At 43.0% G+C, this 107761-nt stretch overlaps 12 protein-coding genes across 16 annotated transcripts; 5 read left to right on the top strand and 7 right to left on the bottom strand.

The window, feature by feature from the left end:
- Positions 1 to 909: 909 nt before the first annotated feature.
- LOC311486719 (msx2-interacting protein) lies at positions 910 to 18652 on the bottom strand. 3 transcript variants are annotated; one of them, XM_084542681.1, is made up of 15 exons: positions 18256 to 18652; positions 16741 to 17055; positions 13105 to 13578; positions 12838 to 12992; positions 11961 to 12161; positions 11685 to 11836; positions 11476 to 11601; positions 11242 to 11355; positions 11035 to 11148; positions 10846 to 10946; positions 3330 to 10656; positions 2987 to 3055; positions 2681 to 2875; positions 2435 to 2593; positions 910 to 1967 (listed from the first exon to the last, which is right to left on the bottom strand). In XM_084542681.1, the coding sequence occupies exons 1-15, from the start codon at positions 18336 to 18338 to the stop codon at positions 1836 to 1838; spliced, it is 9717 nt and encodes a 3238-aa protein (XP_084398807.1). In that variant the 5' UTR covers positions 18339 to 18652; the 3' UTR covers positions 910 to 1835. The 3 variants fall into 3 exon arrangements, with proteins under 3 accessions (XP_084398807.1, XP_084398806.1, XP_084398808.1); XM_084542680.1 differs by having other exon boundaries at positions 911 to 1967; positions 13105 to 13581; positions 18256 to 18651; XM_084542682.1 differs by lacking the exon at positions 18256 to 18652 and adding an exon at positions 17770 to 17876 and having other exon boundaries at positions 911 to 1967; positions 13105 to 13581.
- A 1408-nt stretch (positions 18653 to 20060) lies between these two features.
- fblim1 (filamin binding LIM protein 1) lies at positions 20061 to 25151 on the bottom strand. 2 transcript variants are annotated; one of them, XM_084543218.1, is made up of 8 exons: positions 24803 to 25151; positions 24073 to 24434; positions 23154 to 23311; positions 22050 to 22125; positions 21764 to 21933; positions 21115 to 21293; positions 20852 to 20972; positions 20061 to 20766 (listed from the first exon to the last, which is right to left on the bottom strand). In XM_084543218.1, exons 2-8 carry the CDS (start codon positions 24407 to 24409, stop codon positions 20656 to 20658), a joined length of 1152 nt encoding a protein of 383 aa, XP_084399344.1. In that variant the 5' UTR covers positions 24410 to 24434; positions 24803 to 25151; the 3' UTR covers positions 20061 to 20655. The 2 variants fall into 2 exon arrangements, with proteins under 2 accessions (XP_084399344.1, XP_084399343.1); XM_084543217.1 differs by lacking the exon at positions 24803 to 25151 and having other exon boundaries at positions 24073 to 24786.
- Positions 25152 to 27602: 2451 nt separating this feature from the next.
- Positions 27603 to 30625, bottom strand: LOC311486892 (transmembrane protein 82-like; the record flags this gene model as incomplete). Its single annotated transcript, XM_084542909.1, has 6 exons — positions 27603 to 27611; positions 27862 to 28139; positions 28485 to 28908; positions 29380 to 29572; positions 29660 to 29732; positions 30550 to 30625. 6 exons carry the CDS (start codon positions 30623 to 30625, stop codon positions 27603 to 27605), a joined length of 1053 nt encoding a protein of 350 aa, XP_084399035.1.
- On the bottom strand, positions 30290 to 36326 carry slc25a34 (solute carrier family 25 member 34). Its single transcript, XM_084542031.1, has 6 exons — positions 36286 to 36326; positions 35059 to 35811; positions 32681 to 32746; positions 31794 to 31946; positions 31549 to 31683; positions 30290 to 31442 (listed from the first exon to the last, which is right to left on the bottom strand). Exons 2-6 carry the CDS (start codon positions 35488 to 35490, stop codon positions 31254 to 31256), a joined length of 975 nt encoding a protein of 324 aa, XP_084398157.1. The 5' UTR covers positions 35491 to 35811; positions 36286 to 36326; the 3' UTR covers positions 30290 to 31253.
- Positions 36327 to 39215: 2889 nt separating this feature from the next.
- On the bottom strand, positions 39216 to 45276 carry fbxo42 (F-box protein 42). Its single transcript, XM_084542425.1, has 10 exons — positions 44773 to 45276; positions 43516 to 43795; positions 43209 to 43325; positions 42944 to 43078; positions 42293 to 42446; positions 42072 to 42182; positions 41391 to 41487; positions 41211 to 41267; positions 41005 to 41121; positions 39216 to 40913 (listed from the first exon to the last, which is right to left on the bottom strand). Exons 2-10 carry the CDS (start codon positions 43787 to 43789, stop codon positions 39858 to 39860), a joined length of 2118 nt encoding a protein of 705 aa, XP_084398551.1. The 5' UTR covers positions 43790 to 43795; positions 44773 to 45276; the 3' UTR covers positions 39216 to 39857.
- Positions 45277 to 46782: 1506 nt separating this feature from the next.
- LOC311487187 (SUZ RNA-binding domain-containing-like) lies at positions 46783 to 52418 on the top strand. The gene is made up of 4 exons (XM_084543366.1): positions 46783 to 47300; positions 48239 to 48288; positions 49592 to 49861; positions 49968 to 52418. Exons 1-4 carry the CDS (start codon positions 47250 to 47252, stop codon positions 50077 to 50079), a joined length of 483 nt encoding a protein of 160 aa, XP_084399492.1. The 5' UTR covers positions 46783 to 47249; the 3' UTR covers positions 50080 to 52418.
- A 1772-nt stretch (positions 52419 to 54190) lies between these two features.
- necap2 (NECAP endocytosis associated 2) lies at positions 54191 to 58149 on the top strand. Its single transcript, XM_084542271.1, has 8 exons — positions 54191 to 54334; positions 55427 to 55527; positions 55919 to 56023; positions 56211 to 56292; positions 56570 to 56678; positions 56775 to 56919; positions 57007 to 57091; positions 57180 to 58149. Exons 1-8 carry the CDS (start codon positions 54225 to 54227, stop codon positions 57223 to 57225), a joined length of 783 nt encoding a protein of 260 aa, XP_084398397.1. The 5' UTR covers positions 54191 to 54224; the 3' UTR covers positions 57226 to 58149.
- Positions 58150 to 64762: 6613 nt separating this feature from the next.
- crocc (ciliary rootlet coiled-coil, rootletin) lies at positions 64763 to 83210 on the top strand (the record flags this gene model as incomplete). The annotated part of the gene is made up of 37 exons (XM_084543441.1): positions 64763 to 64819; positions 65098 to 65224; positions 65317 to 65459; positions 66894 to 67085; positions 67159 to 67236; positions 67328 to 67410; positions 68332 to 68497; positions 68580 to 68686; positions 68792 to 69019; positions 69366 to 69456; positions 69550 to 69636; positions 69715 to 69909; positions 70354 to 70553; positions 70654 to 70836; positions 71358 to 71502; positions 71587 to 71733; positions 72225 to 72455; positions 73206 to 73399; positions 73494 to 73621; positions 73775 to 73944; positions 74037 to 74216; positions 74306 to 74440; positions 74535 to 74678; positions 74870 to 75108; positions 75200 to 75359; positions 75494 to 75661; positions 75746 to 76169; positions 76577 to 76740; positions 76843 to 76963; positions 77297 to 77460; positions 77981 to 78196; positions 78714 to 78938; positions 79026 to 79175; positions 79536 to 79736; positions 79964 to 80095; positions 81315 to 81488; positions 82471 to 83210. 37 exons carry the CDS (start codon positions 64763 to 64765, stop codon positions 82555 to 82557), a joined length of 6036 nt encoding a protein of 2011 aa, XP_084399567.1. The 3' UTR covers positions 82558 to 83210.
- Positions 83211 to 83328: 118 nt separating this feature from the next.
- Positions 83329 to 89689, bottom strand: mfap2 (microfibril associated protein 2). Of its 2 annotated transcripts, none has more exons than XM_084543442.1 (9): positions 89640 to 89689; positions 88023 to 88084; positions 86047 to 86094; positions 85645 to 85671; positions 85462 to 85551; positions 85302 to 85343; positions 85122 to 85209; positions 84234 to 84307; positions 83329 to 84131 (listed from the first exon to the last, which is right to left on the bottom strand). In XM_084543442.1, the coding sequence occupies exons 2-9, from the start codon at positions 88051 to 88053 to the stop codon at positions 84028 to 84030; spliced, it is 504 nt and encodes a 167-aa protein (XP_084399568.1). In that variant the 5' UTR covers positions 88054 to 88084; positions 89640 to 89689; the 3' UTR covers positions 83329 to 84027. The 2 variants fall into 2 exon arrangements, with proteins under 2 accessions (XP_084399568.1, XP_084399569.1); XM_084543443.1 differs by lacking the exon at positions 89640 to 89689 and adding an exon at positions 88238 to 88373.
- A 1096-nt stretch (positions 89690 to 90785) lies between these two features.
- Positions 90786 to 97549, bottom strand: sdhb (succinate dehydrogenase complex, subunit B, iron sulfur (Ip)). The gene is made up of 8 exons (XM_084543274.1): positions 97403 to 97549; positions 94608 to 94741; positions 93634 to 93719; positions 93344 to 93480; positions 92869 to 92985; positions 92674 to 92775; positions 92463 to 92585; positions 90786 to 91355 (listed from the first exon to the last, which is right to left on the bottom strand). The coding sequence occupies exons 1-8, from the start codon at positions 97472 to 97474 to the stop codon at positions 91275 to 91277; spliced, it is 852 nt and encodes a 283-aa protein (XP_084399400.1). The 5' UTR covers positions 97475 to 97549; the 3' UTR covers positions 90786 to 91274.
- Positions 97550 to 97839: 290 nt separating this feature from the next.
- mrpl20 (mitochondrial ribosomal protein L20) lies at positions 97840 to 100025 on the top strand. The gene is made up of 4 exons (XM_084543968.1): positions 97840 to 98063; positions 98313 to 98423; positions 98887 to 98964; positions 99056 to 100025. Exons 1-4 carry the CDS (start codon positions 97977 to 97979, stop codon positions 99227 to 99229), a joined length of 450 nt encoding a protein of 149 aa, XP_084400094.1. The 5' UTR covers positions 97840 to 97976; the 3' UTR covers positions 99230 to 100025.
- A 519-nt stretch (positions 100026 to 100544) lies between these two features.
- On the top strand, positions 100545 to 106291 carry atad3 (ATPase family AAA domain containing 3). The gene is made up of 16 exons (XM_084542725.1): positions 100545 to 100856; positions 101388 to 101464; positions 102064 to 102165; positions 102263 to 102322; positions 102409 to 102478; positions 102559 to 102724; positions 102895 to 102964; positions 103366 to 103521; positions 103605 to 103661; positions 103752 to 103877; positions 103965 to 104089; positions 104227 to 104278; positions 104365 to 104435; positions 104525 to 104692; positions 104836 to 104944; positions 105086 to 106291. The coding sequence occupies exons 1-16, from the start codon at positions 100664 to 100666 to the stop codon at positions 105545 to 105547; spliced, it is 2064 nt and encodes a 687-aa protein (XP_084398851.1). The 5' UTR covers positions 100545 to 100663; the 3' UTR covers positions 105548 to 106291.
- The last annotated feature ends 1470 nt before the right edge of the window (positions 106292 to 107761 follow it).

Raw genomic sequence — 107761 nt, 5'->3', positions numbered from 1 at the left:
CAGAGTACATCCTAGACAGGTCGGCGGTCACATCGCATCACATGGCTAACACAGAAGACAGACAACCATTCACCAACGACACTTACGGCCAATTTACAATCACCAATTATGTCTTTGGACGGTGGGAAGGAGCTGCGGTACCCGGAAGGAACCCATGCAGAAACAGGGAGAACATGCTAAAAGGTCCCAGTCGGGTCACGGAGTTGAACCCAGAAACTTCTTGCTGTGAGAGATCAGAGCTAACAACCACACCACTGGTGCTGCCCGACATCGTTTCACGTGTGACAACTTATACTTCGCAACAACAGCAAGGAAGAAACTAAATTTCACTTATAAAACGAGATTTAACAGACGAAGAATCAGTTAATTTGATGCATTGTTCTGCAGGTCTGACAGACACCTTGAGGAAAGAAAGAACACAGAAATGTAAATGGTAGTTATAAACGGTTTGGCTCTGGGACACATCAATGGACGCTAATGCCACAGTAACACTTGTCCTTGTGATAAAAAGCAGCCTGTTGGTCACTAAATGGAACATCTGTTAATGTTTTTCTAACTAAAGAGGTTGTCTCATAATCAGACTTTTATTACAACGCAGTACCAGATTATGAAATCAGACACCATGCAAATGAACAGTTGCATTAAAATGCTTTACAAGAGCTATGGCGAAGCATTGTGGCACATTTCCACTGGCTCTGGTACTTAAGACTGGCAGTCTCACTACTAAATTATGGAAAATGTTTTAGCAGTCGTTGCACTCATACTTACATGTTGCTCCAACACTTTCCATTTGCACCAAGTAAAGGAAGTCATCAGGTTCTGTTAATAAACCCTCTTCTTTTAGTATGAGATGTAGGCAAACCCTTGTCCTAAATTAATAAAAAGAAAGTTCTTGAATATTTAAATTATTCCGCCAAAGAATAAACACGTAAACAAAGTAAAGGACTATCTTAAATATTCATGTTTTCTGGAGTTTGTTTTATTTGAGTTACAAAATATGAAGTGCCATCAGCAGACTCCACAGGAGAGTTTGCCAACCTTCTTGTGTTACAAGTATTTACACCCAAAAATTAAGGATTCATCCATCTAAATTTCCACGCTCTGTTATGTCCCACAGTTCAAGTCTCCGTCCAAGTTCCGCTGAAGTTTAAATATTTAAAATATTTACAAAGTCCTGTATTCAAAAACTCCCAAATCATACTGTAGCTTGTTCAATGCAAAGGCAGGCGCCAGAGGTGCTTCAGTAGTGTGAGAAAATGAGCAGAGCTGGTGGAATTAAAGGAGATGTTAATCAACCGTGGTCCTCTACAGGGTCTCCAAAGTTTTACAAGTGAAGTCTGTACATAATCATTTAAAATTACAAGTTGAAATGTCTTTTCATCCATGGCGGTACAACAGCTTCTATGATCTTCTCATGTGAAGAAATAAATGTAACAACCAATAAAAAGACAGAAAAGGAAACAGGCCACCCAGGTAGTCACCAAACAACCTGGTTATTTTTTTTTTTTTTTTTCTTTCTTCAGAGCATTTCCGAATCCTAAAATAAAACTCCAATAAATAGCAATACAGCAGAGAAATGGTCAAGTAAGACTCTTTCTGGTTTGATCCATCCCTGAGTTCTTTTGAGAAGGACAAATACACCAGACCGGAGTGACAAAAAAAAAAAAAGACTTAGGGTGGGGGAAAAAAATATATAAAAAAAAAATATATGTTGGTTGGGTTTATCCTACACGTTCCCAGTGTGTCCTTGAAAAAACAAATTCTCATATTCCTCTGCCTTCCTGAGGCTCATCAGCGAGAACATCCGTCGATGGGGCGGTTCCCGGCAGTGAAGGTCAGACAGAGGTGATGACAATCATGAGGTGTGGTGAGATGCTGGAGATCCTGTTGAGAAGGTCGGGGGCGAGCTGCGATAAGTGGCTCTCCGAAAACTCACACGGTGGGAAAATCTGTAGCACGTAGGCAGGCTGGAAGGACAAAGGCCATCATCATCAGTGACACGTGTGAAGACAATGTACATCCATGGAAAATAGATCTCAGTTTTAAGGAAGTTTTCTCCTCAAAATCAACTTTAATTTCCTAAAATATAGACTAATATTGGATCCTCTTGTCTGACTGGGTTGCTGACAAAACTGTCAGCAGAAGCCACTAAAGATGCTTAACTGGCAACTCCACAAAGCACTTTCACATCCACACGGTGGAGATCACACATAAACTGTATGTTAATGTTCCTTAATGGAGCTTTTTCCCAAAGCTAATGTGTTTCAAACCAATGGTTCTGAGACTAAAAAGCTTCCACTTTCATACGATAAGTCATTTGTGACTATAAACAAGTCAAACATCAGTGCATTCTCAGTGGAAATGTGTTCAGCTCCACTAGAATACTGTTAAAACTAATTACTAAGACATTTTCACACACCAACACAAGTCTCACCTGATTTGAACCTGGATTGGGAATATTGATGATACCAGCAGCCAACTTTGTCTGCAAGTAGTTGATGAACGCTGCCTTAAGAGCTTGAGTTTGGTTTAGGACATCGTCTTGATCTCGTCCACATGGTAGAGCAAGGAGAAGGCAGAAGTCACTGTCACCCTGCAGAGAGGAAAAGGTTAATGTTGTAAACCAGCTGAATTAAAGTGAACATAAAATTAGTCTGTGGGTAAGACAGAGGACACATACCGTCATTCTTCTGGCTACACTCTCCAGCTGTGACGCCTCTAGTCTCATTCTCTGAACAATCCGAAGTAGTGCGCCTCCTTCTTGTAGCGGCAACGATCGATGAGCCAAAGCTTTGTTGCCACAAACAAAATGCAGCTGGACTGCAGCTGTGTCATTCTTCAGTGCCAGCAGGCCTTGCCACACAATAGGGTATTTCTGTTTAAATATGAGACGAAACAAAGACAGGTGCGTCAGACAAAGCTGGCTCTTGTTCAGACCAGCAACCCCCGCTTGTAATTTAAACGGCTGTGCTGAGTTTTGTCTTACCGTGAGCAACTGCACCATATTAACAGGCTGCGCCATCTTGCCATCTGGTTTTGTCTGGAGGTCGGTACCCTACAGTCACACATTCAAGAGAACAGTGCCGTTAGAACAGTTGTCTCAGCAGCAGTTGGTGCAATGTGAGAAAACCAGCATGCAATTGCATATATGCTCTACTGAAAGCTTAGCAGTTAGACAAGTAAATCATAACCTAACACAACAGCCCTGAGACAGTTCCTCACTTTGACAGTTTTGTTAAGTTTTAGTTTTTAGTAAAACAGATTTACTCTTGATTTAAAAGTATAACTATTCTGAAGTTTGCGGTAGAGTTTGATATTAGAAAACTCACCATAGTTGGTGTGATAGTCAACGGTGGCTGGTTAAGTCCAACAGGAGATGCCTCCGGTATTTGAGAATGTAGTCCTCTTGGGTTTGAGTACATCCCTGAGTACTCTGAGAACGAGCCACTAGGTCCTGGTGGCATTAGTTGAACTCTCTGGGGAGATGCCATTGCTGGGCCAGATTGTCTGATCCCCATCATTCCATCCTTAGAAAGAGGGGATTGTGGCCTCTTTGCCTCTAATGACTTTGTTATATCCTTTTCAGACACACCTTTAGTCAAAACATGTGCTCTTGGAGATAAGGACGGGGTAAGAGTCTCTTGAATGTGAGCAGAATGTGGATCTGTGGTAGAACGCTCCCCTTGCTGGTGCAACAGCACTCGCATATCTCTCTGTGCCATGTACGTTTCCAACTGAACACCCCGCAAAGACCCACGAGGATCTGACTGTAGAGTCTCCAGTTTTAGCTGTGTGGTAGATGGCCTTCCTGTCTGATGGAAGTGTCTGGATTCCTCCTGTTCCCCCTCATGACTCCTCAAAGAACCGGGGTTTACCTTAAGAACCTTTTCTCTGCCCACAGCCTGGGGTGAAGTAGGCCGAGGCTGCATGGGACCAGACCAGGGAGACGCAAGGGTCTCACTATGCATCCCATAGCTCATTACAGAGAGAGGTGGAGTATTGACCCTAACGTCTCCAAGGTGCCCCACTGGTATTGACTGAGTAACACAGTGAGGAGACATCCGCCCTAAGCCTCCAGGCACACTGTGAGGTGGCATGATAACGGACTGCTCTGGGTGATGTACACCAGTAATGAACTGCTGCATGGCAGGCAGGCCAGTGGACAACATCACTGGTATGCCCTTGGGTGATGAGGAGCCTATGGGTGAGGACACTTTAGTAAATGGAGAATGTGGATGGCCCGACTTGCGTGGGGAGCGTGGTTCTTGTTTTACCCCACCGAGATGCGAAGGCGCTCTGTCACCAGCTGCTGTAACATAACCCACATGGTTTCCAGGTGGAGACGGCAAATGAGGGCTTATTGCAGGACTTACAGCAGCGGTCCAAGTTGTTTTAGCTCCATCTGTGTTGTGAGGATCAACACTGTCCATTTTCTTTTGATGTTTTAATGGCATGTAGTCTTGATGGTAACCCATCACTTGCTGGTTACCCTGCGTGAGACGTTTCACTACACCTTGAGGTCCAGATTGGTAGGCAGAATCCATCTTCTCCAAACCAGTGCTTTCTAGTTTAACAGAAGACAAAGCTGACCCTGGTTTACCAGGATGCCCGTGATCGGTCTGCGATGAAGACCCCTTTTGAAGTCCTGATTGAGAATGACTATACATTTCCTGTTTAATCTGGGGCATGGACACCAACTGCTGAGATTCCATGTCACCTGCTGGTGCTTGTGGGATTTGACTTATCTTTGCAATTATCCGATGGGGTCCCTCTGATTTCTGGCCCGAATGGCTCAATACTACAACTCCTTCCGATGTATTCACTCTCAGACCAGGACAAGATCCAGTACCAAGTGCGGGGCTCTCAACAATAAAGTGTGCAGCACTTCCCCCCTCATCACCCACAGATGGCCCATGGTATGATCCAGTATCATCTTTGCTGGGTCTATAGCCCGATTTGGGCAGAGCCATGTCTACACAGGGATTTACAATGTTCATGTTCCCTTTGTCCTCAGGCTCAGGAGGGTTGCAAACACGACTGATAACAGAGGTTGCAGTAGATGCAATAACAGAGATTACAGACTTTGTCTCGGGAGATGTAAGTGAGGCTGGAGGTCGTACAATAGACGGGGCTGGATGAGATAGCACTTTGCTTTCAGGGAGTGGTGACTTATTTGGCACAACAGTGGTAAGCTGGCTATTACTTTCAGATGGGTTCTGATCTCGAAGGTTGGACAAATTACTAGGAAAAGAACTACTGCCTGGCAGTGAAGTAGTTTTGTGTTTCATTAGAATCTGTCTCAAGTCACTTGTGCCATGATCAGTCTCCATGTTTTCAGAGTCTGGGGGTAAAGGCTGGTTTTCCTTGGCTACTAACGGCATTACAGGAGATGAGGAAACCCCTGTCTCTTTAGATTGATGCCGCCAATCTGGTGGAGAATCAGGAATTCTACTTGCTTGAATGGGTCTGATATTTGGTCTGTTAGTAAGCAGAGAGGGAGAAGGGGAGATGCATTCAGGTGGCAACTGGTGAGGCTTTGGGCATATTGGACTTTTAGACTGTGGGTAAATAGATTTAAGATGTTGAATTTGTTCTCCAGAAGGTGAGTCCGAGTCTGCATTTACATCTACAGCCTTGACAGCTGGGAGTTCAGGCTCTGACTTCCAAGCAGTAGGAGTAATGACCGCAGCAGTTGCTGCTGCTGGTGGTGGGGAATTTGAAACAATCTTTACCTCAGGAGCTGCGGTATCCTCTAATGGGGTTGTCAGTTCCTCACTTAATGAATGTTCTTCCTTTATATCTTTTTTTACTTGCTTTTGGACTTTAGAACGTGTTTTTGGTCTTCCCTTTGGGCCCTTTTTGGACGTATTTGGGATGGTGGGTTCTTCCTGGACAGTGGATGGATTTGTTTCAGGTTCATCTTCCTTGGAGGGCTGAATTACGTGTTGAATCTCAGGTTCTGAACCTACATCTGCACTTAATGGAGGTGCTTGTGTTAAGGATACACTTGCCTCCTCAGCAGTTATCGAATCGATAGCAGCCATAAGTTCTGTCTCACTAGCAGGATTAGAAGGTTTTTCTTCCTCAGGGTCACTTTTTACTTCTGTATGTGAGGCAGGAGCGATAGGGGGTTCTGTTGGAAATGTTGGATCTGTAAGTTTGGCAATGTTCTCTACAGCCTGCTCCAATTCCATTTCTTGTGAAATTAAGCTTTGTGGCGTTTCAGTGGGTTCATTTTTTTCCAAAACAGCATTTTCCTTTGCTTCTTTGTTGAAGGCTGCTTTGTTAGCATTAGTGCTGTCTGAAACTTGATCAATTTGGTCACCTGGCCTGATTTTTTTTGATGATTCTTCTTGGCTCCCAATCTCTTCATCCCCTAAATGAAGAAGATCTTTTACCTCTGTGACATGAAGTCTGATTTTAAGGTTCTTGAGAACAGGAGACTTTGGAGACCTTGTCAGCTTGGTTTTTCCCCTAATAATCCTGTCTTTTTCTAAAGCAGGTCTCTCTTCCAAGACCATGGAATCCATCTCTTTCCCATTTGATTTACCCTCGCAAACCTTTTCCTGGCCACCATCTTTACCCGTGCCTTGTTTGTCTTTCTCCTCTTTCTTTTGTTCAGTTTGTAGGGACCGATCATCCTTAAACGTGCTTGATGAATCTCGCAAAGCCAAGGTATCTTTATCTGTAAAATCCATTTCCTGATCATCGTCGTCAGCTGCCTCTGTTTTGTCCCCTTTCCTTGTTGATCCAGATCCTAGGGTTGTGGACATCTGATTTGAGGAACCCTTTGTGGCATGAGGGGATGTTTTCCCTTTTGAAACTCTTGGAATTCTTTCACCACTTTCTGATTCATTTGAATCAGTGTCTTTGTCAATTTTAGATTTTTCTAGTTTAGCAGTTAAACTCTCATCACCTTGTCTGCGATTCTTGGGAGGGCGGCCCCGTTTAGTTGCAGGAGCTGGAGCAGGTGGATCAGGTTCAGTATTTTGTTGCGTTGCATCTTTGTCCGTAACTCGCTTTCGTGCAGAACGTGGTGACTCTGTAATTTCTTTTCCAGAACGAGCTGGTGCATCATCTTCTACTGGGGTGGCATAGACAGACCTAACATTCCTTCGTCTTGCTCTGCCTACTGATATGCTCTGCTCTGCATTATCAGGATCTGATCCATGAATGGGAGATTTGCCAGTGGACCGGGATTCAGCTCTTGGGGATGAGCCACGTTTCAGCTTCTCTTTGTCAATGCGCTCACTTTTGCGTGTAGCCTGTTTCTCAGTACCAGAGGCAGACATTACGGGAACTGGAGCAACTTGAGCAGGAGACTGTCTGGATTTTTTATTCCTCATTTGATTTGTTTTGTTCTCTTTCTGCGGTGAAACAGGCTCATCATTTGTGTCGCTGTCAATAGGAATCTGCATTTTACTGTCATGAAGTTTATTCTCTCCTTCAGGCTCTTCTCCTGCTTTACGAGTGGGAGAAGTCTCTTTCTTAACTACAGTCACCTGCTCAACAAAAAGTTGTACCGGACTACTGGCTTCAGGTACTCCGGGTTGCGTTGTCTCTGGATCCAGCTCTGGTTCTGAACTGCTTACAAATTCATCATTAGAACTGCGACGGCATGGTTGTTCTGTTACTGGAGGATTTACATTCTCTGTAACACTATCCAGCTTCCCTTCAGATGGAGAAATTTTACACCTATTCACCAAATAGCTGGGTTCAGACACTGCTATAGGTACAGGTTCAGAATCTGAAGTTGCCTCAGTTGGTGGGTGATGCATGGGTACAATAGGCTCATTTTGTTTTACTTCTTCTCTTATGAAGGCCACAGGGGGATATGGATCAGGGACTGGATTTAGCAAAACACATTTTTCTTCTGTTGGAGACAAGTCTTTGACCACAGTTTGGGGGACCAACTTAGGTGAGAGTCTGGGCTCTGGAATTAGTTCTTCAGCAGGACTGATGGGTTTGATTTCAGGCTCCATGTTAGTTTCTGCTGTTTCCGGTGACTGCAGAGATTGCTGCTCTTGAACAGGTGGTTTTTCCACTTTATTCTCATCCGTCAGATTGGGCTCTACTTTTGCCTCCTGCAGCTGCTGAGTTTTATTCTTCTGTTGCTGTAGTCTTGTGAGTTCCAAAAATCGACTATGAAAAAGGACAACGGGTCCCGAGTCAACATCACCGTCTTGCTGACTAGGCTGTTGGTTTTGCGTATGCTCAGGTGCTTCATATTTGCGTTCCAGGTGTTGAAGCCGCCTAGAATCCAGCTCAAAGACGGGGCTGTGAAGAAAGCGAGATGCAAACAGTTCCCTTCGTTCTTGTTCCTCAGGCTTTGGCTCCTCCTTCCTATCATCGAGTTTGTCTTCAGATCCACTTCGAATCTTTTTCTTTTTCATATACCAGGAAGGTGTAGGTCTTGGTGTTGATTCTACTTTTTCAGTATCTTTTCTGTTGCGTAGACTTGCAAAGTGAGAATCATAATCTAAAAATGACCAGTTGTCTTCTCTGGATGACGAAAGAGATTTTGCCCGCTCAAGCAAAGCCTTTGTATCAGGTGTGATGGTCTGGTCAAGTGCAAAGGAGTAGAATTTGTTCCTTTCAAGATGTGCTAGTTTTGGGTCTGTAAATCTGTCAACCCTTGGCCTTTCGGGAAAAGGCATCGATGTGGAAGGCACAGGAGAGTGGGGCTTGGTCTCCCGGTCCTCTTCAGAGTCGGATCGAACTTCCCCAGGCTCCAAGTCATGCCAAATACCATAGTCCAAACGCTTGCGATTGTGAATGTTTTTACTTAGATTTCTAGAAAAGTTCAGATCAGGTAACAAGTCCTGTTTAACTCTGCTCTCCCACCTCTTTCGCTGCTCTTCTTCCACACTAAGTAAGGGAGTGTTTGTCTTGCTTACTTGTGTGTTATGTGTCCTTTTGACTAATAGCTCCAGATCCGGGTGAATTTTGTCATCATTTCTACTCAACTCTTTCTGGGAAGCATCCACAAAGTCCTCATCTGTATGATGAGGGAAGTGCTGATGTCCTGGAGAGGATGCATTGTTCCATTCAGGATCTTCATTTCTTGGTCTAGAGCTCCTGTAGACACGCTCTCTCTTTGTCCCTGGGTCCGTGTCAAACTGATCTAGTTTCTTTGATTTATGAGATGGAAAATTATCTGTGACATCCTCAGGTGGTTTGCCAACTTCATGTACAAGGCTACGATGTTCCAAGTCCTCAGTTTCACTTCCTTGCGGACTGCCTGGTTTGTCAGGTTTGTCAGACTCGCGTTGTTGTTGCTGCTGGAGCAGACGTCTATTTTGCTCCATCTGCTTGCGGTAACTCTGAGAAAGGTCAATATCAACATGGTCTTCCTTATTCTTGGCACTTTTGTTAGTTTCAGCGTTTTGACCAAATTTGAAAGCAGCATGGTGTTCTTGTTCTCTTGTACTGCTCTGGTCTGTAATCCCCTCTTGTGAAAACCTTCTTGTTGAGGTGTGCCCTGGGTGTCGTTTTGAATCCAGTGGATCCAAAGATCCCTCAGATTTTTCTCTTTGTCCTCTAAGGTCCTCTTGCCCATCCTTTTGAGTGCCACTTTTATCAGTTTTGAGTCTTGAATCTCTCCGTTGTGAATCTTTGAGTTTGTCAGTATCCGATTCCTTCAGATATGTGGCACCTGCACTAAAGTCCGAAGACTGATTACCATCCTCGTCCTCATGCCTGCTTCTCTTTTGACGAACAGTCCTTCCACCAGAATCAGCAAAGCGTCTTTTTCTTGCAGCAAGGCGATCTGAATCTACGGATGATTCTTTCCCATCATTTCCAGCCTCTGACTTCAGGTGTTTCTTGAGTCGATTTCTCCCATCCAAGTCTGAATTATCACCTTTACTCGCTTCAGATCTTTCACTTTTCACAGAGTCCTGATGAGGAGTTGACAATGTATTTCCAGACAGAGCGTCAACGTCCCCCTTACATTTCTGTTTCTCAGCATCTTGGTCTGATCCCCTTCCTCTTCCAGACCCTCCATCAAAACCAGTCTCAAGCTCTGTTTCGGGTAACAGGTTAGCTGGGGATTGTCCCTTTGCTTTCCTTGATTTATTCTTCTCAGTTTTGTCTTTGTCACCTTTCTCTTTTCGTTTGGCCCGTTTGGTTTTCTCTGCTCCTGCAACACGATCTGGTTGACTGCTCTTCTCACTCTTTGAGGCATGTTCTAGCAGGGTCTTTTCAGATTTGTCAAAATGTGGTGGGGACACGGAGCTCACGCTACCACTTCTCTCAGAGGACTGGCTGTAAACCCGACGTTCAGGGTCTCTGGGAGCACGTTCGGATGGTGAAGGCGATACAGCGGGAGTAATTGGCCGCCTAGGATGGGACGGGCTCCACCTGCTACGATCAGCCTCAAAACGTTCTCGCTCTCTTTCTCGCTCCCTTTGAATATATGTGTATTTTCGGATGTCTTGCTCGAAGGGGTCTCTGTAGTCCCTATACTCTCTTGGGTCTTCATGGTAACGTGGGTCAAAATGATCCCCCTGATAATGTTCCAGTTCAGGAAAACGTTCTCTGCTGCGTGCAGCATAGTCTCTTCGAGCATCCTCTGGATAGAGACCAGGGGTCCGGATATTCTCATAGTAAGCCCTTTCTGCTGTAAATTCATGATATGGAGGTCTGCGCTCCTCTCTGTAGAGTAAGCAGAGAATAAGAAGAGAATAGTAATGAATTCGGTTAATCTTAATAATTCACATTTTCAGAAATTCACTACTTTCAGATTTCAAACTGCTAACATACTTTAACCCCTTACATCAGATCAGAAAATGCAAATAAATAAATGGAAACAAGTGTACACAATTAAGAATATTGGTTATTTACCTTCGTTCTGGAGGAATTTCATAAAAGTCTCTAATGTCTTGACCAGATGTCTGCATAGACCGATAGAATGCCATCTGACTCTCTTGGCTGGCAAAATCCACCTATCATAAATAAAAACATACCAATTAAATAAGCACAAAAGGCACACTTTATTAAGCATTACAATAATTGTAATTTCACATTTTCTACCTTTATTTTATTTCCACCAATCTTCCAGCCTTTAGTCTCCCTCACAGCTGCTTGAGCAAAATCTGTGTTGTTGTACAAGATGAGGGCCATTCCTTTCAATCTATCAAACACAACCTAAAAAGAAAAAAAGCCTCATTTATGGTTTTGAAAAACAGAACTAAGATCAAAATAAGTAATTCTTAAGGAAGAGAAAATAGAAAACCCTACCTTAACTACATGTCCGTAGCGGCAGAAATGGCGTGTGAGGTATTGCTCTGTAATATTCGTTGCCAAACCATCTAGCCAAACGCACGTTGTGGGCATACTCTTCCCAAAACCAAGCTTCAACAAGAAACAGTGAGAACAATGTGCGTATTATACACACGGAATATCGTACAAAAACTAGAACAAACCAGAAATAGACACCATTTCTGTATGGAAAAAAAACAAAAAAACAACTACCTTTAGTCTGTTGCTCCCCAGATACTCTCCATCCATCTTCTTTATGGCCTTGCAAACACTAGCAATATCAGAATACTGGACAAAGGCGTACTGGGGGACTCCATTTACTTTTTTTATGTCAATGTCCTTGAGGTGAAATGACAGAACAATTACAAAGTGTAAAACGTCCAACTCTTCTTGGACAAGTACTCAGTCAGATGGTAGCTTACCACAATTTCTCCAAAGCGTTGAAATATGTCAAGAAGTTGCTGATAACTTGTGGTCTTCTCAAGGTTCCCTATAAACAGTGTCCTTGTGGCCTTTGGATGGAACTCATCTATGCGTCCATCCAAGGGCCTGAACTCATTTTCACTTTCTGTTTCTAAGAGAAGGAAGAGGTTTAGCTTTTAGACGTGCTCCTCTACCACAAGGGAAATTACATTTGGGGAATTTATGCCTACGCTACTACAGTATTCGTCACAATATGTGATGTTGCAATTACTTACCAGGACCATTCCAGGCAGTGACTTCAATTAGCATGCCAAAGAACAGCTTCCCTTTGGAAACAGTAAGGGCTTTCTCCTGATCCTCTTGCTGTCTGAAGAACACCAAACCATAGCGATCCTCTGATGCTCCATGGATCTGTACTGAGGTCACTTTTCCATGTTTCTTGAATTCATGGAATAGTCCGTCTTTTAAACTTGTGTCTACAGAGGAAAAATGTCTTATTATTATTCCCCATGTACAGTACTGGAAAGTTTTCAAAAAAATAATCTTGAGATAAAGTCAACTGACTTCCCTTTAAAGCAAATGGACAATAGTGATATTTACACAGCTGATCTTCCTTTCACAGTCACCTTTAACATGTTTCTAGATTTCCAAATTCTTACTGAAACTAGACAGTTAACCGTAAGAGTCAAGTCTAACCTGTCAAGTAGAAATAATACTGATTATGTGTTGTAACAGTACAAGTATAAGGGAAAGCCATTGTGCAATCAATATTTTCAATAATGTTTCAAGATGTTACGCCTATTTAGGACTTGTAAAGCAGTAGGATCACACCCAAAATGAATGGCTACCAAGTACCAAATAACAGAAATGTGTGTCTATACAACAACCAACAGCTTTCGAGGTCACAATCACAATTTGACAATGCCAGGTGCATATGTGAACGCAAAATCCCCAGATGTTTCTTGTACATGATCACATCTGAACCAAAAATGTAGTTTTGATCGGATTCATGCATCAGCTACGTCATATACAGCGTGTATTAGTGTCCACTTTTTATACCAGTTAAAGAACAAATCAAATGTTCCTTTGGATCTGTATAAAAAAGATTTTTGTATTTGACAAATTAAGAAGCTAACCAACTTAAAAACTCACCTGTGGAGCGCACTGGTAGATTCTGAACTTTAATTCCAAAACTTCTACGTGGCTCTTCAGAGTCAAGCCCCATAGAGGACTGAGGAGGTGCATGTGTGGCTGACGACTGAACAGAACGTGCCCGAGATCCATCACTTGAGCTGCTGTTTGAATCACTGTCATTTACCAAAGAAAACACAATGATCACACATTTGCGTGTTTGTGGCAACCAAGTATGTACTAATCAGAAAAAAAAAACATTAAACATGAACTAAACAAATGTCACACCTGCCGCTGCCCGTGCTGCTGGTACTGCTGACAGAATCAGAGCTCGAAGATCTGCTGCGAGATCGAGACTTTGGGCCTCTCCCAGGAGACAAGGGGGCTCTTTTAGGGGAATGAGGAGTTTTGGGGGTTTGCCCCGAGGTCCGTTGAGGGGAAGGGTGCCTCGACTGTGAGGAATGAGATGATCTGCTCCGGCGGTGATGGTAGGTTCGATCAACACGCCGTCCTCTGTCATCTCTGTACAAGTCACGTCGTGTAGAATTAGTAAGAGTGAAGGGGTCTCTAATTCTAGAGTCAAAATGTGGCTCAGACGCCTCAAAGCTTCCCCCAATGGCACTGCTCCCTGGACCAGCAGCAGCAAACACAGCGCGATCACGGTAATAATCCGCATTGTAGTGACGCTGTCTGTCGAAAGTACCAGTGCGTTCATGGTGTCCATATGGGCTGTGATCATAAGCACGTTCACGGCTTTCTGAACTACTGTGAATTAAGAACAGAGTAGAAAAGGAAAAAAAAAAAGGGTTAACATTATAAACAAAAAAGTGCAAAAAACACATTTTTTGGAACTGAAATGTACTTTAAAAATGACTATTACAGGTAAAGACACTGACAAAAAGCCAGATAAGAGGGTTCAATTTGTGTAGCTTAATACTGATATAAAGAGCAGTGCCAGTATTTTCAATATCCAGAACTTGTACTTCTTCCCGTGGCAGAATCTACCTCCGTGTCTCTGGTAATGTCCCGATTTGCAGCCATCAGTTTCCCAACAAAAGTTTGTATGGTTTTAGGCATGTAGCCCTCATTAGAAAAAACACACACACACACACACACAAAAAATAAAAATAAAAAAATAAGCCGAACAGTTCGACTCGTCAATAAATAATCAGAAGCAGCCAATCAAATACTGGCACCGTCTGTACAAATTAACACACATTACATCAGTGGCGTCTCCCCAAAATGTAAACTAGAACAGTCTAAACTGTCAAGATTTTATTTTCGAAAACACTACTTTTTATACTGGGATGTTCATATTCTATTCGGAGCATTAACTATCTGCAAAAATAAAATAAAAAATAAATAAAACACTGAGCATTTCAGTCTCCTTGATGTCCTTGGGGAGTTGCTTTCAGAATAAGTTACTGAAGCAATAAAATACCAAGTATTCAAGTGGACTATTCTTCTAAATTTAAATGCGATGCAGGGTTAGATTAGTGTATTTAATTTATAAATATTAGTTTGAAAGAAGAGCCACTTTCTTCCATTTAGGTAGGGACACACCAATCCGACATCAAAGAACTACCTTCCAACAAAGGCAGACTCTGACATCGCCTTACGTCGCCCGTGTCCAGGCCAAAAACTTGCACTTGAACGAAGACTACAGCCAACTCGCAAGCTCGCACGTACGTTCTGCGTGAAAGGAAGGAACTCTTACAGGAATCTGGAAGAGCAACTATTAGCTGGGAGGCTAGAAAGAGCTATAAACCGTCCTACAGAGCTGTCCTCTCCTGAATCATGTCAGTCAATTGGTCTACATTTTATTCCTTCAACAGAATCGTGTTGTTGTGAAAATATTTGTATTTTAATTCCTTTCATGCACTGGTCCTCTAAGCAGAAGAGTAAATCAGAGCGATCTCTCTCTCAGACTCGTTCAATATGCTAATTTGGCTGAAAAAACAGCAATTGAGGTCCCACCATAAAAACGCTCACAAACAGATCCAAACTCTGGAAATGGCTATCTGTCGGATTGGTGTGTCACAACTCTTAGATATAAAAAGAAAAATTTTATTTAGGCATATTGTGAAATTGACACTTCCCCTCTCTTGCATCAAATTGACATTTTCCCTTAAAGTATGTGCAAAACTAACATGAGGCAAAAACACTAAGGTTAGAGACAGAAAATATGCAGAGGGCAGAGCAATACCAACCTTTTAGAAAAGAAGTTACCGAAACTAATCCAAATAAAATCTAGGTGGTCTGAATGTGAGAGCCCGAATTTAAAAAAAAAAAAAAAAAAAAAAACAAGGGGGGGAAAAAATCGATTGATCTAATTAGGCAAAAACGGTTCTCTTGAGTCACACTGCACGTTATCTTCAAATACTGAGCACCAAGCCGGTTGATTGTTGATGTGTAATCCACAGTTAGGCAACTTAATTCTCTTCGCTGGATGGAAAAAAAGGAAAAACAAAACAACCATAGAAATGGACCTCTTAATGGATTTTAGAATATGTAGGAGGAAAAAAATATAGGAACATAAAACCTCAAATAAATATGAATTAAAAAAAAAAAAAAAAAAGATGATGAACTTCGGGGGTATTCGACACAATCCAGGTTGGCTATTGAGTTACTTGGAGCCCGAGTTGAAAGTACATCCGATTGGATCAGCCTTGTAGCATGAGGAAGTAGTAGGTCCCAAAAGCGTGACTACATGTTGGAGGGGAAAAGCTCAAAAACGTATTCCGCTCGTTAACAAGTTATTTAACATCACACAAGCTAGTACGCTCTCATACACATCTCACAGCACGTAAAGTAAAATCCTCATGAGCTTGTGGGCATAATTCCACAATTCATGGATCCAATCAGGCGTTTACTGGAAGGCTTCATGTCTTATCAGGTTACGGAAGAATTTTTTATTTTTTTTTGTTTAATCTTGAACTTCCTCTATCATACTTGGGAGCGCTCTTCTACTCACTGAGGTCTCACACAGCTACATCCACACTTGAGTAATCCAAATGAATGGCAGCTACACCTATCCAAACTACGGTGCACATCAATACATCCAGCATGGAGTATGGTATAGCATACATCCAAGGGGGGTACATCCGAAATATGACTTCTTCGTGCGTCTTCTTAGCTATCGACCCCAAAAGAAGAATAGCTCCACAAACTTGGCTGGTTGCCTGTCTGTCTGGATCCTCTGTGTTCTTGTAAAGTCATCTTGGTATAGCCTCCACATTTGGGACAGAAGGTGTTAAGTCTCACCCTAAAACAACTGAGATTACCTGGGACGAATGCATACATTAATCTCTTTGGTGATGTGTGACGACTATAGAAGTTCTTCCATCCGCTTGGTCAAAACGTAAATCCAGAGCAGGCTGTATCCACAGATGGAAAAATGGCAAAAGTAGTCCAACCATCAGCTCTTGCCACGAGGACAAAAAAAATGACAACCAAGATGGGAGGTTCTTCAAGTAGTGATACACCTGTATAAACTCTCTTTGCAGAAAAAGGGCATCCTTCATAGTAGGGCTTTACTTCCAGCTTCGAGCGATTCCGAGTAAAAATCAAGGTTAGATCCCATGTTGATTAAAAAAATATCCAAAAGCTCCCCACGGTAGTTTCCCACAAAATGTAATGAATCCAAAACTCACCAGGATATTCCTCATAGATGTAATATCCAAACCAGATGTCAAACCATGAATTATAGTTACCTTACCAGATGATAATGTGTAGTTAATTTACTTAGATCCCATGGGCAAGGCGAGTCAATTATGATGAAAAGTGGAACGATCCCTAGAATACCTTTGTGTAACCCCCATGAGGCATCAATCCCTCATGAATAACCCCTCTATGTGTTTAGGTTTTACACCCTTCTGATACTTAAATTCCCCTGGATTTTAAGGGGACGCCGTGTCCACTTACCCATCTATTCTCCGTTCATAACGTCCCTCTCTGGTGTGAAGGGACACAGGCGGGCCAAACACTGTACCAACTGTTCCCCTTGAGAATCCCGTAACGTCTCGACTGCTCGAAGGGGAGCTGTCTTCAAGGCCTCGAACAGCACTAGGGACTGACCCAGGTTCATTGTAGTCAGTCCGGAGGTCTCTGTCTCCCATCTTGTTGACAGCATTGTGAGCCTTCTGTGCACTTTTGATATCCACAAAATCCACAAAGGCTGCAACACCCCCCTCTGACCCTCGCTTTCGCAGGACTTTAACACTCTCGACACGGCCATACCTAAGAAGGGATTACAAGGAAAACAAACAGGAAATTACACATACACCAACCAAGAACAGGGCATGTGCAACCGTTTCTCTGTATACCACAGTCTAGTAAATCAAGAGCAGAAAAAAAACGGCACACATACTAAAAGCAAAGAGTTATTAAATTAAAAACCATACTCAGTTGTCTTTTAACAATTCTTTTAAGTTAGATAACAGAAATAAAATGTTCAAAACAAGGAAGTGTGTGCTCTGTCTGCAACTGTGATACTGAACGATCACACTTGAGGTGCTGTTAGTACTGTGGGACCATTGAAGGTTTCTAAACAGAAAGTACTAAGGTTATTCAAACACCCCACAGGGACCAAACACATTTTAAGTGTCCGTGTTAAATGATCGGAGTGTTTGTTATGTCCGTAGCGGAGCCTGGTGATGAGTTACTCGATTGGCTTATAGGTAGAAATTTACAACGACATGTAGAGTTACATGGCAGTAAATGACTTCCATTAATCCTGGAAAGCATATAGGTTTACGCTACTAGCCAACTTTAACTCTACGTGATCACTGATGTGAGCGAAATCCGATTTGCAGTATACCTCCAAGTTGATAAATTACTCAATATCCAGGATCTTGGCTTACTTAAGCTACACTGATGGCAGCCGACGTCAAGCGGCTCAACAACTTGCTAACATTTATTTGGTCGTGTGCCCACTGAGCTTTTATCAGTCACCGATTTTGGTTTCACTACATTTGAATATTTCCCTGACACCACCGTCTCCACACGAATAGCATTTAGAGGCAGACGTTTCCAGTGGTTAAGTCGTGTACCGCCTTTAGACCTGCTCTTCGGCTAACGTTAGCTGGCTTTTGGCTCGTTCAGATCACGAAAACGTCGCGACTTCCCACAAAATGGTTGGTTGGGTGGTAGCTCGGTGGCTAGCAAACCAAGCTAACTGCCCCAGCGTTAGCAAAAGTTAGCGAAAGCTTATAAATCATTCACATTTACACTTTAGCTATTCCATTTCGCGTATTTCGATTCAACAAACACTGTCGTGGTATGAAATAGCAAATGTGGCACATAAGATTTACCCCGACTAATAAAACTTAAAAATGCTAACGTTAGCTCTGTTAGCACTGATAGCAGGCTACCGATCGTTACTAGCTGCACCCAGCGCGCGCTGCTTCGCAAACACTGGCTCTCTCTTGCGTAACCTACCGTTTAAAATGCTCCACAATTTTCTCCTCTCGAACATGTTCGGGTAAATTTCCCACCCAAAGGTGTCTGGTTTCCCGAACCATCTTGCGCTAACCTTTCCTCCTTCATACACATATGATCTCGCACGTTTTCTAATCCCTGCCGGTCGGAGGTCCGCCTGAACAAAATGAACGACGGTGGATTCCGTAAACGTTCTGGGCCTGATAGCCCGATGCCCGTTTAGCTTTAGCTGCTGCGTCCTCGATCCGTGCGCGCGAACGCGCCCCAGCCTCGGTCCCGGTGGTTTTGGGTGCGAGCCGCGCGGCCCCGAGATCGAAACATATGCACAATGGCGAGCACGCGATGTGTCGAGAGGATCAACAGCGCGTGAGTAAGACTTGTCTGCGGCGTTACAGTCAGGAAGCATAAACAGACTTTTATTTAAACTATTTATTTAAAATGTAACATAAAGCGTTGTTATAACGATAATGTGAAACTAATTATACACTCACTTCCCAGTTCATTAGGTACACTGGTGAAAATTCTTTATATCCTGCACTTTATCCTCCTTTATGACTCTTATAATGTTCAGTTTATGTTGAAACAGCGTCAGAAAGGTGTTAATTCAACTGTATGCTCATTATGTCGTTTGTGGTGCTGTTAAACTAGCCCACTGACTGAAATGGGGTTGTCAAAATAACAGAAGCATGTGTCTATACAAGACAATACAATTCAATCGTACTACAAACTACAGCTCCCAAAATACAGACACAGCTGAATCAAGCTGTTATTTTAAATTAATGCTGAAGATTTAGAGCAGGAATTTCATATTAGAGTGGATTCATTGTAACTAGTGTACCTAATGAACTGGCATGAGAGCATAAACTGATTACTTAAACTCAGTGCTTTTCTTAGTATTCTTAGTTCACTGGGGTTACAACTAATATTTTTATATTTTAAAATGTTTATGTTGTCAGGATAAAATCAACTTACAATTGTCCATTACAGTCAAAAACCTATAGATAATTAGTTAATAACTAAAAAAGCAATACATCACCTTTAAAAAGCTTAAACCTTGGTCAGAATGGATATAGTCTCAGTTTAAAGCAGGGTTGTCAAACTGATCCGTGAAAGGGCCGCTGTGGCTGCAGGTTTTCATTCCAACCATGCAGCATCCATGCAGTGGGTGTGGCTGGCAAGTTTTTGTTCCAATCAAGCAGGAGGACACCTGAAATGACTGCGTGAAGGCAGTTCAGTTGATTGATTGAGCCAAGTCAGGTGTGCTGCTGCATGGTTGGAATGAAAACCTGCAGCCACAGCGGCCCTTTCACGGATCAGTTTGACACCTGTGGTTTAAAGCATCCTAGTTGCTGCTGCCTTAGAGTTATTTAGGGTGGAATAAATGTCAGGATAGTCTAAAAAAAAAAAAAACACCAGTAAACAGTAGGATTGCGTTCTAATACTCAGTCTAGTTTTGGCCTCCCCATTACAAAAAGACCAACAATCCTAGCACACAGGTGTGTTTTTGTCACTGAGCAGGAGGCAGATGTACATGTTCTGTGCAAAAAGTGTGCACTGATAATAGTATCCATAAGTGACACCTGTAGGCACAGAGAGGAGTCAAGTCAGCAAGCCGGGCCAGTATCATCTGCAGTATTTATTTATCAGTAGCTTATGGTGGCCACTGCTAAATGGTGTCATTTTAAACACTAGACAAAAACAAAATTCATCATTATAATATTAAATCAATTAAAGATATAGAATTGTATAATAAATGCAAAAACATATTCCATTTATTTTCAGTTTTTTTAATACATGTTGTTTTAATATACAGAGATATAATTCAACAACAAGCCATTTTGAGATATAGACTTTAAATAAAATAATTCAGCTGAGATCTGAATAGGACTTTAATACAGAGTCCAATCAGTGGGAGTAGTTTAGTAAACTAAATTGTAGTGTGTTTATAATTTTTCCACATCTCAATCCTTACTGATGGTGTATATGGGACTTAGCGAATGTTGTGTATGCTGGAGTTGGCTTTGAGATCAAATATATTAGTTTATTTTCTATAAATGTTGCTTTTAATCTAAAGATTTTTAATGTGACTGAAACAGCATGCTGATTGAGATCTACAGACATTCTAATAATACTTGTTTATGTTTTTGTAAAGTCAGTTGCATAAATATATACGGTGCATTTTTACTGAGTGCAATATCATCAAGTATAAAAGAAGAATAAGTGGATGTTCAGGAAGCATGATATACTGTAAAAAATATCCATATCTTATTATTGTTCCGTCGAAGAAAGCGTTTGTGACATTCATACGCTAGTCTTAAATGCACATGCACAGTCGTCCATCTCTCTCTCTGAACCCAGACTCATGGCAGTTTCCCCCTGGCCGCAGTTTATCCAGGAGAGTTAGTGCTGACCGGAAACCAGGTTCAGGTGGCAAGATTTGCAGAGCATTCTCCCATCTAGAGGATAGCAGCCGTGCTCGTTTGGTTCGGGAGAGAGCTCGATGACGCAGACCTGCAGACGATATCAAAGGTTTACTGACTAGTGATGACCGGTGTGTGTTCGAAAACTTCAGTGAGTGTTTGCACAGATAGCCTACCTCACATCTGTAGCAGTTTTCATGGTAGGAACGCCCCAGACATTCAACAGTATAGCTGTCAGTACCATCTTCTTTTGGAATGATTAGCCGGTTACAGGCGCTGCACTTTGGTGCATACTTGCTGCAAAGACATAATTAAAGAGGAAGGAATATTGTTGTTTTATTTGATCTGTTCAGCATCTTACACAGAGGTGAAACGACCAAGAAAGCCACTGGAATAACATCAAATAAATTGCCATAATGTTTATGTTTTTTTACTTTACCTGTAATAGTCCTGAAGGCAGTAAACTTCCCCAACTTCACCCTGAGCAAAGGCCTGCTGTCCAATTTGCTGTTTACATGTCGTACAGGTGAAACAAGAAGTATGGTATGCTCGCTCTAGTGCGCGGATCATTTGATCAGTGATAACGTCCCCACATGCCCAGCAGAGTTCCAGACTGGCCTGAGAAAATTTGAGAAACGGAGGGTTAACTCAGTTTAAAACACCGTTCCCAAATCATTCACCTTTTAACCCTCCTCGCAGCACACGATTTATAACGGGAGTGGCTCTTCTACCGTCTTCTTAGCAGTCATTTCAACAGACATGATTACGGTCAGATATGGATTGTGTGTAGCTGCAACAGCTTTACCATGCAGCAGTGACATCGCAACATTAACTCCTGAGCACGACACAGCATTATTGAATTATCGCACAAAGAATACCCAGTAAGTTTGTGTGCAACTTTTCTTATATCCACATAAGCACACCCAGTATTAGTTAATTTTGCTCTCTCGGGCTTCCCTCATCATTGAGACCCAAATGTGGCCTTAGTCCTTGCAAATTTGAAGAAAACACAGGCATGCATGGCCTTTTACAAAAGTTGCATCTGCATTCACACCTTGTAGAGGAGGATGCATTGCCTTGCATCTTACCTGGTAGCAGTCTTCACAGAGCGGGATCCCAGCCTTGTTGTAATACTGTTTTCCAGCCAGGGGAACGTGGCACGATCTACACTGGAAGCAACCGTCGTGGTACGTCCTGTTTAAAGCTTCTATCGCAGGCTCAGAAAGAGCCACGGGTTTCCGACAGAAGCCACACACGTCTGCATTGCACACAAACATCAAACGTCAAAGCAGGCAGTAATAATGTGCGTGCCGTCAAGGCAGGTCAGTTGAAAGGCTTAAATAGCCGTGCACGTGCAAACAGAGATGGCGTTACCGTTGCTTGAGTCCTGGCTGTGCTCGTGGGCTCGTTCATCCTGGTTTAACCCACTAGATGGTGTGCTTGTTTCCACCTTTAAATGTAAAGGAGATTGTTAATGTAAAACTGAGCTGTAAACTAACAAGTTTGGCCTCACAAGTGGAACCACACAGTTTATCAGAGTGTGGTTGTAAACACGTGGGTGTCATGTTTGATTCTTGCTGTTTGAGCAAAACAGCTAAAAATGACTTACAGGTTGAAACATAAAAGTCATCCACAACACTGGGAACTGGGACTGGGAAACACAAAAATATACCTTGCACTGTATAGCAGCTTTTCAGGTTTGCTATAATACTGTTGCTGCAAACATTTTTTAAACATATCTCCATAAAACGATTATCCTTGAACCTTTTCTACCAGTTAAATGATGGTGCCACCTTCTTTTCTTCTAAGGTTTACTGAAGTCATCTTGTCACAGCTTTTCCAAAAGTAAAACACTAATTCAATATCAACATTTATACTCCCAGTGTAAAGCAAATGGATAAAATACATTATTTGAGGTCGTAAATTGGTCAAATTCTCCAAAACTGGAGGATTGGAAAATAGTCTTCAGCAGCAAGTACGTACAAGCAACTTTTCAGAGGAAAAAAAGAATCCTACAAAATAAAAGCATAAATCACAGAAACAATGTAACCACAGAAAAAGACACTGACCAAGGAAAACAACAGACCTCCTGCTGCAACGCAGCCCCCTTTCCCGATCTTTTATTGTTTCTACGCAGAGATGGGGTTGTAATGGGAACAAAATGTTTCTTATAAATATAGCAACAGTTTTCAAAGGGGCTCTGTTTGTGAAGGGAAATGTGCGCACTCCAAAAACTATTTTAGCAAGTTAGTCGCAGCTGTTTTTCTTTCAATAACGTGTTCTCCTGATGAGTCTGTACAATCAGCGGAGTTCTTAATCCTGCAGAATTCACGGAAACCTGATCCTTGATTGTGGGAAAAGAAATAAGACTTGTCTAATTGCCATCAAATGTTTGTAGAAAACAACTGATGGTGTAAAAAAAAACAAAGATATGGGTGAAATAAATGTAAACTCTCTTTGCTAAAGAAGTCTGCATACCACTCTGTTGTAAACTGTCTGCTGGCCTGGGGTCAGAGGGTGGGAGAAAGGCGTCTGGGCAAGAGGAGGAGGAGGTGGAAGTGCTGATTCTTCTGAGAGCAATGCTCCTGCAGATGAAGTCAGTGCATCAGGGGGAGGAGGAGGAGGAAGGAGGAGCTCTATTTGGCAAGAAAAAAAATTAAATTAAGTCACTTTGTGCTAATATCACAAATATATATATATATATATATATATTTAATTTAAGAGATTAATATAAAAAAATATATACACAAATATGCATGCATTTGCATACACATACCTTTAACTGAAAGAAACAATGTGGAATAATTCACGCATGTGTTTTGCTGTCCGTACCTAATCAAATTACTTCTATTTTGCATGTTTCTTAGAAATATTAATTATGGTAATAATAAAGCTGATAATGCCTGAGTATGAGTTTCTAATGATTTGTGTAACAGTGTAAGACTAATTTAAAAAAAAAGGCTCAAAACTGATTCAACACTATTTTCACTGTGTAACAGGTTTTTCATGTTGGGTTTAAAATTGTTGCTGCAAACATGTTCTTTTTAAATATAAAAATCTTCCTTTCTATCTTCCTTTTCTTGTCCCCAGTGTGTCAGTGTGTTGGGCTCTACAATTTTCATATGTGTAGATAAGAATATGTGTAAAATATATATATGTATAATGCCTGAGATCTTGAAATAAAGATCAGGAAAGCAATCAAATAAAATGGGTGCCTAATGAGAACACTAAAAGAGCTGCAATCGATAATATCTGTTGGGAATTTCATCACCACAGTGAGTCATTTAATTGCACACTTCCAATGCAAAGTGAGTCATGGACAGAGTCAGAGTGTAAGATATGAGGTGATCTAAGTTTTGTCCATTTCATCCAGACAAACAGATTTTATGATGAATACCTGGGTCACTGCTCTCGCCTTTTTCTTCATGCAGCTTTGCTTTGCTCGGTGCTCCAGGTGTGGCAGGTTTGGGGCTCTGAGGGCCTGAAGGTCGGCCTGCGTGAGTCCAGCCTTTGCCGTTGACGCCGTAAGACTCAGATGGTGACAGGTCCTCTTTCTTCTGCCTGGGTACGCTGTCACCGGGGCTGACTCTTACGGCAGTGTGCTGCTTGTCTCTGGCCGGGGCACTGTGAGCTTGCAGGGCGGGCTGCTGCTGTGTCACGGTGGCTCGGTAAGGAGACGCCAGGGTGATGAAGACAGAAGACACCATCCTTTTTGGTGAAGCTGCTGATGCCATGACTGCATGAAACCCCTCATACAGCCTGACAGGAGTGCAGGACAAAAGTTGTGACTCAAGACTCTTTTCAACATTCATTGTTTTAACATCCTGTTTAATACACAGCGTTAGAAGTGAAACACATTGTAGATCCAACACGTTACTAGGAACCTGACAATAAAACACTAATAGTGAACAGGACACTTAATCTCTGTCATCTCTAGAATATTTAATCTAAGTGTTAACGCCCTCAGTCAACTTTGTGGGAGTGCTCACTCTCACTTTGAAGAATTCACACACTTACTGCTCTCATTATCCATAATGAATGGTTTTAGAGGAAGAAAGCACAAATCTGACTCTGTTTCCTTTAAACTCACCCACACTCAGACTGTTCTGTGAGCAGCTAGTACATACCTGGACGTAAATGTGTTCTTAAGACAGCTCTCCCTCTGTCTTTTCTTCTTTCTCCTTCTCTGTATCTGAAAACGTCTGGCTTATTTTCCCTCCTGTGAGCCGCCTCTGAGAGAAGGCTTTACTCCGGTGGAGAGGGCGACTATCTGCAGAAGAAGGCCACTCCTTTTCCTTCTGTACCTCCCCTCCCCAACTCTCTTGTCCGTCGACCCCTCCTCCTTCTCTGGCTGAATGACAATACCACCTCCCTCCCAGCCGTAAAAGGTGAACAGTTAATCTCGGGCAAAGTGCAGTAAAAAAAAATACATGACACATTCATCTACTATGAAAGTTGGCGCACACACACACACACACACACACAGGCACACTAGCATGCAGCGTGCACGCAGACACACACTCAATTTCAGTTATGCAATATCCGCACAGTCACACCAAAAGCACATAGTCCTTTTTTTTTTTTTTACGAATGCAATATACAACGTCATAAAGTTCATCAGGAGTTTTCCTCCATGAAACAGACAAGCAGAGACACAAAGAGCCACCTCCTGTTTCTTTATCTTTCTGCATGCCAGCAGGATGTGACCGTACCTGCCTTTCCCAAAACTTCACTATCTCAAACTGTCCTTTTTCTCTCCCCTGTGCAGCTCTGCCTTATTGTTCTGTCAGCTTTATTTTCCCTACCTCCCTCATTGAGTCTGCCTCCCTTTTTTCTTCTCCCTCTTTCCTTCTTCCCTTCCCCCACAACATTATATCACTTTAGCCTTGACTCACTATCAGTGTCTCATGGCATTTGCCTCCATCTGGGCCTTACCAACGTCTGGAGCAGAGCACGTCCTCTGAGCACATGCGGCGGACTTTATCAGACTCCCATGACGAAGTTTTTTTTTTTTGTCTCCAGCCGTGCAGCAGCAGCAGCAGCAGAAGCAGTGTTACAGTGCAATGAATCAGGGCATTGTGCAATTGTGCAAGCGGAGATGTTGGTATATTAGGAGAGGGGGGAACAGCGAGCGAGTGATGTCCGTGCGAGCCATGAAAAAGTTGCTTTGTTGTGTTTGCAGCGCTCCATCAGAGCGAGTCTAAGCAATATCAAGTCTGCAGATCAGCAAATGTTGTGGTTAGACTTTGGGGCCAAAGCCTGCGAGGTCCACTCCTCTCCAAGGACGAGGATGGAGTGAGAAACCAGTTCAAACTCCCCTGGCCGATGTGGGTTAGAGTGAAAGAGGAGTGGGGCAGGAATGCGTGGAGAGGGTTAACAGGAGATGGCGATGAGGGCGAGTGATGGGGGTCTCTGTTGTTCCAGCTCCGTGGAAAGGAATGCTGCAGTGATGTCACGGCTGCAGGAGGGAGCATGCCTACTGATGACACAATCCCCAGACCTCCACGCTCCGCCCTCCGACAGCCAAAATCCTCATCAACCCCCTGAGCCTCTTCGCTGCTTATAGCAGCATAACTTTTCAATTCACTCACCAACATCACAATGCATAGTTTTAAGCTTTTGTGCTCAGCTTTCTGGTGGCAAGAGGCTCAAGAGAAAAGAAAGGAAGCCAAAGGAAGAGGAGGAAACACAATAGATGTTGGAGGGGAAACAATTGCATGTTTACAATTCAGCGATGAGTAAGCTGAGTTTGTAACTGGAGGCGTGGAAAAGTTACTACCCAGAGAGAAACACTTACTTTAACCAAATGTTTCTCAAGACAAATAAAATTACTTTGGGTTAGCGGTGAGAGCAGCAAAAGCCAAGATAATCTGGCTTTTAGTTTCTGTCAAGAGTAAAACACCAGAAGACGCACATGGCCCTTAAATCCAACTAGAAGTAGTCCTCCATCAGGGGCCACTAATGCCTCTTCAACAACATCCCACACCTCCAATTTATCATGCAAGATTTTTATTGAAGCTCAAGCTGAAATAACCACGATGGAACCACTTTAACTTCACCAGTGTTAGAGTTAACCAACAATTTGAAGATGAGTAGCACCTCTTATAATGAGCCTATCTTCATGTGATAGAACTACTTTTGTGCCACTGTGCTCTTGTTTATTCATATAACAGTTAATTTATGAGCTCACCCTATACTCACTAAGTGTTTCTACAATTAATATTGATAATCTCTTCTTCTCTTCATCCCCTCTCTTCTCTTCTCTCTATCCAGTCAGTCTCAAGCAGATGGTTCCCCTCATATATGAGCTGGGCTCTGCTCCTCTGGTCTAAAGGGAGTTTTTCCTTGGTGCTTGCTCAAGGGGTTTCAGGCTCTGGGTTCATCAAGCATCTTGAGACAATTTGCATTATTATAGAGGCTATATAAATGAATAAAACTGAATCTAAACTGAATGTGTAAAACTGCTGAGTGCCCATTTAAGTAGTCACCACACATGGACCCATTTTGTGACAACCATCTTAAAACTCTCCTAACCAGTTCATCTGCATTTCCTACATACTCCTCGGAGTAGTCACTGTGTATTCCTCGTAAAAGCAAGAACCATGTTTAACATTTGACGTTTGAACTGAAGGTTACTCGGTCACCGTCTTCTCAAAAGTAGCCGAGTAAAATATCTGATCTGAAATCAGTTTGTGCGGCGCATACTTGAGATCTAACCTTCATGCCTGACTGGCTCGTGGACAGTTTTAAATATTTTAAATATATGTCTTCATATTTCTGCTCATCTGTATTGTATTCTAGCACATGCATAGGCACACAGATTTCAGATTTTCCTCCGCATTCTTTTTCTCGTTTTGTACACCACGGAGTAGTTATTATGCAGCTTGACAGTATTTAGCTTGTATTATATGAAGGATCGAACTAGCTTCAGTCTCTCTGTAAAACAAGACAAGGACACAATTTTATGCCACAATGTTCGGATCTAAAAATCCTTATTTATTGATAATATGGCACGTCTTGCCATTTGAGGTAGTTATTGTTATTTGACGTTGGGTTTCAGAGCAGCGTTAGCTTTCATCTGCTGATGTTTGCCTTGTGCATGTTTTGTGACTGGAGCTCTCTTCATATTTGCTCACGCTGGTCTCTTCTTCCTCCTAAAAATGAAAAAAGTTTTTATAGTCAATACAGAAGTAGTACAAATGGCAACTAAAACAAAGCGAAGGGCAGTTGTGTGTAGGTAAATAAGAGTTTGTGAGTGAAAGAGATGATTGACAAAGACCTCTAGCGCAGCCTGCAGCAGATCCTGAGAGGGCAGCAGACACACTGCTTCTCCCAGAAAAGTGATGAGGACGTGGAGGACGTCAGACCAGTTGCCCACAGTCAGCATGAGCACCAGCAGAGCTCCCAGTCGCATCACCACAGTGTGCACGAGAGACTCTGTGCCAGTCTGCCGATGCTGATCCTCTGTGTAAGAGGAAAAAAAAAAGAAGTTATGCAATGATTTCTTTTTCTTTTAGACATAATTTGCATTTTTGACATAATTTCCTATTTCATATTTGTTACTATGTCGTTACCAGGTCTGCCTCTATTTTTCACATCATTTTGAACTTAGTTTCTCTTGGAATATGTCATAGTTTGTGTGCTGGTGTTCCCACTGCTGTGGCTGTGTGTCTCTCATTATGTTGTCTGCTGTGACCTGACTCGTCTTGTATTTCTTATTTATCGCTGTGCGCGGCAGACCAAGCTAGTCTCCTCTTCGGGGGAAAGTTATCCAAGAAGCAGTTTCATTCTCGACACAGCTGCTCCGACCATCACCTTGAATGTAGACCACCAGCATAGTGTAGCAGAGTGTCAGTGGAGTCCAGAACTTCAGAGCATCCTTCTGGGACATGAAGTGCTCATAAACCGTAGCGGTTGAAGCCACAGTAGCTAGAGCGAAGGCCAAGATAACCGCTCTTTGCAGTGAAGCCAGTATGGTGTGTCCGGAGGTCAGGAGGCTGATGCACTTCCCACAGTAACGGTTTGTGCTGTGCAGCGGGTAGAGCCTGGCCACATGGTCCCACAGACTGTGGCTGACACTTGCCAGTGCCCAGCTGAGAGCGGCTGCCAGAAACAAGCTGAGGGAGCTGTGTGGAGCCCCCTGATGGAGGAAGACCAGAGTACAGGTGAGGCTGCAGCCCAGGGAAAACTGACTCTGGATAAGGAGCTGATCTAGACCTCTGCCCCTGGTATCCTGAATACAGAAAAAGACAGAATATATATTCATTCAGTCATTCATCTTCTGTAACCTCTTGTCCTGTTAAGGGTCGTGGGGAGGCTGGAGCCTATCCCAGCTGTCATCGGGCGAGAGGCGGGGTACACCCTGGACAGGCCTCCAGTCTATCGCAGGGCTAACACAGAGAGACAGACCGTGGACACCTACATGCACATCTACGGCCAATTTAGAATCACCAATTAACCTGAAGAGCATGTCTTTGGATGGTGGGAGGAAGCCAGAGTACCCGGAGAGAACCCACGCAGACACAAGGAGAACACACAAACTCCACACAGAAAGGCCCAGTCGGCACATGGATCCGGACCCCGGATATATATGTATATGTATGAACGCAAGAACAAACAATCAAAGCAGATGTTGAATCGGATATTAAACGAGCCAGAAATAATGGAGAAGTGTTAATGGAGCTGCACCATCTGAGGAACCCACCAGTCCGGCCGACACCCAGGCAGAAACAGCTCTGAGTGAAAACTCCAGCACTATCAGAGAAGAAACCCTGGAGCCCACCAGAGACAAGAGGACAGCCAGGGACCAGAACTGCACAGCGGCTCTCCAGTTCCCCTCTAGAGGACTGCCCAATGAGGACGACCTCTGTTTACTTCCATTCTCAGTTTCAGAATCACTGTGTGCAGAGAAAATCAGAGAGTAACTGTGTGCTGAAATTCAGTACACTTTTCTTTTCCCCTCACTTCCCAAAGTATAAACTCACCTGCACGTTTGAATGAAGTTATAAACTCTTATCAGGTTGCACAGCACCGATATTCCACATGCACCTACGAGACCTTCAAAACACCACGACCAAAAATAAGCATGTAAAGAAAGCACATTAGAGAGGAGTGCAGAGAATTTAAACGTGTTATTGCAATGAGACTTAAAACATTTTGTCATATGACCTTGAAAAAAGCATTCAATTGGGTTTAAATCAAAAGACATCCAGTCAGAGGTTCCAAGTATCCAGGAGAAAGGGAGAAACATCTTGACGTCTTCCTTGTAGCGTAGGCTGCTATAATTTCTCGCTCATGTCACTTCAGTTTGAAAGCCGACTTCCTCTGAGCCAAACCTTTGCAAGAGATTTCTTTTTGTCTTTATTTCTTCCCACTGATCAAGTCTTAGTGAGCTCCATGTCTCCAAAGGTTCAGAGGTCAAATGTGATTAGATTGCATTTGTCAGTCTTTTCGACTCCTGATTAAAAGATGATTAGGTTTTCAAATCAGCCTTCAAGTAGACTCAATAAAATCACACATGGATAACAACAGCTCTGAAAAGATGCAGCACTGAGAATAAGAAACACATTTAACACATTTCGTACAAAAAAAATATCTTTATTGCTGTTATTTATTGCTGTTCAAAGGCCAGACGTACCCACAGGTTAAAACGTATGTGAATAATAACTTCAAATCAAATAGCTTTTTTGGCTTTACAGCAGGTACAGTAGATAAAAATAAAAAATCACCATCAGATTATTATTATTGCTATTTTATAGACAAGGCAACTAGAATTAGCCATGAAACAGGGAAACATACAGCAGCCCTGCAGGATTATAAACGTGAAAAACAGTTTTAATAATGCAGTGTTGTTCTTCAAGTCATCGGCACTCACTGTTTGAGGTATTAAAAGAACCTGATAGTTCATCGAGAATAGCTCTTCTCAAATGGTCCGGGAGTCCGTGCAACATTCGTCCATCTTGATTGAGTTCCGCACGGGCAGAACGAGTCCCACAAAGCAGAAGTCTGACATTTCATTCATGTGCTTTCCGGAGGGGAGTTAGAAGAGGTGTTCGATACAGCACTCGCGTACGTAGAGCAAATGTGAAGCCACGACAAGCAGATGTTAGCTTAGCTTAGCACAAACACTGAAAAGGAAAAAGACTGGATCGGTCAGATGGTTCCAGCACATGTAAACGTTTGTTGATTAACATGTTATATCACACACAAGAGGATAGAAACACTGTTTCCTGGTTTTGAGCAGAGAAACTCTCGACACCAGGAAGTTAAGTGTTGCAGCCACTGAACAGTCCAGTGCGTAACTTTCTGTGAAATGGTGAATAAACACTTTGACACTTCTGTTTTTAGCACTGATTAAACAAACAAGATATAAAGTGTTAATGAGTGAACTTCATTGGCTCTGGTAGCTGGATATTGTTACTTTTATTGTTATGCTAACCAAGTATGCTAAGATAACTTCATGTTCAAACAAACGTAAAGTGCTATCAATCAATTCTCAACTAACTCTCAGCAAGAACATCTTCAGAACAGCTTCAGCCGTGCCCGGTCGGACATACAACGTGCAGGCGTTTGGGTGTTTTAGGTTCTTCTCTGGCTCTGGTTGCTCTTTATTGTCTGTTGCCTCATCAGATCCCAGAACAGCATGCTGAGCACCGTGTGAGGGGCCAGTCGAAGGAAGACGGGGCCCATGCCTTTGTACAATCCCAGCAGGCCCTCAGCTTGGCACACCTTCAGCATACAATCTGAAAATCCGTGGTACAGCTGTCCCTACGAAGCAGATAAGGAGAACATACTGTAAGTCTTCACTGGTTTTGCTTTATCTTGGATTTATCTAGAAAACACAGAGTGACAAACGGAGACCACTCAAACTCACCCTCCGAAACTCATCCACCGGCTGGTTGTAGAGCCGCGTGCTGATGACGTCAAACGGCGTCATGGTGACGGCCACAGCGACCCCGCTGATCGCGGCGGCCATCAGCGCCGTGAGCCAGCTGTTTGGACTAAACAACTGAAGGAGACGGAAAAGAAAGTGGTGATTAACTGACGTTCGGCTGACAAGGTGACAGCAGCTGTTGGGCTACACGTGCTGGAAAAATGCCTGCCGTTCATCACATCTACCTGGGAATGTGACACCCAGTCCTTGGCCGAGGTGAAGGTTGCCAGCTGAGCAGCCGATCCAACCATGACTCGGGGCACGGCCCCGTTCACGCCCCTCCAGAGACCAACTAAACCTTCTCTTCTATAGATGGTCACAAAGGCATCAGACACTCCCTGAGAAGGACGAAAACAAAGGCGTCGGTGGATTTAGGCACTTAATCATTCTGTTTATGTTCTTCTATTGTGTGGAAGTAGCGTGTATTAATACAAACATTATTTATATAAGGCACTTTCTGGTGTTTTGAAATACCTTTTTTAATCATATACTGTTAGGTCATACCTTGGAAGAAATCGGATCAGAAAAAAGATCGGATTCAGAAACAGAAGCTCAATACATTTCAGAGGGCAACATGCTGAATGGTTACATAAGTCTGTACGACTAATAATAATCCCAGGGTACGATGTGCCGCATTAACAGCCACATTGAACCCGAGATAAGTGTGAGGAAGCTGTCGGTCAAGTGCAGTTTATATCTGCAGAGACAGTCCTTATAAGGCTGAAGACGCCTGTTAATATGTCAACCATGAACTACAGCTTGATTCACTCTTTTTAGTTGTCATGCAAAAATCTCTCTGGATAATTTCTGACGGTATTATGAACTTTTTATACGCCAAATAACATGCATGCATTTTAAAGAAGTTGTTCTAATTATTAAACTTTATTCATTATAAATAGAAATAACTGAAAAGCACTTAAGTGGAACTATGTGTATCTAATGGGTTTCAACTTTAGCACACCAACTACAACACAGAAATGTTAGTGGATATTAATAATGCTTCTTCTGCTCAATTGAAATCATACTATGAAATAATAAAAACAACTTTCACGCGTCTTGTTTTGAACCTTACCAGGTGGTTATGCTGGTGACCTACTGCTATGGCCGTCACAGTCTGAGCCTGCAGATGGGTCTTCACCTGTGAAGAAAACACAGCACATATGTTTTAACATCTTTTTTTTTTTTTTTAAGACCTGAATGTACATAACTACACTCCTCTCCAAGTTTAATAATGTCTGAGTCAGCTGCCAGGATTGAATCATGTGAGAATTACAGGTAACTCTGCTAATGTTCACCAGGTATGAGTCACGTAATGTGCACTCTTCCACGAACTGGTCGAACCAATGTCATCAGTGACTCATTGACATCAAACCTCAACGATGAAACTGCTGACGCGTACACAAAAACAAGAAAACATCTGCTAAACTTTCCATGTCCACTCCTACTGTATCGTACTTTGAATAAAGACATTTAACCTTCACCTCTCCTTCATTCATTCATTCACTGCCAGCAACACACAGAAGGAGCCATATCATATTTTTGGCAGCGGCGGGTCGGGCAGAAGCAACGTGCAGGGTATATTTAGTGACCTGGATATAGACACACGCATGACATCCGATAATACTGCCTTTCCATGACGGTGCAAAAGGTTGAGATGGGTTTAAAACTGCCCCGACTGACAGCTGAGGCAGAAAAACAACAACACTACTACGCTCGTATAAAAGCGGACGTTCATAAAAAAAAGGTGCCGTAAATCAGGACACCTGAGGCCGGTGCGAACGTGAAAACACATGTTAAACAAACAGACAACGTGAGCTCTTTGAGTTTCAGCTGGTTTAAGAGCAAATTAAACTCGTGTGTGTTCTGAGAAAGCAAAGCTGGTCCGGGCCTGGACGTGGAGATGGCAAGGGGACAGAGGGGTAAAGGCCACCCGTCGATATGTATTGACTCAGTTTTATCATTATATTGAATGGTCAACTTTAAACAACACATCCATGCACCGTTACTTTGCCCCAGAAACCATCGCACCGGACAAAAATAGACTCGAGACATTTGAGACTACTTTGAAAGTGACCCGGGGAGCTTTTGTGTCTCTTGTTTTTGTTGTTCAGGCCAAATGCAGATGGTTAACAATGTCAGGTTTAATTTGTACCTTTACAGTTTTGTTTCTCTTTATTTTAACGGATATTGTTTTCCCCTTTAGTGGTTCAGAAAACCTGCTGTTAAAACCTATAATACAGCAATACTGACATGCCCTTATGTGCATTGAAACAGTTATCTGTCTCTGTACTCTATCCAGACTGATTTTAAATGGATCTCTTTTTTATGTATGAACACAACAACACAATACCTCTGGAAGGTATCCACTTGATTTGTTAAATTTAGCTAAACTAAACTGTGTTCAATGTGTTTTACACAGAATTGTGGGCTGCAGATTTAGTCTTCCTGTTGCATACACTGGAAGCATGTAAGGTCTCTTCTTGGGTTTGAGGAAAGATAGCACAAACCGAAAATAGTTTTAAAGTCTATGTGAGGCGTATGCAAAGATCATTAATCTTTATTTGTGTAGCTGTACGGGCTTCAGAAGTGTATAAGCTGACAACGTGATGTAACATTACAACACTGCATGTTGTTAATCTGACTTAGTGGCTCTTTGTCACCAGGGTCAAGGGTCACAGATAAAATGGAAACAAACAGTTTGACGACGACGTGCTTTGACGCGATCGGTTCCAACTGTGTTTGATCAGTGGTGAAACCTTCTGATTAATATCTGGTGTTTGCCTCAGAGCACAGTTACCCAGATCATCTTTCTGCGTTCGCTCTCTTCTCGTCTTTTAGCTAATGTCAGTCGTGTGAGCCGTTAATTATTTAGTGCTTTAGCGTGTGTGTGTAATGCTGAGTGTAACCTAATCTTCCCTACGCGCTACGTGAGGTTTCAATTTACTCTGAGGTTCAGTTTTTGACCCAGTTCACCCACACGGCAGACGCTGTTCAAAAGACGGCATCGTAATGACATAATGACCGACGCCTGGTAGAATATTTAAGGAACGTATTTTAAATATTGACAGAGAAGAGGAGCATAAGAGGTGAATCTTGTTCAGCATTATGCACAAACAGTAACTTCTGTGTTTACCCTGAAAGCCAAGACATTAAATGAATATTTAAGATCACGAGACGATTTCCAGGGTAGGAAATAAGAAAAAAAGGACCATAAAAGATTTATTCATCCAACATTTTTTGAATATTCACTTTCAACTTTCTAAAAATGAATAAAATCAATTACTTTTCACATGAACTCAGGCCTGCACGATTGTGATGAGGGGTCACAAGCAAAAAATACTGCGTCTAGGTAGAAAACACTGCTGCCGTGTCTCCATAAGTTTTTCTTCTTCTTGATCACTAAAACATTGACTATGAGGATGCAATAAAAAGAATAGACTTTATACTTACCAGGTAAGCAGGAGAAGCAATGAAGGCACCCAGAGCCCCGGCCCCTGCTCCTGACAGCAGACTGCCCCCGTGGAACGAGGTGATACCGAGAGCGTCACAGTAGGAGTAAGAGCCCAGCCTCACACCGTTCATCACACCCTGGTAGATCAGCCCCACAGAGAGCCCCTTCTGCAGGCCCCGGAGCCCATCCGTGCGGCCCACCACCCAGAGGGCCTGCAAGACTCCCCGGTAGTGTCTCTGGTAGGATCCCCGCGCACGGAGCTCCCCCTGAAGCTGCAGCCGGGTCTTCACGACCTCCAGCGGATTGGTGAACACGCAGGCTGCACAGCAGGCAAAAGCGCCCAGGACAAAGTCCAGAGGAGGCCAGACAGTTGGAGGGCGCTGCGAGGGGCCGAAAACGCCACGGGGGACGGTGGACACAGTGGATGCCATACTGTGGGAAGACTGGGCTCAAAACACAGACTCTTCAGAGGACGTTTTCAGCAGCTGAGCACTGGTCATCCCTGAGAAATGATCTTCACAGTTTGTCCTGACTGACTCTTCCCTCCTTGGTTCAGAACAGGAAGTGGTGTATTGTGCTTGGTACAGTACAGTACAGTAAAGGCAGAAACATCAGCTTCTGTGATAATTCGTTCAATATCTAATCAACATGTTCCTCCTATGACACTGCAGGATCCTGCACCTCTCTGCCGTGCTTCTGTAGTGACTTTCGTTAGCTTCCTTGGCTCTGAGTCCACTCACATGAGGCACCATCTGCAGGAGAATTCATGCAAGATTAAGAAAACATTTTGACTTATAACGTTCAGGTATGTTTACCAAGGCCCAGCCCTACAGATAAGGACAAAGAGCTCTTGTAATTGTCTCCTGGTATGGTAACATTCAGGTTTCCGCTCACATGGCACATTTTAAAAACCTGTCAGATAATATTTCTCTCTCTCTCTCTCATCCTGCAGATCAACTAAATCATTCTACATTACAGCTGAAAGTGCAAAGGAGAAAGCACAGCTAGGTTTAAAAGCAAATCAATCATTTAAAATCAGAAAGTAAGTCACCTGACACAAGCATGTCATACACCACTGCAGTCAGATTCATTCAAACCCAAATTGCAACCACACAGACATGCACAGGACAAGTACCAAACGCGCTCAAAGAGAAAACTCCTCTCAGTGGCGTATTGGCTGTTAGAAAACAATCTCTTGCATCTGCTAACTTCACAGAGAAACTCACAGTGTTCAATGATCCCGTGCTGCTCCATTCTTCCTCTCTCCCCCATCATATTGTAAACATGTGCCCTCAGCACGTTCATTGTCAAAGTCTCCTCCCTCTGCTTGGGGTCAGAGCCAATGCACTTCAAGCCCTGTCTGCCACCTCACCACAGCCCGGAGTCTGCGCGAATCAAGCGGCTCAGATCCGAACTGCCCCCTGCTCCGCTCCTATAGGATCTCTCTGGGTAAAAGGTTATTGTTGGTGAGAGATGAAGAGAGGAGGGGGGCAGGCGTTTGAGGGGAAGGGAGAGGAGGTTAATCCGCTGATAATTATAGGAGACAAACAAACAAACAAACCAGTGCACTGTCTTTACTTCTGCACATTTTAATTTAATTAAAAAAAAAAAAAAGTTTATGCGAACAACTGTGTTTAGCATTTTTATTTTCAGCTTGAAATTATTTTTTAGAAATGATAGCAATACTGTTTTAAAAATAAATAAATAAATAAAATATATATATATATATGAATGCTGTAAAATGTTGTAAGGTAAACACATGCTGTAAAATGTGTTAACCATAAAATTGTATTTGGAGCAAAAGTTGTTACGCGCAAATTAAATGACCCATTTTCTTTTCTAGTTCTATAAACAGCCGCTAGAGGCCGCCGTTTCTGCAGAGTAAAAGTTCTCCAAACACCTCTGAACGTCCAGAGAAAGGAGAGCACCTGTAAAAATGATCACCTTTTATTATTTCTTTAATAAACTCAGTCATAGTCATTATAATTCGTGTTTTGTTTGCAAGAATTTACAAAAAAAAGCTTTGCCATTAAAGTGAAAACAAATGTCTGCAAGATGATGTCGCCTGTTCTCTCTGCTTGCCCCATGGCAGGAGGTACCGCAGAATGAGGTGCAGAACAGAACAGCCATGCTCTGCAACACCTTCATACCTCAGGCCATAAGACTTCTGAACTGCAAATAGTCTGTAGTCTGTTGTCAGGTTTGAGGATGATCCAATATCCAGTGCAATAATCCAGTGCAATCATTTCAGTGCAATAATCCAGTGCAATCATTTCAGTGCAATAATCCAGTGTGCTATTCTTATGCAGTTTATTACTTTATTACTTTTTTACTGTTTGTTTTTTTATGCTTTTTATTGTTTTGTTTTTAGACACTTTTATTTAAGTACTTGTGCCTTAAGCGTTGCTATTTCAGCGGTTTGCAATGAAATTTCGTTCATGTGTGCACCTGTGGTGTGTATTTTGAATGACAATAAAGATCTATCTATATAATGTCAGTTAATTACATATACATAATGTACAGTGCGTGATTGTGTAAGTATTCAGCCCTTTTAAAAGTCAGTTTTAGTAGATGTGCCTTTTGCCACAATCACAGAGGACATCACTCTGTATGGATAGGTCTCAGTCAGGTTTGTACATCTAACCATAAAATCCTTTAGTAACTGTAATTCATTAATTTTTTATTTTATGATAGATGTTCATGTTTGAGACTTAATTTGTCACAATATACAATAAATGGGGGAGTAGTTCAGATGTGATTTGTATAGTTTGAACTGAATACTCACTGTTAAAACTTTCTGATTGTTTTACTTATAATCCATTTCTCTTTGCATATGTGGTGTGAACTACCCTTTTATTATTCCAGGTAATTTCATGAGGTGCAGTTTCAAATCTCAAAATCACCCTGGTGTCATATTTCTTTAAGTATTTTGGTTTCATTAATTCACATACATCAACTTATCACACTCCTGTCCTATGGGCTTTATACACTGCCTGACCAAAAAAAAAAAAAAAAAAAAAAAGATTACACACTCTAATATTTCATTGGACCACCTTTAGCTTCGATTACAGCACGCATTTGCTGTGGCATCGTTTCGATAAGCTTCTACAATGTCATCCAGTGTTGCATTAATGTCATCCATTTATTTCCATCCAGTGTTGCATTAATTTTTCACCAAGATCTTGTATTGATGATGGGAGAGTCTGACCACTGCACAAAGCCTTCTCCAGCACATCCCAAAGATTCTCAATGGGGTTAAGGTCTGGACTCTGTGGTGGCCAATCCACGTGTGAAAATGATGTCTCATGCTCTGAACCACTCTTTCACAGTTTGAGCCCCATGAATCCTGACATTGTCATCTTGGAATATGATCCATTGATGGAATAACCTGGTCATTCAGTATATTCAGGTAGTCTGCTGACCTCATTCTTTGGACACATAATGTTGCTGAACCTAGACCTGAGCAACTGCAGCAACCCCAGATCATAGGACAGTTCTTAACCCAGTTTTAGTAGTTTCTTCAGTCTCCTTAGATGTTTTTCTCTGCTTGATGCATACCAATGATTTGACCCTTCTCAAACAGACTAACCTCTTTTCCCACGACCACGGGATGTGTCTTTCAACGTGGTTGTTTAAGAAATAAGATGCTACTCATTGCATCAGTTGGGGTTAAATAACTTGTTTCCAGCTGAAAGATAATCACACATGCAGTAATTATCCAATAGGAGGCTCATACCTATTTGTGTAGTTAAATCCAGGTGGAAAACTTTTTTTTTTTTTTTGGCCAGACAGTGTATTATAATACTCTGTTTGAATCTTGGTGCCAAAATTTAACAAGCAGACTGAAGGAATCAATCCAAGAAACCTAAAAAGACTATTTTAATAATAGCACTGCTTAAGCTGCATATAGCTGCTACAAATCCAGACGTATTTCAGTATTAACAATGAGTTTCATATAAATATCACTTTAAGTTATATCCTTTTTTTCTTTGCTGCCTCTTATACAGGCTGGTGTAAGAGTTCAAAGTTTATTCTCTTCTTAATCTATCGACAACTGAGCAAACTCCATCTACTAGTAGACCGACACCTTTTAGTCAAAGACAAACTCAGCCGCGTCAGGTCGATACGTTGATAGGAAACAAATGTCAAGACGGCCACAGATCAGACATGGAGGCATTTATTGTTTAACTATGTTTATAGTACAGTGCCACATCTTTCAGCCACCATGGCTCCTGACACACATTACCCAACAACTTTTAACCACCGCCACCACCGTGCATACAAACACACACACACACACACACACGCGCAATCATACTCAATGTAAACATTGCAGGCTTAAAGAGTGATACAAAAAGCAAGGTAGTCGTCAACCGCCTCTGTCAACAGTGTCCGCTCTTCCAGAGTTCCTCTCTCTCTCTCCAGAGTTCAGAGGAGGGTGACACAGAAAAACAGAAATGTTATTGTTTGGTTGTTCGCCTTTTGGGGAACAAAAAATAAAATTAAAAAAAAATCCTCTTCACCAGTCCTCACTAATCACTGCAGTCACAAACACACACACACACAGTCATAATCCTCATTCAAGCAAATGTTTTTATCAAAGTGTAGTTAAAGTGTTTTCTTTTGAATGCTTGCAGTAGGCAGAAGGGAGAATAGTGAATTTCTGAAGTGAAACATCTAGCACTGATTATGTCCTTCTCTCATAATCCTTCCTATGGGGGAAAAGGCCTTGTGTGTCAGTTCCCTTGTGTGGTCACAGGGCAGAGCGTCTGTCTTCCCAGTCCTGCCTGGAGCTGCATTACCTTTTAGCTCGTACAAAGTACAAGGCATTGGTTTTAGGGTAGTACTTCACATTCTGTTTTTTGTCCATGAGGCCCCCAAAGATGATGAGCTCTCCCCTGCCCTGTACTACGGTGTGAAGGCTGGTCTCCGGGGGCCCTGTAACCGCAGCGGGAGTCCCGTTCCCGTAAACTCTCCAGGACACCACCCCAGCGGATTTGGCCCGTGACACATCCAGCACATACATCTGCATGGGCTTGCAGTTGAGAGACTGGTACAGAGGTTTTCCTACGTTCAGGCTCTGCGGCGGATGATGACCGAGGCGGCGAGCAATAGGAGGGATAGCATGTCCGTCAGCTCCCGCAGCCTGTGGAGGGCTGGAGGAGGATGACGGAGGGGTGCCTGGAGGACCCGCTCCTCCGCCGCTTCCTCCTCCAGGAGAAACCCCCTGTGTCTGGAGGGAAGACGCTGACGACGAAGACGGCAAAGATGAGGAAGATTTGTTTTTCACTGCCTCCAGCCCTCGTCGTAAGGCAGCAGGGGACACTGCTCCTGGGGGAGTGCGTGGGGAGCCTGAGGGAGGCGTATGCAGGCCGTTAGTGCTGGGAACCTCAGGATGGTGAGCAGCAGAGGGTGGAGAATCCCAGCCATAGTCTGTGGAGGAAGGCAGGTGAGGGCGAGAGGGGGGAGAAGCAGCCTGGGATGGGCTGGTCCGGGGCGAAGGGGAGGATCCATTTAATAACGGAGGAAGTGGAGGAAGAGGAGGGCTGTCTGGGCCCTGAGAAGGGGATGGTTGCTGGGATGAGGACGGGCTCCCTTCTCTGGCACCTCCTCTCGCTGAAGGCCGAGGTCTCAGAGTGCCCCATCGCCCGTTTACACATGGAGCCTCTTCTACAGCTCCCAGAACAACACCAGCGGCCCCGCTCCGAACAGGAGAATGAGAGCGCAGGGAAGGCGCTTCGGGGCCCAGAGGGGCAGGTGTGGCACTTATGGGGGACGGCCGAGAGTTAAGACTTGGGCTGAGCGGTGCACGGCCAGAAGGAGCCTGTGAGAAAACTACCACACACTGGCCCACCTGGTGGTAAAAGAAGAATATGGAAAAAGGACACATTAGTAGCCAGTTGTTACACATACGCACAGAACTGAGCGCCGAGTCGCACACTTACCCTACAAGCTGGGTGACACCACAACTCTGGGGCCCCGTGATCCTCGTTCTCCACCTGCAGCTGCTGCCACCTCCATGGTGGTGCATCCATGTGGAGGAGCCAGGCATCTTTAAGAAGCTTCAACAAGAGAAAAGAACAAGTCAATTCTGCAGACATTAAAAATGTTGTTCTATATCCACAAGTAGAAAGAAAACTAAAAAACTCACAGCATTAGGACCACCACAACCTCCCAAGATCAGCAACGTCTGATCGTCAATCACGATCTAAAGGAAAAACATTTACAACATCTCATTTAATTTCATGAAGAAAATAAGAAAATATAGGTGGAGAGGAAAAAAAAAAACAAAAGAGACGTGACAATCTGGCGTAGGGGTAAATCTTCTTACCTGCGACTGGCCTCCTCTTGGGTGAGGTGATGGGCCAGATATGGGTGGTTTAGACCAGGACCACTGCTCCAGGTCCAGAACCCAGACTTCATTACTCCTAAAATAAGCAAACAGAGGTACAACAACATCATGACGTGTTCCAGCACGAGCACTGATCTTGGTTTGGTCCGTCTAAAGCCTGATTTACATTTGCACGTCGTATCTATTCCACAGCTTGAAGTGCACTTCCCCAGAAATGTAATTACATGTTGCGGAGACTCCAACGGCTATGTTTGGCCCAAAATGCATTTTCACCTTCGTGTTTCTCAGCAGCTGGATAAGCACATTCTCCCTCATTCTACCTTGTTCAACAATTGTTAGCACCGAGTCTGACATGAAATGCTCAGTTCCATTCGTGGGTTTCTTTCGTTTCTTGTGTTACTTACTGTTGTGAAAGGGGCGGTGGCTGTAATGGAGCTGATGAAGTTACAAAACACAACCTGGTAAATGATACACTTAGTCATCTGACACATGAGAAATCAATAGCATTTTAACTTGCTACCAACGAGGTGAAACACCTATGCAAAGCAAATACCCTGTCACCGCTGCTGCAGTTTTAATCCATAAAAATACACAGAGTTCTTTCTTCAGGTAAGTTGTTCTATTTCATATGTAACCAATGAGAAAGAAAAACATTCGTACATTTGACGTGCTCCTAACGATCCCCCGAACACCACCATGGTGTTCCCGATTACAGATGAAGAGTGGCCAGCCATAGGTGGAGGTCCATGTGTCGTTACTATACAGTTCCACCTGAAACAACAGAACACAAGAAGGGACAACAATGATGAAAAGCTGAAGTGAAAAGCTGAAGCAATCATCTGCCAGAAATGTACTTTCTGAGCCGATGACTTTGACCTCACCAGTTCTTTGAAGGAGAGTAGGTGTGGATTTCATCGAAAAACCTTTCGGGTTGGTGCAGTGGATAAGGGCTGGGGCGAGTCCATCCTCCAAACAACACTAACAGATCTTTGTGCATCACTAAAGTTGCTCCAGCTTTAGGAGACGGATAAGAGCCTGTAAAAAAAAAAAAAAAAGGAGCACAATATTGTATGAATGTATAAATCAATAATCCAATAAACATACTGCATATCCAAAGGATCACTTTTAAGCCGTCTCTTATTCCTTAAGCCAAACAGAAAGGCAAAACGAACAAACCAACAGCAGGAAACACTCATATATATAAGAAGCAAGAATGTCTAAAAACATTTATTTTATTGAGCCGTGGACCAAATCTTTATCAGTAGCAACTCTGTGTAGAGGAGACATGAGTTCTTGCCATTTCATAAGAACGCACAATAAGCCGTCAACCTTACGGCACTTAACATACAATAGCACAAGTAAAATAATTTCACTCCACTCTAATTTCTTTCACATCCTCAAATAAGGTGTAGTCAAGCTGCTGCAATCAGGCATCTGACAACTGTACTCACAAAGGCAGTTTATCCACCCCCGGTTGCCCTTCATAAACCCCAATATGAAGTTACGGTCTTAGCAGCTCGTAAAGTTCTCACCTGAGGCTAAAGGGCGGATCCACTCCTTGCTGTTGAGGTCAAGTCTCCACAGATCATTGAAGGCAGCATTGCAGCTACTTTGAGTACAACCCCCAAACACATACATGGACTGATTTGAATCATAATAGCATGCACCTGCAACCAGCAAGAAAAGATAAATCAGCTACAAATGAACAGCTAACAGTTTTAAATACAATTTTAAACTGAAGACTTTTTACAAATCTGTGCAGCTGTTTGCAGGACAGTTACACCAAGATATACTGACTGTGTGAAAAGCGCTGAGTGATCGGGGTTCCCGGATATGGGTATGTGCGACTTTCCCACTGGATATTTCCCTCCTGGACAGCTCTCAAAAAACCATGGTAACACTGATAGGCAACACCTAAAACAGAGAAAATACGAGTAAGCAGCAGGAGACACAGTAGAGACAAAAGACGTTCCCACTTGCAGAACGTGGAACACGACCACATTTAAAGGAGTCTTTTTAACATCCCACTGTCATACTGTAAACCCCACACACCCCCCCACAGTGAATCCAGCCGGTCCACCTTACGCAAACAGGAGAGGCATACCTTTAATGAGACGATACCACTGCTTACACACGAGCGCGGCAGTCTTGTGCTCCTGGTAAGGTGACAGGAAGGACAGAATATATTCGAGAACTTCCTCTGGCAACTCCACCATCGTTCTCCCCTCTCCTTTGGCACAGCTGTCCATGTTCCCTTCTTGCAGGCAGGACCCCATCTTTGCGTCCACCTCCTCCGTTATCCCAGCAGACTCTGTACCACCATCCTCTGTGTCCATGGCAACAAAGTATCCATCTTCATTGTCAGGGGAACGGGACATTATTGTCTGTCGAGACATGAGAAGATATGCAAGGGATGTATACACTGATATTCAAGAGCATTTTTACCACATTTAGTCTTAACAGAGTTTTAATTAGAATTGGTAATTTGTTGTTTATTCCTGATGATTCACAACTGTCATATCTGCCACATATGCTGTATTCCTCATACTAAAACATACTGAGGATGAAAGCCTTAACCAAAATTGGGTTGTAGTAAACCAAATGACACTGCAAAGCTAATGGCAGCATGTAATTTTGTAGCATCTACTGCTTAGAGAGCTTAATTATTACATCCATTGTTTAAAACGGGTGGTGCCCTTTCTTTATACTGAGCAGCTGGCCCCTCCACATAGCACGCACCTCTTAATATCATTAGCTACGTCTAACTAGCTGTCGTTAGCCATCACATAATATGTATAATAATGAACTGCTAATGCTAATCAGCACCTAAAACTGACTAACGCTACGTAGAAAGACTAATCAAATTTGTCATATTTCAATTGACTATGCCGGGGGCGGCTTTTGTCGTGAATTGCAATTTCACCGGCTATGAGACCAGTTCATGCTGCTGATTTCACGTTAAGATCCAAAGAATATATGCTAGCATTGGCTAACGCTAGCTAACTTATCATGAGCTTCCAAGCTAACGTTAGCTAACACCAACGAACCTTTAGCTAGCGTTTTGTAGATATAGGTTAGTCATTTTTTTTTTACAATACAACAGCTGGACAAAATATGTTAAGCTCTTACTTCTTACTAACTTCTCACTAATGTCTAACCCACACGGCGTAATTTCACATAAACAGCCTCATCCAGTGTTACACCCTACGAGCTAACAAGCTAGCCGTTATTTTCAGTCAACGGCTGATAATCTTAGCTAACGTTAGCTTCACCAGAGGCTATGTGCGCCCCTAATGCCAGTTACTTTGTCAGGGTCTCCCCCCGAGATGTTGTCAATTTAACTGTGTAACCTCGTTAATACCTTTGTTTTGGAACTGTTCTTTGCAGGGCTCTGAGTGTCTATCTTTTCCTCTTCTCCTCCCCGGTATCAGCTCCGGAGATTCCTCTGCAGCCTCCAAACAGTCGCCATCTTCCGCTCTGTGAAACAGCGTCCTCCGCAGCACAGCGACGCTCCGGTAGCCGCTGACCGTCTGTGGTACCAGCCAGGGTGGGTCCCCAGCCACAGTCACTGCGCCCCCAGCTGCTGCTGTGGGCAACCTAATGTACGTGTGACCATATGGATGTTGAGATTTCACAATATCTTCTTTAAATCAGACCATAATGTGAAATCTCAGCACATAACAAGTTAGACTAATGTGAAAAAACAATCAGTAAGTCAGTGTAAGATAGCTGATGTAGGATTTACTGGAAGAATGGAAACATGGAAGTCTCAATGAAATTGGTCAAAGCATCTTTTATGAATAAGCCCATTGTGAACAATGGTTGTCAATGTCACATTTAAAAATATAAAAAAGGACATAAGCATTGCCTTCTTCACCAGTTTTTATCCAACCTTGATAACGTATTTCAGCAGTTTTAATTTTTTCTTCTTGGCTATATTTTGGGGTCTCCTGGGCTGAGTAATATTGCTGTGGGTTGATATTAATATCCATAACTTATCCCACACTTTTTATTCATGTTTATTCAATATTATTCAGTATTAATGTGCATACGTTTTCATGCTGGATAGAGACCAAATTCTGCTCCTCTCCACATTTATGAAGTTGATGTGAATAATGCATATGTGCACTATATACCAACATTATGCAAAAAGCAATATGAGAAACATTTTCAACACAAAAAGGAAGACAGAGAAAGTTTTGACAAATGAGACACTATTGTACATGTTTGTACATGTTTGTACTGTCTCTGCATTTGAGATTGCAGTTTTTACATAATGATAATAACATTAACACTCCGTCCTATTCATGACATTGTGACAATACAAGCAGCAGCCTGAACTGAAGAAACTAAACTGAATTTGGCCATCTTTAAGTACATTATTTCAACATGCTTTTCCTAATTTGAGCTGTCTGAAATTATTCCATAACAGCTTGAAAAACAGCAAATAGTTAAATTAATTTCAAGTGCTAAATACTGTGAAGACCACAAAGTTCATTCATTTTGGATTGATTTTTATGCTTGAACTGCACAGAAGACTCACTTGCAAAACAAACGCATTCTAATATATCAGTCCTGCATTAAACATTAGCTTCGTCACTGTTATAATGTTCAGTTCTTGTTGATATAGAAATGTGGAGATTCAACTGTATGATCATTTTGGAGGACGTAGTTTGTGGTTCTGTTAAACTGGACTGAATTAAAGACTAAAGTGACTAAAATGGGGTTGTCAGAATAGTAAAAACATGTCAAAACAACACAGTGCAATTCAATAGTACTACAAACCAAAGCCTCCAAAATAAAAACACAGTTGAATCAACAGCCCTCTCAGTTATTTTAAATAACTGCTGAATACCATAACTTTGAAGGAGAGGCTAAGAATTAATGCAGGACATTAGAATGCATTTGTTTCCACCAGTGTACCAAATGCACTGGCAATTGAGTGTATACAATCAATGTTTGACACTTTAGACCAAATGCCAGATGTTCAGTGTCTGTAATGCTGCATTCATGTCAGCAAATTGATTTCCACGTTCAAATGATACCTACAGTATTAAGTTTAGCATGGTTGGTTGCCATGTACTGTATAGATGCTATCCTTGCAATCATTATCAGCAAACATTAAGCTCAAAACTAAGGCCCATATAAATGCATTCACTACAATTCATATTAAAAAAAAAAAAAAAAAAAAATCACCATTAACCTCTACCAATTTATTATTTGAACAATAGTTTAACTTTAATTTGTGTCATTTAAAATGAATTAAAAATTAAAATTCTAATTGAGCTCTCATCTAAAGGTTAATTAATTAAGCTTTAGTAAAGTATTATAATTATTAAATAGTTTTAACTCCCATTATAATGGTAGCTATGGCAGTTGACGCTACCTGTCCAACTGAACGTTACAACGTCATTTCCTTCCTCCAGTTTTAACGGTTAAACCAACTTTAGAGGTGTAGCTTAGCTAAGTGCTAGAGCTTAGCTAACACATATGCCGACATTTCAGGGAATATAGTAAACAGTTACTGTTTTTCCGCCTGAGTAGCAGGGATCGTGGCTGATTTGCCGAGGTGGCCGTGACGCCGTATTTAAAGTAACAGGCAGCCAGAGGGGATTGCCCTCAGTCAGTGGAGCGTCAAACTAAGCTAAGCTAACGCGCGGCGAAGCAACGGTTTGCTAATTCCTTCGTCCAGCCTTTTATTTGATCAACTAAACCCAGAGAGGGCGAGCTCTCCGCGGGTCTGAGTGAGCGGCTGCCCACCGTCCCATGCCCTCTGGATGGGACATAGTTAGCCGGAGGAGCGAAGAGGTAGCCAGTCAGCAGCAGTCCTGTTAAAACATGGAGGATGAAGAGGTTGCCGAGAGCTGGGAAGAGGCGGCGGACAGCGGGGTGAGACACACTCAACGTTGTACATATATTATGCTAAACAAGTTTCAGCTCGTTTCTCAGTTTGACACTGAAGTAGACGCCTAGCAAGAATGTGTGGTACACTTCAAACTCAAACGGGTTTTAATTATTTTTTTATTTATTTCGGCTAAACCTGGCTTCCTGGTTGCGTCCTGCAGGCCTCGGTGTCCCATACAAACATGGGGCTGAGTTTGGCTTCGTGACAGTTTATTTGCTCAACAGAATGAGTGTATGATTGTGGAAAAGACGAAAAACATTTACAAAGAAACAATATTTTCACACTTTTCCCTTATAACCCCCCCCCCCCCCCCTGTTGCTTAGACACGCCCATTGCGGAAATGACAGGCTTCACTCAGGTGAATCATTACTATACAACAACACTGTAGTGTGGTGCTGAAAGAAGCAGATCTTTTTATGACCTCTTATCAGAATAATTAAACCAGATTGATTTGAGTGTGACGAACTGAAATATTTGCAGTCAATCCCCTGCGATCTAATTTAATATTTTCTATGATCTCACATATTTCTAAAGGGCTGTGAAAACATGCCTACATCTATTTGATGGCTGTATTGTCACAGATATAAGTTGATGTGCAGCGTTTTTTTTATCCTAACCATCCTGATGCAATGTAAATTGATACATTCAGATATTATAGAGATCAATACAGTTTACACTGATGACTGCATTGGCTAAACATTAAATAAGATAATCCATTAATTGTTTAAACACTCCACAGTCAGAGCTTACTGGTTTGTACTGATTCAGATATGCTATGATAGCTTTTTTCTAATATGTTTTATTAGAAACTAGCTTAGAAATCCTGATCTTCTGTAAACATTTGCTGTAGAGGTGGCTGAATATATATATATATGTAACTAAAATTGTGTTAATTATAGCATGTGTTTGTCTCTTCCCTCAGGAAATCGAGAGAAGGCTCGAGGCGAAGCTGAAAATAAATCAGGAAGCAAAGTGAGTAAATGGAAAATGTACCCAATGTTCTAGAAACCTTCTAAACCCTTAAAAAAAAATATTTACAGAAATAGAGCAGGCGGGCGTTGAAGTACGAAACTTGATAGCATATAAAGGCCTACTGGGAAAAATAGGTAACCAATTGAATGTAATAACCAAAAATACAATTGAAATATGGAATACCGTTGTTGAAAGGTATAAACTAGAGAAAGAGGTAAAGAATTTGAGCTGGTTTGCATTTGACGATAGGTTTATGCCTGGGATAAATGACAAAGGGTTTAAACAATGGGCAAAAAAAGGGATCACAGCAATATGTACAATGGTTGAACGGGGTAAACTGCTGAGTTTTGAGAAGTTGAGGGATAGATTTGGATTAGATGAACATGAACAATATCGCTACCTGCAAATAAAGGATTATTATGAGAAAGAGATAAAAACTGATACTGATAATGAGGTTGTTGAGGTATTTCGGAGAGCTTATGAAGGTAAAAAATGCAGAGTGATCTCAGTCCTTTATAAAAGTTTGATGTCATGTAGAAAGTCTTCCTCCCTTTATATCAAAGAAAAATGGGAAAAGGAATTAAAAGAACAAATAACAGAGGAAGAGTGGTTTAATATTTGTAAAACACAGTGCACGTCCACTAGCTCCAGGATCTGGAGAGAATTCAACTGGAAGAATATGGTCAGATTTTTTATAACACCCAAGATTAAAAAAGGGGCGGTGTCTATTCCGCAGCCATGCTGGAGAGCGTGTGGCCACATGGATGCTGACCATACACATATATTCTGGTCCTGCCAAAAGTTAAAAGGATACTGGGACAAAATATGGAGGGGTTTACAAAAAATAATAGGATATGAGATACCAAAAATATGTAAGATACTCTACTTGGGGAATCTAACACAAGATACAATACAAAAGGAGGATGAGTATCTGGTTAAAGTATTGTTGTCAGCCAGTAAAAAAACAATTACCAGAATGTGGTACAAAGTAGACCCCCCGACAGAGGAGCAGTGGATATGCACTGTGGAAGAGATTTTTGTAATGGAGAGAATCACACATAAACTGAGACTACAAGAGACACAATTTGAGGATAAATGTAAAAAATGGACTGATTATAGAAGACGAGAAGAGGACACCATCATTGCCATTGAACAATAAGGACATTGATATAAGAATGAATGTTTAACTATATATGTATGATGTGCCCTGATACTGTAATTGTTGAAAGAAAATTTGAATAAAAAAAAATAAGTTACAAAAAAAAAAAAAAAATATTTACCACTCACTTTCTGTCCTTTCCAGGAAGTCCAGTTTGAAATCCGCCGGTTCACCCGTGCGAACTGCTATAGTGATCCAGGATGACTCCCTGCCTGCGGCACCGCCACCACAAATTCGGATTTTAAAGCGCCCCTCCAATAATGGTACCGCAGGGAACTCTGCCTCCTCGTCTCGCCCCTCTCAGCAGATGAAATCTTTGGCCCAGCGTGAGGCAGAGTACGCGGAAGCTCGAAGGAGGATTTTGGGTAGCGCTTCTTCAGATGAAACCCCTCAGGACAATCCATGTCAGGATAGGTAAGACACGATTATAGCAAAAACAAGATAGTTGTAATTAAAAAGACATGTAAAGCCTGAATTGTTGTAATTTATTCAATTATTTTTTCTTTTTTCATATCATTAGGCCCTCTCGTGTGAGTGCACAGCAACCATTGGAACCAGTTCGTCCAAACAATCACGTGATCCGCCAGCCCACTGGCCCAGACGGCACCTCAGGCTTCAAACTCTGTAGATAAACAGGAGCTGCCTGCTGAAAGGAAACACCTTCTTCCTTGAGAGGGCATGGAGGGTGGCAGTTAAAGGGGTTGATTGTAGCATGAAGAGCAGAGTGGTGGGGTAAGATGCAATTTGACTGACATTAGAAATGAGAGGATGTAGCATGGATTTAGATGAACTTCTCCACCCTCTCTCTACACTGCTTACTGGTATGGTCTTTGCCTCTTGCTTTGTCTTTCCCCTCTGTGGAACATTGCAAGGGGCTGGCAGAAGATCTGCCGAAGATCTGAACCCCTTCTGTTCCACACCGTGAACAGGCTTATGCCTCACATCCATACACACTGTGATTCTTTGACGTACCATGAGGTGCCCTTTGATTCTTAAGTCAGATTGGCCGGCCAAGTGCCAGGGCATCAGGTGTCTGTCTCTTCAGGGAGAATCAGGAGAGCTTGTGCGCCCCAGAGACGTGCAAGCAAATAAAGCTGGCCTTTCCACTGACGAAGCGTGGATCGTGGCTGGGTGTCCACCGGGAGGCTGACCTCGGTTTGTTGGTTCAGTGGAAACTTCCCTGCGCCCAGAGTTTCCTGTGTGTTCAGCAACTTGATCGCAAGGTGATAGAAAGTTGTGCTGATGGAACCTTATGAGTAAAAGTGCGCGTTGCCCAATAACGTTGACAGCGGTGGCCCGAACTAGAACCTTCCACCGGACACAGGCCTCCTCTGTTTGGCTTTAAAAGAAACACCCGGTGGGCACACAGCCATTGGCCAAGGGTTATAGATCTGAGGGACAGCGTCACTAAATCTAAGCTTATTCAAGCAATAATAATGAAATGACTCCCTGGATTTATTTTTTTTTTTACTTATTGCCTAATTGCCTGTGCTGTATTTAGTATGTTTTAAACTCTTAACATTGTTAGTTCATATATTTTAGTTTCTGAGACATGGTATGTTTAAGTCAGGAGGTCAGTAGTGTGTGAGAGACTAGATGTAGCCTTGAAAGGAAATTTAATTTGTAGTGTTGCACCAAATTTGATCAAACTGGGAAGTCGTGAATTCAGAGTCTAATGTTATAGTGAATAAATGTCCCTCTATGTGTCGCCTTGCTGTTTCTAATCAGAAAAAACTGAATTGGAACTTCTCTTAAAGCTTAAAGCTGCACTTCATCTGCAGGGGAGAGAACATTTTGGTGTGTTTTTGCACCAGCTGCAGTATATTGATTGGTTGGGTGCTATTAAAAAGATGGTTTATAAATTATTCAGTAAACAACTATTTCATGCACAGTGTAAAGGAGGATAAAATCTAATGCTTCACGTTGGCAGATATTCTGCGTCAGAGAAACCTGGCTTTAAAACTAAAGGAACAATATGAAAAATATTAGGAAACTCGCCTTTTAATCAGTGTCCTTTTAGAATAAAGTCAAATTTCACTGCCTAATTTGAGTGACTGTCTCCTCGTGGTGGTTTTCACCCAACAGAATTTTACAAATTAAAAAAAAAAAAGTTTTTATACCATAAAATCATTGAATATTGACAATTTACCAGTACTGATATGGTAGTTGGTATCACAATAAATGAACCTCCAGCAGGTTTTATGCCTTAATGGTCCCTGGTTACCAACATCCACCTTCTACTTGGTAGTGCTGGCTAAACTTTAGCTCTTTGTGTGTGCTTATAATTGGTTATTTGTTCGTTTGTTGAGTCGCAGTTTTATATCTGTGCTCTACAAAAGGTAAATTGAAAGCGGAAACTTGTTAGGTTGTCGTATGTCTTCTCGCTGAGGCGTTCCATCCACGACTGTACTGTACTATAAATAAATAATTTCCGGCATCAGAAAAAACACTGATTAGAAATATTGACAACGAGAGAAATAAATCAAAACCTTCATTAACAGTAAATTCAGTAAACTTGCTCCTGCACAGCGGTAAATTTATGTATATATATATATATATAAATATGGCTAAAAGTGCTGCATTTATATTGTGTATGTATTCCAACCTCGGTATCTGCTCAAGAAACTGAACTTTAAGGCCATCTCAGTATTTATGTTTTATGGCTTGTTAGGAGGAGTGACATGAAAAGTTGTGTGCTGGATTTGGGCCTACACTATCAAGGATATATCCCCCTAATACACTGTTCTCATGTATCTGTTACGGTCATTGAAACAAACGGTATTTGTAATCAGCTTAAACTTATATTTGACCAGCCAGATACCCATCTTGTACCTGTGTCATCTGTCCACGATGCTTTGTCGCTGTCGTCCACAGTCACCTGTCTAGTTTGAGTCTCATCTGATGTCATTGTTGTTTTGAAACTTGAAAAACACAAATGAAATTTGTATACCCTTTAATAAACACACTCAAAGACGATACAACTTGGTTCACGTTTACTTTTTTAAGGCTGTGACTTCAGAAATAATATATATATATAGCTTAGATTACATATAGTATAGTGTCTCATGTTGTCCAGTCTGGTTCCTAACCTCTAAATGTTCAGTGACACTTTATAATAACTGCACACTATGAAATATTAAAGTAAAGCATTTGTAAATACTTTATCACTTATAAAACATTGCTCCTACATTATTAGGCATTAGTAAGCAGTTTAGAAATATAATTACAAATGTTATCTCTAACGTATATCTGTATTTCCATACTTTACTAATTGATCAGTTTATCATTTGACAAACTAGTCATTAAGGAGTTATCAGGGGTTTATAAGATCATTTAGAAAGTGTAAGTAAACAGTTAAAGTATTTAACTGTACATTTATACATCTGAGTATTTATACATGTATTAATAGTCTGTTAATAAATGCTTTATAAACATGTATTTGTACTGTAATTCATGGTTAATTCTGGTAGTTATAAAACATTTATTGATTGTTAGTAAACAACTAGTAAACTTTTCGTGAGCTCATCTAAAGTGAGAACTAGCTATGCCTTGTAAAGGATTTATAAAGGACTTCTCTCTTGTCCTAAATTGTGTAGACTCTAATGTTATAAACTAGTAATGGTATAGGTGGCACAAGTTTTACATTTATTTATTTTATTTTTTTTACAAACACGCTAGATACTGACACTGTCAGCTAATCCTGTATTCAGTGAGCGAGAAACATCTAAAGGTTCCTTGGAAAAGAGATAAACCTGACAAAAGTCACTGGGTCACAGATAGCAGGTTGTTAGAGATAAATTAACAGACGCAAAAAATTTCCCCTGTGGGTGCAAATATTTTGTATTGTGCAGTTTAAAGCTGCTGCACACCCACAGAAGACGCACAAGTTGTTTCCCTTATTTTGATCACTTCACTGACTCTCTTGATAGTTTCAGCAGCACACAACAGGAGTGACTGATAACATTAAAAACAACAGCGGTCGATACTGTGCATGCTGGCTCACTGTCACGACTTCCTGGGACACTTGCGCCAATTAAAGTAATTGAAGTTGCTTATGACGACTGAGGTCTGTCAGGGTGGAAAATGTGACACCATCATTATCATCATCGCGGTGAGCTTTAACCTGAGCACGGGTGTAATCAGCAAGCTCAGCTGAAACCACCATTTGTGACAAGCAATACTTTAAAAATATCCATGTTCACACAGTGAACAAACCTCCACAGGGCGGTTGTTTCATGGACAAACGCGATAGTATATCCAAAAAACGAAGGCAACTGAATTTAACTAGCCTACATGTATTTGTTATTGTGGCAATAGTAGTTGCAAAAAAAAATAAAAATAAAGCTAAAACAAAGTCAGCTAGACTAGATAAGTTTCCTTGAAGATGTTTCTCCACTCATCCAAGTGGGTTCTTCTGTTCTAAATAACTAGAGGGGCGTTTATGTTTTTATTAGGAATATCAACAGCAGTAGAAATACAGTTTTGGAAAGCATAAAGACGATTGATTTCACACTGCTGCAATGTAATATTTTTTTTATCTGCTATACAGTAAATAATGACTGTGTTTATTTTAGGGGTGGATCTTTTAATGGTCACTATGAAAACACTGGGGACGTGTTTACTGATGATATGACCACGTTTCAACCATCCACGTTAATGATCAGGCTGGGTGTAGTTCCACCTCCCGACCAGAGGGGGCGCTGTTCGAGTCTAACCACTTCACACGCAGCCGAGCAGCCGAGGTGTCCATTGAAAGTCGGAAGTTGTCTTTTCGCTAATGAAACTTGACAAAATGGCAGAAGACAACAGTTATGAGTCGATGCTCTGTGTAAAGCCAGAGGTTCACGTTTACCGGATCCCGCCGCGGGCCTCTAACCGAGGATATCGGTAAGATTTAATCGGAAAGTAGAAAAGTTTTCTCGCTGGCGACTCGACTCGAGGCGAGAAGCGGTCGGCAGGCTAAGTTAAGGGAAATGCATCCATTATCGGACAGCAAGTTGTCATGGTACTTTACATTTTGCAAATTCTGTGCAAAATTTCTACTAGTCAGTTATGTTATTACTTTTTAATAGTTTAGATAAGTAGACGGAGCTGGTATACACATGCTAGCTAGCTAATTAATAAAGCTAAGTATTACGAAATACCACTCCGCAGCTTTATCTGCTCACGGAAATGGGACACAAATACTCCGACTTTTTTCAGTCTCGTGCCTGCGAATTACAAACCATATTTAATAAGTTCATTTTGATCACGTTAAGCTTGAAAAATTATAACATTAGTGCATTACCGAAAGTTGTGGTAAGGTGTGACGACGCGTCCGATAATGGATCTAGCCGTAATGCTAGCGCTAAACGCGTCCAGTAGTCGGTGAACTAGTTGTTGGTCAGCATAACATTTAAATGTGTTTTCTGAAGCTCACACTCGTTTTGTCGGTGAAAGTTTCACAAAGGCAACTTTTCCTGGAGTTTTCAGCGGGATTGTGTTGTTGTTCGGTTGTAAGGAGATATTTTTGACAACACAATTTTAGTCTGAGGGCTACGCTAAATAACAGAAACACAATCCAGTTTAACAGCACCATAAACTACATCCTCCAAAATGATTATATAGTAGATTTCTAACATTGATTCAACATAAACTGGACAATAAAACAGTCATGAAGGGAGATTTAGAGCAGGACAGTTTTAGCAAGTATTAATTTTCACTAGTGTATCTGATGAACTGTATCTAGTAACATTATAAATAAGTCTGTCCTGCTGTGAAGATTTATTGAAATGAGCCATTCAAATAGTTTTTGACATACATTAAAAGGCAGAGTGTGTCATGTTTGTTTTTTTACTTTAGTCTCACTGAAAGCTTTCAGTTTTACTTCCCCTTATTGTCAACAGCTTCAGCTGCATTTGTGAAAACAGGGATAGAGAGTATTAAAGAGAACTGCACAAGCCTCTCAGATATTTAGCAGCGGCTTTCCTGTTTTCGCAGCGCTGCTGACTGGAAGCTGGATGAGCCCGCGTGGAGTGGCAGGATGAAAATCACCGCGAAAGGGAAGATGGCCTACATCAAGTTAGAGGACAAAAACACAGGTGAGTGGTATTTTATTCAGGAAGGCGACATTTAGAAGTGAATTACTTTTAGAGCTGAGCTGATCAGTCAGAAACTTGGCAAGAAACCGGCCGTTGTTGCCACTAAACAAAGGGAGACTGTTAGCAGGTAAGTGTTGTGTTTCACTTTGTAATTCACATTCCCAGCATGAGTGAAACTGGCTTCTGTGTTATAATCCCGAATGGGCTGAAGGTCTGATTTGGGTTTTCCGTAAAAATAAAAGATACGAAAGAAGAAGATGCTGCGTCAGTCACATTAACAATGTTAGGTTTTTAATTCTGCTTTACCTGCTCTATCCTTGAGACATGATTACCTTCCTGTAACAGGAAACCACCTCTAAGTCTGTGTTTGGTGTAAATGTCGTCTTTGCAGGAGAGCTGTTTGCGCAAGCTCCAGTTGAACAGTATCCAGGTTGTGTAGTTGAGTCGGTCACAGATTCCAGCAGGTATTTTGTGATCCGGATAGAGGATGGCAACGGTAAGACATATAAATTTATATAAAACTGCTTTTATTCAAATTAGGATGAAACGGGAGGTTCTGTATACTGCTGTAAATCCAATATTTTGATGTATCTTTGAATATGTGTGAATATCTGCTATTTTTACACATCCACGTGTTCCTTGTGCACCAAGTGCTCTAATGTGCTTTTGTTCTTGCACTAAAGGGCGTCACGCTTTTATTGGTTTGGGATTTGCTGATCGTGGAGACTCCTTCGACTTCAATGTCGCTTTACAAGACCATTTCAAGTAAGCCTCCATAAAGTTTTCACCATTTCAGCTGTAATTTACTGTTTGTCTGTAACTATCTGCTGTATATGCAGAATGTGACCTGTACATGAACAGAATTATGTGTAAACTAGAAGTTCTGAAAGAATTTAAGTTAGATAATTTGTTAAGTTCAGATATTTTCTCTAAAACATCAAATCACTGGGAAATTAGGTTAAAGGTGCTTAGTTAACTTGATCTCTATAAATCCTATCCAAAATGATTTTTAGTGACAATTAATATGATCTTAACTCTGAAGGTGGGTGAAGCAGGAAGGTGAGCTCGCAAAACAGGAAGCCTCTCAGAGCGCAGCACCTAAACTGGACCTGAGCTTCAAAGAGGGACAGACCATCAAGATCAGCATTGGGGTGAGCATGAAGCCCCGACCTCACGGATAAAATCAATGAGTCGAACGCTGGCAGGTTTTTAAGAACAATGTAAACTGTCATGGCTGTCCATCACAGAACATCAAGAAGAAGGAAGCAGGCGGCGCCAAAGCTCGGCCTATGGGTGGGGGTCTGCTCCCTCCTCCTCCAGGAGCGAAGCCCGGAGGTGTCCTGCCGCCTCCCGTAGCGCAGCAGACAGTCTCGGCTGTACAGACTAATACCGGTGATGATCATGCTTTCCAACTGCAGCAACATTATGGATGCTTGCGTATTGACATATGTTGACATATTTATTTGTTTCCATGTCCAGCCACTCTTTTAGACTTCGGCTCCCCTGTCCCTGCGGCCCAGCCCAGCTCTGACATGTGGGGAGATTTCACATCTGCAGGTTCCAAGTAAGTTTTTCAGGAGACACCGCCCGCACCTTTCTTTCTGTGACGCGTAATCACGTGATTCCTCATCGTCTTCTCCTCTCCTGCACAGCTCCAGTAAAGATGCTGCCAAATCAGGATGGGTGCAGTTTAGCTGAGTCGTAAGGAAACGTGCACACACTCAGGTTCCATACATTCCTCGGACTGTGGCAAAAACAAACTAAAAGAGACTTCCCGGCTCATTCACCGCAGGTTCACACACAGGCCTCTTACCATCACACTGTGGAGGAACAAACATTAAAACGTAAACATTTTTTACAATCTTACTCTTTTTTTCCCAGACTCTGCTATGCAGTAGGAATGATTTTAGTCGTCAGGTAATTACTAAATTGTAAAAGCGGAAGTGTCCGCTCTCTTTGACACGAGCGAGCGGTATCGGTGGCTGAAGGGAAAGATTGTTCGTCACACTAACCTGGTAAAATGTTTGTCCGTTGCCTTAAATCAAATGATCCCTTCTTCAACTAGTTTTCTAGACGTTTCACTGTCCAGAATCAGACTTGATTGTGTCCTCATCTCTGCATCATTGTCCGTGAATTATCTCTTGAAACCAGCACTGCTCATCTCAATGTTTTTCTTTGCCATTTGGGAAAAATAGTTGAAGTGTCCCCGTTTTGTTTAGCTGTATACCGTATGTTTTGTTTGTAACTGTTTCTGTCTTTCTTGTTTTAGGTAGTTCTTTCAAAGCTTTATTGAAGTGCGATGATTAGTTTTACATTAAAGCTCTTACTCCATCGAAAATACCAAGATTTATTTTTTAATCACTGTGACAAGGAAAAAAAAAAAAAGTCATGTTCATCAGTTTGTCTGTCACTCGGAGTATCACCATGTCTATGTTTGTCTTCGTGTACGGCCTTCATGTGTCCCTTCCTCAGGCGGATTTTTAAAATGTGCCTTTTACCCCGCTGGACTGTCCTGGCTCTTGTTGAAAATTTGCATCGAGTATTTGAATAAGTGCCTTTCTGAAAAAGAGTATATGAAATGTAAACCCATGTTTTCTTGTAAATAAACTATATATTTCATTGCTTTGTTTCATTGTTTTACATCAGCAGGTCCGTGCATAGAGAATTAGATCTGTGGTTTTGCTCTTCACAGCTGCAGGGTGTTTTCAGACGTCGGAGTTACAGAGGTTTATTGATCGTACAGCACATGAGGCTAAAAATAGCTCATTGTAACGAGGATGTAACTGCCATGCTTTTACTAATGAGTGCAATCAATTAAATACCATGAGTCTTTATTAATTGCCGCCTGTAAACATTTTAAGGAAGCTGGCCCAGTATGAGACATTTTCTCATAAATCTGTCACATTCAGATATTTAAATGCAGCTCGTTGAAGATAAAGCAAAGAGCAAAACTTCTTGAAGTAACAAGAGCTTGAGAATATAATATAAGAAGCAGAAGTGGTGCCATAGAGTCCCACATGAAGGAAGCAGATGGGGACAATAGCCTGTACGCTGGTGGAGCTGATGGGCTGGTGGAGACTTCTGTTGGGAACCAGGATGAGGTGAAGTGACAAAATCAGAGAGTGCAGCCGATGCGACGGATCACTGGAGAGTAGCGATGGCGAAACCGGATGAAATTATTCTGACAGCGATGGAAAGCAGAGGTGATGCTGAAGAAATAGACCAAACCGATATCAGGGGGTTAGGGAAGATGTGTGAACAGATAGATCTACATGTAAAACAGTTTGTATTGTAAGCTTAATATATTTTGCAAATAAAATTAGACATAATTACTTAAAGTATTAAAAATATATATAAAACATTTTCACTTTGGGCTGCACAATGTTACTCTGATATCTGATAGAGAGATAGTTTTCATCATTAAGTGTCTTACGTGGCTGTTATATTAATGATTGCTACCAAACCATAGGAACAGGCTTCAAATAATTTAAAAATAAAACCTTAAAATATATTTTTTTATAATGTGTTTCCGGTGTGTTTGAGCTGGAGCTGGCCATGTATGGTGGCACAGTGGAAAATATTAAAATGATAACATTCAAAAAATAATTAATATTTCTGTTTCCTTTCAGTTAGCATCTTTATTATTACTGTTGGCGTCAGCACAAACAAAATATAAGGCTTCATATCACATTTGAAGCTAATAGCTAATCTGATACTAGTGTTTGTATCTTACCTGGTATTTTATAAGGCCTCAGCTACATTCATCATATTTCATCCTCCCCTAAACTTTCCCAAAAAGTGAATTAAGATACCTCTTACATATAGGTTCACCTGTCTTTTTTTTCATGATAATGCACTAAGTCCACTTCCCCTTATTTGCACTGAAACAACAATTGCCGCTTTTTCCTGTAAGTGAAGCTCTCGAACTCGCTTGTTAAATAAAGTTCCTTATATTGTGCTGCACATTAAAAAGATCATAAAGACCTTCCATCAAGAAGAATGCATAAAGCGTAAGGACTGCAAGCTCAGGGAACAGGGTACTAATAGCTCTGCTGCTGCTGCTGAGCTTCTTTTCAGGACCCACATGAGCACAGTATATACAACCTGTCATTATCTCACGTCTTTCTATAGTGCAATATTTGGTGCAACTCCTATTGGAGTTTGTTTTTATTCACGATATTCATGAATGTCAATATGTATATTTAACCTCTTTACCACCTCAACCCTCAATTTACACTAGTTTGTTATTTCAACTTGTGGTTAGCTACTGAAAACCTGATGCAATATGTAAAACATATATACTTTTATATAGTGTCTCTTGTCTACCTTATTCTATTTTTTGTTTCTTTTTTGTATTTTGCACTGTTGTTCCCTGCCGCTGTAACATCCTGATATCCCCACTATGATGAATAAAGTCCTATCTTATCTTATCTTTTCTTATCTTGTTTTTCTTCCCTTTTTCCTCCCCCCACTATTGTAATTTCCCCATTGCGGGATCAATAAAGGTTTCATTCATAAAGGTTTCATTCATCTTATCTTGTCTTAAAATGTGTTGAGATAATTATTTTTTCCAGCAAGTGGGAATTTTTAAATTATTTTCATTTAAAACTTTTAATTCTAGATGAAATTTCTAGATTCTAGATGGAATTTCAAAATAAAAGCCCCTTAAATTCTCTAATGTTTTGCTACTTTCCACATGATTTTAAATAAACATAAAAAAAAAAAAGAAAACTGCCTGTTTCCACAGACTTATTCCACTAAACACTGATAATACACACCCTCAGGATGTCACCCGGTAAATATCAGGCTACTCTGATGTGGAATTTCAGAATAAAGGCCCCTTAAATTGTTTTATATTTTAGATATTTTCTCAACCATTTCAGATTACAATAAAAAGAAAACTGCCTGTTTCCACAAACTAATTCCACTTCACTCTGACAGTACACAACCTCAGGATGTCACCCAGGAAATATCATGATAACAGTAGACCAGTGTGTATACAGACGGGTCTGTTGAACTGGAAGTCCCTCCCCGGAAAAAGCATGGAGAAGATTTGGGAACAAGGCAACACATCCTGCAAGCAGCTGATGATCCGCTTCTTTCCAACTGCTGGCGTGGGTGTAGTTTATTTCTGCCTTCATGGTGTAAAGACCCGCTCGGAGGAATGGACAGATCAGCCCTGAACAGCACGATCAGAGCAGGTGAGGTTGTTTTTTTATGAGACAGGGAAGCGGATGTTTTCAGTGCGAAAGCTGCAGCAGCAGACACGACATCATGTTTATGTTTCTATTTGCAGCGCTGTTATATTCAGACTGTTTCTCTCCACGGTAGCCTGGGTCTCAGTCTGTATTACTGCAAACCAAATGATTAATTCACCATCAGTTTATTTTTAAAAGATGCTGCACGACTTCATGAATAGCTCCCTCCTCCTCCTCCTCATCCTCCTCTTCCTCCCGCTTCCAACTCCTGAGACTTTTGAAAACTTGGGCGTGTCTTTCTGGATGTAATGTCTCTGTTGTCCTGGTTTTTGGATACAGATGATGATGGTGACGATGAATCAAGAGCTGAGTGTTTTCCCTTTTAACAAATATTGTCCTAAAACAGGAGATGAAGCAGTTTATTGTGTGATCAGCTGGATGTATCAGTGGTTCACTATCAGTGTCATCTACAGACAGACCAGCAGGGGGCGCCACACGTATTAATCAATTAAAACTTAACTGATTAGAGCTGTCTCATGTTGGGTAGTTATAATTTAGATAAGGTTTTTATTTGTCACATGCACAGTTATACATAGTACAATGTATTTTTTGTACCTGCAGCCAGTAGTAAAAAAAAGTAATACAGTAAAAACAGTAATAATTGCACATAGCACACAAGGTAAACAATATAAGAATAAATGTAAAACTCAGAAAAATAACATAAAGTATAGAGCATAAACTTGAAATGTAAACTTAAAGAGGGTAGCTCATATATGCAGAGTGGAGCAGACGGATAGCATGGGGATAGAAACTCGTCTTTGTCCTCGGACAGCGGAAACGCCGGCCTGATGGCAGTGGGGCAGGGGTGTCAAACTCATTTTAGTTCAGGGGCCACATACAACACAGTTTGATGTCAAGGGGGCCGAACCAATAACACGATAGCGTATTTACCTATGAATAACGACAACACCGAATGTTTCCCCTTGGAATAGCAATTACCTTTATTGGAAAAATTGCAGTTAATGTCTTCAGTGTAATTTTTGCATTTCGCGAACTCATCCCGCGGGCCAGATTAGACCCTCTGGCGGGCCGGTTTTGGCCCCCAGGCCTTATGTTTGACACGTATGCAGTAGGGAGAAGAGAGAGTGTCTGGGGTGACTGGGCTGTTCCAGGATCTTCTCGGGCCCCTTAACCTGCAATGTTTAGCATGCAGGTTGGGGAGGGGGGGTTCTGATGGTCTGCTCCGCTGAACAGACCACTCTTTTGAGGGCCACAAAGTCCTGCCTGGTGCAGTTTCCCCATCCAGGTGGTGATGCTTCCACACAAGATGCTCTCGATGGTGCAGGTGTAAAAGTTCCTGAGCACCTTGAGAGGGAGCTTAAGGTGCCAGGTCACATACAGAAAAATAGTTTGGAGTTAAGTCCAGTGGCTGACCATTAATTTGATTTATCTGACCAAATGACACATTTATTGCAATAGAATAAAACAAACTCATTTTGTCAGTATGTATTTCATTATTGTGAACACTGATGCACAATAATAACATCAAGAACATCTAACTGTTAAGATATTCTTGACTCTCTATAAATGTGCTGTAGGCAGTCACAACTGCGTTTTAAAACAGCTTTTTTCTTGACATATACACATATACACTTGTCACATCATTAGGTACACTAGCACTAAGTCTTAGCTTCATGACTGTTATAATGTTAAGTTTGTGTTGAATCAGTGTCAGAAATGTGGTTATTTAACTGTATGGTCATTTTGGAGGATGTAGTTTGTAACGATGTTGAACTGGACTGAATTAAGAGTGTTTCTGTTATTTAGTCGAGCCCATTGACTGAAACGGGGTTACCAAAATAATAGAAACATGTGCCAGTACAACGCAATACAAATAAATAGTACTACACACCACTGAATCATCACCTTTCTCGGTTATTTTTGTAGAAGCATGCTAATCGCCATTACCTACCTGAAACTGAGATTTAGTACATCTAACTGTTATATCAATATGGATTTATTTTGTGTACCTAATGATCTGATGGGTGTATTTTGTAGTAAACATGTCTGGTTTCAGGGTTAAAGGCTGGAGACATGTGTCTGCGTTACTGGGGGATTAATAAGGCAGAGTGGGGGGTCTGGTATGGACACAATGATCTCTTGTCGGTAACTATGACGATACAAACACCACATAGAGCACTGAACCCCCTCATGTTTGATGCAGTTACTTCCCCAGTCAGTGCTCCAGTACTGTTATATATTGATTAAAAAGTTTAATGTGGATACGTTAGTTTCTGCTGCTTATTCTAGTATCAAAGACTCGTGAAGACAGGCGGTTATTTTAATTTAAGATGGACGTGGGTGAACAGAATCAGCTGTAACATCTTTCCCCTCGTTAGAGACAGCACAGGCTACGTTGCTGTACTAGTACACCAAGATAAAATCACATTTTTCTTCACTTTAAAGTATTTTTGGGGCACAGTAATATTGTCTTTCATTTTTCTTAGACTCAGACTTAGACCGACTTTATTTGTCATTTAGATTTCCATCTAAATGAAATTTCGGTGCAATGGCTCAGAGTACAGCAGGAATAGTGAACAGCAACGGTATATACAATTTACAGGAACGGTATATACAAAATAGAATAAATATACGTATAAAAAACTTAAAAATGTAGATAAATATTATTGCACATTTTAATTGCAGGGTAATGGGAGTGGGTGGGTGAAGAGAGGGGTACTATTTATAATGCGTTAAGCAGTCTTATGGCATACGGGATGAAACTGTTTTTGAACCTGGCTGTTCTGCTCTGTAGGCTGCGAAACCTCCTCCCAGAGGCCAGCAGCGAGAACAGTTCATGTTGGGGGTTGTTGAGGGGTCTGAGGTGATGTTTTGGGCCCTTGTCAGACAGCGTTTCTTTGCAATGTCCTGTATGGGAGGAAGTGAAGTCCCGATGATTTTCTCCGCTGTCCTGTTCTGTCCCACAGTTTCACACAAGCAGATATGTTACCTATTGATCTCAGCTCAAACCAAATCCAAACCAATCACCGTGAAGACCAACAATCACACCACATTAACCAAGACTAACAAGGTCCTGTTTATAATTAGTCGGACTATTTCTGTTTAATGAAACAACACTACTTTACGCTATAAGGCAGGTAATAATGTACATTATTAAACCAGTGTTTCCTAAACCTTTTAGCTTATAAAATACTATTTGACTTTGTGTTGTAATATCTCTCCAATAAAGAGACATTCTCTATGAAAAGAAAAAAATGCACATTATATCAACTTGTTTTTTATTCTTTCTTCAAACATTAATTGTCTCGCCACCCCGCAGAGTTGTCTTTAAAGTTGATCAGACCACTTTTTTGAAGCCACTGGACTCAGCTTCATTTATTGTTTTAAACTTCCGCTTAATCAAAACTGTAAATCACAGAGTTAAAAAAAAAAACATATTAGTAGACAAAGATCATTAAACAATTATATGATCAAATGCAGCTCTATTAGGTTTGATGAAACAGTTTGAGTCATAGAAAAGTAGTGGCAGTTTGAGTTTAGGGGCAAAGTGATAAAGTATAGATTTTTTAAAAAATGTATTTTTACAATTCACTAGAAGTTTGACCATACATGGTGGAGATCTTGGCCTCCATCATAAAATATTCCCTCGTTGTTGTGCATCCGAGCAGCAGAGGTGTGTGGAGGGGTTTTGGAAAGCAAGCAGTGAGAGTGTAGTAACGGAGGCGGAGGTGGTGAAGGTGGTGGAGGGGTGTGCGCTTTAAAACCTGCTAATCCTGCTGTCCTCAATCTCTGCCTGCACCGGAGGAGGCGACGGGACGGACGGACACTCTCTGGCTCCTCTGAGACCAAACTTTGTCGGCTCATACTGCGACAAATAACCAACTCAGAGGCTTTTAGACTCTTCTTCTGTTTCACCGGAAAGCAAAAAGACCACCGCTCAGCTTTTTGAAGACGTTTCATTTTTACCGGGAGTTAATCCAATTTTCGTTCGGAGGATTTTGAGTATCCACGCCGCGATGAGCGCTGCGGAAAACTCAGACACGGACTCCAACAAGCTGGAGTCTGTGATACAGGTGAGGCACCCCGGGCCTTCCTTCATCTCATTTTATTCGGCGTGTGACAAAATAAAGCTGCTTCATCCACAGCATGCGTGTGCTTGTCTGCGTTTTGAGGACAGTGATGCGTATTTACGCAGCAGTTGTGGCTCCACCTGGCACCTTTAAAGCACACCATCGTCTTTATTGTGTTTATTATGTGTTGTTGTGGTTGCCTGCTCAATAGTGTCATATGCCCATGGTTGTTTCTGTCTCTAAATGTGTCAAACTGAGAGTGTCTGCGTCCTCTCCACCAGAGGCTGGAGGAGAGCGTGTTGTCTGAGGAGAAGAGGCTGACAGTCCAGGGCCCTTCACCTGACGCCCCCCCTACATGTATACCAGCAAGAGTACGAGAGATTGTCACCAAGAACCTCAACGATAGCCGTAAGTTTCCTGCTCTCTGTTATATAAATATAAAAAAAAATAATGTCCCCTTTTCTTTGCCTGACCCGTCCCCTCATGTCCTGTGTGAGCAGCGGGAGCCATGTCGTCGGTCATGTCGATCCAGGAGGAGAACCGAGTGCTGCAGGGCGAGCTGGCGAGGCTGGAGGACCTGTTGGCACACAGCAGAGCGGACCGGGACGAGCTCGCCATCAAGTACGGGGCGATTAGCGAGAGGGTGAGTCAAGTCTCCAGGACATCATGAGCAACAACTGACTGGGACAGATGGGTAGAGGTGCACTAAGGAGGTCTAGTATTGTATAAAAAGCCTCTCCAGGTGCTCTGATTGTTGGGACCTAAATCGAATGCTATAGGCACTTTCCCCCTTTTTTTCCCCATTTCAGTGCTTTCTTGGTCTTTCATTGTCTGAGATTTCCTCGTCTCCCAGGTGATGGGGGCTGGAATGAACTGAAGTGGAATGTTGCCATGGCGTCTGTCACCCGGGGCGACTGTAAACAGGGGGCTTCAGTGGAGTGGAGAGAGATGTAGTGGCAGCGGTGGTGGTGGGTGGGCGGCATTGAACGTGGGCAGAACATTACTGAAGGAATCAGGCAGGCACGAATCCAGACGCTTTTTAAGGAAACTCTCATGAAGTTGCAGTGAAATCAATTCCTTTATTAAACTCTGATCAATGAAAACAAATCTGAAATATATGTTAAATATCAGACATACGGCATCATGTGTTTCTGGTTGTTTATCTTTATTCACTGCCGTCACAAACATGACTTTAAATTTTAACTATGAGACAAAAATTCCACATTTGTCATCGGATGAGACAAGACAATGTAGTGCAAAGAAAATCAACCCATTAATACGTAATTTACCGAGATGTTATTTGAACAAATGCTGTGTTTTTAAGATGTCAAGCCACTAACTACCATTGATTACAACTGTGGACACGATTCTTATTAAATTGCTTAAATTAGAATAAAAAAAGGTTAAGAATGATGAGCCTGAAAACACTGTAATCTCAAATCTTTCATCCATGATCTCTATGAACTACACTAATGTAGTTTTAGATGCATTTCGTGCTGCTTCTTTTTAGCTTTTATTGCTGATGTCCCAGCTAAATTGGAGGACAGAGAATGAAGAATGAAGTCAGACTCAAACCTGGGACGTTGCAGTTTATGGTCAATGCCTCTAACCCTCTGGTCGTCAAGGTGTTCTCTGAGTTATTTTTAAAATTTGCACGCACTGCTGTGTTGGAGCTGAGCGGACGATCGTATAAGTTCTGTAGGTGCAAACACTTTGTCCCTCAATTTGAATTATGTTCAAAGACCCTGATATTTACAAAGATAAATTTGTGAGTTAGATTTCTAGGTCTTGAAGTAAATAGGAACTTAGTTGGGATATGTTTAATATATCAGGTAGGTAATGTAAGAAATGTCCAAGCGTAAAACAAAGGCTCCAGAGCAGCTACTAACTGAACCTGCTGTGAGATTGTTTTGTCAAATTCGGTCTCCAGAGTCAGGAAGATACTTTTACACTAGACTGATTTTCGTCCACAGTCACAGCGTGGCAGTGCCGTGCAGATCTCCGACCATCTGTGAAATATGTTTGTGTGAAATTAAGCGTCACCCCCCCGCCTCTCACCTCTAATTAAACACCACAGCTGGAGCAGGCCCTGCGTTTTGAAACCGGAGACGTGGACATCGACTCGCCGGAGTCCCGCAGCCTGGCTCAGCAGAACGTGGATCTGCGCAGGCGGCTGGACGAGGAGCAGGCGGCCTACAAGCGGAAGCTCACCGCGTACCAGGAGGGGCAGCAGAGGCAGGCGCAGCTCGTGCAGAAGTTGCAGGCCAAGGTAGGACGGATTAATTGCGCCGTCGGCCGAGGTGGAGCCGGCGAGGTGTGACTGATTTTCCTTGCTGCCTCAGGTGCTCCAGTACAAGAAGAGGTGTGGGGATCTGGAGCAGATGCTGCAGGATAAGTCATCAGAGCTGGAGAAACAAAAGGTGAGGGGTTATTTTTAAGATTAGCATGCACGTTTCTATCCGCACCACCGTGTTCACAGACACTACTTTAATATGAAACCATCCCTTTTAGAGTGAAACATCGAATGGTCGACATCAAGATGAAGGAAGCAACCTGGAGGACGCTTTAATCCGACTGGAGGAAGAACAACAGAGGTGACACAACATTAGACCAGCGACGTCTGATCACATTCTTCTTCATGGTGCCTTCGTCCTCCACAATGCAACTTGACCACCAGCAGTTTGGTTGGAGATTTGTGGTCGGTGAAGCTAATTTAGCTATGAACTGCTAGCCTCTAGCAGATACGAGGAGTGAAGGACGGATCAGCTTGTTAGTTTCATTATTTCTAATGAAACAGCATCATCAGATTGCTTTTCATTTTCAGACATTGCTTGCTTGGAACAGTTCATTCATTGACAAAGCTTCCTCAAGAGCCAAGAAGGGGTTTTTCCACCATTTTTTCCTTACAAGAAATTTATAACTTCACTTAACAAGAGGCAGAAAGAGGATTAGCCATGGTCGACAATGAATTGGCCAAGAAACATCGTCTTTTAATGACATGTGCACAGGGTTATTTCTGAGAGTTTCCTGTCATATTCCAGACTTAAGCTAAAGATCAGACTGTCTGTACAGATGATTTAATTCTTCCAAGGGTTGGCTGCAGCCATTTCTGTGCAAACTACTTACTATCCAAAGTATTTTAAAAGGTACATCTGGGAACATGCTCAGATATAATGTGACAAACCTCCACTCCAGAAATATACAACGAGACGAAAATGATCAGCAATTCTTTTGCCTCCATTATCCACCCATTCTGCATGAGCCTCTTTGAACAAATTTCATTTTAGCAGTCGCTAAATATTTCATGATGTTCTTCCAACAGAACTTTCTTCATCACGTAGTATATCAGATATCATATCAGTCATATCAGGCCTGATTCCTCCTCCCGTTTCTGTTTGATTTATGTAAAATTAGTGGAGTCTCTCTTTCTTTCTGAGCTGCGTAATTTCAAAGGTGCAGCCGAACCACGTCATTTATTTTTCCCGCTGCGTGTTTTTTCCTGTTTTGTTTTCCAGGAGCAGCAGTTTGTCTGCGGTGAACGCGATGCTGAGGGAGCAGTTGGAGCAGGCCGGTTTGGCCAACGAGGCTCTCAGCCAGGACCTCCGCAGGCTCACCGCCGATTGGACAAAGGCCAGAGAGGAGCTGGAACAAAAGGAGTCAGACTGGAGGAGAGAAGAGGAGGTGAGAGAGGGATGCTTGCCCCAAACTGTAAACCAGTTTAAATTGAAAAAAAAAGAATTAAATTAAAGAAAGTTTTCTTCAGTCTTTCCACAGCTACTTCAGCAGCGAGCACAGCCGACTGCTGATGCTGTGGCGACAGGTGGTCGGGTTCAGGAGGAACGTGTGTGAGATGAAGAGCGCCACTGAAAGGTGAACATAACAACATCCAGATTGTTTCATTTAAAAAATCTTGTGATTCCCATTTTAATTTTTGGATTGCTTGGATTTTTCCCTCTCCACTCCCTTCAATCTCAGGGACCTGTCAGATATGCGTAACGAGCTGGCCCGGATGTCCCACTCTGCTCAGGTGTCCTGTGCTGGTCTCTCTGCGGCGCTGCACAGTCGGGAGGGAGGGGCGACTCTGGCTCTGGAGCGGGAGAAGGCCCTGAGGGTCCAGCTGGAGCAGCAGCTGAGAGATCGAGTCACTGAGATGATGAACCTTCAGACCAGAACCGATGCAGAGAGAAGTGAGCTCAACGTCAGGTCAGTGACTGCGCTGAGCTCCAGATTTACCACCTGGCTGCCTAATTAAAACGTTTCTCAATTAGCTTTTTATAGGTGATTTGGCATTTACACAGCAGCTTAAACACTTTTGGATGAGTCCACAACTTCAGCAGTAAAGGGTGTAAAACTTCTAACAGGCCTCTTCTACATAGCAGTGGATGCCACGGCTCATTAGCTTTTCAGTGTGTAGACCTTTTTTTTGATTGGTTAGCGAACAAATTTTAATGAGGACATCATTAAAATAAAGGTGGGGCGGTGAAAAGTTGCAGGTTTTCCCCCTTCATAGCTTTATTAGACAACAGTTTCCTCAAAAAATGTTTTTCAGGTTGTCGGATTCAGCGCGAGAGACGGACAGACTCAAGGGCCAAATAGAAGAGAGAGACAGAGAAATTTTGACGCTGACGAGGAGACTTGAGGTGAGAGTCATGGAGGTTGTTATGGTTTATTATCGGTCAGTTTCATTAGTCTAACTGATGTGTAAGCGCTTCAATTCTCTGGTTTTCCTTCAGGAGCAGAGCGGCAGCGGCGAGAGCGACGCGCAGATGATGAGAACTCACACCGAGACGCTGTTGGACACGCTGCGGGACATCGCTCAGGTAAACGGCACAAACAGTTTTCAATCAGCCGACTCCTCCCAGGGGACTGAGTGCCTCATTTAAATTTCCATTTCACAGACACTTTTGTCAGACGGGGAGTCGTCTTCAGAAGCGGATCAGGACAACGCCGGGGCGCCGCTGCTGGCGTTGATCCGTGACCCGTCTCCTCGGAGGCCGTCCTCCCCCACTAGACCCTCCTCGCTGTCTCCTCTCCCGGAGGCAGCGCTGTCCGCTCTCCGCTCCGCAGTCACGAGCAAGACACTGCAGCTGCAGGTGACACGTCTGTTTATAAACCCTCACAGACGCACAGTGCTCATGAAGGACGCTGTCGCTTTGTCTTCTTTCATAGTCAAGTTAATTATATTCAGGAAAAAAAACACTTGTGTCTGGAATTTTTTTTATGGAAATATTCAAATATGTTGGGCTATTTAATTCCAGTCTGGATTTAAACTAGAAGCCGACGATGTTGCTGTTCATGGTTGGCATCTTATTTTTATTTTTACCTAAACGGAAAATTAAAAATCTCCTTTTTCCACAGTTAGTAAAGCAACAATGAGTAGGAATGTAATTTGCATATAAGTCATATGAAATAGTTAATGATGAAGCAATTATAAAATTACTAAAATTACTAGGAACAAATTCCCTAGATAAAATAAGGCCAGTCTAAAGCAGACGTAGGTCCTAGATGATGAACATAATCATCTCTTGTGTTCGCAGGATGTTCGGGGTCGCCTTCTCTCTGCCCAGTCCTCGGCACAGCAGTTAAGAAAGCAGCTTTCGGAGTCAGACGTGGCTAAAAGAGACTCCGAACAGCGATGCCAAGCGCTTCAGCGAGAGAGGGACGCCGCTCAGAGAGAGAGGGAGACGGCGCAGAGAGAAAAGGACCGTCTGAAGCAGGAGAGAGACGCGCTGGCCAGGTTCGCAGATGCTTACATCGTCTATTACAATCTGCTCTTAATCTCTGAAGATCCCGCAGTGCGTTCAGCCAGTGTGTTCTCCCACATAATCAATGCGCAGCGAGAAAGTGAACCTGGAGAAGGCGGTTCAGGCGACGCAGAGCGGCAACCAGATCCTGCAGATGGACTGCGAGAAGCTTCAGCTGAGCTTGGCGTCCGCGCAGCGGGAGAGGGATCACGGGAGGGAAGAGAAGGAGGCCGCCATTCAGGAGAGAGACCGAGCGAAGGCAGAGACTCAGAGGATGTAAGCAGGCTCACTGATAGTGATTAGGTGAAAGTGATGTGGACACTAATCCACAAAGTCTGGGTCAGTCGACACAAAGTGCACACGGTCACTGGAAGCTGTTCAAAAGATCTGTATAGGCTTCCCGTTCATGAAGAGCTCCCTCATTTGTCTCTCTTTACGATGCCAGCTGTGTGAGCTCCTCAACCAATGATGAGCTCACTGCAGTGAGGCTGCTCTGACGCCCTTACACCATGTCTGTCTTTACTTGTCTACACTCATCTGACCTCAAAATGTCAGAAAACAATATCGTACATTAACATTTATACAAAAAAAGCTACTTTTTGCAATAAACCTCCACACTTACTCATGATAGAAGTGAAAACTACAGCTGCAAACTGAACCGTTCATGTCCACTTCTCAGATAACACCATCCATATTTCCCTCCCTGACAATAAACTTCACACGCTAACAAACACACACACAGAGAGCCTGTGTCTCCGCTGATAAAAAAGCATGCTACATGTGTTGCATCGATACAGACAGAAGCAGTGGGATCAGAGCGAGAGCCGAGCCTCCGCTCAGCGTGGCGAGTTGTCGTCGGTGAGGGAGAATCACCAACAGGGGGAGGTTGAGAGGCAGCTCCTGGAGCGAGAGAAAGCCCAGCTGTCCGAAGCCCTGGCCAGGGTAAGAGAGAGCCGACTTGTTCTGCAGATTTCTGGCCTGTCGCGTTGTCCGTTTCCTTTGTGTGACCCCTGATTTTCCCTCCAGGCCGAGAGCAGCAACACGGAGCTGTCTCTACTGCTGAACAAGCTCCAGTCTGAGGATGCAGCTCTCAGAGACTCTCTGGCAAAGATGGGCAGCATGAACGAGGGCCTGACCCAGGACAAAGCTGACCTTAACACTTACATCCTCCAAGTAAGAAGATTTTAGGAGACAGTTAAATTTACATTGGTGCACTTAAAGTTTGCCAACACAGCTTCTTCTGGCTTCATCCAACTGCATCTCTATGACCTTTCTGCAGAATTGTGCGTGCTTTTCAAGTCTTTGTGTTTTTGCACTATTAATGGTGGACACTGTATGGCATTTGGAGGCGTATGAGGACTTGTATTTACAAACAAAGTCAAAGCACCGCTAAAAAAAACACCTTCAAACCTCCTCATACCCAGCTCAAGAAAGTTACACAAAAACAAAACAGGGCTGTCATTGGATTTACATTCAGTAGCTCACAGAAATGTGCGACGTCAACTTTGGCAGACCCATCTCAGTCCGTCTCAAACCCCTGACTTCCATTTGTCATGTAACATAACAAAACAAATAGTTGTAGAGTCAGCACTCAGCAGATTCACAGCATTTGTCTTCATGTAAGATGCCGTCACTCATATTAAAAAATGATCTGTGTCTCGAAGCTTGAGGAGGAGAAGGCCCTCCTGCTGGATCAGAAACGCGAGGCGGAGCAGGAGAAGTTGACCATCAGGGATGAGCTGGTGCGGTTGGAGCAGGACAGGCTGGAGCTGGAGTCCGCCCGCATCACGCTGCAGCAGTCACGGCAGGACGCCGAGCTAAGCCGGGTGGGGATGGAGGCCGAGCTCCAGAGTCTCAGGGCTGAGAGACTTAAGCTGCAGGAGAAAGTCAGCCAGGTACGTAACAGATTATACTACGTCATCATTTAAAGGTTAAGTCCAGCATAAGAGAAAAATTGGGAATGTGCTCAGAAATATACACCGCCATAACGTCATAAATATACATCAGCCATAACATTAAAACCACTGACAGGAGAAGTAAATAACATTGACCATCTTGTGACAATTCAGTGTTCAGCTGGGAAACTTTTGGACCTGGCATTCATTCATGTGGATGTTACTTAGACATGTAGCACCCACCTAGACCAGACCAGGCACCCCCACCCCATAGCAATGCCTTCATGGCGGCAGCCATCCCCAGCAGGATGCAGCCTGACACAGGCACACACATAAAAATGCTTTAGGAACAACTCAAAAAAACACGAAGAACAGCACAAGGTGTTGACCTGGCCTCCAAATTCACTAGATCCTAAACTGATCAAGTGTCTGTGGGATGATCCACAGAGGCCCCTCCCCTCAGCCCATAGGACCCAAAGGCCCCCACTAACAATATCCTTTTGCCAGACACCACAGGACAACCTCAGAAGGACCATGTCCATTCTCTGATGAGTCAGAATTATTTTAGAGGCACAAGGGAGACCTACACAATATTAGGAAGGTGGTCATAATGTTATGCCTGATCTGTGTATTTTATTGAGATCACACCAACTGGACATTGTTTTTGCTATAAAGGTGAAATCTCTGAGTCTTCTTTAGTGAACTAGTGGGTAAATGTTATATTGTGTTAATTGTTTTCTTCATTGACAGCTCTGTGGCGAGGTGACCTCTCTGGGTTCAGAGTTAAGTCTCGCCAGAGGAGAGGGCCAGAGGAACGAGGTGGCCTTAGAGGAGGCCGGCCGCAGTCGGGGAGAACTGGCCCGAGACAAAGCAGCTCTTGTGGTCCAGCTGACGGCGTCCGAGAGAGAAAACGCCATGCTGTCAGAGGAACTGACTGCTTTTAGGTGTGTGCGCTGTGCTAGTTTTAAGTCCGAGTGAATTGTTCATACGTTCTCCCGTGAGTTTTGCGCGGACGTAACTCGTGTCTGCTACCTGCAGATCAGAGCGGGAGTCCCTGGAAACGAGCCTGTTTGATGTGCAGCAGCAGCTTGTTCAGGTGGAGTCTCGCAGAGAGCAGCTCGAAACTGAAAACCAAAACCTGCGAGTCCGCTGTGAGACTGCTGCAGGTGAGAGACGAGGAGGCAGCTCGCAGAATGAAAATGCAAAAGCAGAAGATGCATCCAAACTGAAGCTGTTTGTTGTAATTGAAGATAGAGTCACATGACTGAATGAGAATCAAATGGTAGAGTTTTGTGTCTCTTTCATTTTTCGATTTCCAGCTGAACTGAAACGCGTACGCTCAGATGGGGAGAACGCGTTGGGCCAAGCTGAGAGGGAGAAACAGGCCCTGACTCAGACTCTAAAGGCTGCACAGCTGGAGACTCAGCAGGCTTTACGCAAGGCCATCTCTGAGCATCAGGAGGAGGTGGAGAGACTGGTCTCAGAGAAGGTGAGAGGGTTAACATCCTTACTTTCACTTGTTCTGTTGGTACCAGTGACTTTCTAATCAGTGTTTGTGCTCTCTGCTAATTTGTTTCTCAGGAGGTCGTACGGCACAGCTTGCTGATGGAGCACGAGGTCGCCCTGAGGAAACTCCGGCAGGAGATGGAGGATCACCTCCACAGAGCCAAGAGAGAAAGAGAGGAGCTGCAGGATGAACTGAGGAGTCTGCAGCACGACAGAGATCAGTGTCTGCTGCAGGCTGAGACCGAGAAACAACAGGTCGGATGTGTTCACGCTGCTGTGGAGTCATATAATAGTATCATGTGAACAATGTGTCATGTGTAACCAGATGTCTTCTCTCTTCCCAGGCCCTGTCTCTGAAGGAGGCAGAGAAGACGGTTCTGTCTGACAGGGTGTCCAGTCTGCAGGCTGAGCTGACTTCTGTAGCCCTGGAGGCCGAGCGGTTGTCCAGAGAAGCAGCTCATTACAAGGAGCAGGAACAGGTGATGGGAGATAACCTGGATATGAATTCATTTTCGGTGACTGTTGTTAAAGCACAAAAGCACAAAACTGACTTTTTTGTCTTTCTCTTCTCAGATCAGAGTTGGAGCCCTGAACAGCGAGCTGCTGGAGCTTCGCTCTCAGCTGGAAGATGCAGCCTCAGCTCACGAGAGGGAACTCCACAGTCTACGGGAGACTTGTTCTGATCTTCGGTCTCATGCTGAGGTTGCTCTCAAAGAGGTAGATGACAGTACGAGACACAAAATTCAAGAGCCTTAGGAGGGAAGTTAGCTGCACATTCTGTAGTAAAAAACATTTTCCGTATCTCTTGATAAAAAGACGAATAGAAACATGTGTCATGTTTTCCAGTTTTGAGATGTACTGCCAACAATCAAAGAGACAATAAAACACGTCTAACTGTTTTCCTCCAGCTAGAGCAGTGCAGATCTTCTCTCTCAGCTGCTGAGGAGAGTCGAGACCAGCTGAGGCGGGACGTGTTGGAGACCGAGCGTCGTCTGAACCAAACTCAGGACTTGGCAGAAAACTACAGAAGAGAGGGGACGGAGCTGCGTCGCAGCTTCTCCGACGTCAGCAAAGAAAGAGACACTCTTAACCAGTCAAACACTCAACTGAGAGAAGCTCTGCGAAGCGCAGAAACCGAGAGAATTGGGTAAATACCAGAATGAGAAAGGTGTAAGACGCTTGCGTACGTATGCTCACAGTAACATGTTTTCTCTGAATGTGTGTGTCGGGACTCTTAGTTTGAAACGACAGTGTGAAGAGAAGGAGCAGAGGCTGGCTGTGCTGGAGGAGAACTTCTCATCCACTCAGAAGGAGGTGACGGAGCTGCGTAGCTGCCTGAGAGAAGTGGAAAGGTCACGACTTGAGGCTCGGCGAGAACTGCAGGAGCTCCGCAGACAGGTCAGACATGGGGTCACGTCTCCTGCACACCTCTGTAACCTTTAAAACGGAAAGTCGCTTCAATACTCACACTTTGTTAGTTGGATATAAGTCATAATGGTAGTTTCAAGATGTTTTTTATTTTCTGGCGCCAGCTGAAGGTCCTGGAAGGAGAGAAGGAGCAGAAAGCGAGGGAGGTGGCTGAGCTGCAGACTCGCTTGTCTCTGGAGGAGCAGAGGGACGAGGAGAAAGGGAAGGAGGTTTTCACCCTTAAACAGAAGCTCGCCGAAGCTGAAACAGCCAGAGACTCCCTCAAGAAAGAGGTGAGGATGGAGCAGAGTGAGGAGATTTCAAGCTTCTTGTAAACTCGCTGTCTTCAGTGTGTCATTCTTAATTTTTCATTGCAGCTCTCCATGACTCAAAAACGTCTGCTGGACTCTGAGTCGGGCTGGCGGAGCTGCGAGAGAGAGTTGACCGCTCAGCTGCAGGAGGCTCGCGGCTGTGAGAAGAAGCTCCAGGATGAAGCTAAGAACCTGTCCCTGCGCGCCCAGGCGGCCCAGGACTCCTCTGCCCAGTCCAGCCTGCAGCTGAGCGAGGCGCAGGGCCGACTGGCCGCCACCGAGGCGGAGCTGTCGCGCTCCGAGGTCGGGAGGAAGGAGCTGGAGTTTCGTCTGAGCAGCCTCCAGTCGGCGCTGACGCGAACGCTGGGCATCGGAGCAAGCGGCAGAGGGAGCAGGGGGAGGAGCCCGGGAGGGAGCTCCACATCACCCGGCACCACGTCACGCCACTACAGTATCTCGCCTATGCGCTCCTCACTGTCGCCTCCTAAAGGTAAGAATGAAGCGTGCAGGGTTAATCTAATTATTGCATAGCATGTTACAGTACATAGAAAATTAATTGAGGACAGGACAGAAGCAGGACAGAGGGAAGTTGCAGTAAAAACCTTTGACAGAAAGACAAAAAAAATGCACTTTTAGGGAAATAAATCAATGATGGCTGATATGTTAAAGCATCACCAAGTAGGTTTTGTACTTGCATATATATTTTATACACTGTAGGTACTGGAATATTGGAATAAAATCAACATACAGTTACTATATCATTATAAAATTACATCTAAAGCACATACTGTATGTGGTGCTGAGTAGAAAGCACTCTATCTTAACTTTGCATGATGGGACACCTCCTCCCTAACTGCTTGCAACTCTTCACATTTATTTATTTATTTATTTTTACAGAATTTCCCGTTAGCACCCCTGACAACACTTTAGGCTCAAGCCCCGTGTCTCCTGATAGAGGGGATACGCCGCTTCCTCTTCCTCAGCCAGAGCTGGACCCCGACACCCTGCGCAGTGGCCTCAGAGACTTCCTCCAGGAGCTGCGCGAGGCACAGAGAGAGAGGGTGACCCAGCCGCACAGCGCACACTGTGAATGTTCATAGTAATTTGAGGATAATCTTTTAATGAGTGTTTTTTCAAATCCTTGTTTATTGCTGTTCCTGAAGGATGATGTGCGATGCCAGCTGGGGGCCCTGCAGCGGGAGCTGGAGGAGCTGAAGGGGGAGCGAGACTCAGCTCAGAGTCGTCTCACTCAGATGCAAAAAACCTTACATGAGTACCAAGAAGGTCAATATTCACAGTATATACAATCTGAGGGGACTGTGTAGGCGGGTTTCAACTTAAAAGCAGCGACTTTCGGGTCGCCGGGATAGCTCAGTGGGTAGAGCTGGCGACCCATGTGCCGAGGCTGAGTCCTTGCTGCAGCAGCCCAGGTTCGAGTCCGACCTGTGGCTCTTTGCTGCGTGTCATCCCCTCTCTCTCTGCCCCCCTTTCCTGTCTACCTTCAGCTATCCCTATCATAAAGGCAACAAAAGCCCCAAAAACATATTTAAAAAAAAAAAGCAGCGACTTTCAACTGAAAATAACGCGGGGCCGTGTCATTTTCACGTGTGATCGTAGGTAAACGTGGCCTGGATGAGCGCCTGACCACCACTCAGATGCTGCTCCAGCAGCAGGAGGAGGTGGTGAGGAGAGGAGACAGAGAGAGGAGAGCTCTCACCGACAGGGTGAGGGATTTAGAGCGAGCGCTGCAGGCCTCCGAGGCGGATAAGAAACACACGCAGGTACGCGCATGTTTGTGTTCTGCGTATTAACTCAGCAGTGGCCGCTAGACCGCCACGATCGCCATATGGTCGCACCCAACGGTAGAGCAATATCTACAAGTGTGAGCTGTCAGGGAATGTAATAACAACAGATGCCACACACACACACGGTGCTGCACCTCTTGTGGTGTCTTGTGCCAGGTCTCCATATGTCTGTTTTTAATGCCAGCAGCACCTTTCAAAAATAATTCGCCTTCTGTACTCCAGGAGGAGCAGAGACACAAAGTGAATCAACATAAAGCACAGATAGACAAATCGTTATATGCTGCATGTGTGTGTAGGAATGTATTTTATTGGCTTTAGACACTTGTAATACAAAAAGTGATTAATGACGAGAAGTAAAGTTGGAGCTTGGATGCAGCTGTGGATCATCAGCGCTTTTCCCGATCATGCTTCTATAATCTGTCAAACTCACGTCTTCATCACATAAACAGTGTATTCTTCGTGTAACATGACCTCTGTCCGACCTCCATCTCGGCAGGATCAGTTGAATAAGCAGCGTGCCGCTGAGCTGCGCCTGGAAGCGGAGAGGAGGCGCCTGCGGGAGGCTCTCGATGCCGCTGAAGCCCGAGCCACCAGGGTGGAGCTGGGGAGGCGCAGTCTGGAGGGGGAGCTGCAGAGACTCAAATTGAGCCTGGGAGACCGGGAGGCTGAGAGCCAGGCCTCCCAGGAGCGCCATGACTCTCTGCTCAAACAGGTACGGCAGGGTGATACATACTCGTTTAGGTAATGCTGATCTGATTATCCCTAACTATGTGGATCAGCTTTAGAAGTAAACATCAGTTAAACTTTATGCACCGAAGAGTTACCCTGGAAAAAATATCTTTAATAACAGAATAATTTATAGAACATATAAGGAAAGATTTGCAAAGTACAAGACATGTAATTCTTGCAGAATGCTTACGCAGGAATGTTTTTAAGCTAAATGCTAACATCAGCATGCTAACATGGACACGGTGACACTTAAAATGCTAAAGTTTAGCAGGTAAAGTGTTAATTACCAGGTTTTAGCTTTGTTTTAACATTTGCAAATTAGCACTGAATGGAATGTGTGGCTGAGACTGATGTGTGAGTTTATATTTAAAGTACTGAGCAAATTAGTTCGATTTTGTAGAACTACATTTGACAAAAAACTGTGAAAACAGCTTCCAAACTTCCGACTCATCACCTCCTAAAGTTGTAGTGGTTGGTTGATCGTTTTCTACTGACTGCAGGTGGCAGAAGGAGAAGCCCGAGTGTCTCTGCTGCAGAGGGAGGTGGAGAGGCTGAACCAGGCTCTGCTCAGAGCTCAGGAAGGAGAATCTGTTCTCAAAGACAAGACCACCTCTCTCAACCAGACCCTCCAGGAGGCGTCAGCTGCTCAGTGCAGCACACAGGGTCGCCTGGCTGCTCTGCAGAAGACGCTAAGTTTGACCGAGCAGGACAAAAAACTTCTGCAGGTGAGTGGGTCTTCAACAATGTGGGGGGGGGGGTGAAATGTGGATGAACAGTGAACGGTGATGCAGTGTTTATTCTGTGGCATTAAGGAACGGGTGGATGAAGCCAGGGCATCGTCAGCTGAGGTAAAGAGAAACGTGGCCGCCCTCACTGAGCGCGTGCAGAGCCTGCAGAGTGAGCTGAACCACAGTGAGCTGCAGAGGGAAGAACTGGAGGCTGAGCTCAACAACACTCGAGAGGTTAGAGAGAGATAACTGCAAAACACTGAGGGGTCTAGTGGGATTTAAAAGTATCCATGAGCTGAAATAGGATACAGTATTCATAATTATGTTTTAATTAGTGTATATTCACCTGTGACTATGAATCGTTTTCAAATAGAGAGCACGTCCAATGTCCAATGTAGGGTCATCAACATGCTAGAGAAGTATTGAGTCGGTTACACTCTGCAGGAACAAATTACATGCTGCTAAAACGTACACACTGGACCTTTAACCTTTAACCCCTGCAGCCTGCTGTTGTAGCAGAAAACAGAAAAACAGAAAATCCTGCTCAACAAGATGAATAAAATATCCCCATCGATTTCTATCTTCCGCCGCCAGGCTCTGCGTCAGCGTTCGGCCAGTCTCGTGGAGGCGCAGCGCAGCGCCCAGACCGCTCAGACGGAGCGGGCCGCAGTGGAGGAGCGACTGCGTGGGCTGCAAAGAGCGGTCGCCATGCTGGAGACGGAGAAGAAGGACGCGGAGAGACAGGCCCTGAGGCTGGAGAAAGACAAGAACGCACTGAGAAATACACTGGATAAGGTCAGCTCTTCAAACTGAGCACAACTAATGTGAAAAACCTGTTAAGTGTTCGTCGTGTTGAAACATCTACAGTAGCTGGTTCAAACTGGGGTTCATGGATTATTTGTCAAGTGATGGATGCAGGAAAAAAACCACATTAGCTCAAGGTGTTTTTTTCATGCATGGTGTCTTATTTTCAATCCTATCTTATATCTCATTACGTGTTTATGAATAAATCCTCCATTAAGGTTGAACGTCAGAAGCTGAAGTCCGAGGAAGGCAGCATGCGTCTGTCTGCGGAGAGGAGCCGCCTGGATCGCTCCCTGAACACAACGGAGCAGGAGCTGCAGGAAGCACAGCAGCAGATACTGATGCTGCAGGTGGGGAGCGGCCGCCCGTTCTGCGCCGCACTCGCAGATTCATCGTAAATCACATCGGCCCGGATCACAGCAGCATATGTGGAAAAGACTGGCCTTCAAATTAACTCCATACTTTCGGTCTTTTTATGCTTTAGTGGTTTATAAATTCTCAGACCGGTTTTCTGTTAAAAGACTTAAAGTATTTGCTGAGTAATGAGGGATTTTTGTTTAGATGCACAAGTAGTTTTGTAAGAGAAACTTTTCTCTGTTGAGTGTAAAAAGAAATTGGCTGCAATTATACTTTGCAAAGTCTATTAAGTGACATCTGAGGAGCCTGTTACTTATAGATAAGATTACTTACAGACTTGTAGATAACATCACGAACCAAAGGGTCAGAGCAGAGCGTTTAGATCTGGGTCATGACTACGTTTTTCTGTTTACCACACACAGGCTGTAAAGAAGCGGATAAACGAGTGGGTCTCGGGGGAATTCGGACACACTCATTATAGTTGTTAATTTCAGGCTGGTTTAACTTCTCAGACCATTTCTCCTTATTTAGTCAAACGTTTCCCAGGCCCACAGCCCCCTCCAACATTTGCTGCAGGGTTTTTGGGAACCAAAATGATTTGGCAAAAACACCCAAAATGCATAAACTGTGCAGATTGTGGTTGCATTTTTCTTAGTATGACATTCATTTGTGAGGTAGGGAGTCAATAGTGCAAAAGAAAAATTTGCACTTAACTTGCGCTTAAAATGATTTGAAACCCATCAACCTTTGGTCAAAGGAGGCTGTTAATTTTACTATAGAAACATTACATTTATGGCATTTTTTCATTCATTTGATACTATTATTAGTCACACCGATCAGGCACAATATTATGACCACCTTCCTAATATTGTGTAGGTCTCCCTTGTGCCTCCAAAACAGTTGCGACTCATCAGAGAATGGACATGGGCCTTCTGAGGGTGTCCTGTGGTGTCTGGTAACAAAATGTTGTTAGTGGGGGGGCCTTTGGGTCATATTAAAGCCTCATTATCAAGGTCCATCTCACTTCAGTTATTTAGAAATACATGTTTTCATACTGTCTTTATTTTACTGCAACTCCTCCAGAGGTGTCTCCCAGAATAAAACACTCGACTGAACTCTCACCGTCATTTATATTTCTTCTCTCTGAGCTGCTGCCCTTGCGTTTTTGTTATCCGCCCCTCGTTCACGTCTGTGTGTGTGTATGCGTTTCAGACTCAGCTGGTTGAGATGGAGCAGTCGACCGGCCTGTGCGAGAGTTTGGTGAGGCAGCGCGACGAGGCCGTGCGGGAGGCGGAGAGACTGAGGATCAGCTTCAAGGACGTAGAGCGAACGCTGGGCACCAGAGAGCGAGCTCACCGACACAGAGTCAAAGGGCTGGAGGAGCAGGTGGGCACGTCGCGCTGCATGTTGCTCGTACACCAGATCCTTATCTGGGTTAGGAGAAACTGATAGTGAATGATGAGACACTACGTTTATACATTATGTGTCGACATAACTACATGAATTGTAACAGTGAATATGATGTTTCATCACTCGTCCAAGTGGCTTCTTCAGTTTATGGTGTAGAGTTTAGGTTTTTATTAGGGACATCTACACTGATCAGCCACAACGTTAAAACCACTGACAGGAGAAGTAAACAACATTGATCATCTTGTGACAATTCAATGTTCTGCTGGGAAACTTTTGGACCTGGCATTCATTAATGTGGATGTTGCTTAGACATGTACCACCCACCTAGACCAGACCAGGCACCCCCACCCCATGGCAATGACACTCCTTGATGAGAGCAGCCATCCCCAGCAGGATGCAGCCTGACACAGACACAAAAACGCTTTAGGAACAACTAAAAAAAAAACATGAAGAACAGCACAAGGTGTTGACCTGGCCTCCAAATTCAGTAGATCCCAAACTGATCAAGTATCTGTGGGATGATCCACAGAGGCCCCTCTCCTCAACCCATAGGACCGAAAGACCCCCACTAACAACATCCTGTTGCCAGACACCACAGGACACCCTCAGAAGGCCCATGTCCATTCTCTGATGAGTCACAACAGTTTTGGAGGCACAAGGGAGACCTACACAATATTAGGAAGGTAGTCATAATGTTATACCTGATTGGTTTACACCTGAAACTCAGATGACTACAGTCTGTTAACAACCACATAGGGAGTTCAGTTCCCTTTGTTTTAACAGTGAATAGGAGGAATAAGATTACTACGATGAAGTGATGACAACAGTACAAAGCCAAACTAAGAAAATGCCAAGTATCGTCAAGCCTTTTTTTTATATAAAGATTTTAATCATGTGTTCAGCGTGTTATTGATCTGAAGTTTAAATGAAGGTTTGTCATCTACTGTCACTACTGCAGGTATCCACTCTGAAGGAGCAGCTGCAGCAGGAGATTAAACGGCGTCAGCCTTCCCTTCCATCCTCCGTCCTGTCTGCAGGGAACTGAGTAACACCACCTCGTCGTCCAGGGAAACTTCACTCATCGTGAAAGTCTCATAACAACTGTGTTCATACTCTAACTGTACTGTTTAAAAATGTTGTCCAGGTGATTTATTGATATTGTGAACAGCGAAGAACACTAAACCGCAGCATACAGTAAATGACAGGCGAGAGAGAGCGGTGGGACACGACTGGGCAGCTGTGCTGGAAAACACCAGCAGACCGCTGATTACTGGCAGCCGTCTACACTAGAGCCTTGCTCAACATCTCCCCGAAACTTCCTGCTCCTATTCAAGATGAAACCCAAGTCACCGCAGGATTCTCCTCCAGACAGTCTGGATGTAGAGCTGGAAGGAAAATCTGGCAGTTCAGCAGCCTGGCAGCGATCCCTCTGCATTTATATTAACAGTTGAGGACAGACAAAGAATGAAGGAAGGTCTTCGGACTGTGCGCGAGAGCCAGGAAACAAACACACTGAGCATAATGGAGTATCTGCACTGTATATTCTCTTAGAGACATTTGACTTGATTGTGTGACATATAAACACTATTTTATAACTGAGAAAAGCTTTGGATGTGGTCAACCTACACTGTGTGTTTTTATTAGCTAATATTAAGAGGTGTAAATAATGAAGAATAGCAGCAGTTTAATCTGTGTGGACAGGACACATGGAAGCCACATGTTTGCAGGAGAATAAACGGACTGTGTGCACCGTAACTCACGTCTGTCCGTGAATACCTTAGACTCGGTTACAGCGATGAATCAAATACACACTGGGCTCAGCAAAAAAAAAAAAAAAAAAAGTTTATTTTTTTTATTTTATAGTGACAGTTTTACAAAGCAGTAGTACAGAGGCCGTTTGTGAGATGCCTTTACAAAGCACTGGTTGCCACTGCTCGGTCGCTAAGCACGCACCCAGGTGGCAGTAGTACAAACACTGAGGTCACTCGCCACCTGCTTGTTCACACATCTCGTGATCTTTAACAGTGAGACAGTCGATCGGCTGGGTATCGATTAGTTCTGTCTGATGTCAGTGCACAGTGGTCCACACTGATGAGTTGATCATCACGACAATGACTGCTTTTCAACACAAGTACAGTAACGTATCAACAAACACAAAGCATGAGATTAATATGGTACAATATGCAAAAAAAAGTAAAAAAAAAAAAAAAAAAAAAGGACAGGGTTTTATGTGCACCTCTAAAAGTTTTTATAGCACCAGTGATTTATACAATCATCAGTTTTCTTTGGTGAATATTCATCCCTACACACAGGGTCTACTGGCAGACAGAAACACGACACAGGACTATCAAATGCAGGAGTGCTTTTCGCACAAGACTAATGAGTTGTTCAGAGGAGGAGAGAGAGAGAGAGAGAGGGGAGGATGAACGGGGAGGAAGGCGAAGCGAGGCAAAACAGAAGAGGATGAGGGGGTGGAAAAACGCGGCAGTTTCTGGGCAGGTAGTGTCCCTGATCATCAGCAGCCACCGCAGCTCTTTCCGCAGCTTCCTCCTAGTGACGCGCAGTTCCCGCTCAGCGCCGCCACCCCGCAGCGGGAGTACTGGTCGCGGCACAGGTCCGCTAAAAAAACACACACCAAACACAGAGAATCAGTTAAAACAAGCAAAAATCAGTGTATGAACACAGAGAGAGAGAGAGAGAGAGAGAGTGCATTGAACCCACCTCTGAGCAGCTCCTCGTGCGCACACACGGTCCTCACGCAAACCTCTTTGTTGATGACATACACCCGTCTCAAACTGAATGGAAACACATGTAGAGCGCACAAATGAGGCCAGAACAATGTGATGCTAAAGGGCTAGTTCACTGACGGTCACAAGCGCATCAATCACAGGAGTCAAAACTGGTGTGAAAAACAAATCTGCTGCCATCCTCGTGCTTTCTGCAGCCTCAACGAACTATTCAGAAATATAGAACATAACTTATTCCTTTGTGCTTCAGTGTTTTCTTCTGAAATCCTATTAAAATCACGTCAGGGCTGTTGCAGGGAGCCGCCTGCTTTCATTACATCTGCAATTTATTTTGAGCCAGTCACATACAAACTCACTAGGGCACCAAATGTGTGTTAAACCCACATTTTAGTACTTTGCAAATGCATAATTAGTAGCAAGGAACTACAAAAATGCAGCCCTTTAAAAACAGTGCAGAGGATTGTTTACGATAGTCTTTATCCTTTACTTGTGCGGGACAACAAAGCAGCAGACGTAAAACCTCGAACCTACTTCAGTCCAACCGCGGCTCTTGTATAATTAATATCAGTATTTTCCCCAAAACCTATTCAAAATTTCATAAAGAAACTATACCATGAAATTAGATGAATCCTGGATGTCTGTGCTCTCAGCTTTCACTCTTATGATTTTGTTTACGTGGCAAGCTGAAAAGATTTGACGGATAATTTGTGCCTTTGTGGAGCCAACATGGAGCCACGTGAACCTACTCAGACTGTGTTTGTTTGCGCTATAAACTTCAGAGGGGCTTTAACTGATGTGAAGGCGACAAAGATAATGACTACGTGCAGGGCTCGTTTAGGAGTCGCTCCACGGGCCTACGTACCTGTAGAAGCAGAGGCTGTTGAGGCACTGCTTGCACGGCTTGTGGACGGAGTACAGCCTGGTGCAGGGATACTGCTCCTCTCTGCAATCTGGGAATCAACCGAAACACGATTTCATGTCATTTCTCCTTTCCACATAAACAGCTGACTAACTGTCTTCTTCTTCTCCTGAGCTCACTCACCGAGAGGGCCTGGCTCTGTGGGCTCCGTCTCCGGTTCCAGCTCTTGACATCCAAATGGAAAACAGATTTACGATTGAGACAAACTACCTCTAAATCAGTTTTATTTAAATACGACAGCGCTGTTGATTAATCTGACGGGAGGAGAGTTCAGCGAACGAACCTGATTTCTCAGGACGGACCACTGGCTGGAGCTGAACCTGCTGCTGGTAGGTTCCAGGAAGAGACTCATGGTTTTCAGAGTCCGGACTCTCTAAACAAGACGAGACAGATAATTCGTCACACGCTGACATTTAAATGTGAGTGTAACATTTCGAGAACATCCAGGAGTTTGTAAATGCTGTACCTGGAAAGTAATCCGGCCCATAGTCCTCTGCGAAGCCATAAAACAAGCAGGAGGGAAAAATGTTTCATGAGATCAACGGTTACAGTGAAAACTCTCACAAAGAACACTGGGCCATATAAAATGAACCACCTGCAAGCTGGGAAGGAGCAAAAACAAGCAGCTTTTTGAGGCCGTAATCCATGACTTCATACACAAGATGTTTACAAATGATAACATGCAGAGCGGTCAAAGTGCTATTTACACTGCGATGCAGTTGCCATGCGGGAGGTAAACAACAGAGCTCCTCGAGGCAAGGAGACACATCAGAGGACAAAGAGGAATCGGGAACAGATGTGGAGAATTGGGTTATAAACCGATGCACGGCTGGAACAATGCAGGCCAATATTCTCTTAATGAACTCACCCAGGAAGGGAAACGGTTCCTGGTACTGGGGCTGGGCGAGCAGCAGAACTGTTGACAATTCAGACAAATAATCACAAAGATGGAGTGGTGAGAGAAACGCAGGGGCAATTAAGTTCTCCGAATGCACCATGTGTCGTGCACTTATACTTTATTGTGCAGAAAATACAGACCGCGCTCTCAAAATTTTTCACGTTAGGAAGTTTTTAAGCTCATACTCGCTCCCTTTTTAAGGCAATGATAACAGTTTTAAAGCGAAAAAAGTGTATTTTCTTCACTCAACTTTGCCCTAATTTGTCTGCATGACCTGCATGTAGCATATGGTGGCTAATGTTAGCAAAACCAACGTTGCTATCACTGATATCAAGGCAGGGGTTCAGGAAAACCGAGTACAACGTAAAGAAAATCAGAAAGGGGGTCCACAGATGGATCATTTTTGCTATGACAACCATAAACCTCCTTCAAAGCTCCACAGTGCATCAACAATACTTCACAAACTTGCCTAACCGATGAGAGACGTCGCTAGTTTGGACTTGGGCTGGATAGCAAATGCAAATAATTGCCTGGGCCCCAAAGAACCTAGAATCGCCACTGCATCGCTGCATTAATGCTTCACTTTATGCTGTCGTTACCGGCGGTGTTGTTCACCATTTATTTGTCTTACCAGTTTCATTCATTCATCTGCAAGAGAACCCCACAGCGTGCTTTTAAGTTTGCTAACGTGTGCTTGCACCAGAGCGAATAAGGCTGGAGCAGCAACGAAACTCTTGAGCATAAAGAGACGAGCGTGTGTTGCTTATTTTAATTCCATCTTCAACTTTTAAGCAGGAGCATGTGTTATTTCTTTTGTCACAAGTCACATAGTGTCACCAAAACGATAATTTATCACAGTTGTAGCTGACCTCATACTGAGAAATAATAAAATAAAATACTGTCACAAGTGGTTGGTTGGTTGGTCGGTGTAATCTATCCTTCAGTATCATACTATTCACAGCAGCATTTCAATTCAATCTCTGGTGTTTTTCTCATTTATTTAATGTTTTAAATCGTGTCAGAGACAATTTTCCCAAACTGTTCATCACACTTGAGGACAGTTTTGTGGTTTCTGGTGCTGTGGGTGGATGAGCAGCAGGAACTTGGAAAGATTCGGAGTCTTCTGACTGAAAGGAAGCTGAACAGGATGCAGTTGGAAAAAGGCGATATGGGGCATTAATCAGGAGTTTACTATTAACAGTGGTTTGGTTGAATCCTTGCGGATTCTCCAGGCATCTGAAGATGTTTCGCATGTCAAGCTCTTAATAAATAATACCTAATGTTATTTTTCTTGAATACTTTATTCACTTAAACGAATAAATAAAAGGATTGTCTTATGTTATAGCCAAGCCAAGAAACAGTCGGCATATAACCGCTTGTAAAACCATAACATTTAACAAACTTAATATTTAAATCAGCGCCAAGGCGATGGTGTCATGGGTGTTTGCCAGTGTAGGGAAGCTAATAAACCAGGACCTGGGACCCTAGTTTTGCTGGTTCATCCTGCACCGTTGCAACTAGTTGATCGGACCCCCAGATGGCAGCTTTTCAGCTGATTCACTTAGCTAGTCCCAGCTTCTGGTCCAACCCTTTGTGTCGCGGATATAGACTACTGCCACCTGCTGGTGTGGAGAGTTATTGCCTTTCATGCACGAGCAGAACAAACGTGCTTGTTGGCCGTTGGCTGCAGTCGTCGACACGTGTTCAAGTGCAACTTTGTGATGTTTGTTTGATTTTGGTTTATTGCGTCCATGCCTTCAGTCTGAGCTAGGCTACTTGTCCTTATGCTAAGCTAAACTAACCAGCTGATGGAGGCAGAGTGGGAGGATCAGTCTTCATGTTTAACGCTCGGCAAGAAATTAATAAAACTACTTCCCAAAATGTTAAACGAATGCATCTTTGATGTTGTGTGTAAACTAGGATTTAAAGGAATGTGGTGCATTTACCTGGCATGCAGATTAGTAGGAGGACTCTCATGGTCACTCTGGGAGGTAGACTGACTTCAACACTGGAGAGAAGATCAGAGCATTAATCAAAACAAAGCAACATGAGGGGAATACAGTGCTTAGTGCTGGATGTTCCTTTGCTCTCCTGAAATCTCCCCTCTTTGCCCTCTGTCGCCTCTCCAACCCCCCGCTGCTCTCCCCTCCTGCTCCCCCACCTTCCCTTCTCCACTGGCCTCAAACGGTCGCTGCAAGAAAAAAGAGGGGGAGAAAACTCCGACGGCAAGAATGTGGCACGTCTGTCTTGCTACGAACAATCTCTCTGTTTTCCTACTTCTCCTCGCTGCAGCCGACAGTCTCGAGGCTGCATTCCAGGAAAAGAAACAGCGGACCCCTCAACCCCACCCCTCTCCCTGAGTTCCCCTCATCCCTCCCTCCTTCCCTCCCTCTGTCTCCACATCCTTCATTTCCCCTCTGTCGCCCTCAGTGGTCATTTCCTCTAACCCTTCCCCCTCCTCTCTCTCCCCCTTTTCTTTCTTCTTCTTCTTCTTCAACCCCAACAAGCAAACGAGCTCCTTCGGGTTCAGTAAAAATGACAAGTGGGCAAAATAACACTGACACTTTTAAGACAACACAAAGAAATCCACATTTCAAAGTTGTCAATTAAGTTTAGGAAGTCACGCTGTTACATACAGTAAAACCATTTACTGCTTTTCCAACTTTGTGGAAAGTATGAACGCTCCTCCTCCTCCATCGCAGCGCAGTGGACAACTTCATACACTCAACGTTAAGCAGTGGTTTTGTTCACATCCCACAGTGCGGCCCGTTTTTTTCTCCCCCCCCCCACTGTATGTGACTGCATGCAGATTTTTGTGAGGCCGCACTGGACACAAAACGTGATTGAAACACTGTTTGCACAAGCTGCGCATGCACGTCAGTAAGTCTGATTGTGTACCAGTGTAACACACACTATTCTTCTTGTGCATCACAGTGGCTATCGGAAACCATATGTTTTCACAGTGCACATCTGGGAGAGATTAGCCCCCCCCCCAAAAAAAAAGAGTCCTTCACTGTCCAACTACAGAGACCCCATCTCCCCCCACCTACAACCACACACACACAAACACACACATTAGTGAGAGTTTCTGGGGACAGCAACAGGCCCGGCTGTCATTCATATTGCACTGATATTTCCATACAAATTTAAATCCTAAATCATCTTTCCATGTGCCCTCATCGACCCCTACTCTTTTTTTTTTTTTGGTTTAGTTTCTCCCTCTCTCCATGCCATGGCTGCAGACTATGAAGTCCCACCTCCTCCTCCTTCTTCTCTCCAGTGAAAACACAGGACCACATGTCAACCCTCAACAGCCATTAACACACACGCAAAAAAAAAAAATACTCCTCAATCCTTCGCTCAGCGTGCAGAGAAAATAAAACCCACCAATGCTTAAACGTGTTTGAAGCACTGACTAGGCTGCGTGCAAACTTTGCACAATTACCTCCTGTCTCCTTCATTTTTCTTCACAGTTCTCAGCATAAAGGAAAGTTAGCTTTTGTTCTGACTGATGGATTCCACAAATGTGTTAATGAAAGAAAAACAGAAACTCAAGTCCTCACCTAACTTCGGTCCAATTAGCTCCGACCTTCACCAGCTCTCATGCGTCCTGTGAGTGCAGAGGACCTCGCAGCGCCACATTGTACCACCCCACATCTTCAGTCTCCTCCCCGTCCAGTCCCCGGCCTCCGCCAGCCCCCGGTCCCAGCAACAGACTTGGTTGTCAGGAGATGATTTGACCAGTTATGGTTGAATCACACCAAGTGCTACAGATGTGAGATCGGTTCAGGTCACATGATCAGCAACCACTTTTATCCTTCATAGATTTTTTTTTATTTTCTTTAGATAAATTCAGTAATTTTTTAAATATTAATATCGCATTATTGTCCCATGTATGTACTAATATAAGCATAAATCTAAAAATCTAATGAGTACTTTAATTATATCTTTAATTTCTGACCAGACTAGCTTTCCTTATGACATGCTAATGTTTAATTATTATTATTATTTACCTCCTTCTGCTAATAAACACAAATTAACACAAGCAGACGTAAAAATTTCCAACATAAACCCCATAGCTTTTATTTAATCAGGTAATCTGGCTTATATCTGGATCCATTTTAAGAGGCTCGGTAGATAAAAATTTAATGAAAAATAAAACACTAAGACAATTACATAAGCAGGCTTATTTTGTGTAATCTGTTTGATTTGACCTTATTAATTCCTGTATAAAAACACTTAACATGGCTCCACAGATATGAGACATTTCAGGGTGATCTGAGAGAACATGTTTATTTTTTTATAAAGGATAAATGTCATTAGATTGTCACTAATGTTCATCTGTAACTGTATGCGAAATATTCGGCCTTTAACAATATTACCACTGCTTTAATCATAATGAAAGCAGAATATGTGAGTGTCACTGATTGTTGAGGAGCTTTTACGTTAGATCGTTTTGGGTGTTGGTATAAAGCTGTTCTCACATCTTTCAGTTCAGGTCGAATCAGATTCTCTAAATTTAAGAGACACACTGAATTAATACTGTCTTTTTTTAACACTGTCATCTGCCTTTGTGAAAGATCTGAGTGAGAAAATAAATCTCCATGGTTTGATTCTGCTCAGTAGTGACACCTAGAGGAGACTAAGCGATAAGGTAGAGAGATGAGAGGAGCGACATTAAACTCAAATAAACGACAATTAAAACCAACTGCAAGTGTTTCATTTATTTTTAAATCAACAGAAAGACTGCTGTTGGTGTGTTGGATGATCGTATACACAAGTGCGTCTGTGGGCCAGCTGTAAGTTTGAAAAGCAACAAGCTAAAAAAAAAAAATAATATACACGCAAGAAAAAGCCAAGTCTTTACTTGAAGGTGCTGCATCAAGTCTCCCACGTGCACAAACACACACACACACAGTAGAGTTGGAGATAAATACCTCTGTTACGGTACATGTAAGACTAAGACACACACACTCTCTCTCCTGCGTTCATACTGTACATGTGCGTTTGTGTAACACCAAGGCCTCCGAGCACACACTCCCGCTTCCTACGACAGACTACAGCCAGCTAGTCTGCAGGGTGCGGCGGAGGAGATGACTGGTGTACTGGCCATTCAGACCACAATAAGCAATATCAGTTAATCAATATATAATTTAATCATGGAGGGACAAGTTGTGCAAGAGCTTGTACAGAGGTTCTCAGACAGCTGCAGCCTTCTTCTCCTTGTACGTGGCCATCATCTTCTTGATCTCAGCGATCGCTTTTCCTGGATTCAAGCCCTGAGAGGGAGAGCGGAGAGCAGAGCAGTGAGGAAGATTTTCAAATATGTAAGGAGGATCAAGCAGCACTCGTAGTGTGTATCTGAAGGACTGAGATTTACACTACATCCTACTCCCTTTATTTGAACTTTCCTAGGAAGGAAATTCTAGTCGTCACAAACACTCTCTTTGTTGAGTTTCTCTTTGTGCTTCAAGCAAGTTGTTTGGAGCTGAGTCACTCATGTTGATTTAATAAATGCGGAACAACAGTTACTTCTACTGAGATCATCGCAAAACACAAAAGAGATAAGATTGTGCGTAGGAGGCAGAAAGAGGGCGATTGTTTTTGTGCTTGTCCGGCCGCTCAGATGTGCGGACAAGAAAAAGCATTTTCAAACTAATCACAGCTGTTGTGGCTTGCGTCGCTGCGATGTGTAGTGACATTTCATTTCTGGAGAAGTTCAAATCCAGCTACGGGCCCGGATCCAGCGTGGAAGCATAAATCTGCTTTATTTGTTTCGCAGTGCGAGGAAACACATTTTCATTTATTGGAAATGCTTTGCGGCACGTAATCTCATCAAGTTTTATTGAAGATGACAAATAGAAAGAGAATATTAGTTAACTTGGGCATTGGACTATTCCTATTATTTATTTTCATATTATCTGTTTCAAATTCTCCATTTACTTGAAAAATACTGGATCTGTGGTTTATCCTTTGTTCTATTCCACTTCACTTCTTAACGTGCATCATGGATAATTTAATATTCAGGCAGTGGATGAAAGTCTACTGTCTTTTAGGATTAAACACATTTTAATTGTATGAAGTGTATTTTTAATTCAGGGGGACAGTATTTTGACTAACAACAACAAGAATTTCTGTATCCATTCATGCACAAATAAATCCACTTATTGCTGAAATCCCTTTATAACCCGTGGGCCAATGAGTCATGCACATTATAAATTACGCTTTTTGTGCTTGTGTTTATGCTTTTCATGACCCACGAGAAGAGAGGACATCTCTCTCCTCGATTCCTCTTTCCATGTAAAGAAAAACAAACCATCAAGGGAACTGAGATGTATATATACTCTGAGCAGTAATGTGCATGAGGCTGCGTGCCGACAGGTTACCTTGGGGCAGGTCTTAGTGCAGTTCATGATAGTGTGGCATCGATAGAGGGAGAAAGGATCCTGCAGCTTGGACAGACGTTCCTCTGTGAACTCATCTCGCGAGTCAATCATCCAACGATACGCCTGAGACACGACAAGATTTATTATTCATCCGTATGATTGTTTTTTTTGTAATGTACCATCCTCCATGTTTACGTGCTCAAAGACACACCTGCATGAGCACAGCAGGCCCGAGGTATTTGTCTCCGTTCCACCAGTAGCTTGGGCAGCTCGTACTGCAACAGGCGCACAGGATACATTCGTAGAGCCCGTCCTGCATGGGAGGAAAGACACAAAAGGATATTTAGTTTTATTTGACTTTAAACACTGAAATCCTTTAAAGAACTAAAAGAAAACTCTGGTGTACCAGCTTCTGTCTGTCCTCCACAGACTGCAGGTACTGCTCCTTCCCTTCCAGTGAATCGTCCTTCTTCTTTAAGTAGGGTTCAATTGATTTGTACTGTGCGTAGAAGTTACTCATGTCCTGCAAACACAATTCAGCAGTCAGGGATCCAGTCAGGATACAAATGTCAGGGTAAAACTTAGTTGACTAAAACACAATGGTTCAGAACCTAGAAAACTGGATCCAGCTCTCCTAAACATGTATCTCTGTGGGTTCCAGAAACATGTCACATTCATTCAGTTGGTTCATGTACAAAAAAAACGCACAAAAATAAAAGATACAAATTATTAATGACTTCAAACTCTCACTACAAGGATGTGGCTCATAGAGAAATGTAGGTTTTGCTAAGCGATAAAATGTGTCCATAACTGAGAGGTAAACATGCTGTTCCAAACGCTCATGGCAAAGTAAACTCACGATTCAAGCATTTTCTACTCACAGGCACCAGGTCCTTGACCACATACATATGTGGCAGAGGGTAAATCTTAGTCGGCTTGCTGAGGTTGGTGTCAATCTTGTTGAGACATGCAAGTGTGTTTCCTCCATTGATGTTCATTGCACAGGATCCACAAATTCCTGATTTGAAGAAAATGACAATAGCTGCAACTTCTGAGACAGTCTGAAGACATTTTTAAGCACAACACTGGACGTGAGGAGTTTATTTCTGTTTTGACTTAACCATCTTTAAATCTAATGCTGGTGTCATTCTCCAGCCTGCGTGTTACTGACCTTCCCTGCAGGAGCGGCGGAAGGTCAGAGTGGAGTCCATCTCATTTTTAATCTTGATGAGGGCGTCGAGAACCATTGGGCCGCAACTAGATGAAGAAGAAGAAAAAGTCAGTCACCGAATAATTCTATAACACACAAGTAAGTTCTATAGTTTCTATATTTTATTTTATTTTATGCGTAACAACACCAAAGCAAATTCCTTGTATGTACAAACATGCTTGGCAATAAAGTCTTTTCTGATTCTGATTCTGATTCTGAACATCCCTGACGTGATTAACTGATCAAATCACAGCCTGTTACGGCTGAGGAGCATGTCTGAGAGTGTTGGACTGACTGCACCGTCATGCTGACAGCAGTGAGCTGAAAGTCTCCACAAGCTGATTAGAGAACAGGTGAAGGAAGAGGACTGGAAACACGCCAGGCTACAAAATCCACCTGAACACTGTACTCAGCTCATCAATAAGGCCATCTGTTCATACTTGAGCACTGCTCTAAATAAAGCACCACGTTTCCACCACTGCAAACAAACATGTCACTGGAGCCATTATAATACTGGAGTGAGCAGCATTCATAATGATAAATGAGATTAATCTTATTTGGATGATTAATGCTTAACATGACAAAGTGGCCATCTGCATCGTCCTCTGATTAAGGTTGGACAGTCCCCCCTCAACTACAGGTAAGTACCCAATCGTTAATGGAAATTAGCTGCACCAGTTTCTGGTTGTTAGCATAACAAGCAAGTTTTTCAGGAGGAGTTCCTATTTAAACCTCAGACTTCCCACCAGTCCCCTAGAACTGAAGAAGCTACTCGGGTGAGTGGTGAAACGTCTTCTCAAAAAAACTCTACAAGTCCAGTTGCCTTTTTTTGAACCTTTGTTGGAGATACCTCTATAGGTAGGTGTAGATAATGACTCAGGACTAATGACACACCGCACACTTCCTCTTGCCAAAGAAAAAGCTGCTCGGCTTACGTGTTGAGGTCGATCTCGTAGGTCTGCATGCGGGGTTTGTCTCCCGGAGTGTCTGGGTCCCATCTGTACACCTGGAACTTCTTTACTCTGGGCTGAGCTGCCGGAGCCGCAGCCGTCTGGGCATACCGCACCGCCTGACCACAGGGAGAAGGAAAGAAAGACATGAGTGATTTGGCACTTTAATCTTTAACAGTTGTCTTAAGTGTTAGACTGAACAAAAGTAACGATGCTCCACGAAAAGGCAGCTTTAAGCTTTTAGTTTTACTTTGAAAACCTCCACAGCATGAGGAACCGACACCTTGCTATATTTATTTATCTAAATACTGGTAGGTTTTGAGATTTTAATAACTTAAACACACCTTGACGTTATCCCTAAACTACTTTTAAACCCAACAACAAACAACCAGGCATGCAAACTGGTCAGGGGTCAAAAAGGTGAGAAGAGTGCGCAAAGAGGGAAATGGCCACGAACCCCCCCCCCCCCCCCCCCCCCCCCCCGCTTGGTAAACAGAGATTTACAAAGACAACAGACTACAAATTCACTAATTTTTACCAAAAAAATAACTTTTGAGCCATTGAGCCTGAACAGCTCAATGGCTGTTTTTCCTCGGGCCTGAAGGGCATATTTCACTGTCTGAATGGAGTTGAATGTGCCAATTTTCATGTTTCCACTTCTTCCGTCAATAATCTCATTCATGGGACTGAACGAGGATTCAACTCTGGGGCCGTGAAAAACAGAGAGATTTCCGGCGTCTGAACGTCTTCTTTTGCTTCTCCCTTGTCGAAGACTGAATTAATGAATTGCTGTAACATAGCTACTGCGGTATTGATCGGTGACGTGCATAGCGCTTGCAAGTGGCGGGTAAAGTCTGTGCATGTTTAATAAACACATAGGGGCTACGCATGGGGCTCTGACAACACATTTCAATATGTGTTCGCGTCTGTAAATAAAGTCAGCGGTTATATATACCGTATTTCCTCTAATACAGGCCCGGGCCTTTATTTTACTCAAGCGCATAGCGGTCCAGGCCTTTATTGGAAGGAGGCCAGAATTAGAGGCAGGCCTTAATTTCTATTTGAGCAAAACGAACTACGAGTAGAATTAATAAAAACAAGATTTTGTGTATATTTGAACCTATAAAATACTAGGTTCATTTATTGAAAACGTACAGTTACCATAACATGGTATGCATACAGAACATCTATCTATCTATCTATAAATCAAGAAGCGTCTGTGTGTCTGTCTGTGGCACGCATATCTCGCGAACCGTTGGCCCGATTGATTTGAAACTGGGCAGGTGTCTCGCTACGGGCACGAAGATGTGCACTGCTATGTAAAATATATCGGTAAAATAGGTTTTCTCCGCTCTAACTGATGAATTATTATTGCGCTGGCTCAAACGCTAGATGGTAACCATGGCAACGGAGACTCAACGTTATTTTACAGTTTATTCATCGCAACAGCAAGACAGACAAAACATGAGTGATTTTATCATCTATCTATAAATCAAGAATTTCTTTTAACTTATTTGGTGAGTTTGTGTTTGTGTGTGTGTGTCTGTCTGTCTGTCTGTGGCACGCATATCTCGCGAACCGTTGGCCCGATTGATTTGAAACTGGGCAGGTGTCTCGCTATACAATTAAAACCACCAGTAAAAACACTACAATTAATGTCTTTGTGGGGAGGAGACATGGGTCACGACAATGGTCACAACTGAAAAATCTTCTTCAGCTCCCAATACATACTTCCGACGGGCACTGCACTAGTTAACAACAAATGAGCGGCGCGACGCGGTCGGAGCGCACTGAGGACAGTGAGTCCGCTGCCGGACTCACCTTCGCCCCGAGCACTTACAGGCCGCGCACCGCCACGGAGGAAATGCGCCTGGCAGGGGCCGGCCGACGCCGGGGAGAGGTCCCGCTGAGGGGATCCTCCCACACCGTGCCGCCGAAACCCTGACCCGCCGAGATGGTTCTAATAATAGCCCCGGCCGCTATTAGAGACCGGCCTTTATTTACCTTCGCTGACAGCGAGACCGGCCAATGTTGGAGACCCGGCCGCTAATGGAATACAGGCCAATATTAGAGGATTTACGGTATATAGAACATTATATTATTATATTATTAAAATATATTAAAATAAAAGTCAACGAGTAGGCTACCCCCCCCCCCCCCCCCAAATATTTTCTCCTCGGATTTGCACGAATCACATAAGTCACCCAATTTGGATTGAAAACGGCGAATTTCGCCGAAAGGTGAGGAGTTTGCATGCCTGAACAACAAAGATATGAATGCAACTATTGAGACACGTGAAATGTCTGATCTTAATGCAGATGACTTCCTTATCACACAGAGTAATACTTTTATTATATTTATATTTAATATATTTATTCGGATTGTTTGTTTTGACTGGATTTCGTACACAAAGCTGTCACACTGGTTTCTTATGCTATAGCTAGCTGTTAGCTGCACACTGTTTACAAGTGTCTTTAACCTTGTTTCCTAAGCGTTGATGTGGATTTAAATAGTCTATATTTACAGCTAATTGCCCATTAATAAATACATAAATAATATACCAGCATATTTTAATAATTATAATTGATTTAGTGGAATTACAGTTGATAAGACAGATCTGGCTAACAGCTAGTAGCTAACCTCCACCACGTAACCTGCACTTCAGAGCATAGACGGGCCCGTCGCTGCCAAACGGTAACCTAGTAACGTTTCTCCGCCCGAAGACAGCGGTAACTGACCGAGACGGTTCGTTCGTTTTATTCGGGTGACTGTCAACATACCGCCGGTCCTGCCGAGGCGCGGAAGGCCAAGACGCTGCAACGGCTCAAGGACGTGAAACCAGCAACCGACATTTTGAAGCTTGGAGTCTTCTCTGACCTCCACACACACACACACACGCGCACCGCCTGCTATCCCAGCATCCACTGCGGCTGCGTCACAACTCGACGGGAGCGCGTGTTTTTGTCGCCGATGTTTCCCTGATTGGACGACACACGCGCAAGAATAGCGTTTATTTTTAAGGGATTTCAGGCACAATAGTTAACCGTTTGTTTTCCAGATTTATTTCTGTTGTCGCCGTGCTTCCAAATTTGCAATCATCTACAGTGACTAATCAATTGGTTTGGTTTAAATACATCACAGGCTCTTTTGTGCCCGCCTGCTCCGCTTTCCCGGGGTTTAAAACGAACGCACCCAGCGTGCCTCAGCCTCAGTCAGTAGTGGTACGGCGTGAGAAATTGAACTCGCATAACAGTGAGTCCGCTTGCACCTGGAACCGGGTTAAGGTCACTTAGTCCGGTATTTTGAGTCTTTTTTAGGGAGACTTTGGAGAAGTGGTCTTACTGGAGCACTAAAATGGTATTTTTGTCGTTGCCTTGTTGGATAAGAAGCCGTGGACCCGACAGATACTGGAGAGTCCAAGAACTTCTAAAGCATGCACGGGTAGGGCTGCGGCTATTTCCTGGAGTTATATAGTCTGTTTCATATTTGAAAAAAACAAACAAACATGTGTCTAATGTCAGCATGCTATAAGCAGCTTGTTAGTTAACTGAGGTGTCGTTTGAACTACCTGATCGGTGAGTCATTGTGCTGCTGCACATGCTGCCAATGACACATCCCCTCCGCCTCATCATGGTGATCTAATATGATGAGAGTAATGAAGGTAGGTTTGTTGTCATCCTCCTCCAACAGCACTTCAGAGGCAGGAAGAACCGCTGCTACACTTTGGCTGTGCGGGCTGTCAGGAGGGCTTTTGTCTACGCCACTAAAGGTCGGACGCTCAAGAAACGCAACATGAGGACGGTAAGACCCAAATATTAATTTATGCCAACAGTGCACAGACAATTTCTCATTTAGATTCTGTCGGGAAATATTGTTTCTAATCACCGTCTTCTTTGGAAAATACCATTATGGAAAAGTGTCCAACTCTCTGGTCTGTAGTAGTTTTTTAATGGATATTGGGAACAAACACAAATCACAAATAAAGATGTCGGTTAATCTCTAGACTCTATTTTGACCAGTATATATGAGATTATTAGCAGAATCATTAAAGGAAGGACAATTTCTTTTTATATTTATTAAGCTTTAACCTCATCTGAGCCCTAAAATCCTGCAAAAGTTCCCCGGCCGTGACTGCACTATATTTGTGTTTTAAACTGAGCTGCCCTTCATTCAGTTTCATTTAGTAGCCTTCCTATTATTGTTGTCTTGCGTATATATGTCTATGATGCACATATGATCATGTGTGCTGCCCATATTTCCTCAGCTCTGGATCTCACGCATCGCAGCAGCAACACGAGAGCACGGCATGAAGTACCCCGCCCTCATTCACAACCTCACAAAGGTTGGTTGTGTTGGATGAGGACAGCACTGCTCCACTCTCCATGTTCTCTGTACCGCCGCTTCATTGTACCTCTTTATTCCCTCCATTACAGACCAGCGTTCAGCTCAACCGTCGTGTCATCAGCGAGCTGGCCATCACAGAACCTCGGACGTTCCTCTCGCTCGCGGAAGTGGCACGGGCTCGGCAACAAGAAGGCTTCCGGGCCGCGTTGGGCGACGGCAAAGAGCCTCCAGGCGTCTTCTCCCGCATTGTCACGCTGCAGTAAAGGACTTGATACAGTCATGAATTTCCATTTGTCTTGTCGTTTAAAGAACGGTGTCCTTGGATTATTGAGATGATTATTAAACAATCAGCCCAACACACTCACATCCTTAATTTAATCTAAGCATTTTTTATTTAATATTAACGTGGTTAAATAATTGAGTTTACTGGTCACTGTATCAGGGAATCACCGGGATATTTCACTGGCCGGACACTAAGTATGAAAATTGAGATGCTTTGTCAGACCTCTTATGCATGAACAAATCATCCTTGGGTCAACATGAGTCAGCCATCTACTCCTCCTTGATGTAAAAGAAAAATGTTTTGAGCTGTTACCCACAAAGTAATGTCCCTGAAATATATTGTAAATGCTAGCAGGACAGATGAATGATGTAGCAGTGCCTCTGCTCACTATGCTGCTCTGCTGTGATATCTGTAAGCAGAAGACACCTTTATCACTTATTCTGCTATTAAGGCCGTGACACAAATGACACACAACGAAGGTATCGCAAGGACATCATGGTGATCCAAGATGGAAACAGGCATTAAACTGTTTAGCAAATGTACGTCCACAGACATTCACCGTTACCACCCTCCTGATGTCCTCCAGTGTCACGATGAGAGGATGTGATCATCACTTTTCATAACCTCTTGTACATCGTATGCAGTTTTAAGTTATGATTTGACGCTCTTGGAATTTTTTATTGTTGTTTCTTGTTTCTATGTAAATATGTATTTTACCATTTCTCGTGGGAAGGTCGTCCTCTAAATGTTTGATTCATTAAACATTTTGATATACATATTTTGTCTCTGTTGTTTTTTGTGAAACTTGCTGTACATTTTTAGGCCTCTTTATGGGTTCTTTCTTTCTTATTTACAGTATCAAAATGTTACAGAGGACAAAGACAAAATTATCTGGATCCAACCTGTAGGAGTTAGGTTAAAGCTAAAGACGAGCTCCCAGATTTAAACAGCCACCGTTTATTTCTGAGGATCCCACACAGGTCAAACCCAGTGAATGCTCATTTCTCTACAACCTGTAGATGTAAAGGACAGACAGAATTACATCAATGTCAAATGAGCAGTGACTTACAAAACCAGAAGCTGCCTGATGCAACCAAACGTGAACGACCTCCTTTCGCGTGAACGTGATTTGAACCTCTGCGGCTGCCGTAGCGATTTAGGGCGGGGCTACATGAATGACCTCTACTGCGCGTTCTGACGGGGACAGCCAATGAAAAGAAAGAGCACTCGTCACGAGCCAATCGCCGTTGCTGTTACTCAGCTGAGCCAGCGCGTTCTGCTGCACCTGCGCAGAAGACTGCGGCGTGACACGCGTGTGGAGGAAGTGCTAGTGACAGTGAGTGTAGTAGCAGCAGCCGCCGCCGCTCAGTCCGTACGGAACCGGCTAAACTGTGCTTTATCTCTTCTCGGTAAAATGTCGTGGCTGTTCGGCCTGAACAAGGGGCAGCCCGAACCCCCTCCCGGTTTACCGGTTCAGCCTCCACCTCCTCCGCCGCCGGCCGGTGGCTCCAGCGGCGGCGGAGATAAACCCAAGGACAAATGGAGCAACTTCGATCCCACCGGGCTGGAGCGGGCTGCCCAGGCGGCCAAGGAGCTCGACAAGTCCCGTAAGTGTACAGGGGGTTCAGGCTGGGTCACCGGGGAGGAGGTAGATGCAGATTGTGACAGTTTTGCTGCCCTTTGAAAGCCATGATGCCCAAGGGGTCCTGCTCCAGTCTGCTTCTCATGCTTCGTGGTGGTGGTCGCTCCAGTCATGCAGCAGCTTAAATAATGAGGCCCAGCACCAGTACAGACACTGAAGGTTACAATTATGTGAAGTTACTGTTTGCTTTAGAGATCGAAGCTGCGCTGCATCCACCTTCATTCAAAGAGGAGCAGGGTTCAAAGGTCACAACCTTGCAGTCTGGCGTGCAGCAACTGTATTCCACCCTCTTCCACACACACCTACACACACACACACATTAAAAGGGTCGCCAACAGTTTTATCATTTTGTCATACTTCAGAGAAACATTATGTTACTAAGATAGCAGAACCACAGCCAGTAAAAGGCAGTTTAAAAAAAAAAAAAACACAACTCTGACATATCTTATATTATCTTATAACTGCATTGTGCGTGTCTCTTCTCGTCTTTCTGCAGGACATGCCAAAGAAGCTCTGGATCTGGCTCGAATGCAGGAGCAGAGCACTCAGATGGAGCACCAGAGTAAAATGAAGGTACGGAGGACAACTTTACTCTGAAGACGAATTCAGTTTATTTGAAGGGTGCGACTACACAAAAGAAACGCAAGTACAGATAAAAACCTGTGAGCGATGGCTGGAAATCAGCAGATAGTTACAAAGTGCTTGTGTCAGTGTAGATCTGCTGCAGGATGTTGGCAGTATTAAGAGTCCCACATTTAAAGTTACAAAAGTTTCTGACGTAGTTGGTCAGTGATAGAAACGGTGGAGAACAAGAACATATTTTTTTAAAGATTATAGTGAGTTTGTGTTTACTGTTCAGCCTGTGAGAGTTATTAATTTGGAGTAAAAAGGCTTTAATGGTGCTCTATGTATAGATGGGACATTATAAACATTGGTTTTTGACATGCTGATTAATTCAGTTCATATAGTATGTATGAAGCTGAGTAGTTTAAGAATGCAGAGTTTTTTCATTTCAAAAACATTTCTGTCCTTGTTGAGATGAGTAAAGCTTTGTAACACTTAAAGGTCTTCTGGAGGTCCATGTGTTCACACTTCATTATCTTTCTGACGACTTGAGGACAATTCAGCGTTCTCTCGTGTGCTGAGTTTTCCGTTGCGTGCCACTTTAACAGGAGTATGAAGCAGCAGTCGAGCAGCTAAAAGGAGACCAGATACGCATCCAGGCTGAGGAGAGGAGAAAAACCCTAAATGAGGAGACCAAGCAGCATCAAGCCGTAAGAGAAAAGATATATATATATATTTTTTTGTTATTTCACCACTGTTGAAGAGATTTAAATTGCATGGTGATGGTTGTTTACTGTCTCATCACAGAGAGCTCAGTACCAAGATAAGCTGGCCAGGCAGCGATATGAGGAGCAACTAAGGCAACAGGTGAGGGTATCTTCTCAGCGCTTCTTATAAAATGCTTTTGAATAACAATCTATAACAATGTGTTTTTTGTTTTTCTTTTCCAACAGCAAGCACTGAACGAGGAGAACCTCCGCAAACAGGAGGAGTCTGTCCAGAAACAGGAGGCCATGAGAAAAGGTAACAGACCGTTAACAGTGAAAAGCTTTAGACGTGTTGAGGAGGTATTTATGCATTGGTTTGTCTTGTGGTTTCCACAGCAACGATACAGCACGAGATGGAGCTGAGACACAAGAATGAGCTCCTGCGCATAGAGGCGGAGTCTAAGGCTCGGGGACGCGTGGAGAGGGAAAACGCCGATATCATCCGAGAGCAGATCCGTCTGAAGGCCGCGGAGCACAGACAGACTGTCCTGGAGTCCATAAAGTAAGAAACGCCGGTGTCGGACGTGGTTTCACTCTGTTGTGTTTGTGATGGTGATCCTGATGGTTTAAATTTAGCCACCATCACTCATGTTAACTAAACAGTTAATCAACAGCGGGAATCTGTCAGCCTCTTTACGGGCATGTTGACATTTAAGATGTATTTTCTTTCAGAACTGCAGGAGCTGTGTTTGGAGAAGGATTTAGAGCCTTTGTGTCAGACTGGGACAAAGTCACAGCCACGGTGAGGCTTTTGTTTCCATCTACAGTCAGTTTGGTGAATTATTATACTGAAAATACATAAAAAGAGGTGAATTTGTTGCAGAATATGAGCCAAGTGATTTATCTGAAATACAGTTGGGATTTACAGATGCATCTGCTGCACACTGATTGGAGCCTCTGTATTCACAAAGGTTGTCCTGTTTTCATTAAGTAAATATAGAAAAAGTCATGTTTTAAGCAGGAGCAGTCAAAGCAAATAGCGTTTAAATAGCAGTACTGGCACAACAAAGCTTCTGTTACTCTCATTCACACACACTGGGATTTAAAAGCTTGGGCTGTCAATGTGGGTAAATTCATATGTATTCAATTTAATTCTAGTGAACCCTGTTTTATAATTTTGTCACTTCTCCCTCCCGTCACCAGGTGGCAGGACTGACCCTTTTAGCTGTGGGAGTCTATTCAGCCCGAAACGCTACAGCCGTGGCAGGGCGTTACATCGAGGCCAGACTTGGCAAGCCATCCCTAGTGCGGGAGACGTCCCGATTCACAGTGGCAGAGGCAATTAAACATCCGATCAAGGTAGCCAATAATGAACTGGTCATTTTTACATCACGTGAGTTGCAGATTATTAATGTGCTAATTACCCCTCTTAAACTATTCAGACGACCAAACGGCTGAAGAGTAAACCTCAGGATGCCCTTGAGGGAGTCGTGCTCAGTGTAAGTGGGCTTAAAGTGTGATCAAAAGATGTAGCAAATACAACTTTTAATGTGATCACTCAAATTAAAGTACGTGTCTCCGTCCCTCAGCCTTCCCTGGAAGAGCGTGTGCGTGACATTGCCATAGCAACGAGAAACACAAGGCAGAACCACGGCCTCTACAGGAACATCCTCATGTACGGTCCACCAGGGACAGGAAAAACACTATTTGCTAAGGTACGCGTGAGAGCTGAACGATGTAGGATCTAAGGTAAAAACCAATCGTGTGTCTAACTCTGGAAGATTTCTGATTGTGTTGAGCAGAAGCTGGCAATGCATTCAGGGATGGACTACGCTATCATGACGGGTGGTGACGTAGCACCCATGGGCCGCGATGGTGTGACTGCCATGCACAAAGTCTTTGACTGGGCCGGCACAAGTCGACGCGGGTATGCCACTAATCACTTGCTTATGCTTCAAATTGAGTGTTATCCAGGATGGTGTTCATCAAATACACGATGCACGGTAATATCGTCTGCTCCAGATACACGTCATGAACAGATATCTATCACGTATCCTTTTACAGGCTTCTGCTTTTTGTTGATGAGGCTGATGCATTCCTCCGCAAGAGATCCACTGTAAGTCTGCATGTACTTCATTAATGCTTCAGGGGGCCTTACATCAAGGAAGTGACCATTCATTACTTTACTCTTGTTCTTTGCAGGAGAAGATCAGTGAAGACCTCAGAGCCACTTTGAATGCCTTCTTGTATCGCACTGGGGAGCAAAGCAACAAGTAAAAAACTTCATATTCACGAATGAGACCTCCCAATTTATCTGCTCCCCATCTGCTTCATTTATTCATTTCTGTTTTGCCCCCTGCAGGTTTATGTTGGTGTTGGCCAGCAACCAGCCAGAACAGTTTGACTGGGCCATCAACGACCGTATAGATGAAATAGTGAATTTTGCTCTGCCTGGTCCCGAGGAGAGGGAGAGGCTGGTGCGGTTGTACTTTGACAGATATGTGCTGGAGCCGGCCACCGGAGGGAGGCAGTGAGTATTGTCCCAACACTACCACACAGCTGTTAAAACAGGACATAAACCAAAACCATTGACTACTCGGTCTGATTTTTGGAAGGGAGAATAGATTTTAGCCTAACTGCTCTGTCTCATGTATTTGATGTGTCTGTTTGAAGGAGGATGAAGCTTGCACAGTTTGACTACGGTAAAAAGTGCTCCGAGATAGCGAAGCGTACAGAGGGCATGTCAGGAAGAGAGATCTCCAAGCTGGGAGTGGCCTGGCAGGTATGTTTCCTGGAATCTTTTTTTTTACAGATCTGTTGAATTAATGTTAATTCAATCTTCAACATGTTACACATTTTTTATTTTTGTGAGGTTAGCATATGTGAAAATGGGCTGTCTTGTGTTTTTTTTTTTTTTTGCCAGGCGGCAGCGTATTCCTCTGAGGATGGAGTCCTGACAGAGGCTATGATTGATGCTAGAGTTGACGATGCTATCAAACAGCACAATCAGAAGATGGACTGGCTGCGTGGAGAGGACGAGACTCTGAGCCTTACGCCTCCACCTCCACCAGCTGGAGGGGCAGGCAGCGGAGGAAAAATGGGTTTTAATCTGCCCCTCAGCGAGGCACCTCAAGCTCAGGAGGTGATCGCTCCAGTCCTTGAGATAAAGCAAGAAGGTGAAGTTATACCTTCAGACATCGACCAACTAGCACAGGGCAAAAGTGCCGTCCCAGCTGAACAGTACTGTGAAGATGCTGCCAAAGCAGAAGCTACGACAACAGAGGAGAGCTTAGGCCAACCTGCTGCCTCCGACAACAATGAGGTCAAGACAGGAAAAGAAGACAAGACTGGAACCTCTCCTTCCAAGGATGGAACTCCAGTCTGAGTTGGTAGATTTGTCCACTGGGACTATCTGAGTAAAAAAAGTTTAGTGTCCTTTCCCCTTAACTAGTCTCGGTTTATGTCTAAAAGCCTGTTGGACTGTCTTGACGACAGAAGAGGAGGAGCATGGGGGAAGATAACCAATTAACACAAATGAAGCCTGAGACTCTTTCATTTTAATATATAATGTATACGGTCTAAAGGTGTACGTCACATGGAAGCCAGACGCTGTGTCTGTAATTACACTATATAAATGTTGTGCAAAGTGGAATGTGTCTGAAATGATTAAATGGATCCATGTTTTCATATATATAAAAAAAAAAATGATTCTGATTTTACTTTTTATTTACAGTTATATCCTTTAGTGGCATACTTGTATGACAATACGATAAACCTTTTGAAACGAACAGTTATCGGTCCAACACTAGAACGTGATAATAAAACACTTTTATTGTAATGTATTTAGAGAGATCCAGCTTTGCCATGACATTGTCAAACATTCTACATGGTTTTAAAGACAGAGAGATTAGAGCAGTAAAATATATAATGACAGACGCAGAAAGAGGTGAAGACTGGAGAGACATCCATTCTGACATAAAATAAAAATCAACCTGGAATTGTAATATTTCACTGTAACAGAGCTCTGGAGGAGACCTCTTCTACAACACAAAGTCAAGGACACGACCTTGGTTTAGAAGAGATCACATGATAAAAACCCCTGTGACGAGCTGTGGGCTGTGTTTACGTACCATGATGTACAGTGTCACATAAAAGAACATAAATCTTTTAATCCTGATTAGTAATGTGAGCGTTCTTTTATGGTGATGAGGACCTATTCAACTCAACTTGATTAAAGAAAAAAAAAAAAAAGCATAACCAAAAAGTAGTAAATTATAAGACATCATGCTCCATTGGTGAAAAATCTGAAGGTCTTTACCAGGTTTTGTTGAGTTCTGCTGCATGTTTTAAGTTAAAGTAGAAATCTGAAAACTACAGGTTTGAAGATAAACATTTTTGTGGAGATAGTGTAAAATGTGCTTGGCTCAATCCTCATCTCTCCCTCTGCATGAGGCTAGCACACCTAGACAACATAAGCTGCCTGTAGGATAACACCTGGAATTACTCTAACGACTAGAAATGCATTATTGAGAGCAGTCTCTTAATTTCTGCATGATCTGACCACATCTTTCTGACCTCCTCATTCCTTGTTTGTTGGTTTGCAGCCTTAAACTTGTGTCCACAGGAAGACTTATTAGACAGAAAACATCACTGTTGTGTTGAATTTTGTCCGCTCAACATCCAGCGTCTCCTTTAACATATTTTTGATGAGCACTCGATGGAGTCGTCAGAGTCTTTTGGATGTTGTTGCCTGGAGTCCCTTGATTTAGGAAATCGAGGTATCCGTGACCACAAATGAAAATCTAGGGGGAAAAAGTAAATAAATAAATAAATGTGTGGTCCACGCTTATGTGGGGATTGCATTTTGAAAAAGGTGTGTTATATAGTTAAGTTATCTAAAACTCACAATTTTGGTAAACTTCCTGTTTTACTGCATATTTGATGGTTAATCATTCTAAAACCATTATGTTAGGGTTCAGGTAGGGGTTAATCTTTTCTATCCATCACATCACGATCACAGTCTTTTTTGCAGAAAAACAGTACGACTTTGTGGTAACGTGGCTGAAAACTTTCACTTACTACAACACTTGATCATAAATATATAAAAGATAAGTTTCAGTTGGCTCCTTACTCACTGTCATGTTGGTTTGCTCTCCAGACCTTGAGCAACAAATGCCAAATCCCATTTAGCCACAGCAAGAACCAACCGATGCAGAGACCCAAGAGCAGTCCAGCTATCACGTCCTTCTCCTGACGGGACATGATGTCACTTCCAAAGTATTTTTCTGTGGACTCCACCACGGACAGGCCTCCGTAAAATGGAACGACGCGATAGGCTTCATGGCTGCAGTGACAAGCGGGAGGATGGCACACAAATGTGAAAAGACACCAATGATAGGAATAATAAATAATAGATTATACTACAAAGTGCATCCTAAAAACAAACAGCTAAAACAAATGTTACTGGACTTGTTGAGTTTTTCTTGAAGCTGTTTCATCCAATTAGCTTCTTCAGCCCTAAATGACTAGTGTGGAGTTTTTATTAGGAACATCTGTGGGTGATGCCCACCTGAAACTCATATGAGGATCTGTTCATGAC

Source organism: Chelon labrosus (genome assembly GCF_963514085.1).
Source record: "Chelon labrosus genome assembly, chromosome: 4".
In the NCBI taxonomy this organism is placed as follows: Eukaryota; Metazoa; Chordata; class Actinopteri; order Mugiliformes; family Mugilidae; genus Chelon; species Chelon labrosus.
Note: the sequence above shows the minus strand (reverse complement) of the source record. Positions and strands in the feature narration are given on the sequence as shown.

Coding starts and splice junctions, on each gene's coding strand:
- LOC311486719 (XM_084542680.1), bottom strand. CDS start 18,338: ATGGTTCGGGAAACCAGACACCTTTGGGTGGGAAATTTACCCGAACAT. Junction 12,993..13,104: donor AGCAGCACGGGCAGCGGCAG/GTGTGACATTTG, acceptor GGTAAATGACAG/TGATTCAAACAGCAGCTCAA. Junction 10,657..10,845: donor GAAATTCCTCCAGAACGAAG/GTAAATAACCAA, acceptor CTTACTCTACAG/AGAGGAGCGCAGACCTCCAT.
- fblim1 (XM_084543217.1), bottom strand. CDS start 24,487: ATGAATGTTGAAAAGAGTCTTGAGTCACAACTTTTGTCCTGCACTCCT. Junction 21,934..22,049: donor CAGCCAGGACTCAAGCAACG/GTAACGCCATCT, acceptor TGTGCAATGCAG/ACGTGTGTGGCTTCTGTCGG. Junction 20,973..21,114: donor TGCCTTCAGGACTATTACAG/GTAAAGTAAAAA, acceptor ATGTCTTTGCAG/CAAGTATGCACCAAAGTGCA.
- slc25a34 (XM_084542031.1), bottom strand. CDS start 35,490: ATGGCATCCACTGTGTCCACCGTCCCCCGTGGCGTTTTCGGCCCCTCG. Junction 31,947..32,680: donor GTCACCAGCATAACCACCTG/GTAAGGTTCAAA, acceptor CGTCCTTCTCAG/GGAGTGTCTGATGCCTTTGT. Junction 31,684..31,793: donor ACTGGGTGTCACATTCCCAG/GTAGATGTGATG, acceptor CGTCTCCTTCAG/TTGTTTAGTCCAAACAGCTG.
- fbxo42 (XM_084542425.1), bottom strand. CDS start 43,789: ATGTCCCGTTCCCCTGACAATGAAGATGGATACTTTGTTGCCATGGAC. Junction 43,326..43,515: donor GTGGTATCGTCTCATTAAAG/GTATGCCTCTCC, acceptor TCTCTGTTTTAG/GTGTTGCCTATCAGTGTTAC. Junction 43,079..43,208: donor CACTCAGCGCTTTTCACACA/GTCAGTATATCT, acceptor TGCTGGTTGCAG/GTGCATGCTATTATGATTCA.
- LOC311487187 (XM_084543366.1), top strand. CDS start 47,250: ATGGAGGATGAAGAGGTTGCCGAGAGCTGGGAAGAGGCGGCGGACAGC. Junction 47,301..48,238: donor AAGAGGCGGCGGACAGCGGG/GTGAGACACACT, acceptor CTCTTCCCTCAG/GAAATCGAGAGAAGGCTCGA. Junction 49,862..49,967: donor GACAATCCATGTCAGGATAG/GTAAGACACGAT, acceptor TCATATCATTAG/GCCCTCTCGTGTGAGTGCAC.
- necap2 (XM_084542271.1), top strand. CDS start 54,225: ATGAAACTTGACAAAATGGCAGAAGACAACAGTTATGAGTCGATGCTC. Junction 56,293..56,569: donor GCTTTACAAGACCATTTCAA/GTAAGCCTCCAT, acceptor TTAACTCTGAAG/GTGGGTGAAGCAGGAAGGTG. Junction 57,092..57,179: donor TTCACATCTGCAGGTTCCAA/GTAAGTTTTTCA, acceptor TCTCCTGCACAG/CTCCAGTAAAGATGCTGCCA.
- mfap2 (XM_084543442.1), bottom strand. CDS start 88,053: ATGAGAGTCCTCCTACTAATCTGCATGCCAG. Junction 85,344..85,461: donor GGTCCGTCCTGAGAAATCAG/GTTCGTTCGCTG, acceptor TTGGATGTCAAG/AGCTGGAACCGGAGACGGAG. Junction 85,210..85,301: donor CACAGAGCCAGGCCCTCTCG/GTGAGTGAGCTC, acceptor GTTGATTCCCAG/ATTGCAGAGAGGAGCAGTAT.
- sdhb (XM_084543274.1), bottom strand. CDS start 97,474: ATGTCGGTTGCTGGTTTCACGTCCTTGAGCCGTTGCAGCGTCTTGGCC. Junction 92,986..93,343: donor TGGTCAAGGACCTGGTGCCT/GTGAGTAGAAAA, acceptor TTGTGTTTGCAG/GACATGAGTAACTTCTACGC. Junction 91,356..92,462: donor GCACTAAGACCTGCCCCAAG/GTAACCTGTCGG, acceptor TCTCCCTCTCAG/GGCTTGAATCCAGGAAAAGC.
- mrpl20 (XM_084543968.1), top strand. CDS start 97,977: ATGGTATTTTTGTCGTTGCCTTGTTGGATAAGAAGCCGTGGACCCGAC. Junction 98,064..98,312: donor AACTTCTAAAGCATGCACGG/GTAGGGCTGCGG, acceptor CTCCTCCAACAG/CACTTCAGAGGCAGGAAGAA. Junction 98,965..99,055: donor TCATTCACAACCTCACAAAG/GTTGGTTGTGTT, acceptor CCTCCATTACAG/ACCAGCGTTCAGCTCAACCG.
- atad3 (XM_084542725.1), top strand. CDS start 100,664: ATGTCGTGGCTGTTCGGCCTGAACAAGGGGCAGCCCGAACCCCCTCCC. Junction 102,166..102,262: donor AGACCAAGCAGCATCAAGCC/GTAAGAGAAAAG, acceptor GTCTCATCACAG/AGAGCTCAGTACCAAGATAA. Junction 104,436..104,524: donor ACTGGGGAGCAAAGCAACAA/GTAAAAAACTTC, acceptor TGCCCCCTGCAG/GTTTATGTTGGTGTTGGCCA.